At 44.1% G+C, this 144,179-nt stretch overlaps 1 long non-coding RNA gene across 1 annotated transcript; it reads right to left on the bottom strand.

The window, feature by feature from the left end:
- Window positions 1–46,511: 46,511 nt before the first annotated feature.
- Window positions 46,512–126,778, bottom strand: LOC134911752 (uncharacterized). Its single transcript, XR_010176813.1, has 3 exons — window positions 126,598–126,778; window positions 52,504–52,602; window positions 46,512–47,292 (listed from the first exon to the last, which is right to left on the bottom strand). It is a non-coding gene; the product is annotated as an uncharacterized LOC134911752 (long non-coding RNA).
- Between the last annotated feature and the right edge of the window lie 17,401 nt (window positions 126,779–144,179).

The raw sequence follows: 144,179 nt of genomic DNA, 5'->3' as shown, positions 1-144,179 counted from the left end.
CCATGGCAGTCCTATCCATCATTTCTCTTTTCAAGCCTATTTTCTTTTAAAGCCCAGACACCAGTAGTCATTTTTTTTCTCTCTCTACTGAGCTAGTAAAATAATTGACACTGATCTTTTTTTGACCTTCATCTTTAAAATACATTTTGCATTCACACAGTTTACAAAGTACATTTTTGTTGCTTTCAAAATTGTGCTGTCATCTGGAAATCATTAGATTGTATATGCTCTTTGAATTGCAAATGAAGACTTGCAGAAGTGAAAGAATCTTCTTAAAGAAAAAATCTTTCATTTAGACCTAAAAAATAATTCAGCTGGACGGCACCTGTTAAAATACAGTGTTAAGCAGGAATTGCAGCTACAGTATATTAGTAAGCGTTCATTTTCTTGACACATGGGAAAAACATGTATTGTATGAAAATCACCTTAAAGAACGGATGGGTGTGTATGTATGTATGAGTATAAATATATATATTGCTTAACTAACTTTCTACACACACACACACACACACACACACACACACACACACACACACACACACACACACACACACTGATAGATTAGAAAGTTATCCCAACAGAAAATAAATACATACAGTATATACACTGGTGCTCTAGCATTGCCAATAGATTGCTAGGCTAACAGTGCTAGTATGTAAATATACTGCTGTAACACACACAGATATATAACACATGTAACACACACACACACACACACACACACACACACACACACACACACACACACACACATATAGAGATGTAGATAGATAGATAGATAGATAGATAGATAGATAGATAGATATCCCAACAGAAAAAAATACACACAGTACATAAACACTGGTGCTCTAGCATTGCCAATAGGTTGCTAGGCTAACAGTGCTAATATGTAAATATTCTGCTGTAGAAAATGTTTTTGATCCAAATAACAGAGACTCTATATCTAACATTATATCTATCTATCTATCACACACACACACACACACACACACACACACACACACACACACACACACACACACACACACACACACACACACACACACACACACACGTAGATAGATAGATAGATAGATAGATAGATAGATAGATAGATATCCCAACAGAAAATAAATACATACAGTATATATACACTGGTGCGCTAGCATTGCCAATAGGTTGCTAGGCTAACAGTCCTAATATGTAAATATTCTGCTGTAGAAAATGTTTTTGATCCAAATAACAGATACTCTTTTTTCCCACGTATCCATCTACGGGTTTATCATAATCAGATAAGAAACACTACAGGTAGGATGTTTACACAGCTCAGGTGGCAAGTGGGTTATTTCCTCTTCTAAATATATACATATACATCTGTATATATCAGTTCCAAAACGTATGGAATGTTTAAAACTATAATATATTGATTAGATAATTTTTAAACTTTGTTAATCTAGACAATATAAAGTGAAAGTATCTGATGTATCTGCTCACAGGTAATCCCACTTTTATACCTATAAACACCTTTCTCAGCAAGATACAATAGTGAACACTACATGGAAGTACAATACTCAGTGAAAATTGGTTTTGTTTAATGTTTGCTGATCTAGACATGTACAATATAAATTCTTAATTGTTGAATTGAATACTTCAATTTCTGGCAATTTACTGACAGTCCTGCCATTCATCGTCTGTACAATTGTAGTAACAGTACATACATCATGTTACGGTGTAGTCATTATCCTACCACTATAACGCAATATACTTAGTTAATATATCTTATTATTGAAAAATATTTACGTTATACCATGACTACAGAATTTGTATTATGTACCAAGGTGTGTATGAATAGGACATGATTTGGTTTGTATAACCTTCAGTATATTAATTTAATGTTCCAATGCCGTTTTAAGGTACAAGCAAAATATATTTATGCCAAAGTATTTTGTAGCATTGTAATATTAATGAATACAGTTTTTTTTTACTCCAGGTTCAAAAATAATAATAATTATATATATATATATATATATATATATATATATACAAAAAGTGTCGTATCAAGTATTAATATTTGCTTTGTGAATCATGGTTTTGAACACTATTTTAGCGGAGGATGTGCTATGAGTTGAGGGTTGTTTTATAAGGAAATGAAGCTAGGGCAGTGACTTCAGCTATGTAGTTCTAAGTATCTGTACCTGTCAATAGTTTTATTAACGAATGAAATATAAAATAAGCGTGTGGTGGGTGAGAACAGGCGCAATGTACGTTTTAATCAGTGATTTACGATCTACAAGAGCCAATCTCAATGAATAAATGCAGTACTATAAGCAAGTAGTGTAATAATAATGGCACGTAGAACTGTATTACTTTGTACATATGGGCATTCTGCTCAATGCTCAAAAATCATCAGTAGCATATACTGTAGTAAATGATGGTATTATGTGAGTGAAAGTTTTATTGTCAGATATCTGTGCAACACAATTAAGTTCTCCATACACTGGGTATAGAAGGTAAAGTAAATAGTATGGCGCCCTCTGTTGGTTATATATTGCATTTCGGCTTTTTAAGCATAAAGAAAGGCGATCCTGGCTGTTTTTTTCAATTAAGAAAGAAATTAGTTTTCTGTGACTACACAGGAAAGATACAGCACCGAGGTAAGGAGAAGAGAATACACTACTAGGAGGTACCTAGGATGTATGGAACTGGATGCCTGTCTCTTGTAGTTCCTTTTATTACGGCCAAGCTCAGCTAACATGTATAATTGACTCGGTACAGTGTAGGATCTGTTCACGTACAGTACATTGGGAGAAGGGACAGCTGGCAGGCTTATGCACTCTATACAAAGTAAACATTGATTAAAAGCTAAGGTGTATTCTAGTATTTGAAATTGAGTTTGGTATAGTAATGAAATAGGGAGAGAGAGAGGGAGGGAGAGAGAGAGAGAGAGAGAGAGAGAGAGAGAGAGAATTATATATACTGTAGAACAATAATGTACAAGGCGTCGATATATAGTACACGTTTCTAAATGTACAACAAATTCGATTACCTTCAGCTTATTATTCGAGTAGCATGTTTTTACCAAAAATCATGGCTTGTGTTGAGAATATATATGATAATGCGTTCAGACAACGACAGGCATCAGTGGCATAAGTAGACTTAGGTGTTTTGCTATAGATCAGGTAAACATATAATACATAGGTACATGCAATGCACAATAAATATATATATATATATATACACACACACACACACACACACACACACACACACACACACTACATCCATACATCTACTGTAGATGTGTCCGTGAGTGTTACACATTTTTATATATATATATATATATATATATATATATATATATATATACTGTGTTTACATATACATACAACTGGATATTTTATATGGGTATAGTGTGGATGTTTGTTTTATATGTGTGCACATAGACACACACATACAGATAGCATGACTTAATGTATACGTGCATAGTAATATAGTGATGATAAGAACAGTAACAAGCCATAATATTGTGCACTGAACACACACACACACACACACACACACACACACACACACACACACACTATATATATATATTCTATGCACATCATCACTCTCCCTCTCACGCCTACAGTATATATAATTGTGTGTTTGTATGTGTATCTCTATACACACAACAAGACATCTCAGCTTATATGAAACAATACTTGATACTTGGCTAACGTAATCTCTGTGCCCAGAAATGTTCCAAAAATATGACTCATTAATACTAAGCAAATATTTGTTCTGTCTTTACCTGATTGACTGAAGGTAATACAGCCAGGAGAGAGCATTTAGTGACATCCAATGTGTGGATAGCACATCTTGTAAATATAAATGCAATGTCTCTAGTTACCCGAATCAAACAATGTGTCAGCAAGACGTGGAAGCCCTGTCAGCCCAGCACTGTATCCCCAGGGACCCCGGCTCCTTATTCCCTCTAACTGGCAATCTGAGCTGGATTCATCGCAGTTTATTAAACCAATAAATCACTCCCGAGCAATCCATGCTGGAGAACTAATCATGTTCTCTGCTCTGCCTTGTAGATTTGTAACTTATGTGTATGTTCCCTATTATAATCAATGGCTGCAGCCACAAACGGGACTGAGGATGTTCCAAGCCTTGCGAACATTTGCGAAGCAGATTTAGTACATCTCTGCAATACAGGCTAATCATATTTAACAGGTTCTATGATTTCAATATTGAGGAAATACAATATATGAATTAATGTGTAACATGTGACACAGCCTGTTTTGTACAGTATGTGGGTCCAATAAAATGCCAACTGACACGTGCACTTACTGTAACTTCCCTTGCCATAATATAATAATGGCAGCAATGTGACTGCTGCCTTTCCTTTGTGATATTTTAAGTTCTAGCCAGGTATAGACGTGACACTCAAGCATTTGAGGAACTACAAAACCCAGAATGCCCTGTCACAGATTGCCTCACCTTACAAAAAGAGTCTTTATTATCTTTTTAACACCATATAAACATGGATGTTATTTATTATGATACTATGGGGGAAATTAATTTAACCGCATCAACGGTTGATTCGCTCCCTTCTCATGTAATTGAATCCCCCCCCTATATATCAGACCAGTCAATGGCTTCCTCTGTAACTAGCCTCTTTCCAAAATGTACTCTGCACCTGTTATTGCAAAACGGAAGTAACCAGGTAATCCGATAACCTGGCCTGTCCATTTGCACAGGGGGATGGATCACTTTAAAGAAAGTAAGCGGTTGTCTAAAATACATTACGAAAGCTAAACGTTATATCTAATTAATCCATATAGCACAGGATAAAAGGATTTGTTAACATACTCTTATTAAAGGTTATTGATACACTTCAGTAGTTCAGAGATAAATAAAATGTTCTGAGAAAAAAACGACACTTTGATACTGTTTATTAAACCGACAACTTGTTATTAGATATCACTTAAAATAGCTACACATATTTACAAAATATCAATATGTATATTAACTCCTCCGAAAACTCACTCTTACACATCACTGATCACTGATTATGATTTTCTGAATATACAGTTTATCTGTCTATCTATCTATCTATCTATCTATCTATCTATCTATCTATCGACACACACACACACACACACACACACACACACGTTCGTTCATACATACATACATACAGACATACATACAGACATGCATACATTCATAAATACAGTACACATACATACATACATACATACATACATACTTACAGTACACATACATACTGTACTTACACATACATGTGTGACTGTCATTTTAAATGTTTGTCATTTTTTTGTATAAATATTAAGTTCAGGTATGTACTGTATCTATGGTTACGAAAGTCACAATTGAGAATGTTTGCAATTATAATTATTAACATGATATTTTCATTTGCTGGATAGACAGACCTTCAATCATTTTATCAGCCGTATTATTCATTACCGCAAGCCATCCAAATTAATTACAACTTGAGGTTTGTTACAGTTGAACCGAATTATTTGGCATTATAGCTTATCCTTCGTCCAAATGTCTAGAGTGAATTGACCCTTCGAGATGGTTTTAATTTTCTTGTGTTCTTGGGCCCTTTGGTTTTATTGTAGACCTATCTTGCCTCAGGTTTTGATTTAGTGTTTGTGAGTTTGTGATCTCATAGGCCAGTATGGAATAAATTAGACAGGGTTAAGACGCTAGGAGATGTAGGTTGCACCAGTTTAGCAGGAGGGGAATGCTACGCTTACCCACATGTCATATCTCACCACAGCTTCAAAGCGACATTAAAGCTTAATATTACCAATGGAAAAAAAATAAATCTATAACGACCCCTATTGGAAGAGCCCATAAGACCGACATTTCAGTTCTAGAGGTTTTTATTCGTGATTCTGGAATATAAATAAAATGTGCATGATAATTGTCATGCTGCTTTACAAAGCTGCATTCAAATAGTATATACTATGCTGATGAAAACACCATTCAGTATGAATATCTAGAACCAGCACGTGTAATTAACTATCTACAACCAGCATATGTATTTAACATGACACATCACTATATACACACACACACACACACACACACACACACACACACACACACACACAATGTTTTAACTGAAACAGACACTTGTGTAGACACGTGTGTTTCTCTAACTCCAACAAGTGTAGATCTATATGTCATGCTGGGACTTCTGGTACGACACGAAAAAGCAAGCCACGCTTTTCCGATCTTTTATTATAAAGATGATAAATGGGCTTTACTGTATGTGTACACTAAATCAGAGAAGCTCTAAACACAACGCAGTTCTGCCACCAGTGCAGACAGTAAATAGAAAACGCTCCCCAGTAGAATCAGTGTTTTTACGTCGATTAATATCCTCTGCATAGATTTGTGTGTACGTTCTTGCTCATACCCAGGAAAGAACTGTCATTACAATACATGCAGAATATACCCTCATGTTGTCTGCAGTGAGTATTGGCTTATACCGGCAGCCGGTGCATTGTATGTGTCCTATAACACAGGTTATCAGCGCTCACTTAAGTGCAACCAGCTGTAGTGAAGGAGCGCGGTTCCTTTGGTTGAGATGCAAGGGCTGATACAGCTAGGAAACAACACACACACACACACACACACACACACACACACACACACACACACACACACACACACACGTCACATATCACAGCCATCTAGTATTATAGAGAAAAACCTAGAATACTTTCCTCCTTCAGACGATGAAAGTCGGTTTAATGGAGCTGTGTTCTCAGTGTGTTCGGTATATTTCTGCCCCTGAGGTCACAAGGTGACACTTGATGGATGTATTATTTCATAGTTTGTTCCAGTTCAATAGGGGTAGTAAATAAATCTAGCTCTCAACACACACAGCACATAGTACAAAGTATAGACAAGAGAGAGTTTAGCACTCCTAAAACAAAACTTCTGTGCAGTGCATCATGAATACAGTCTAGAAAAATCTTTACAAGCTCTAAATGGTCATATTTTACATTTTTGTTTAGAGTTTTGGTCTGTTTTATCTGTTAGATATTTGCTGATATAACAGCAACAGCAGGAGATGGTGTATGTATCATAAGTAGCTGTATTAATGATAACATTTTAGTGCAATTCAAACTTACCTTATTATGATAAGTGCAGAAGTTAGCCTTGAAGACGTTTAAAAACAAGTTTATATTTATTTCACATATTACTGAAATAGCAACACTTCACTTATTATAAAAACAATGTTTACAAATCAAATGTGATTTTATTTATTTGAATATAAAAACATGACCACACACATCAATATATTTCAGACTATAAATGAACCCGTTATTGTTTAGTTATGCCTTTGGGTATAAGTGGAATGCACTGTTATTTATTAATCTGATTGTCAGTTCCTTATTGCCAATGTTTTATGCTAAAGGTCACACAACTCTTTATAAAGCCCTCACCTGTGAGTCCATACAATAATTGCAGAAGATTTGTAAACATAATTATACATAACATTTGTTGCTCCAGGGGCCATTTAGCAGCACAGGTTAATGAGGACTTGTCAAAGCAGAAGCAGGGTGTTAATAAGGTATTTAGGTGTATGTATTCTCTTCATTTGGTTATACCTGCGCTCACATAAAAATATCAATAAAGTAACAAGAATAAATTCTCAACTTTATTAAAAAAAATATTTAGAAACTTTTTGGCTGTGGGTTGAGAAACCAAATTTGTTACAGTCAGGAAACACATAGCTTTAGTAAATCATGCACAATACACATGAGATTTCTATTAAATTGTGTATGGTTTACTATCCACCTTCAAACATATTTAATAAAATAACTTGCTTTGAGGTATGCAGGCAACTTACATCTCTAGTCATCTTTTTTCCTGTAGTATATTTTAAAGTTTTTAATAAATACATTGAAATCTTTTTCACTAACGTATACCCAAAATATACAAATACATTTTGAACTACCTGAACACACTGTGATATGCCTTTTAGTTACAATAATGAGTTACACTTACACTTTAATTTAAAAACACATTGTGATTTCTAGCAAGTTTATCTTAAAGGGAAAAAGATAGCATTGCTTGGAATAATGCAATGAAAAAGAAGTAAAAGTCTGAGAAATTCCAATTTCTAAGGTGGCAACCCTTCTCACAAAAAAACAATTGTATTAGTGCATTATATACAATAAATTAATATTGTCACTTGAAAGCTTACTAAAGAGGGAGGAAACTGATTTAGACTGTTTACAACAGGAAAAATGTTTTCTTTTTAGGAATAATGCATATGTTTTATTATTGTTATAGCAAGTTACTACCTGTATTACAAAATTCAGAAGTTCTGATACAGGCATGGTAGGACATAAAAGCATAACACTATAGCATTAGCAAATGGTATATACTGTATGGTGTAAGTTTCCCAAAAAGCATATAGGCCTCATGTGTAGGAGAGTTACGCTTTCACAGAAAGGCATATAGTTTAGGCCAATCAAGCATAATAAAATATAAATGAAACATATCTGTTATAGAGATTTATGGTTGCAGAACTGGTGTCAGTATATATTGTATTGGCAATTTTTAAAATGCTAGCTTCTACTTGTGGCTTCTTCTATGTGTATTTCATATTTAATGCAATTCGCATTGTTACTGTAGAGTCTCCCAGTATATAGTATTTATTATTTTGTATGTATTGCTTTGAGTACAAATGTAAAGATCTCAGCTTGTACTGACTTGAGAATAGAATACTTCATGCTGACCATATGAAAAATATCCAGTTGTCAGGTCCACCCCTACTTTACGTAGAGTCTGACCATCCGACTTGTTAATTATTGTAGCAAAGCAGACGTTTACTGGGAATGGAGGTCTCTTAAACTGGAAGGAATAGGTACTGGGAATTCGAGGAAGAAATACATTTTCACCTTTACCGCATCCTGTCAATATAGTGTCCTCTATAATTTTTCTTTTAAGAGATTTAGGGGGACATTTACTAAGCAGTGATAAGAGCGGATAAGTGAGCCAGTGGAGAAGTTGCCCATGGCAACCAATCAACACTGAAGTAACATCTATAATTTGCATACTATAAAATGATACAGCGCTGCTGATTGGTTGATGGGGCAACTTCTCCACTGGCTCACTTCTACACTCTTATCACTGCTTAGTAAATGTCCCCCTTAATTTTCAGCCATGTACCATTCACAATTTAGGTGGATTCAAGTTTCTCATCAGTATTATTAGCACTCCAGCTTTCAAGGTTATAAAATGTGCGGGTAATCCTGATGCTGACAGATTATTTAGGAATTCAGGTGGATAGTGCACTACATCTTCTTCATTATGACAGTGTTTATAGACTTGCAAATGCTCATCTACCTGGAAACTTTTCCAATATATAATTGTCAATAGAGTGAACTTGTTCATTCTTGGGTGAAAGGATCAAACGTTTGTATAAACATGAGCCGTTATCTCTTGCATTGATGATGCCAATATATTTTGTTTTTGTAATTCCTCAGCTTTAACTTGACTGGTCAGTCGGAAACAAAGTGCAGGTTTATTTCTAGCAGTTTCCCCAACAAAATTATGCTGTTTTCAAGAAAATCGGTTCAGCAGTTTTTGTGCCAGCTTGGAACAGACAGACAGACACAATGGGGGTAATTCAGACCTGATCGCTCGCTAGTATTTTTTGCAGCGCTGCGATCGGGTCAGAACTGCGCAGGCGTGTCGCACAAGTACAAAACGGATCGCCGCTCAGCGATGGGTTTGTGCAAAGAATCCATTTGCACGGGCGATTGCAAGGAGATTGACAGGAAGAAGCCGTTTGTGGGTGGTCAACATCTGTTTGTACATCTCTGCTACACATGCGTTTGCACACTTGCAAAGCAAAACTACACTCCCCTATGGGCGGGCAACTATCTGTTCGCAGCAGTGCAAAAAAACCCTAGCGAGTGATCAGGTCTGAATAAGGCCCAATGTTCTTATAATATTACAAGTGGATTTATCCCTTACATTAGGTGAGTAGTTATGTATTGTTTTAGTGTTTTAGTGCTCTCTATGTCTGCAATTGTGAAAATGACATAAGCACACAGACCACGGGAGGCAGGTTTGCAGGGATTAGAAGCTTCCCCTTGTTTTACAGAAACTGGCGACTACCAGCAAAAATCTAATAATAGCTTTATTTAGTGATAGAATCTTATTTCTTTTATACAGGTGGGACATGGTGGAAGCTAAGGCCACTTAGGCTTCATACAGTAGGGGAAGACCTTGGGTCGAATAAACACTGAAACCAGGACAGTCGGACTAGAGATCTCCATACTGTAATTACAATGAAATTCTCTTTTATGCTGTTAGAAGCAAATGTAATGTAGAGCAGCCGAAAACAGTAGCATATAGAGGTGCAAGAAATGTAAAAAGCCTGGGATCATTGTACTGTAGCACAGGCCACACATTAGACTGCACAGGCTTACTACCTAGCAGCCGCATTTCCTATTGTACTACATATCTAGTAGAAGACATAAGATTGGGAAATATGGAACACTAACGTATCCGCATTCTGTCCAACATATCCCATTCTGCATCCTCATACAGTATATGTATATCCTGATCTACTTTATGCTGATATGATAGAAAAACCTTTCATTTGTAGGAAAGGAGTTTTGGCTTTTAGAAAGTGATGTATATACACCCCTGATTAGAGTCATACACTTGTCAGTGACAGCCAGTAATCTAGAGCCACTCTCAGGTCAGGTTGCTTCCCTTTTCCCTTTTGTGGTAACCGTCTGTCTGGAGAGAGAGTGTCCTTCTTCTACAGTAGTAGAGTGAGATATATCTATATCTATACAGTAATAGAGTGGATATATCTATATACAGTAATAGAGTGAGATATATCTCTATCTATCTATCTATCTATCTATCTATCTATCTATCTATCTATCTATCTATCTATCTATCTATCTATCAATCTAAGGTTTTGAAACACCTCTAAGTATAGCTATGTACTATTTAAATTCAGCGGTATTTAGTTATGCAAACCACCATATATTACAGTAGCCAAACAACACCAAATTTCCTGCATGTCTCCAGGGAGCAGATTTTGCAGCCATTGCGCTGAACTTAATTTCCCACTGTTAGTGATGTAGTGGCAGCTATGTACACAACAAAAGACTGTCTAAATCTATAAGTCTATGTAAGCTAAGCATAAAAATAAAAAACAGAAATATTAATAGAAGTAAAATAAAATATGTTTATGTTATTAGGGGCAGACTAATCGTCCAAGTGGTTCTTATCTGCTGTCAAATTCTATGTTCCTATGTGCAATTATGTCCTGGGCAAGTGGCCTTAGCATTGGCCTGAGTAGTAAGTGCACCCAGCACCTAATGTAGATTGTGTTCAAAGCCATTCTGGCTGCATTTCATTATACGTTTGCAATCTTACTGCTAAAGATTTTCAATGATTTAGCAGGTACATGCATTAGTATTACATAGATACCTAGCACTTATTCCTATTTTATTTTTTATAATGTTTTATACTTTATTATGCTAGGTAGAAATCAGCCAAGATATCACTTAAACAATCCCCCTTTGAGATCACTTCACATACTGTATACAGCTACCTCTCATTTTAAAGCATTAACATTTTATGTATGCTATTACCATTTCATTTTTTAAAACTAGGATGCACTGAATATACTCACTGATTACATATAAATGGAAAGTTACAAAATGACCATGATTAACCATTTGTTGTTATTTCTGTCCCCAGTTTAGAGCATTAAGCTGGTGGACATCCTGAAATAAAAGGGTTTCAGTGGATGCGTCCTAGATCCATATCCCCACAAGGAACATTGGATAGGGAGTTTCCTGTCTATTGAGCGAAGAGAGTAAACAACTTGCCCAAGTGTGCGTGACAGGTAGTTCTCTCACACTAAATTGTGTGCAGGAAACCAAGTGCTTGTGTATCCTGCTGAGCAAAGAGAATACTTATCAGGGGATATGAAAGGCATGAAAATATCAGCCGACTGTCATTAAGCTCATTCATTTGCCAGTTTATTGTTTGCTTAATTTAAATGGATAAAAAAATAAACAAATTAAAATGATAATTCCTTTACACAGATGAATTTGCTCTCCAGCCTTTGAGGATGCATTGGTGTGAATGATCTGTAAGGCAAAGCAGATGCTCTTAGCTGCAGTTTATTGTTTGTACACTAGGGGGACTACTAATAAGATATATAATTATCCATACTATGCTGACCGTGCATGGACTGATTCTACAACTTTGTATGGGGTGACGCTAGACTAAATGCAGGACGGGAGAAACAATGTGTATAATTTAGGCAACATTTAAAACCCCCCAAAATAAATAGTGAATAGGAATTGTATTTCAAAACTCAGACATTTCTAAATGCAGATAATCCTATTTTCTGTAGGTACAATAGTTCTTAATAAAAACAGCTGGTGACCATTCTCTTTCTTTCTTTCTTTCTTTCTTTCTTTCTCTCTCTCTGTAACTCTCTCTCTGATTTTCACTCTCTAGGGAAGATTTGCAAAGCTTTCAGAAAAAACTGGAGAGAGATAAAGTACCAATCAATCGGCTTTTAACTGTAATTTTAGAGGGTGTGAAGCAGATTTAACAATGACACAGATATTCTTGTTATCACTCTTTATGAATGATAAGAGGTGCTTCAGCCAATCAGCTCCTACCGGTCATTTTTCAAACACACAGTAGGAGCTTATTGGCTGTAGCACCATTTAAGATTTGTAGAAAAAGTGATAAGAATATTACTCATTGTTGAAACTGCGCTTGTGTTTGAAAATTGTCAGTTAGGAGCTGATTGGTTGGTAACAAATCTCTCTTCACTTTATCTCTTTACAAGTTTTGAAAAATATAACCCTCTGTCTCTCTGTCTCTTTCCCTCTCTGTGTAAATTTTCTTCCTCATAGCTTCTAAACTACCAACCAGTCAACTCCTAATTTCTCTCTCTCTCTCTCTCTCTCTCTCTCTCTCTCTGTTGCTCGCTTTCATTCTCTGTTTTGCTCTCGGTCTCTTTCTATCTCACTCTTTGTCTCTCGCTGCCTCACTCTCTGTCTCTCTTTGCCTCACTCTCTGTGTCTCTTTACTTCTCTCTCTGTCTCGCTCTTTGCTTCACTCTCTGTCTCACTCTCTCTCTGTAACATCTTGGTTCTGTCTTGTACCAGTACTATTTCAGTCCTTTGCTTGCATTCTCTGACCCTGTCTTTTAGTTTAACAGTAAGCCTGCTGTTACAGGCTCAATTTATTTGCAACTGCACACTGACACTCTCTAAGGAATAGTGACAGAAAAGGTCTGACTGGCACTTCTAGAGTGAAACCACATTGTAGGATGTGGGCAGGCCTGGACTGGCCATCTGGCACTTCTGGCAAATGCAGAAGGCATATAGCCATATGGGCTGATCTGCCCTAAAAGCCTGGCTGAGCAATGCTGCAATGCCCATACAGCCAGGGGTTAAAGTGAGCCGGAATGGGGCGGAACTGCGTTCCGTCAGTTCCACTTGGATAAGCCGGCGGCTGGCTTCCGGCTCCCAGCTCTGTCAGTGTGTGCTATGGGAGACGTCTCTCCCATAGTGCAGAGGAGCGGACACCAGGAAGGCTGCAGCGGTTGGACGTGGGAGCGGGGCTTGGTGAGTATGGTGTGGTTTTTTTTTTAAATATGTTTGAGTGCTTCTACTGGGGGGGCAAACTACATGGGGGCAAACTACAAGCAGGCAAGCTACTGGGGGCAAACTATAAGGGGGCAAGCTACTGGGGGCAAACTACAAGGGGCAAGCTATTGGGGGCAAACTACAGGGGGCAAACTACAAGGAGGCAAACTATAAGGGGGAAAACTATAAGGGGGCAAGCTACTGGGGCAAACTATAAGGGGGCAAACTACAAGGCTGCTAACTACTGGGGGCAAACTACAGGCAGAATTACTACTGGGGGCATAACTACAGGGACATTACTACTTGGGGCATTACTACTGGGGGCAAACTACAAGGGACAAACTGCAGGGGGGCTAAACTACTGGGGGTATTACTACTTGGGAGCTAAACTACAGGGGGGCTAAACTACAGGGGGGCAAACTACTGGGGGCATAACTACATGGCTAAATTACTGGGGGCATTACTACTTGGGGGCTAAACTACAAGGGGGCATTACTACTGGGGGGCATTACTACTGGGGGCATTACTACTGGGACTAAACTACAAGGGGGCTAAACTACTGGGGGCTAAACTACTAGGGGCATAACTACAGGGGCTAAACTGCGGGGGGCTAAACAACTTGGGGGCTAAACTACTGGGGGCATTATAAACAGGGGCTAACTACTGGGGGCAAACTACAAGGGCTAAACTACTGGGGGCATTACCACTGGGAGAGTAAACTACTGGGGTCATAACTGCAGGGGCATTACCACTGGGGGCTAAACTACTGAGGGCATAACTACACGGGCATAACTACTGGGGCTAAATGACTGGGGGCATTACTACAGGTGACATTACTACTGGGGGCAATACTACACAGGGGCATTACCATTAAGGACATTACTAATAGTGGCACTACTAATGAGGGCATTGTAAAGGGGGCACTTCGTAAGGGGCATCACTCCTGGGGACATAAGGGGCACTACCACTGGGGGCATTGCATAAGCACCACTACTATGGGCTCTATATAAGGGGCATGACCACTGTGGGCACTACAAGTACAGTGGACATTGCATTAGGAGCAGTACTACTGTGGGCATTGTATAAGGGGCACTACTGCTGTGGGCATTATGTGAATTATGGGGTGCTACTATTGTGGCCAATATGTGTATACTATTAGGGGTGCTGGTACTGTGGGCATTATTACTGTTGTGTGACCACACCCCTTTATTGAGACCATGCCCCTTTTTTGATGGCGCGTGCAATACCTTTATTACATGGGCACTGGGGAGGAGGGGTGGGGAGTTCCACCACCTATATAGGACCACTTTAAGCTCTGCATACGGCAAATAGATATCCAGGGGCTGGCCTAACAGCTCCGCCTCCTAGAGCTCTGCTTGGCTGCCCAGCATACAGATACATGGCAAGTTAACGCCCCCTTCTCGTGCTTTTTTAGTGCCCCATTCCATCCCTGGGTGTGGGGTTAAATTATCCTGCAGCCTGGAGAAATAAGGAACCTCCTCCTAAGAGAGTCCCTAGTAATGCTAGTGGATAAGATTTGTACTCCGGCACTGGGAGAAAATAGCCCTGTTGTAAGTGAACCTAATTTATTAATGGCTCTAATTAGGGGTAGTTAATATAGTAATATACTCTCATTTTGTGTAGGGGAGTAAATAAATATTTGAGATTAAATATTTGAGATTGACCAAGATTTAAGATAAAGAATATAAACAAGTTTATTCAGATAGTACTGCAATATCTGGGTGTTCAATCCTTCAAACCAGAACAATTGGTATAAAGCTTTGTCTGCTGAGTGCTCACTTCTTCACCCAAAGAACAGACACAAATTAATATAATTAGTACACATAATTTATTGCAAAGATATGAACGTAAAACAAAATAAATGTAGAAAATGCTTCTGAACCAATAAAGTATCTAGCAGCATCTAGTAATACAAATTTAAAACATCACACACAATAAAAAAAGTAAAAAAACCAAAACAAAATATGAGTAAAATGAAACATTAAAAAATAAAGTAGAAGAGGGGAGTTTTCACTCAGATACTGTACTACTGTACTTGCAGCGAGTTTCTCAGTGCTCAAACAATTGCCAGAGTAAGCAGTCGATAACGGAGAAATGTGTTGCAAATAGAGATGAGCGGGTTCGGTTTCTCTGAATCCGAACCCGCCAGAACTTCATGTTTTTTTTCACGGGTCCGAGCGACTCGGATCTTCCCGCCTTGCTCGGTTAACCCGAGCGCGCCCGAACGTCATCATGACGCTGTCGGATTCTCGCGAGGCTCGGATTCTATCGCGAGACTCAGATTCTATATAAGGAGCCGCGCGTCGCCGCCATTTTCACACGTGCATTGAGATTGATAGGGAGAGGACGTGGCTGGCGTCCTCTCCGTTTAGAATTAGAATAGATTAGAGAGACACTTGATTTACTAATTTTGGGGAGCATTAGGAGTACTCAGTAGTGTACAGTGCAGAGTTTTGCTGATAGTGACCAGTGACCACCACTTTTATTTATAATCCGTTCTCTGCCTGAAAAAAGCGATACACAGCACACAGTGACTCAGTCACATACCATATCTGTGTGCACTGCTCAGGCTCAGGCCAGTGTGCTGCATCATCTATATATATTATATATCTGTCTGACTGCTCAGCTCACACAGCTTATAATTGTGGGGGAGACTGGGGAGCACTACTGCAGTGCCAGTTATAGGTTATAGCAGGAGCCAGGAGTACATAATATTATATTAAAATTAAACAGTGCACACTTTTGCTGCAGGAGTGCCACTGCCAGTGTGACTAGTGACCAGTGACCTGACCACCAGTATATAATATTAGTAGTATACTATCTCTTTATCAACCAGTCTATATTAGCAGCAGACACAGTACAGTGCGGTAGTTCACGGCTGTGGCTACCTCTGTGTCGGCACTCGGCAGCCCGTCCATAATTGTATATACCAGTGACCTAACCGTGGTTTTTTTTTCTTTCTTTATACATACATACTAGTTACGAGTATACTATCTCTTTATCAACCAGTCTATATATTAGCAGCAGACACAGTACAGTGCGGTAGTTCACGGCTGTGGCTACCTCTGTGTCGGCACTCGGCAGCCCGTCCATAATTGTATATACCACCTAACCGTGGTTTTTTTTTCTTTCTTTATACATACATACTAGTTACGAGTATACTATCTCTTTATCAACCAGTCTATATATTAGCAGCAGACACAGTACAGTGCGGTAGTTCACGGCTGTGGCTACCTCTGTGTCGGCACTCGGCAGCCCGTCCATAATTGTATATACCACCTAACCGTGGTTTTTTTTTCTTTCTTTATACATACATACTAGTTACGAGTATACTATCTCTTTATCAACCAGTCTATATATTAGCAGCAGACACAGTACAGTGCGGTAGTTCACGGCTGTGGCTACCTCTGTGTCGGCACTCGGCAGCCCGTCCATAATTGTATATACCACCTAACCGTGGTTTTTTTTTCTTTCTTTATACATACATACTAGTTACGAGTATACTATCTCTTTATCAACCAGTCTATATATTAGCAGCAGACACAGTACAGTGCGGTAGTTCACGGCTGTGGCTACCTCTGTGTCGGCACTCGGCAGCCCGTCCATAATTGTATATACCACCTAACCGTGGTTTTTTTTTCTTTCTTTATACATACATACTAGTTACGAGTATACTATCTCTTTATCAACCAGTCTATATATTAGCAGCAGACACAGTACAGTGCGGTAGTTCACGGCTGTGGCTACCTCTGTGTCGGCACTCGGCAGCCCGTCCATAATTGTATATACCACCTAACCGTGTTTTTTTTTCTTTCTTTATACATACATACTAGTTACGAGTATACTATCTCTTTATCAACCAGTCTATATATTAGCAGCAGACACAGTACAGTGCGGTAGTTCACGGCTGTGGCTACCTCTGTGTCGGCACTCGGCAGCCCGTCCATAATTGTATATACCACCTAACCGTGGTTTTTTTTTCTTTCTTTATACATACATACTAGTTACGAGTATACTATCTCTTTATCAACCAGTCTATATATTAGCAGCAGACACAGTACAGTGCGGTAGTTCACGGCTGTGGCTACCTCTGTGTCGGCACTCGGCAGCCCGTCCATAATTGTATATACCACCTAACCGTGGTTTTTTTTTCTTTCTTTATACATACATACTAGTTACGAGTATACTATCTCTTTATCAACCAGTCTATATATTAGCAGCAGACACAGTACAGTGCGGTAGTTCACGGCTGTGGCTACCTCTGTGTCGGCACTCGGCAGCCCGTCCATAATTGTATATACCACCTAACCGTGGTTTTTTTTTCTTTCTTTATACATACATACTAGTTACTAGTATACTATCTCTTTATCAACCAGTCTATATATTAGCAGCAGACACAGTACAGTGCGGTAGTTCACGGCTGTGGCTACCTCTGTGTCGGCACTCGGCAGCCCGTCCTTAATTGTATACTAGTATCCAATCCATCCATCTCCATTGTTTACCTGAGGTGCCTTTTAGTTGTGCCTATTAAAATATGGAGAACAAAAATGTTGAGGTTCCAAAATTAGGGAAAGATCAAGATCCACTTCCACCTCGTGCTGAAGCTGCTGCCACTAGTCATGGCCGAGACGATGAAATGCCAGCAACGTCGTCTGCCAAGGCCGATGCCCAATGTCATAGTACAGAGCATGTCAAATCCAAAACACCAAATATCAGTAAAAAGCCTCTTTTTTTCTTTGCGTCATGTGCTGTTTGGGGAGGGTTTTTTGGAAGGGACATCCTGCGTGACACTGCAGTGCCACTCCTAGATGGGCCCGGTGTTTGTGTCGGCCACTAGGGTCGCTTATCTTACTCACACAGCGACCTCGGTGCAAATTTTAGGACTAAAAATAATATTGTGAGGTGTGAGGTATTCAGAATAGACTGAAAATGAGTGTAAATTATGGTTTTTGAGGTTAATAATACTTTGGGATCAAAATGACCCCCAAATTCTATGATTTAAGCTGTTTTTTAGTGTTTTTGGAAAAAAACACCCGAATCCAAAACACACCCGAATCCGACAAAAAAAATTCGGTGAGGTTTTGCCAAAACGCGTTCGAACCCAAAACACGGCCGCGGAACCGAACCCAAAACCAAAACACAAAACCCGAAAAATTTCAGGCGCTCATCTCTAGTTGCAAATTTTCTGAGTGAAAACTTACCTCTTCTACTTCATTTTTATTTTCAATTTTGCACATATTTAAAAAAACAAAACAAAAACTTTTTTTAAATTGTGTGTGATGTTTTTAATTTGTATTACCAGGGCTGTTAGATATTTTATTGGTTCAGAAGCATTTTTTTTTACAGTTCTAAACATCTTTAATGAAATACAGAGTGTAGTGCATGTATTTTGCTAACATTGGGCTCTTTCTGTATTTCTTTTTTACTTTCAAGGCAGCAAACACCACTGATGGTGCAGCGTTACCTCCCTAAATGGACCTGGCCCTTCATTCCTAAATGTATTAGCATATGTATTAGTGTGGGTGTACATGGGCACATATTGTACCCCCGGTATATATTCTGTTCATGCTGCAGTCAGATAGGCCATGAGCATAATCAGTATTTAATACTGGTGGTCGTGATGTCAGCGGTCACATGACTGAGACCGGTATCCTGATACTGAAAATCCCAACGACGGATGGGGTAAGTATTTTTACCCTCCCCTACCCTGGCCCAAACCCTCTGGGTAGAGGCGGCTATGGCTAACCATCCCCCAAGTGCCTAATCCCACCCCAGGCCCTAACCCAAAACCCGCTTCCTGATACTCACCCTCGGCATACCAACTGTCAGTGTTCCAGCGCCAGTCTCCTGAGTGGTGTCTGGATTCCGGCGCTGGTCACATGACCGTTGGCATCCCGACAGCCGGGATGCCGAACACATCCCTCTTGAACTAGACTTGTTGCATTCATGGGCCCCTATTTATCAAGCCTTGGACAGTGATAAATTGCAAGGTTGATAAAGTACCAACCAATCATCTCCTAGCTGTCATTTTTCAAACATAGCCTGTAACATGGCAGTTAAGAGATAATTGGCTGATACTTTATCACTGTGCACTTTATCACTTTCCAAGGCTTGATAAATCTGGGCCACGGTACAATAAGCATTTGGAGAATTATCAGGATGTACTAAGAGCCTAATTTTTCATAGAGAGTTAATTCTATTTTTGCCAACCAATCAAGCTGGTGTGACAGCAACATTAATGGAATATACCATAAGTGCCTATGTGTATCCATTCTTACATAAAAAATATCTAGAACTTTCTAGATCAGAACACTCTACTACATTGTAAATCAATGATCAGTGAATGATCATAGAGTCACCTTACATTACTAATGAGATACCACCTGCAACTAGTAGACAGACATGTCTGAAAGCAGCTTTAAAATATCACATTTCTACCCATCAGTTAATGTCCCGTCCTCAGCACTTGAGGAGTATAGTGTTTCAGGGAAATATTCTGTATAGCATTTTTCTCTAAGGAATAGTGATAACAGTTCAGAGAACAGGGTGGGGATTTAGAAACCACCTTATATTAGAAGTCTTGGCAAAGTTTTTAGTTAAGGATCTTTCCAAATCCAATCTATCAATACACCTTGCACAACTGATGTACTGAGGGATTATACTGTTGTGTTTACTTTGTATAAGAACAAATCAGTGGCATTTTTGGGATCTCCTTAAAAGAAAACAAAAACATTTTCATAATAATGAGTTGAAAAGAAAGTAAACACCTCCTCATCTCAACATGAAATAACATAAAACTATTTTATGGCGTTTTTCAGGATTTAGGTCCTGTTTATTAAATGAATTTAAGTACTTTCCAGGTATGTGCTTCTTTTCATTTATTTTTTTTATTTCAATAGGGATTATATTTGTTTTTATATATTATCTGATTGGTGATTTTGTACTTGTATTTATTACTTGCCTTTCTTTCTAAGAATTCCCTACAGACTTCCATATTGAAAGCTACAATTGCAATGTACAACTGAAATGTAAAAAAAAAAAAAATTCATTACAGTCAGCAAACACTTAGAACATGCAATTCAAGGTTTGACATTCACGAGAGATGGGTCATGTAATAATTATTTGTCAAATTACTTTGCATTTTAATCCCCAAAATAATAGGAGAGACTTTAGAAGGCATGATTCTGATCCAGATACATCTCTTAGCATGGATGAATATAATGCAAAAAGTGCTTGCATACAGCAAATGCGCAGACGTAAATTTATGAATTTTTGTATATGTCTGTCCTATTCTGAGTCAGACGGACTTGGCTGATCTGTCTTCCCATGAAATAGGGCATTTCGGCATGGAAACTGTGCGATCTCACATCACCACCTTGACTTGTGGGATAGTCATGGGAGTATCATGGGTGTATATGAAAAGGTCCATGCAGTTCTCAGCTGTGTGTATTGGGAAGGAGTTCCTTGCAACTAACATGAGGCTGGTGCAAGTGCATATACTAGTGATCAGCTCTTACCTGTCTTGATGAGGGGGGCTGCCGCTGCCCATACTCCACTAGAAAGGAAGAGAGGAGCCATCCCTGGTCTGGATCTAGCAGGTGCTGGGAAGGCACGTGTACACAAGCAGAGGATGTACCAAGCATGCACCAAAAATTGGAAGAAGCCCATAGAAGCCAGGCAGGACTGCTTGAAAGGCAGGGAGTGCCTTTCAATTGGAAGCATGCTCTCTGTTTATCATAGCCCGTACTGGCAGTTCCAAGGGTAGAAAACACCCCCTCCTGGGACTACCAGTCCTATATTTGACTCGCAGGCAGCACTTCAAATGGGAAGTCACTCCCACTACATTTAGCCAGTGCAGTCCAGAAAGTATTCACAGCGCTTCACTTTTTCAGGTTGGATGGGAAGCGCCGGTACACAGCTATTTTCAGATCTCTCCAGAGATGTTCAGTTGGACTTAAGTCTGGGCTCTGGCTGAGCCACTCAAGGACATTCACAGAGTTGTCCTGAAGCCGCTCCTTTGATATCTTGGCTGTGTGCTTATGGTCGTTGTCCTGCTGAAAGATGAACCGTCACCCCAGTCTGAGGTGAAGAGCGAGCAGGTTTTCATCCAGGATGTCTCTGTACATTGCTGCATTCATCTTCCCATCTATCCTGACTAGTCTCCCAGTTCCTGCCACTGAAAAACATCCCCACAGCATGATGCGGCCACCACCATGCTTCACTGTAGGGATGGTATTGGCCTGGTGATGAGCGGTGCCTGGTTTCCTCCAAACATGACGCCTGGCATTCACGCCAAAGAGTTCAATCTTTGTCTCATCAGACCAGAGAATTTTGTTTCTCACAGTCTGAGAGTCGTCAGGTGCATTACGGCAAACTCCAGGCGGGCTGCCATGTGCTTTTTACTAAGGAGAGGCTTCCGTCTGGCCACTCTACCATACAGGCCTGATTGGTGGATTGCTGCAAAGATGGCTATCCTTCTGGAAGGTTCTCCTCTCTCCACAGAGGAATGCTGTAGCTCTGACAGCGTGACCACCGGGTTCTTGGTCACCTCCCTGACTAGGGCCCTTCTCCCCCGATCGCTCAGTTTAGACAACCGGCCATCTCTAGGAAGAGTCCTGGTGGTTCCGAACTTCTTCCATTTACAGATAATGGAGGCCACTGTACTCATTGGGACAATCAAAGCAGCAGATATTTTTCTGTACCCTTCCCCAGATTTGTACCTTGAGACAATCCTGTCTCGGAGGTCTACAGACAATTCCTTTGAATTCATGCTTGGTTTGTGCTCAGACATGCACTGTCAAGTGTGGGACCTTATATAGACAAGTGTGTCCCTTTCCAAATCATGTCCAATCAACTGAATTTACCACTGGTGGACTCCAATTCAGCTGTAGGAACATCTCAAACATGATCAGTGGAAACAGGATGCACCTGAGCTCAATTTTGAGCTTCATGACAAAGGCTGTGAATACTTATGTACATGTGATTTCTTAGGTTTTATTTGTAATAAATTTGCAAAAATCTAAAAAAACTTTTTTCATGTTGTCATTATGGGGTATTGTGTGTAGAATTTTGAGGGGAAAAATGTATTTATTCCATTTTGGAATAAGGCTGTAATATAACAAATTGTGGAAAAAGTGAAGCGCTGTGAATACTTTCTGGATGCACTGTATGATTAATAATGAGCCCCATAGGGTGGACATAAAAATCTCCACATTGTACCTTACACATTTAAAATATTCCAAGGAGAAGCTTATAATAAATCCTGAAAAAAATGTATAAAGCTGGCCATATACAGCAATTTCTATTGCCAATTTGATAATATCAGTTCAAATTGATTTAGAAATGATTGCATTTATGGGGCCTCATGTATCAACCTTTTTTTAGCAAAACTAATGCAAAAAATACCCTTATCGCTTTAGTTTTGTGATAGTTTAGTAAAGGTCCTATGTATGTATGTATGCTGTTTTTCGCAAAATATAGATCGCGATAAACAGACTATGGACTTTTTCGCAAATGCTTTTTTTGGAATAGAAAATCCTTGGGAATGCGATAACTTGGTATGTATCAAACAAATCCTGCTTTACCTTTCGCCAAAAAAATGCCATAATTATCGCCAGCTTTTAGCTGACGAAGATAGACAGTAAAGCATTTTTTGGGCTCAATTGAAAAAGACATACCACCATCCACAATGATTTAATTAAATCTTCAGTTTGGGTTTCTGATTTGTCTATAATGCTTATTTTAAAGCCATACCTACTTTGTCTTTGTTTTTTGCCTGTGATTTTATATATATATATATATATATATATATATATGAAAAACACAACAGTATCTTTATCTTGTGCCAAGTTCAAAGCAGCACAACGGGAGAGGTCCCTGTTGGAGGACCTCAATAGCATACAGAATAAAAAACAGTTTCCCAAGTGCGCTAAATAAGACTGTATCTACAGTGATTCTTCCAGTGTTGTTTCCATAAGTCAGAATTGAATAGTGGAGAAGATTTGTATCTGGGAACCTGTAATGGACACCCCTCACCAAGATGGTCACCCAAACAAGAGGCCCAAGGCCAATTAGTAAAAAATTGTTTTAATAACACATGTTAAAACAAATACAGTTTTCACATAAAATTCCTCATATAGTGTTCACAAAGATGTGTTTAAAATGATGACAATAAAGGATAACCAGTATGTTCGTTGTGTGGTCTTTAACTCTAGATACTCCATCACCTTTTTCAAGGTGCAAGCTTAAGAGGGAGTATCTTCACAAACTATGCTGGAAACTCCTGACTGACTGATTTTAAACACATCTTTGTGAACACTATATGAGGAATTTTATGTGAAAACTGTATTTGTTTTAACATGTGTTATTAAAACAATTTTTTACTAATTGGCCTTGGGCCTCTTGTTTAGGTGACCATCTTGGTGAGGGGTGTCCGTTACAGGTTCCCAGATACAAATCTTCTCCAGTATTCAATTCTGACTTATGGAAACAACACTGGAAGAATCACTGTAGATACAGTCATATATATATATATATATAGTTTAGATTAATAGTAAATATGTGTAGTAAGTATACATATATATATATATATATATATATATATATATATATCTATATATATCACCTTTTAAAAATATAGGTAAGAATCCCATTCTTTTTTGTTAGAGCTCAGTGGATGTAAAAGCATTTGGTTTAAAAAGCAAAATACGCACCTCCATGGCCTGCATGCTCATGTGCCAGTAAACCATGCCCTCTCACATAAAGGGGTGGAGCCTAAAGCAGTGAGTACCCACGTTTATAGTTACAACCTACCTCAGTCCAACGCTGGACATAAGGATCCTACAGTTACCATCAAAGACCCCAATCCTCCCTGCACAGTTGGTATTAGATCCTGGGGAGGAGGAGCCTATAAGAACAGCAGAACACTTGTTTAATGCAGATTTCAAAGGAAGCACCCAGAACTCTTCCAACCTCCACGGAACTGTTTGTGCCACAGTGGCCTGCGCAGGCTTCATTTCTGTACTGCACATGTGTGATAAATCTTTTTCAGGGTGTGAACAAAGAAAATGCGATGACAAGTCAGGTACATCATCGCATCAGTATCGCAAATCTCCCACTACATTGCAATGCAAAGTTAAACAGGGTGATTTTGATACAATGATACATAGGCCCCATGGCATCAAAATAATCAGCACTAATTACGATAGTTCAGATGTTGATATGGACATAGTGGAAACATGGTCATTTATTTTTTTCAATATTAATTTTTTATTGTTTTTTATGGGTGAACAAAAGCGGGAATGGGGTACAGAAGGGAAAAAAGCAAGGGGAAAGGTTGGGGGGAGGTACACAGACTGTTCAACAACAAAAAAAACATAATTGCACAGAGATTATTAAGGAAGTCATCATACATGAAAACCACATGAGGCCAAATCCATCCAACAATTATTACAGTTCAGATTGTCAATCTACAATTCTCGGTATCATGAGGGTGCACATCATCTGATGGGCGGTCGTGCCAATAATTAGACCACGAATACCAGCAAAGGAGAGGACAGGATCAAGTAGAGGTATAGGCCACTCCTGTTGTTTCAAATTCGCAATGTGTCTGTACAGCCAGCGCTATCGCTGTTATATGGGGAACCGCAGGGGAGCGCCATTGATGGGCAATAAGGAGTTTGGCGGAGATAAGAATATGGCCCAGGATGTAACGGTCTCCCGGCGACAAGTCGCCATAATATAGATGAAGGAGAGCCAATCGTGGGTGAGGAGTTATATGACGGCCTAGCACCAGTCCTATAAGGTTATAAAGAGTTCCACAGCGGGGTAAGCGCTGGGCATTCCCAGAAGATATGTAATAGGGTTCCGACCTTACCACAGTTGTGCCAGCAGAGATTGGACGTGGAGGGTTGCATCGCATGTAAGCGGGATGGGGTGAAATACAAACGATGGAGGAGCTTATAAAATAATTCTATGTGTGACATACATTTTGAAACTTTAAAGCAGGTTCGGAAAATCGTCTCCCAGTCCTCCTCCGAGATGGAGCACCTAAAGTCCGCCTCCCATTTCACTTGAAAGGGGGCTGCCTGCAATGGTTGGGGGTTGACAATAAAGTTATACATTTAGTGATGCTTCCCCTGCCCTCCCCAGTATCCAGGAAATTCCGAACAAGCTTAGGTAACGGGGATAGGGTGTGGGGGGAAGCGGAGGCCCCCTGGAGCCAATGTCTGAGTTGGAGATATTTATAAAATTCCCCGTGTGGCAACGGGAATCTTTCCTGTATTTGGGCAAAAGAAAGTAGTGTATTGTTTACCATTATGTCCTGTAGAGACTGAATTCCCCTCAATATCCAGGAATCGAGTCTCAGGTCAGGGATTAAGGAGGCTATGCCAGTCAGAGAGAGGACAGGGGTGGGGAGAATTATATTGCTTCCTCTATGCACCACCTCCAATCAAGCCCTCTTAGTGGATTGGACAGTGAGAGATCGAGTGGTCAATAATTTACCCTCAGTCTTCGGGAGTAACAGAACATCAGTGAGGGGAAGCGGGGCGACTAGCCCTTGTTCAAGTCGTACCCACGGTTTATATGCGAGAAGTGAATACCAGGCTCCTATTTGCGCAAGTCGGCATGCTAATTGATAGGAATGTAAATCTGGATATGCTAGGCCTCCTTCTCGTTTGGGCCGAATCATCGTTTTTCTAGCTAACCTCGGTTTCCTACCTTTCCATACATAAGAGTTGAATAAAGCATTGAATTTAGACAAAAGATAGTTAGGCAGGAGAACAGGGATGGTTCGAAATAGATGCATGAGCCTGGGAAGGACTGTCATTTTCAGTGCAGCTATCCGCCCCAACCATGAGACATGTTGCATCATCCAGTCAGAGTAGAGCCGTAAATTTACGCAATAGCGGGGGATAGTTAGCGGAGATCAAATCCTCCAGCTTTTGAGTGATATGAATCCCCAGATATTTGAGGCTTCTATCCTGCCAGGAATATGAGTAAGTAGCCTTCACCGCGGATAAGAGGGGGGGTGGAAAGTTAATAGGGAGTGCCTCCATCTTAGTGTTATTAAGTTTGTAATAGGATACTGTGCAATATTCCGTCAAGAGTGTGTGTAAAGCTCGCAGGGAAGTAGTAGGAGCGGTGAGTGTTAAGAGGACATCGTCTGCAAACAGACATATCTTATGCGATTGCCCCAGATATTCTACTCCTTGAATCTGGGACGAAGATCTAATTTTTTCAGCCAAAGGCTCTATTGCCAGAGCAAATACTAGCGGGGATAGGGGACATCCTTGGCGTGTGCCGTTCGTGATCCAGAAAGAAGAGGAGAGGAGTCCATTCACACACACTCGTGCTGAGGGGTTAGAGTATAAAGCCAAAATGGAGGAGAGAACTCTGCCAGTAAGGCCAAACTTACATAGGACCGCCCGCAAGTACCCCCAATGAAGGCGATCGAACGCCTTCTCCACATCTAATGAAAGCAATAATAAAGGAGAATCTGACGCAGAGAAGGCGTCCAGCCGGTTTATTACTCGCCTAGTGTTGTCGGGGGACTGTCTGCCAGGGACAAATCCCACCTGATCACAATGGACGAGCGAGGGGAGTACTGAATTGAGTTTATTGGCCACGAGTTACGCGTAGATTTTTAAGTCAGTATTTAGTAGAGCTATGGGACGATAGTTAGGCAACATAGCGGGGTTCTTCCCTGGTTTGGGAAAGGCAACTACACGAGCCTCCAACATTTCTACCGGGAAATTCCCAACTGAGGAAGCATGATTATAGACTCCATCCAGTACAGGGGTAAGGGTATCTCTGAAGCATTTATAAAATTTATTTATAAACCCATCGGGGCCTGGAGCTTTGTCCAACGGAAGTGAGTCAATAACTTGATTAATTTCTGTACGGGACCAGGGTTGATTTAAAGCCCGTAGAGTAGTGGAGTCAAGGGAGGGGAGATGAATATCCTTCAAAAAGGCCGCTATATTAGTTGGCGTGGGTTGTGGGATAGATGTCTCATCTTTTAAGTTGTAGAGGGTGGAGTAGTATGTGGCGAAGGTGTCAGCAATGTCCGACGGGTCTGTTATTTTGATATTATTTAAGTCGATAATGGATTTCACCCTCTCTTTAGCGGTCTTCCCCTCAGCTTGCGGGCAAGCATTCTACCTGCCCTGTCCCCCTGCGAATAAAACTTCTGTCGTAAACGGAAAAGATTTTTGTGAACCTCAGTGAGGGCCAATTTGTTTATCTCATCTCTGACCCGAGTCAGGTCCCGATATATTTTCTTATTAGACGGATTCATCTTAAGTTGGGATTCTAATGTTTTAAGGTGGGCTTCGAGTGCCAACTGGTGTTCCCGGGATGTCCTACGTATATAGGCAGCCGCCTGAATTGCAGCTCCTCTAACCACCGCTTTAAGGGCACACCAGTGTGTAAATACCGACGTGTCGGCTGGATTATTGGTTTCGATGTACATGGAAAGGGCCAGTGTAATGGATCGTTTAGCATCCGTGTTGGAGAGAAGATAGTCTCCAAGGCGCCATAGGGTAGGAGAAGTTTTCATGCGACGGAGGTTCCAATGTATAGAGAGTGCAGAGTGATCGGACCATGACACTGGCAGTATAGAAGCCTTCGATACCTGTTGAAGGGTCCACTTATCAGATATTGCTAGGTTGATCCTAGAGAAAGAGCCATGAACCGGGGAGAAGAACGAGTAATCCCTACAGGCCGGATTTTTAGCCCGCCAGACATCGTAGAGGTCATACTCATACAACATATTCTGGAAGGCGTGGGAACTATCCCGAAGCGAGCTCGCACTGGAGGCAGAACGGGTCGAGGATCTATCTACCATGGGGTCAGGGACCATGTTAAAGTCCCCCAGCAATAATAGAGCACCCGATAAGTGCTTCTGAAGTGTGTTAAAGAATTTCCTAAAGAAGGGTATTTGTTTAGTGTTAGGAGCATACAGCGTGGCTATAGTGACTGGCTTGTCCTCCAGTTTACCTGTCAGGATAAGATATCTACCCTCCTGATCTGTAATTTGATGGTCTAAAGAGAAATCACATGCACTAGAAAATAAAATAGCAACCCCAGCTTTTTTTTTAGGGCCGTTGGACATATAACAGGAGGGGAATTTAATATCTTTAAGGGAGGGTGGTGACACAGACATGAAATGTGTCTCTTGTAAGGCCACAATTTGCGCCTTACATTTTGCAAAATTAGAGATGAGCGCCTGAAATTTTTCGGGTTTTGTGTTTTGGTTTTGGGTTCGGTTCCGCGGCCGTGTTTTGGGTTCGAACGCGTTTTGGCAAAACCTCACCGAATTATTTTTGTCGGATTCGGGTGTGTTTTGGATTCGGGTGTTTTTTTCAAAAAACCCTAAAAAACAGCTTAAATCATAGAATTTGGGGGTAATTTTGATCCCAAAGTATTATTAACCTCAAAAAACATAATTTACACTCATTTTCAGCCTATTCTGAACACATCACACCTCACAATATTATTTTTAGTCCTAAAATTTGCACCGAGGTCGCTGTGTGAGTAAGATAAGCGACCCTAGTGGCCGACACAAACACCGGGCCCATCTAGGAGTGGCACTGCAGTGTCACGCAGGATGTCCCTTCCAAAAAACCCTCCCCAAACAGCACATGACGCAAAGAAAAAAAGAGGCGCAATGAGGTAGCTGTGTGAGTAAGATTAGCGACCCTAGTGGCCGACACAAACACCGGGCCCATCTAGGAGTGGCACTGCAGTGTCACGCAGGATGGCCCTTCCAAAAAACCCTCCCCAAACAGCACATGACGCAAAGAAAAAAAGAGGCGCAATGAGGTAGCTGTGTGAGTAAGATTAGCGACCCTAGTGGCCGACACAAACACCGGGCCCATCTAGGAGTGGCACTGCAGTGTCACGCAGGATGGCCCTTCCAAAAAACCCTCCCCAAACAGCACATGACGCAAAGAAAAAAAGAGGCGCAATGAGGTAGCTGTGTGAGTAAGATTAGCGACCCTAGTGGCCGACACAAACACCGGGCCCATCTAGGAGTGGCACTGCAGTGTCACGCAGGATGTCCCTTCCAAAAAACCCTCCCCAATCAGCACATGATGCAAAGAAAAAGAAAAGAAAAAAGAGGTGCAAGATGGAATTATCCTTGGGCCCTCCCACCCACCCTTATGTTGTATAAACAAAACAGGACATGCACACTTTAACCAACCCATCATTTCAGTGACAGGGTCTGCCACACGACTGTGACTGATATGACGGGTTGGTTTGGACCCCCCCCAAAAAAGAAGCAATTAATCTCTCCTTGCACAAACTGGCTCTACAGAGGCAAGATGTCCACCTCATCTTCACCCTCCGATATATCACCGTGTACATCCCCCTCCTCACAGATTATCAATTCGTCCCCACTGGAATCCACCATCTCAGCTCCCTGTGTACTTTGTGGAGGCAATTGCTGCTGGTCAATGTCTCCGCGGAGGAATTGATTATAATTCATTTTAATGAACATCATCTTCTCCACATTTTCTGGATGTAACCTCGTACGCCGATTGCTGACAAGGTGAGCGGCGGCACTAAACACTCTTTCGGAGTACACACTTGTGGGAGGGCAACTTAGGTAGAATAAAGCCAGTTTGTGCAAGGGCCTCCAAATTGCCTCTTTTTCCTGCCAGTATAAGTACGGACTGTGTGACGTGCCTACTTGGATGCGGTCACTCATATAATCCTCCACCATTCTATCAATGTTGAGAGAATCATATGCAGTGACAGTAGACGACATGTCCGTAATCGTTGTCAGGTCCTTCAGTCCGGACCAGATGTCAGCATCAGCAGTCGCTCCAGACTGCCCTGCATCACCGCCAGCGGGTGGGCTCGGAATTCTGAGCCTTTTCCTCGCACCCCCAGTTGCGGGAGAATGTGAAGGAGGAGATGTTGACAGGTCGCGTTCCGCTTGACTTGACAATTTTGTCACCAGCAGGTCTTTCAACCCCAGCAGACCTGTGTCTGCCGGAAAGAGAGATCCAAGGTAGGCTTTAAATCTAGGATCGAGCACGGTGGCCAAAATGTAGTGCTCTGATTTCAACAGATTGACCACCCGTGAATCCTTGTTAAGCGAATTAAGGGCTGCATCCACAAGTCCCACATGCCTAGCGGAATCGCTCCGTGTTAGCTCCTTCTTCAATGCCTCCAGCTTCTTCTGCAAAAGCCTGATGAGGGGAATGACCTGACTCAGGCTGGCAGTGTCTGAACTGACTTCACGTGTGGCAAGTTCAAAGGGCATCAGAACCTTGCACAACGTTGAAATCATTCTCCACTGCACTTGAGACAGGTGCATTCCATCTCCTATATCGTGCTCAATTGTATAGGCTTGAATGGCCTTTTGCTGCTCCTCCAACCTCTGAAGCATATAGAGGGTTGAATTCCACCTCGTTACCACTTCTTGCTTCAGATGATGGCAGGGCAGGTTCAGTAGTTTTTGGTGGTGCTCCAGTCTTCTGTACGTGGTGCCTGTACGCCGAAAGTGTCCCGCAATTTTTCTGGCCACCGACAGCATCTCTTGCACGCCCCTGTCGTTTTTTAAAAAATTCTGCACCACCAAATTCAAGGTATGTGCAAAACATGGGACGTGCTGGAATTTGCCCATATTTAATGCACACACAATATTGCTGGCGTTGTCCGATGCCACAAATCCACAGGAGAGTCCAATTGGGGTAAGCCATTCCGCGATGATCTTCCTCAGTTGCCGTAAGAGGTTTTCAGCTGTGTGCGTATTCTGGAAAGCGGTGATACAAAGCGTAGCCTGCCTAGGAAAGAGTTGGCGTTTGCGAGATGCTGCTACTGGTGCCGCCGCTGCTGTTCTTGCGGCGGGAGTCCATACATCTACCCAGTGGGCTGTCACAGTCATATAGTCCTGACCCTGCCCTGCTCCATTTGTCCACATGTCCGTGGTTAAGTGGACATTGGGTACAACTGCATTTTTTAGGACACTGGTGAGTCTTTTTCTGACGTCCGTGTACATTCTCGGTATCGCCTGCCTAGAGAAGTGGAACCTAGATGGTATTTGGTAACGGGGGCACACTGCCTCAATAAATTGTCTAGTTCCCTGTGAACTAACGGCGGATACCGGACGCACGTCTAACACCAACATAGTTGTCAAGGACTCAGTTATCCGCTTTGCAGTAGGATGACTGCTGTGATATTTCATCTTCCTCGCAAAGGACTGTTGAACAGTCAATTGCTTACTGGAAGTAGTACAAGTGGGCTTACGACTTCCCCTCTGGGATGACCATCGACTCCCAGCGGCAACAACAGCAGCGCCAGCAGCAGTAGGCGTTACACGCAAGGATGCATCGGAGGAATCCCAGGCAGGAAAGGACTCGTCAGACTTGCCAGTGACATGGCCTGCAGGACTATTGGCATTCCTGGGGAAGGAGGAAATTGACACTGAGGGAGTTGGTGGGGTGGTTTGCGTGAGCTTGGTTACAAGAGGAAGGGATTTACTGGTCAGTGGACTGCTTCCGCTGTCACCCAAAGTTTTTGAACTTGTCACTGACTTATTATGAATGCGCTGCAGGTGACGTATAAGGGAGGATGTTCCGAGGTGGTTAACGTCCTTACCCCTACTTATTACAGCTTGACAAAGGGAACACACGGCTTGACACCTGTTGTCCGCATTTCTGGTGAAATACCTCCACACCGAAGAGCTGATTTTTTTGGTATTTTCACCTGGCATGTCAACGGCCATATTCCTCCCACGGACAACAGGTGTCTCCCCGGGTGCCTGACTTAAACAAACCACCTCACCATCAGAATCCTCCTGGTCAATTTCCTCCCCAGCGCCAGCAACACCCATATCCTCCTCATCCTGGTGCACTTCAACACTGACATCTTCAATCTGACTATCAGGAACTGGACTGCGGGTGCTCCTTCCAGCACTTGCAGGGGGCATGCAAATAGTGGAAGGCGCATGCTCTTCACGTCCAGTGTTGGGAAGGTCAGGCATCGCAAACGACACAATTGGACTCTCCTTGTGGATTTGGGATTTCAAAGAACGCACAGTTCTTTGCGGTGCTTTTGCCAGCTTGAGTCTTTTCAGTTTTCTAGCGAGAGGCTGAGTGCTTCCATCCTCATGTGAAGCTGAACCACTAGCCATGAACATAGGCCAGGGCCTCAGCCGTTCCTTGCCACTCCGTGTGGTAAATGGCATATTGGCAAGTTTACGCTTCTCCTCCGACAATTTTATTTTAGGTTTTGGAGTCCTTTTTTTTCTGATATTTGGTGTTTTGGATTTGACATGCTCTGTACTATGACATTGGGCATCGGCCTTGGCAGACGACGTTGCTGGCATTTCATCGTCTCGGCCATGACTAGTGGCAGCAGCTTCAGCACGAGGTGGAAGTGGATCTTGATCTTTCCCTAATTTTGGAACCTCAACTTTTTTGTTCTCCATATTTTATAGGCAGAACTAAAAGGCACCTCAGGTAAACAATGGAGATGGATGGATTGGATAGTTTACTAGTATACAATTATGGACGGACTGCCACGGTTAGGTGGTATAAAAAAACCACGGTTAGGTGGTATATATTATAATAATAATACAATTATGGATGGACGGACTGCCTGCTGACTGCCGACACAGAGGTAGCCACAGCCGTGAACTACCGCACTGTACACTGGTTGATAAAGAGATAGTAGTATACTCGTAACAACTAGTATGACACTATGACGACGGTATAAAGAATGGAAAAAAAACCACGGTTAGGTGGTATATATTATAATAATAATACAATTATGGATGGACGGACTGCCTGCTGACTGCCGACACAGAGGTAGCCACAGCCGTGAACTACCGCACTGCACACTGGTTGATAAAGAGATAGTAGTATACTCGTAACAACTAGTATGACACTATGACGACGGTATAAAGAATGGAAAAAAAACCACGGTTAGGTGGTATATATTATAATAATAATACAATTATGGATGGACGGACTGCCTGCCGACTGCCGACACAGAGGTAGCCACAGCCGTGAACTACCGCACTGTACACTGGTTGATAAAGAGATAGTAGTATACTCGTAACAACTAGTATGACACTATGACGACGGTATAAAGAATGGAAAAAAAACCACGGTTAGGTGGTATATATTATAATAATAATACAATTATGGATGGACGGACTGCCTGCCGACTGCCAACACAGAGGTAGCCACAGCCGTGAACTACCGCACTGTACACTGGTTGATAAAGAGATAGTAGTATACTCGTAACAACTAGTATGACACTATGACGACGGTATAAAGAATGGAAAAAAAACCACGGTTAGGTGGTATATATTATAATAATAATACAATTATGGATGGACGGACTGCCTGCCGACTGCCGACACAGAGGTAGCCACAGCCGTGAACTACCGCACTGTACACTGGTTGATAAAGAGATAGTAGTATACTCGTAACAACTAGTATGACACTATGACGACGGTATAAAGAATGGAAAAAAAACCACGGTTAGGTGGTATATATTATAATAATAATACAATTATGGATGGACGGACTGCCTGCCGACTGCCGACACAGAGGTAGCCACAGCCGTGAACTACCGCACTGTACACTGGTTGATAAAGAGATAGTAGTATACTCGTAACAACTAGTATGACACTATGACGACGGTATAAAGAATGGAAAAAAAACCACGGTTAGGTGGTATATATTATAATAATAATACAATTATGGATGGACGGACTGCCTGCCGACTGCCGACACAGAGGTAGCCACAGCCGTGAACTACCGCACTGTACACTGGTTGATAAAGAGATAGTAGTATACTCGTAACAACTAGTATGACACTATGACGACGGTATAAAGAATGGAAAAAAAACCACGGTTAGGTGGTATATATTATAATAATAATACAATTATGGATGGACGGACTGCCTGCCGACTGCCGACACAGAGGTAGCCACAGCCGTGAACTACCGCACTGTACACTGGTTGATAAAGAGATAGTAGTATACTCGTAACAACTAGTATGACACTATGACGACGGTATAAAGAATGGAAAAAAAACCACGGTTAGGTGGTATATATTATAATAATAATACAATTATGGATGGACGGACTGCCTGCCGACTGCCGACACAGAGGTAGCCACAGCCGTGAACTACCGCACTGTACACTGGTTGATAAAGAGATAGTAGTATACTCGTAACAACTAGTATGACACTATGACGACGGTATAAAGAATGGAAAAAAAACCACGGTTAGGTGGTATATATTATAATAATAATACAATTATGGATGGACGGACTGCCTGCCGACTGCCGACACAGAGGTAGCCACAGCCGTGAACTACCGCACTGTACACTGGTTGATAAAGAGATAGTAGTATACTCGTAACAACTAGTATGACACTATGACGACGGTATAAAGAATGGAAAAAAAACCACGGTTAGGTGGTATATATTATAATAATAATACAATTATGGATGGACGGACTGCCTGCCGACTGCCGACACAGAGGTAGCCACAGCCGTGAACTACCGCACTGTACACTGGTTGATAAAGAGATAGTAGTATACTCGTAACAACTAGTATGACACTATGACGACGGTATAAAGAATGGAAAAAAAACCACGGTTAGGTGGTATATATTATAATAATAATACAATTATGGATGGACGGACTGCCTGCCGACTGCCGACACAGAGGTAGCCACAGCCGTGAACTACCGCACTGTACACTGGTTGATAAAGAGATAGTAGTATACTCGTAACAACTAGTATGACACTATGACGACGGTATAAAGAATGGAAAAAAAACCACGGTTAGGTGGTATATATTATAATAATAATACAATTATGGATGGACGGACTGCCTGCCGACTGCCGACACAGAGGTAGCCACAGCCGTGAACTACCGCACTGTACACTGGTTGATAAAGAGATAGTAGTATACTCGTAACAACTAGTATGACACTATGACGACGGTATAAAGAATGGAAAAAAAACCACGGTTAGGTGGTATATATTATAATAATAATACAATTATGGATGGACGGACTGCCTGCCGACTGCCGACACAGAGGTAGCCACAGCCGTGAACTACCGCACTGTACACTGGTTGATAAAGAGATAGTAGTATACTCGTAACAACTAGTATGACACTATGACGACGGTATAAAGAATGGAAAAAAAACCACGGTTAGGTGGTATATATTATAATAATAATACAATTATGGATGGACGGACTGCCTGCCGACTGCCGACACAGAGGTAGCCACAGCCGTGAACTACCGCACTGTACACTGGTTGATAAAGAGATAGTAGTATACTCGTAACAACTAGTATGACACTATGACGACGGTATAAAGAATGGAAAAAAAACCACGGTTAGGTGGTATATATTATAATAATAATACAATTATGGATGGACGGACTGCCTGCCGACTGCCGACACAGAGGTAGCCACAGCCGTGAACTACCGCACTGTACACTGGTTGATAAAGAGATAGTAGTATACTCGTAACAACTAGTATGACACTATGACGACGGTATAAAGAATGGAAAAAAAACCACGGTTAGGTGGTATATATTATAATAATAATACAATTATGGATGGACGGACTGCCTGCCGACTGCCGACACAGAGGTAGCCACAGCCGTGAACTACCGCACTGTACACTGGTTGATAAAGAGATAGTAGTATACTCGTAACAACTAGTATGACACTATGACGGTATAAAGAAAGAAAAAAAAATACCACGGTTAGGTGGTATATATTGTAATACAATTATGGATGGACGGACTGCCTGCCGAGTTCCGACTGCCGACACAGAGGTAGCCACAGCCGTGAACTACCGCACTGTACTGTGTCTGCTGCTAATATAGACTGGTTGATAAAGAGATAGTATACAATACATACAACAATGAATATACTACTATACTGGTGGTCAGGCACTGGTCACCACTAGTCACACTGGCAGTGGCACTCCTGCAGCAAAAGTGTGCACTGTTTAATTTTAAATTAATATAATATTATGTACTCCTGGGGGCTCCTGCTATAACAACCTGCAGTGCTCCCCAGTCTCCCCCACAATTATTATAAGCTTTGCCTTTTATACATTGATGTGCAGCACACTGGGCTGAGCTGAGTGCACACAGACTGAGTCACACTGTGTGACTGGCTGCTGCTGTGTATCGTTTTTTTTCAGGCAGAGAACGGATATAGCAGAGAACGGATATATATTAAAATAAATAAAAGTTAACTAACAACAACTGCACTGGTCACTGTGGTAAACTCTGTCTGACTCTGCACAATCTCTCTCTCTCTTCTAATCTAATTTCTAATGGAGAGGACGCCAGCCACGTCCTCTCCCTATCAATCTCAATGCACGTGTGAAAATGGCGGCGACGCGCGGCTCCTTATATAGAATCCGAGTCTCGCGAGAATCCGACAGCGTCATGATGACGTTCGGGCGCGCTCGGGTTAACCGAGCAAGGCGGGAGGATCCGAGTCTGCTCGGACCCGTGAAAAAAACATGAAGTTCGTGCGGGTTCGGTTTCAGAGAAACCGAACCCGCTCATCTCTAGCAAAATGGCATAAGGCTAGCCGCCGTTTATTAGGTGAATTCAGCCCTTTCACGTTTAAGGAGAGAACATTAACCATTAGGCATTACAGTGGACAATGAAAAAATCAATCTACACATATAGACTGTGCAACGAGACAAAAATGAGTATTTGTGTACCAAAACTTGGAGAGAGAGGAAAGACAGGAAGGGGGGGAGAAAAAGTAAGAGAAGAAAACAGAATGAGCACCACAAGGATGCCAAACAGGGTTGCCAAAATAGGCAACACATGGGGTCGTGGTTTGGTGTTGGGAGATAACCCCCCTCACTCCTATAACAATCAGCATAGAACAGTAACATCAAGGAGACATAGAACAAATGCAACTTCCCGGACAATGCTAGGGGTCAGCTCAAATAAAGTTAAGAGAAGCGAGGAATTCAAATGGAGAGCAAGGTAGACACAGGGTTGAAAGGTCACGGTAAAGATTACACAATGTGAACATCCAAAACTATACTTACACCTCACATATACATGAATAGAGACCTTGCTGTGTGACTATCCAAAGCACTGACCGGGGGGGCAAAGCAACGGCTCACACTAACGGAAAGATGAACAAGAAAATCAAGTCCAGCAATTACATACAACCTGGTTGAATTAAATATTCTTAAAAGTTAGTTGCCGGCAGATGACCACTCTTGAGCCAATTTGAGGGTTTTAGGGGCCTTTTCAGAGAAGTCCTCCAGTTTCCAGGAATCCAGTAGTTTCAGGCCAGCCTCTGGCGTGATAATCGCATGCGTAACGCCATTTCGTCTAACCAATAATTTGGTAAAAGAATATCAGCTCTCCGTAGCGCAGTAGTCACCGGATAGAATGAGCGTCGCATAGCCAGAGTAGCCGCTGAGAGGTCTCCGTAGACTTGTAGATCTCCCAAGACCGTGGCCGGCAGATCCAGTCGCATAGCAGCCCGCAGGATTTGTTCCTTGACGTGAAAGTAGTGCATCCTCATCAATGTGTCTCTCGGAGCATCCTTCGGGGCGTTCCTAGCCTTCGGAAGACGATGGATACGATCAATGAGGAAATCATCAATGGAGTTGGTAGGGAGGAGATTCATGAAGAGGTCTGTCGCAAATTGTTTGAGTTCTGCATTGGAGATCGTTTCGGGAATGCCGCAGAGTTTTACGTTATTACGGCGTGACCTGTCCTCAAGGTCACAAGTCTTCCGTCTCAGGTCCGCGACCTCTGCTTGTAGATCCTCGAGCTGAGTAATCACCTCATTGTGGGACCTCACTACCTCCTCACACTTATTCTCGAGGTGATCTGTACGTTGGCCTATGGCATCGACTGTCTGCTGACAGCACTGGAGCGCCGTCTTAACTTCCATCGTAATATCATCTCTGAAGGAAGTCAGAAGTCGCCGCATAGAGCCGAGTGTGAGGGGTGCATCTTCATCCGATTGAGAGAGATTTGTTTGGCTTACACAGGGGGTCAGAGACACGTCGTCACTTCCTGGGGAGCATCTGGGAAGGGGATCTGGTACGTTAGGGCTTTTTAGGCCCTGAGATGTTGAGGGCTGTTTGAAGAAAGCGACTGGATGGACTGGGGTTGGATCTTTCTGGCGTTTAGGTGGCATGACACCAGGATGTATACCACACCGTAGTAGTCGTTAACAAGAGAAACCGGAAACAGGAGGATAAATGAACCTATGTCAGCTTGATATAAGCTAAGGGCAGAGTCACAGCATCAGGAGTGAGGGGGAATTCCAGACATCACTTGTCCGGGTACATCACTACGGGTTGGAGAGAGGAGGATCTCCCCGCGGTCCCCCAGCAATCAAGTGCAGTGCAGTGAAGGGGGGACAATCAGGCCAAAATGAATGAATGAAAAAGGAACGCAAGCACCTTGGAGTTCAAAAAGTGATGTCTGATGTCCTCTCTTGAAGACAGTAGAGCAATTACCCAGGGGGGTAGGGGTAAAGGAGATACCTCATATGAAGAGGATAAGCACCTGCAACTTAGGAGCTGGGCAGGGATGGGTGAACTGGGCCGTGGAACAGAGCCAGACGACTCTGATGAGCAGCTGCACCTTAAACTGGCTGTTTGCCAGCAACCAAAATGGCGCCGTCGGGCTCCAGTCCCAGGCCTCAGCACCTCCTAGATCGTTGGTGGTTTTAGTGGAGTGGGGCCAGGCAGCTCCGAGGCCTCCACAGCCCGCCGCAGAGGAGACCGAGAGTCCAAGGCCGGGGGGCGGGCAGCAGCGTCCGCCGCGGTAAGAGCGCAGCCATGCACCCGCTCTCACATTTCCGTGGACCTCCCGGCGGGCACCGCAGCCAGCGACGGGGATGCCGCACCAGGCAGGCCGGCACCCAGCAGGCGAGGGGGCCGCACGGGGAGAAGAACAAGCAAGTTGCCGCCGTCTGCCGTCCCAGGGAAGGTCCCGCCGCGTCCCTTCCGGTCCGGGCAATTTTCAAACTTGAGTCCCTGGCTTCTTCCAGGCAGGTAGGCCGCAACCCACATGGGCACAGGGGGCTCCCGCCGGCTCCGCAACCCACCTAGCCCAGTGCAGTGGGGTCCCTATGACCAGATGACGGTAGTCAAGAGCAGGATAAGTGGCAGGGAGGGCTATAAAGACAGTCAGTTAGAGGAGCCCCGGCCCAACACAACCACCTCTTTCCACAGCTAGGCCACGCCCCCGAAACATGGTCATTTGATAACTGCTATCTGCAGATTTATGGTCATCAGCTGAGTGCTCTAATTAGACTTCATGCGATATGGTTAATTGATTAAAGTCTGGACATTTGATGGTCAACCTGAACTACCATATCAACACCTAATGGTAAATTCATATGAGCTAGAGGGGCATGAAATGGCAGTGTGGTAAGTACTAATAGTTTCTCTGCTGACCTTTTGTTGTTACTTCTGTTATTGCTGTACATACTGTATTAATCAAAAGCCGTGGGCTATTGCAGCGTGACAAGACTGTAACCTTCTTTTAAGTTTCACTATAGGAATTTTACCAGCAACCGGGTGATTATACACGCTTTTGCTGGATCCTAAGGACAATTGTCACAAGTAACGGCTTAATAAAATCTGTTGGGACAAGTTCCTAATTTACCCTACTATTCTAAAGTTGATGTGGCCAGAACTGGATTAATACTTTTTATAAATATTGTTATCAAGTTACAATTTACAAGGTATAGGTTGACAAGAGTCATTAGGTAGACCACAAAATTGTTGACATGCATTAGGTCGACAGGGTCAAAAGATCGATATGGTCAATAGGACGACATGTAAAAGGTTGACAGTGCTTAAGGTTGGCAGGTACAAAAGGTCGACAAGTTGAAACGGCTTACACACATATGATCGACACAGGTTTTTTTGGGGGGTTCAGCATTTGACTTTTCATACTTTACCATCCTCGTGGACTATGATTGGGAATAGCAACTGCGAGGTACACTTATTAAGGTACCACACGCGAAAATGACACAATAAAAAAAAAAAAAGTTGTGTCTACCTTTTCTGTGTCGGCATTTTGTCATGTTGACCTTTTCATGTGACGACCTTTGACCCTGTAGACCTTTGTCTACCTTTTGGCATGTCAACATTTTCATATTTCGACCTTTTGACCCTGTAGATCTAATGCATGTCATCCATTATTGGTCGACATAATGACTGTAGACATTTTTCATGTAGATCTGATGGTCCATACCCAATTTACAAAATTAACACCAGGCTGAGTAAACATCTATGTTGCTAATCAGGTTGAACAGAGTTTCTTTACTAACCCTTTGTGCATTGATAAATTGTTACAACTAACGACTGATTAGCAGTATCATGCACTGTTTTAAATTGCATAAAAAACAAGTTATATATATATATATATATTGTTTTTACTGCACCTGCCAAGTGTTTGTTGATTGTCACTAGAGTTTTATACATTTTAATGAATAAATTAAGTTTCTAAAAACCAGTGCATCATTTTTTTATATTTCTTAGTTGGTACAATAGGGGGTTAAGTCATTCTCTAATCAGATGCTACAGGCAGTCAGATTTGCACACTAAGATTGGTGCCAGGTTTTCTTATTTGTGAAGTATTAATCAAAAACACCAATAAGAGTTATCTGCACCTTAAAAATACTATACTGGCATTTGGAGCTTCAGTTTCTGTCAGAAATGTAATTTAAGCATTTCTTAAACTGCACATATATAGGTAAATGTTTATGAGAAAGCAGAGCAAGAATGTCTCTGTCCAATTCAGCCACCAGCCGGTATAAGCAAAATAGATTTGAGAACTTAATCTAGTGATTAATTAGTGCCTACGACTAATGCAGAAGTTCTCAAATGCGGCCATTGAGGTCCAGGTTTTAAGGAAATCCTTGTTTGAGGACAGGTGTCAGTATTGTGTCAGTATTAGGGATGTAGGGGCCCACCTGATAAAGGTTCACCTTACCAAGGTAGGTGGGCTGTCACTTTTGGCCAAACGTGCTAAGAAACCTTATTATTACTCCATGTCAAATAGTAGAGTTTATTATAATTATTCTGATTATCAGTATTCTTAGTGTTTGAAGTATGCACCTGCATTTTACTTTTTTCTGCATGGCACTACAAGTTTCGGCATGGTAGAACCTCTTATTTTCTTTGAAATTAAGGTGTGTAATCCCCCACCCCATTTTTTCCTCAGCATTATTGACTTAATTAGTACCTCAGTTAATTTAATTCAACTATCTGGACTGCAGCAATTCATCCTTAAAACCTGGACTGTAATTAGTCATTAGTCAAAGGCACACTCATCATATCAACTACAACAATGTGAAAATACACAAGGTTCTCATTTGGCCCACCAACAAATAAAACCAATACACCTACACAGTCAACAGATCAGAACAATACAACAACCACTCTTATACTAAGCAACAAGTCAAACAAGACACTCCCACCAATGGCAACCAAACCCAACCATGGGTGCAAAAATTTGTAGTCATGAAGCATGCCTAAGAGCCTCCTCAGCTCAACAGATACCATAAAGCAATTAATATAAACTCATATAGGAAGAATTGGATGCAAGGGAGCCCATAATAACAAGATATACCCCATGAAGAATCCATCTCGAGCAAACACACCCAAAGCAGGCATTTACAATTTTAACCACACCACATGTACAGACACCAATATCTTATTATTAGACAAAGGATTACGATTTGCTCCAACTACTAGAACCAAAAATGTACACTCATGTACAATCATTCATAAGAAAATAACCCGTGATAAATAGCTAATCTAAAACTTCATCTTACTAAACTACACACCACTGTAAAAGCATACTGATCTCAAACTCACACCACAGGAAAGGCAACATCATCAACACATTCAAACCACAACCAACCAATGACCCAGGCACACTGGGCAAACATAGATGTAACAATCAACCTAATATCACCAAACAGAAAAAAGCACCACTCATAGAACTGAAAAACAACAAGAACCTAATAATATAGCAGGAGGGAGGGATAATAGTAAACAATAAAAAGGATTACATTACAGAATCAAACAGGATCTTTGGGGACATGGGGCAAATGTATTAAGCCTGAAGAAGTGATAAAGTAGAAGGTGATAACGCGCTAGCTCTTAACTGGCATTTTTCAAACCCAGCCTGTAACTTAACAAGTAGGAGCTGCTTGGCTGGTGCTAGGGAAGCCAATCCCGGGCCATATTTTTCAATCCCGGGAATTGGGATTGAAAAATGATCAATCCCAGGATTTCCAGGATACCCGGGATTGGTTCCCTTGCAATGTCCGTCGCCATTGTCACGCACTCCCCCATCCACATAACATACCCTCATCTGACAGGGTGGGAGGACGGGTTCACCTGCTGCAGCATTGCGTGACCGCGCCGGTGATGAGGTCCAGGCAGCAGGCAGTGTGCAGCTGTTTGCGCAGCGTGATGTCAGAGGTCATGCTGCGCAGACAGCTGCACGCCGCTGCTCACAGCCGGGAGCAGGAGGTTGTGAGCAGGGGGAGCTGGGCAGCGTCTGAGCCTCCTGAGGATGCTTAATGCTGCCCGTCATTGATAAAACAAAGGGGTTTCTTAAAACTGAAATCCCTAGGATTGAAAGCCCTAATCCCAGGATTGAATCCCGGGTAATTTTTGGCCAAAATCCCAGGATCCCGCCGTTCCTGATCCCGGGATTGGTCACCATAGCTGCGTTCTCACCTTCCACTTTATCAATTCTCCAGGCTTAAAACATCTGCTCCCATGATTACATACCATCAAACTCAAAGGAAACCCCACTGCCATTTTCAAAGAAGAGCTCCACATACTCGTGAAACATGATTTAACAGCAAAAAAAATTGTTTACTTTAATCCATCACATCCAGTGACTCCATTTTTTTACATTTCTTCCCCAAGATACAGAACAACCGCACCAGAAAGACAGATTATTTCAGGCATTAAGTCACTCACAGCAGACCTATATATACACATTGATTATTTCATTCAACAGTATGTAACACCGCAAAAATCACAACCCAAAGACATACTGTAACGCATATTTTACAGGTATTGAAAGACATTACTTGCACAGATGACATGTGACTGGCCACATGCGATGTGACCTCACTATACACAGTAATTGACCATCAACAAGGCATACAGAGTACCAAACATTTCCTAAACTCCAACAAAACATTACATCCAACACAGAGAGGTTTCATCATGGATGCAGTTATATTCATCCTGGAACACAACTATATATGGTTTCAAACTAACTTCTATCTACAGTGCACAGGGATCACTATGGGGACAAAGTTCCCACTGGATTAGAGCAACCTGTTTATGATTAAGTGGGAGGAGTATGAACACTGGCAGGGACTTGAATTCATAAAGTCCTTAGTCCAATGGTAGAGAAACAAAGACAATGTGATTTTGATATAGAAAAGGACTGAATAGAGACTTCAAGACTTCATCATACACAGGCACACAAATGCCCACAGCTTTGCATTCCCCAGCTCATTAAACACACACAAGGAATAAATCCTAGATTTGGAGATGAACATAAAGAACAATAAAACAGACACCAGAACATTTCATACAAGTTCACAATACCTCCCCTTTTTTTATTCAAGCAGCATATAATATTTGTGCATTAGGATAATCTATACACCCTGTTTGTAAATGATTCTTAATGATGATGTAATGGTGTGCATAAATTGCTGTTAAATGTATGTCATAGTAACATAGTAACATAGTATCTAAGGTTGAAAAAAGACAATTGTCCATCGAGTTCAACCTATTTGTGGTCTCCTATGCAGGATTATTTTGTATAAAATTTTGATTGATGTTGATGACTGCCGTTACGTTTTACCCCTCTTTTGTTATAATAACCATAGTGTGTGACTATGCCCCGTAACCCTGGATATCCTTATCCATTAGGAATTTATCTAACCCATTCTTAAAGGTGTTAACTGAGTCGGCCATTACAGCTCCCTCAGGCAGGGAATTCCAAACACGTATCGTCCTTACCGTAAAAAAAGCCTTTACGCCGTATTGTGCAGAATCTGCTCTAACCTGAGCTAGTGTCCACGAGTTCTCTGTCTTGATCTAACTAAAAACAGGTCCTGCGCAAGATCTGTATATTGTCCCCTTATATATTTGTAAATGTTGATCATGTCCCCTCTTAATCTTCTCTTTTCCAGTGTAAGCATGCCTAGTCTTGCAAGCCTTTCCTCGTATTCCAGCATCTCCAAACCCTTAATTAGTTTGGTCGCCCGCCACTGAACCTTTCCTAGCTCCAGGATATCCTTTTTGTAGTATGGTGCCCAGAATTGTACACAGTATTCAAGGTGTGGCCTCACAAGTGATTTATATAACGGGAGTATAATACTCTCGTCCCTAGCATCAATTCCCCATTTTATGCATGCTAATATCTTATTAGCCTTCTTTGCTGTAGTCCTGCTTTGGGTACTACTGCTTAGTTTGCTATCTATGCAGTAGTACCCAAAGTGTCCATCTCTAAAGGCTGGAGAAATCAATTTTGAGTTCTTAAGCTATGTCCACGCCGTTTCACGTAACACTGTGACATTGTTTTTTTAATAAAATATTACACTTGCTTATTATTCACAATGGACTGCACAAAGAAATTATTTTAAAAGATGTTAACAGTGATATACTTTTCACAAGCGGCCACTTTTCCAACTTGTTGAATAGGGCTAAGAAGAAATTGTTCCAAGATGTCTGACTACCACAAACAGGGCAATGTCGACTTTGACATTGATCTTTCATATAGATACCCTTGGGGGTGTATTGCCGAATTCCTTTATGTAAACCAGTGATAAAACATGTCCTATCACGTATTGATTGTATACCAATATAGGGAAATTACTATTTTCCACTAGCTTTAAAAACACGGGTAAATGCGCGTGTGCGCGCATTTACCCGTGTGTTTCCTAGTGGAAACGCCCCCTGCAAATTCCCAGATCAAGTGATCCGGGAATCCTACCTGGGTATCTTGCCGGGTTGAACATGTGTTCAACCCGGTAAGCTGTGTAGTGTGAGCGGAAGCCGTGTCGATGCGACACGGCTCCCGTTCACAGTGAATGGAAGGGCGGCGCTGGGAGATCATGTGATCTCCCAGTGCCGCCCCTGCCGCGTCACCAACCCGGCAATATGCCGGGTTGGTGAGCGCTGTGGGAATGGGAGCTGTAGCATGGGTCGCAGCCATGTCAGGCTCCCGGCTGCAACCCGTGCTACAGGTGGAAAGGGGGTATCAGTAACCAGATTTTTTGTCTAAAAAATACTTTTCTAATATGTAGTAATGAAAATATATTTCTGAAATGTCTGAATCTTGGAATAATACTAAATTTAACTTGATGAGGTCATTAATTTAAGCATAGATTATTGCATGCATGCTGGAAATGACAGCAATCACATACATTTGAACTTTTTTGGCAACTCTTACTACATATGTTTTAAATCAGAATGAAGTTTGTTACACTTTCTGGAATTTCGAAGAACCTTAAAATAATATATACGGCGCATCCTCATGTTCACGCTTAAATAGTTTGTTTAAAGCACAATCCAGACTACTCTTACCTGTGCCCATGCACAAGCAGGGGATCAGATCTTCCTGATGACATTCTGTGGCTATGTATTATATTGAATCTGTACATACACATAGGTGAGAAGGGTCTACAGATGTTTTTTTAATGCTGTCATACAAAAAAATACAATTGTATTGCAAATAAAGCTCAAATTAACTGTTTATGTCAATGAATAACTCTCTGAACATTAATTAAAATATTCAAGTAATGGTTTATCTATTTCATAATTCTAGTTTATAGAAGGTCAGACATTGAGCAACAATGAGACACAGCCTCATGAGTCTTGGCACCATTCCTCTAAAATAATCATATTGCATATTTCTATACATCTTCTGATTTTCACAAACTGTTTAGACTACAAATGAAAAGTTTTTTTCTGTTACATTTATATGCAGGAATTTCTAGTGTTTGAAAATGTGAAAAATAAATGTAAACAAAATAAAAGGATATTAAGGGGGGAATCCAATTAGCCATACAGTTTGCCGCTTGTGGAATAACTCTGGGTTTCATGCCTTCAGCTAATCATTAAAACAGTCTTTTCCTGCGTGGTAAACACTGGGTTAACACGTGCTAACCCATACACTCTGCGATAAAAGCAGAATGTATGGTCTTTCCCACGCATTCAACCCCCAGACGTTGCAATTACTTGTGGACCTTTACATGGAGCTCCTGAAGCTGCACAGAAAGGTCCCCCTCTATGGTTTAATGCGCGGAGTATCAATGGCCGAGGCTAATTGGAGTCCACCCTAAATCATTTAAAGCAGGCCAAGACTTATTTTAATTTAATATAATATACTGTAATTAGTTATCAGTGGTACTCTATAAACCTCAAAATCTGCAGAGCCGCAATCCTTATTTTCTAGTCACAGTTTCAACCAAGGTACACATCCACTTCATGGTCTTTGGAAAGGCCGCTGTCACACCATTCTGTGGTTGGTATACATTGGAAACTTCAGAGGGGAAAAGAAAAAGTCATATCATATTCCACCCTACTACCACTTTAGCTATAGCACAACTTCTACATTTTACTCATACCATAATGCTCTTTATAGCTTTTTTATCCTGAATTAATTATGAGAGTGAGGAGATATGGGAACTGTTATAATATGTGTTACTTATGTAATGAAGGCAATTCTCTTGTAACAGCAGCTAATGTACCTCACCACACATCTCATGCAGACAATCCTATCCTGGAAAATGAAGTCTAATTTCTGCATTTCAGATCACACCCTTGATCTGTCCAACTCCTCTTATTGGACATGACAGGGCAAACTTCTGGACACCTTGGCTCATAAATCAGTGTACTTCTTCAATCATATACTGTACATGTGACTCAGCATTTGTGCTACGGGATTTCTAATACCCCTTTCAGATAGCTATTGCTGAGTCGCACCTGGGATTAATACACGGTTCCTTCCCGGGTGTGACTCGGCAAGACCCTTTCAGACAAGCGGCCCAACCCGGCAATATGCCGGGATGGTGATGTCACCACTGAAGTTTGTGGAGGTGGCATGTGGAGATGAGATGATCTCCAAGCGTCGCTCTTCCTATGAAGTGTACGGGAGCTGGGTCGCATCGACCTGGCTTACCTGTTCACACCACACCGCGAGTTGGGTTGAACACATGTTCAACAGTGCTCGCTACCTGAGTTGAAATACCGGGTTGAGCTAGACCCGGATTATTTCAACTGGCCCCTTTCAGACTGAGCTGCAACCCAGGTTGCTGCACACTCACGTGCAAGAACCTGGGTTATTGATGGTGGTCTGAAAGGGGTATAAATGGCATCCAGGGGTTTATTTTCAAAACAGTGTTTTCATAAACTACTGACATTTAGAGGTCACGTTGAGGCTAATGCAATTTGAGATACATCAATAAATTGTGTCTGAAAAACATGATGAGTTGTTAAAATCAAAAGCACTAGCCAGTGCTCAGTGGATAGCTAGGTGCATTTTTTATACCAGGTCATATCATTAGTATATGCACCTGTGTTACGAAAGGACACATCATTAGATATACCTGTGTTGTGGCAGGACACATCAGCAGTATATGTGCCTGTGTAACAGCAGGACACATCAGTAGTTTATGCTCCTGTGTTATGCCAGAACACGAGTAGTATATGTGCCTGTGTTGTGGTAGTACATGCACATCAGTAGTCAGCGGTGTTTCTAGAGAGGAGGGGACCCGTGTGCAGACTCCGTGTGTGGGCCCCCTCCTCTCCTGTAGCCGTCACCGCCGCTGCTAGCGCTCTCAGCGCTGAGACTTTGGCACAATGCCAGAGTCTACAGTGCATGCGCAGGACTCCAAAAAATAGTCACCGCCCCATTTTTCCAGAGTCCTGCTCATGCGCTGTAGACTCTGGCACTATGCCAGAATCTCTAGCCCTCAGTGCGCTAGCAGCGGCAGTGATGGCTACAGGAGAGGAGGGGGCCCACACACAGTCACCGATGGACGCCGTAAAGGTAAGTATAGAAGAAATGGGTGCAGTGTGTGCGGTGTGGGCCCCCTCTGGAACCAGGGGCTTGTGGCACCGCACACACTGCACCCATTATAGATACGCCAGTGTCAGTAGTATATGCGCCATGTTTCAGCAGGACACATCAGCAGTATATCATACATTCCAACTATCCCAAATACAGCTATTCAGACACTGTCCTGCTGTCCTACCCGCAGGCCTTAGTGTACCACAGGCATGGGCTGAGCCTTTGATCACTGCAGCTCTGCCCAGGATCGGGTGATCCCTAAATAGATGGCATGTGCTTGGTATTTAAACATTGCTGGGAGATGAGACTGAGAGCTGCCTAGCTGCTTATCCTTTTCTTACTTAAACCATCTTCGACAGCACCAAGGGGTCCATTCATGAAGCAGTGAAACGAGTAGAGAAACAGACCAGAGAAGTTGTCCATGGCAACCAATCAGCATCTCCCTTACATTTTATAGAATGTAATTGATAAAGGCTTCCTTCAAAGCTGATTGGTTGCTATGGGCGACTTCTCCACCAGACCTCTTCTCCACTCTTTTCACTGCTTCATGAATAGCCCTTCAATAGACCCTGACATCCTGATACTTATTTCAGTGTTGTCTGCTGATGCAGCTTTGTTTATATTGAATACATACAGGATGCTGGATGTCAATATCCCGACAGTGGCATCCTGTCCGTCAGAATGCCGGCAGCCCGGGCGAGCGCTAAGAGTTCCCTTGCGGGCTTGCTGTACTCGCCACGCGGCAGGCTCGGTGGCTCGCTCGCCACAGGATCTGTTCCCAATCTATGGGTATTGTGGACACCCACGAGTGGGAATAGGCCTGTTGCGATGGTATTCCGGCTGTTGGGATTTTGGCGTCAGTATCCCAAACGCCGGGATCCCAACAGCCATCATGTTAGCCGCAACCCGTTAATATACCACTGGACTTGTCCTATATTGTCTTCATCTGTAAGTCACTATGTTGCTGTTTTGATTATTCATTTATGTACTCTGTAATTGATGTACTCTGCAGATCCCTTGTGGCGCCATATAAATAAAGGGTTATGCCAGGACACATAAATAGTATACATGCCCCCTGTGTTGCAACAGGACACATCAGTAGTATATGCACCTGTGTTGTGCCAGTACATATCATTAGTGTATGTGCCTGTTTTAAAGGACACATCAGTAGTATATATACCTGTATTGTGCCAGTACACATCAGTAGTATTTGCACCTATTTCATGGTGCAACACATTAGTTGTATATGCACCAATGTTACACCAAGACACATCTGTAGTATATGCGCCTGTGTTACACCAAGACACATCAGTAATACATGCGCCTGTGTTACAGCAGGAAACATCAGTAGTATATGCGCCTGTGTTACAGCAGGAAACATCAGTAGTATATGCACCTGTGTTACAGCAGGAAACATCAGTAGTATATGCGCCTGTGTTATACCAGGACACATCTGTAGTATATGCGCCTGTGTTACACCAAGACACATCAGTAATACATGCGCCTGTGTTACAGCAGGACACATCAGTAGTATATACGCCTGTGTTACACCAAGACACATCAGTAATATATGCGCCTGTGTTACAGCAGGACACATCAGTAATACATGCGCCTGTGTTACAGCAGGACACATCAGTAGTATATGCGCCTGTGTTACACCAAGACACATCAGTAGTATATGCGCCTGTGTTACAGCAGGACACATCAGTAATACATGCGCCTGTGTTACAGCAGGACACATCAGTAGTATATGCGCCTGTGTTACACCAAGACACATCAGTAGTATATGCGCCTGTGTTACAGCAGGAAACATCTGTAGTATATGTGCCTGTGTTACAGCAGGAAACATCTGTAGTATATGCGCCTGTGTTACAGCAAGACACATCAGTAGTATATGCGCCTGTGTTACAGCAGGAAATATCAGTAGTATATGCGCCTGTGTTACAGCAGGAAACATCTGTAGTATATGCGCCTGTGTTACAGCAAGACACATCAGTAGTATATGCGCCTGTGTTACAGCAGGACACATCAGTAATACATGCGCCTGTGTTACAGCAGGAAACATCTGTAGTATATGCGCCTGTGTTACAGCAGGAAACATCTGTAGTATATGCGCCTGTGTTACAGCAAGACACATCAGTAGTATATGCGCCTGTGTTACAGCAGGAAATATCAGTAGTATATGCGCCTGTGTTACAGCAAGACACATCAGTAGTATATGCGCCTGTGTTACAGCAGGAAATATCAGTAGTATATGCGCCTGTGTTACAGCAGGAAACAACTGTAGTATATGCGCCTGTGTTACAGCAGGAAACATCTGTAGTATATGCGCCTGTGTTACAGCAGGAAACATCTGTAGTATATGCGCCTGTGTTACAGCAGGACACATCAGTAGTATATGCGCCTGTGTTACAGCAGGAAATATCAGTAGTATATGCGCCTGTGTTACAGCAGGAAACATCTGTAGTATATGCGCCTGTGTTACAGCAGGAAACATCAGTAGTATATGCGCCTGTGTTACAGCAAGACACATCAGTAGTATATGCGCCTGTGTTACACCAAGACACATCAGTAATACATGCGCCTGTGTTACAGCAGGACACATCAGTAGTATATGCGCCTGTGTTACAGCAGGACACATCAGTAATACATGCGCCTGTGTTACAGCAGGACACATCAGTAGTATATGCGCCTGTGTTACACCAAGACACATCAGTAGTATATGCGCCTGTGTTACAGCAGGACACATCAGTAATACATGCGCCTGTGTTACAGCAGGACACATCAGTAGTATATGCGCCTGTGTTACACCAAGACACATCAGTAGTATATGCGCCTGTGTTACAGCAGGAAACATCTGTAGTATATGCGCCTGTGTTACAGCAGGAAACATCTGTAGTATATGCGCCTGTGTTACAGCAAGACACATCAGTAGTATATGCGCCTGTGTTACAGCAGGAAATATCAGTAGTATATGCGCCTGTATTACAGCAGGAAACATCTGTAGTATATGCGCCTGTGTTACAGCAGGAAACATCAGTAGTATATGCGCCTGTGTTACAGCAAGACACATCAGTAGTATATGCGCCTGTGTTACAGCAAGACACATCAGTAGTATATGCGCCTGTGTTACAGCAGGAAACATCAGTAGTATATGCGCCTGTGTTACAGCAGGAAACATCTGTAGTATATGCGCCTGTGTTAAAGCAGGACACATCAGTAGTATATGCACCTGTGTTATACCAGGACACATCTGTAGTATTTGCACCTGTTTCATTGTGCAACACATCAGTTGTATATGCACCAATGTTACACCAGGACACATCAGCAGTTAGGAGTCTGGTTTATGTTTTGTATAAATAAGACAGTCTTTATGCATCTGGAAAGAGTAATTAAGAAAGTATATTGGCATTAAACACACCAGCATACAAACGCAGCTTCAAAATAAATGTGTAAACTAAATGCAATTAAAAATGAACACCTGATGCTTTCTCATTTAGCAGACAAATGTTTATCTGCTTGCAATCAAGCAATGCGATTCAGTCTCAAATATTTCTTATAGAATATGATGTTTTAGCCTCAGCAATGTTTATTTAGGCAGTTGGAAGGTTTAAATCATATATTGTGGCCAATCATCATCAACATCATTTTTGTAACTTGCACCAAGGGCTGAGCACTTACAAGTTCCCATCTTCTATGTCCCAGTCTTCATGGGTTGTCTTTACACCAACATACAGTACGTCTTCTGCTGATCTGCCTTTTCAATTGAATTGGTAGGCGCTGCAAGAAGTCATAAGCTCAATAGTTGACTATAATCAAACACAAGTAGTGATTTATATGCAATGCAACACAACCCTGCCAATTCATATTCATAAAGTCTAGTAAATGCAAATCATCACTGACAGACCAATTAATGTAAAAGAATGTACCTGTATATACATAGACCTATGTGCCCTGGTAAGACTAAGTTTTCATGTAAATGAAGAACACTACAGATACAAAGCCACTTTTGCAGCGTGTCGCTGCCTTTTAGAATTACATAAATGATCAATATGTGCAGGAATGTGACAGGAGGGTGAATCTATTGAAGACAATATGCATGCTGGATAACATACTGTACATCGGGCAGTTTCAAACTACCTTACATATAGTATAGTCTACTTTACTGCTTCACTGATTAAGGGGATTGAATATGAGAGATTCTATATAAGGTGGATATGAAAGATTTACAGTTTAATAATCAATGTAAAACTAAAACAATGTAGAACATCTTTTTTTATTAATATCCAAAGTGAAAAATAGCATGTGTATAAAATGCAGTCTGGTAAAAGGGAGGCCTATCATCTGTATACAAGCAGTATGATTCCCCAACTACAGAAGCTGGTATTGCGCATCACAGACAGCATTTAGCAGCAGTTTCAGAATGAGTTATAGTCCCTTAGAACTCGTTTTTGATGCAAAAAGGGGTTATGACATCAGTACACTAGTTAGCAAACAGTGTTAAGCTTATGCCAGCAATAGGGACCCAGCAAAGACTTTCTGGCTTCAACAAGTCCTTCCAGGCCTTACTGAGTGCCCGCTGGGATGAAGCACTATGCTCCACTGAAAACATGCCTTAGTAAGTGACATATCACTGGTAGCATTATGCTGCTGGCAACACAGCAAAGCAGGTCCATCATAATATGTGGGCACACTGGGAAACTGCCCTGAGCCTCACAATTCTAGGAAACTTTGAACTGATCTTGCTGAGTTGGGGGTCATCTGTCCCCCTGACTGATGCCTCCGGAGCTTCTATAGAGATGTTGCCTTGGTGCTCTGATTGCAAATTACACACAATCAGAGCGGCTAGGCAGCATTCTCTACCTACCCTCAGTCTGCAGACAGAGAGTGAATGGCTTTCAGCATGCTGATTGGTGAATGGCTGTAGCTATCCACCAATCAGAGTGCTGACAGCCATTCACTGAATGGAAGAATGTAGAGAGACAGTGCGGGACCGCAGGAAGGGTAATTTAATTTTTTTTTTTTTTTTACTATTTAGTGCTGTGAATAGGGAGGTAGAGGCACCAGTGCATTGCTTTGCCCAGTGCCTACAATGCTGTTAAGATGGCCCTACACCAGAGGACGCCACAGAGGAGGGGGTCACCACCGGACCTTGCTGGACAGGTAAGTCATGTTAAATACTAGCGGCATTTTAGTAAGTATCACTATGAGATTCATTGAGATGAAACAATTAGTCTCAATATTAAATGGAGGCCTTTGTGACCCATCATTCACCTGTCAAGAGAGACATCAATAATCCTTTCCAAACAATTATGCAGCTTAGGTCAGTGACGTGAAATGCAAGCTTATACACAATTAATAAATATTTATGGATACAATTTGTATTTCATAGAGTAATTGTGAGCCACAAGAACGCACGGTTGGCTGAATCCAGCTGTAACTGCCAGGTGTGCAGGTCTGACCTATCCATTCCATTAACAGTCCAGGACATATGGAGAATTATTTTATTAATGAAGTAAATATAAGTAAAAAAAATAACTTCCAACATCCTTGTCAATATTTCAGTGCCCAAACAGTCTACATGCTGCCAAGAGAAGACTTTGTAACCTGACGTCTCATATCCTTAAGCTCACGCATGGAATAACAATATAAAACACAAGTTATTTTCTGTTGTCAGACATTCTAGCCGGTTTTCACACCGTCCCAGTTTCTGCTTTACATTACCTCTCCCTTTGATACAGTAACCCTTTCAAAGCCAACAAATTCTAAAAAGCAAGCAGACATATGTTTTACTTGATGGAAACGTGCTGGCATACTATTAAGTTTCCCTTTCTCAGTTCAAGTAACTGTTTCTACATTTTCTTACTTGCACAGCTTATTTTGTACATGTACAGCTATTCAACAGTTTATATATAATATAATCACGCAAGCTTATGCAGTTTCTTTTCAGCATAACAATTTATACCAGAGCTTCTCAAACGCAATCCTCAAAGCACCCTTATGGTTCAGGTTTTAGGTATATCCATGGCTAAGTATAGATGGTTAAAGCAAATTGACTGTAGTACTAATTAAGTCACCTGTGGCCAAGCATGGATAAACTTAAAACCTGGACCGATGGGGTGCCTAGAGGACCGTGTTTGAGAACCTCTGATTTATACATTGTTTCATGCTATTGCTTTGTTCCAAATATGTATGTGGTAAGCTTTTTCTATAAATAGGACAGTAACATGAAACTAAAACAGGACTGTCACAATAGAGAACGCATATTCCTACATTGAAGAATGTGGCGGATGCTTTACGATGCTGGTGACTAGTGTGATAATGGCATACTTACCTACTTTTTATTTCTCCTCACCAGCAGAAGTTCGAAGAGAAGACACTGCAGGAACCTTTGAGGGGCGGGGCCGGGCTGTGACAGCAATCCCCACCCCCACATCGGTAAAATGACACGATTTGCAGGTCTGCGGGAAGGGGGCAGGGCTAAAATGATGCGATTCACATCATTTCAGCCCCTCCTCCTTCCCACGGACATGCGAATACTGGAGAGTATCTCTCCATTCTGTCCGTTTCACTAGGATGTGGGCAGGATGCTGGAGATCTGCCTGCTCTTCCAGGGGTACAGGGGTGCTACCCCAAAAACCGGAAGCCTCCTGCAAATTTCGGGAGAATAGGCAAGTATGGATAATGTGGCATTATCAGTGCCCACAATAGCCATAGGTTGTGTTTCAGCTCAATGGCACTTGAAACTAGTGCCTTAATTTATTCACCTTGTGACAGCCACTCTGATTAGTTTAAAGAGCTGTTTAAAGTATCTCAAAGTCATGTGACCAATGCATACCTCCCAACATGACCCTCTCCAGGAGGGACACAATGCTCTGCTCCTGAACTTCCCTCTTAATTTATGATTGCCATCACCTGTGCTGAAACACCTTTCTTATCCATTATTAATCTGTTTAAAACGTGTTGGCAATCATAAATTAATAGAAAAGTTTATAAGCAGATCATTTTTTCTCTCCTGGAGATGGTCATGTTGGGATGTATGCCAATGTGACTGCAGTTCTGCCAGCAGCTGTGCAGCCAATTATTAATCAATGTGGTGTATGCAGGGGCTCTAGAAATACATGTTTAAAAAAATTAGTAACAATGTTTTCTCGAATCTATGCTTGTGCCAAAGAATGTTACCCAATTTCAAATTTCTATAATTAAATATACAAAATGTAGCAGTTGTAATAACAGCATAAAAGTAAATAATGAGCAGAATAAAGAACATTTACATGTTTAGAGAAAACATGTAGTAAAGAAGAAAGCATATAGAAATGTACTGTACTGTAGGTTATTTTTGACTTTCCAGATTTTTGTATATTTAGAGAAGCATGTAGTAATCGTTCTCTGCATTTTATATGCTCACACAAGGTGACTGATTTACAAGAATTTATGAGGCAGATTATTTTGTATAGTGATGAGTCTGCTTCTCTAGTCTTCAACAGTTGACATTATTTTGTAGGTAAAAAGTATAAATATACAGTTTCACATTTTTATTTTACATTCAAAATTATTTCGAATTCAAATGCATGTAGTTATAGTGTTTGAAGAGATTAGATGGCTATATTAAGCAATGAGTACTTTTTATAATAAAGGATAAAAGATACAAATGCTCTATGCCAGTGGTTCTCAAACTCGATCCTCTGGACCCCACACGGTTCACGTTTTCCATGTCACCCAGCAGGTGCACTGTGTATCACCAACTGTCACATTTTAAACATGAACCGCGTGGACCGAGTTTGAGAACCTGTGCTCTATGCAAAACCATTAATTGATATGGGAGGTTATGTGGTATATTTATGAAAGTGCGGGTTTTTAGAAGTGAAGATGTTGCCCATAGCATCCAGATTCCACATATCATTTATTTAACACCTTCCAAACGAGTTCCCAAATATGATCCTAAAGGCACAATAAGGCAGGGACGTGCCTCACCCAACCGCACTTCACTGCACTAAGGACCCTATTCAGTATTAGTCTCGCATGCTGGGGGCCGCCCATTGCAGGGCAAAACCGCCCAACATGCTAACCCCCGCGCGACCATGCACTGATTGTTATTGTGCCGCAATTAGTGCACGGTCGCAGTAAGTAAGGAAGTAAGGAAACCTCCTGCCAGCACAGCCTGGCTGCGATGGCCAGAGGGCCGCCGACATCTTTTTGGATTGCAGTGGCTGCGTGTGACGTCACACAGCCACCCCAATCATGCATCATGGCACGCACCCCATTTGGATGCCACCGCCACCATTTCCCTAACACCGCCCCCTCAACGCTCCATCTCCGCCTTGGAAATGGAGCGTTGCTGCCCGCACATCATGGAGGAGAGAGGAGGGGAGATGCGGAGGATGGCAGCGGTGGTGGTAGGTGCAAGCAGGCACCTCTGTATATATCTAATTGCAGTGATAGTAGTGGGGATGTGGGGGTCTGTGCGGGCACCATTGCGTTCTTCTCCTAAATTCCTGGAGAGGAACGCTCATGATTGGTGGAGATGCCAATTTAAAAAATGGCGCAAGTGCCATAATTGGCTCAACCACAGTACCATTTTAGAATTTCAAGATGGCCCTTTGGGCTGACTAATATTAGTCTGCTTGTCAGGGGGCATGCAGTCCAACGGCAGAGGAAGAGCTGAGAAGAGCTCTTTAACACATGAAGATGCTGAAATCCTGGGTGGACGGCAGCCAATGCAAAAAGCTCACTGGCCAACGGCCCCTAGGTGAAGATGTGGCATGAAGATGACGATAGTCCCATGTAAAATAGTTCAAAGGCCACTGCGACCCAAGGAGAAGACTGCTGTTTGATAACATTTATACAAACATAGGTGTGTTTTTTCTTTTTTTCTTTTTTTTTGATCTCCTTTACAGGGAGACTACGGGTGCCAGTGGGCCCTTAATGTCTGGGCATGCTAGCACTTGTGGTTCTTCAAACGCTGGTATTCTGAACCATGCTTGCAGGGACATGTACAGTGTCGGACTGGGGGATGAAGAGCCCACCGGGGAATGCCGTGGTAGGGGCCCATGTTTAGGGGTGTGGTCAGTCTCCAGAGGGGGTGTGGCCAGCCACTACATTGATTTGCCGAACCATTACTGAGTGCAAGGGCTGGGCCCCTTGACAAATATATAAATACTGATGGTGCGTGCATGATAATGTACCAGATAAATATTGACAATGTACTGTAGAGAATATATCATAGTCCTGTGCAGTATAAGGTAACATATGTATAATGTATAATTCAAGAACACAGTCTGGAACCTGATCACTAGAGGAGGAGGAGGGCCCTCAGGCAGTAGGGCCCACCGGTGGTTTCCCCTGTACCCCTGTGGGCCAGTCCATCCCTGGACATGTAGTCCCACTGTTATGGTCAATATTGTTTTGTCTTCTTTCAACCTTGCATCCACTGCCCAGGTGTGCAGGGGATAGCCACGGACTTCAGCCCAGGCCTGGGGTGCCCTGGAGGGGGTCCCTACTTCCCGTGGAATCCCCAGCATGGGCTGTCTAGTAAGGGGAAGAATGCTTTGGACGGGGAACCCGTCAAGTGTGTCTCCTGGCTGTGGCATTACCCCACTGCTGGTGGGCCTGGTTATAAAGATATGGATAACCCCTACTCATTTTTTTCCTGTATTTTTAGAACCAGGTCCATCTCCAAGAGGCCAGTACTGGTTCATTAAACATGTGAGACCCCTACACATTATGATTCCTGTATTTTGTGCCGGTTATGCTTTGAGGTGACCCCACACACTTTGTCAGCTGTCAACCTCACATCCACTGCCCCTCAGCCCAGGCCTGGTTACCACTTGAGAGGGGGAACCCCTTTATTGGGAGGGTCCCTACTTCCCTAGGAATTCCCAGCCTGGGCTGACTAGTTGTGGGGGATAATGCTTTGGCCGTAGGACACATGATGTATGTCCCCTGGCTGTGGCAGTACCCCCTTGCTAGTGGATCCCAGTGCTAATTCTAAAAATATGGGGGACCCCTACACATTTTGTTCCCTTTATTTGTTGGACCATGGCCGCACAAAGAGCCTGGGGCTGATTATGCTTTTGGGAAGCGGGTGGGTACCCAGCTCTTTGTTTTTTCATAATTTTTAACTATTAACAGAATAGTTCAATGTACTGGTAGCGTACTGATATTAAGTTCAAGAGTAGAAGGGGGTTGGTGGGTAGTAGTAGTAGTAGTAGTACTCCCATTGTTTGAATTTTCTAAATGTGACTAGAAAAATGACAATTAGTTGAGGTGTTGTATGGGCACTTTCAAGATATACAGATCAATATTTGGAAGGAAAAAAATCTGTAATGTATGGGCAAAATTAGATGGATTGGGGAAACTATGTACCTGGGGGGAAAAAATCACAAGATCTGTGAACCATTAAATTGTGATTTGCTGATGACTTAAGATATTGGGCATAATTCACACTGATTCTCGTGCTGCTTTTGCCATAGTCAAGTCTGCTACTGTATGCTATGGCTAGTATCAGTCCTTCCCCTGGAGTATGTACAAACATGAGTTTGAATGTGCAAGGGCTAAGATTCCTACTTTGAGCATCTGTAATACATCTTGATGCATCCTCAGACACCACCATTAGTAACACCATCAAAACTTTCAGCAAGCCTATGGCAGAAGCAGATTTTTCTTCTGAGTATGGCCTCCAATGTGATTGATTAAGCATCCGTGTAGACAACCACTTCAGCAACACTCCTGTGACACTCCCATTACACACCCATAAGACGGGCCATCACTATGGATTGGAATAGCTAGCTCCTAGTTATCTTTAGAGATGAGCGCCGGAAATTTTTCGGGTTTTGTGTTTTGGTTTTGGGTTCGGTTCCGCGGCCGTGTTTTGGGTTCGACCGCGTTTTGGCAAAACCTCACCGAATTTTTTTTGTCGGATTCGGGTGTGTTTTGGATTCGGGTGTTTTTTTCCAAAAAACCTAAAAAACAGCTTAAATCATAGAATTTGGCGGTCATTTTGATCCCAAAGTATTATTAACCTCAAAAACCATAATTTCCACTCATTTTCAGTCTATTCTGAATACCTCACACCTCACAATATTATTTTTAGTCCTAAAATTTGCACCGAGGTCGCTGTGTGAGTAAGATAAGCGACCCTAGTGGCCGACACAAACACCGGGCCCATCTAGGAGTGGCACTGCAGTGTCACGCAGGATGGCCCTTCCAAAAAACCCTCCCCAAACAGCACATGACGCAAAGAAAAAAAGAGGCGCAATGAGGTAGCTGTGTGAGTAAGATTAGCGACCCTAGTGGCCGACACAAACACCGGGCCCATCTAGGAGTGGCACTGCAGTGTCACGCAGGATGTCCCTTCCAAAAAACCCTCCCCAAACAGCACGACGCAAAGAAAAAAAGAGGCGCAATGAGGTAGCTGTGTGAGTAAGATAAGCGACCCTAGTGGCCGACACAAACACCGGGCCCATCTAGGAGTGTCACTGCAGTGTCACGCAGGATGTCCCTTCCAAAAAACCCTCCCCAAACAGCACATGACGCAAAGAAAAAAAGAGGCGCAATGAGGTAGCTGTGTGAGTAAGATAAGCGACCCTAGTGGCCGACACAAACACCGGGCCCATCTAGGAGTGGCACTGCAGTGTCACGCAGGATGTCCCTTCCAAAAAACCCTCCCCAAACAGCACATGACGCAAAGAAAAAGAAAAGAAAAAAGAGGTGCAAGATGGAATTGTCCTTGGGCCCTCCCACCCACCCTTATGTTGTATAAACAAAACAGGACATGCACACTTTAACCAACCCATCATTTCAGTGACAGGGTCTGCCACACGACTGTGACTGATATGACGGGTTGGTTTGGACCCCCCCCAAAAAAGAAGCAATTAATCTCTCCTTGCACAAACTGGCTCTACAGAGGCAAGATGTCCACCTCATCATCACCCTCCGATATATCACCGTGTACATCCCCCTCCTCACAGATTATCAATTCGTCCACACTGGAATCCACCATCTCAGCTCCCTGTGTACTTTGTGGAGGCAATTGCTGCTGGTCAATGTCTCCGCGGAGGAATTGATTATAATTCATTTTAATGAACATCATCTTCTCCACATTTTCTGGATGTAACCTCGTACGCCGATTGCTGACAAGGTGAGCGGCGGCACTAAACACTCTTTCGGAGTACACACGTGTGGGAGGGCAACTTAGGTAGAATAAAGCCAGTTTGTGCAAGGGCCTCCAAATTGCCTCTTTTTCCTGCCAGTATAAGTACGGACTGTGTGACGTGCCTACTTGGATGCGGTCACTCATATAATCCTCCACCATTCTATCAATGTTGAGAGAATCATATGCAGTGACAGTAGATGACATGTCCGTAATCGTTGTCAGGTCCTTCAGTCCGGACCAGATGTCAGCATCAGCAGTCGCTCCAGACTGCCCTGCATCACCGCCAGCGGGTGGGCTCGGAATTCTGAGCCTTTTCCTCGCACCCCCAGTTGCGGGAGAATGTGAAGGAGGAGATGTTGACAGGTCGCGTTCCGCTTGACTTGACAATTTTGTCACCAGCAGGTCTTTCAACCCCAGCAGACTTGTGTCTGCCGGAAAGAGAGATCCAAGGTAGGCTTTAAATCTAGGATCGAGCACGGTGGCCAAAATGTAGTGCTCTGATTTCAACAGATTGACCACCCGTGAATCCTTGTTAAGCGAATTAAGGGCTCCATCCACAAGTCCCACATGCCTAGCGGAATCGCTCCGTGTTAGCTCCTCCTTCAATGTCTCCAGCTTCTTCTGCAAAAGCCTGATGAGGGGAATGACCTGACTCAGGCTGGCAGTGTCTGAACTGACTTCACGTGTGGCAAGTTCAAAGGGCATCAGAACCTTGCACAACGTTGAAATCATTCTCCACTGCGCTTGAGACAGGTGCATTCCACCTACTATATCGTGCTCAATTGTATAGGCTTGAATGGCCTTTTGCTGCTCCTCCAACCTCTGAAGCATATAGAGGGTTGAATTCCACCTCGTTACCACTTCTTGCTTCAGATGATGGCAGGGCAGGTTCAGTAGTTTTTGGTGGTGCTCCAGTCTTCTGTACGTGGTGCCTGTACGCCGAAAGTGTCCCGCAATTCTTCTGGCCACCGACAGCATCTCTTGCACGCCCCTGTCGTTTTTTAAAAAATTCTGCACCACCAAATTCAAGGTATGTGCAAAACATGGGACGTGCTGGAATTTGCCCATATTTAATGCACACACAATATTGCTGGCGTTGTCCGATGCCACAAATCCACAGGAGAGTCCAATTGGGGTAAGCCATTCCGCGATGATCTTCCTCAGTTGCCGTAAGAGGTTTTCAGCTGTGTGCGTATTCTGGAAAGCGGTGATACAAAGCGTAGCCTGCCTAGGAAAGAGTTGGCGTTTGCGAGATGCTGCTACTGGTGCCGCCGCTGCTGTTCTTGCGGCGGGAGTCCATACATCTACCCAGTGGGCTGTCACAGTCATATAGTCCTGACCCTGCCCTGCTCCACTTGTCCACATGTCCGTGGTTAAGTGGACATTGGGTACAACTACATTTTTTAGGACACTGGTGAGTCTTTTTCTGACGTCCGTGTACATTCTCGGTATCGCCTGCCTAGAGAAGTGGAACCTAGATGGTATTTGGTAACGGGGGCACACTGCCTCAATAAATTGTCTAGTTCCCTGTGAACTAACGGCGGATACCGGACGCACGTCTAACACCAACATAGTTGTCAAGGCCTCAGTTATCCGCTTTGCAGCAGGATGACTGCTGTGATATTTCATCTTCCTCGCAAAGGACTGTTGAACAGTCAATTGCTTACTGGAAGTAGTACAAGTGGGCTTACGACTTCCCCTCTGGGATGACCATCGACTCCCAGCAGCAACAACAGCAGCGCCAGCAGCAGTAGGCGTTACACGCAAGGATGCATCGGAGGAATCCCAGGCAGGAGAGGACTCGTCAGAATTGCCAGTGACATTGCCTGCAGGACTATTGGCATTCCTGGGGAAGGAGGAAATTGACACTGAGGGAGTTGGTGGGGTGGTTTGCGTGAGCTTGGTTACAAGAGGAAGGGATTTACTGGTCAGTGGACTGCTTCCGCTGTCACCCAAAGTTTTTGAACTTGTCACTGACTTATTATGAATGCGCTGCAGGTGACGTATAAGGGAGGATGTTCCGAGGTGGTTAACGTCCTTACCCCTACTTATTACAGCTTGACAAAGGGAACACACGGCTTGACACCTGTTGTCCGCATTTCTGGTGAAATACTTCCACACCGAAGAGCTGATTTTTTTGGTATTTTCACCAGGCATGTCAACGGCCATATTCCTACCACGGACAACAGGTGTCTCCCCGGGTGCCTGACTTAAACAAACCACCTCACCATCAGAATCCTCCTGGTCAATTTCCTCCCCAGCGCCAGCAACACCCATATCCTCCTCATCCTGGTGTACTTCAACACTGACATCTTCAATCTGACTATCAGGAACTGGACTGCGGGTGCTCCTTCCATCACTTGCAGGGGGCGTGCAAATGGTGGAAGGCGCATGCTCTTCACGTCCAGTGTTGGGAAGGTCAGGCATCGCAACCGACACAATTGGAGTCGGACTCTCCTTGTGGATTTGGGATTTCGAAGAACGCACAGTTCTTTGCGGTGCTACTGCTTTTGCCAGCTTTAGTCTTTAAATTTTTCTAGCGAGAGGCTGAGTGCTTCCATCCTCATGTGAAGCTGAACCACTAGCCATGAACATAGTCCAGGGCCTCAGACGTTCCTTGCCACTCCGTGTGGTAAATGGCATATTGGCAAGTTTACGCTTCTCCTCCGACAATTTTTTTTTAGGTTTTGGAGTCCTTTTTTTACTGATATTTGGTGTTTTGGATTTGACATGCTCTGTACTATGACATTGGGCATCGGCCTTGGCAGACGACGTTGCTGGCATTTCATCGTCTCGGCCATGACTAGTGGCAGCAGCTTCAGCACGAGGTGGAAGTGGATCTTGATCTTTCCCTAATTTTGGAACCTCAACATTTTTGTTCTCCATATTTTAATAGGCACAACTAAAAGGCACCTCAGGTAAACAATGGAGATGGATGGATTGGATACTAGTATACAATTATGGACGGGCTGCCGAGTGCCGACACAGAGGTAGCCACAGCCGTGAACTACCGCACTGTACTGTGTCTGCTGCTAATATATAGACTGGTTGATAAAGAGATAGTATACTCGTAACTAGTATGTATGTATAAAGAAAAAAAAAAAAACCACGGTTAGGTGGTATATACAATTATGGACGGGCTGCCGAGTGCCGACACAGAGGTAGCCACAGCCGTGAACTACCGCACTGTACTGTGTCTGCTGCTAATATATAGACTGGTTGATAAAGAGATAGTATACTCGTAACTAGTATGTATGTATAAAGAAAGAAAAAAAAACCACGGTTAGGTGGTATATACAATTATGGACGGGCTGCCGAGTGCCGACACAGAGGTAGCCACAGCCGTGAACTACCGCACTGTACTGTGTCTGCTGCTAATATAGACTTGTTGATAAAGAGATAGTATACTCGTAACTAGTATGTATGTATAAAGAAAGAAAAAAAAACCACGGTTAGGTGGTATATACAATTATGGACGGGCTGCCGAGTGCCGACACAGAGGTAGCCACAGCCGTGAACTACCGCACTGTACTGTGTCTGCTGCTAATATATAGACTGGTTGATAAAGAGATAGTATACTCGTAACTAGTATGTATGTATAAAGAACGGAAAAAAAAACACGGTTAGGTGGTATATACAATTATGGACGGGCTGCCGAGTGCCGACACAGAGGTAGCCACAGCCGTGAACTACCGCACTGTACTGTGTCTGCTGCTAATATATAGACTGGTTGATAAAGAGATAGTATACTCGTAACTAGTATGTATGTATAAAGAAAAAAAAAAAAACCACGGTTAGGTGGTATATACAATTATGGACGGGCTGCCGAGTGCCGACACAGAGGTAGCCACAGCCGTGAACTACCGCACTGTACTGTGTCTGCTGCTAATATATAGACTGGTTGATAAAGAGATAGTATACTCGTAACTAGTATGTATGTATAAAGAAAGAAAAAAAACCACGGTTAGGTGGTATATACAATTATGGACGGGCTGCCGAGTGCCGACACAGAGGTAGCCACAGCCGTGAACTACCGCACTGTACTGTGTCTGCTGCTAATATATAGACTGGTTGATAAAGAGATAGTATACTCGTAACTAGTATGTATGTATAAAGAAAGAAAAAAAAACCACGGTTAGGTGGTATATACAATTATGGACGGGCTGCCGAGTGCCGACACAGAGGTAGCCACAGCCGTGAACTACCGCACTGTACTGTGTCTGCTGCTAATATAGACTGGTTGATAAAGAGATAGTATACTCGTAACTAGTATGTATGTATAAAGAAAGAAAAAAAAACCACGGTTAGGTGGTATATACAATTATGGACGGGCTGCCGAGTGCCGACACAGAGGTAGCCACAGCCGTGAACTACCGCACTGTACTGTGTCTGCTGCTAATATATAGACTGGTTGATAAAGAGATAGTATACTCGTAACTAGTATGTATGTATAAAGAAAGAAAAAAAAACCACAGTTAGGTGGTATATACAATTATGGACGGGCTGCCGAGTGCCGACACAGAGGTAGCCACAGCCGTGAACTACCGCACTGTACTGTGTCTTCTGCTAATATATAGACTGGTTGATAAAGAGATAGTATACTCGTAACTAGTATGTATGTATAAAGAAAGAAAAAAAAACCACGGTTAGGTGGTATATACAATTATGGACGGGCTGCCGAGTGCCGACACAGAGGTAGCCACAGCCGTGAACTACCGCACTGTACTGTGTCTGCTGCTAATATAGACTGGTTGATAAAGAGATAGTATACTCGTAACTAGTATGTATGTATAAAGAAAGAAAAAAAAACCACGGTTAGGTGGTATATACAATTATGGACGGGCTGCCGAGTGCCGACACAGAGGTAGCCACAGCCGTGAACTACCGCACTGTACTGTGTCTGCTGCTAATATAGACTGGTTGATAAAGAGATAGTATACTCGTAACTAGTATGACTATAAAGAAAGAAAAAAAAACCACGGTTAGGTGGTATATACAATTATGGACGGGCTGCCGAGTGCCGACACAGAGGTAGCCACAGCCGTGAACTACCGCACTGTACTGTGTCTGCTGCTAATATAGACTGGTTGATAAAGAGATAGTATACTACTAATATTATATATACTGGTGGTCAGGTCACTGGTCACTAGTCACACTGGCAGTGGCACTCCTGCAGCAAAAGTGTGCACTGTTTAATTTTAATATAATATTATGTACTCCTGGCTCCTGCTATAACCTATAACTGGCACTGCAGTGCTCCCCAGTCTCCCCCACAATTATAAGCTGTGTGAGCTGAGCACAGTCAGATATATATATACATTGATGCAGCACACTGGGCTGAGCAGTGCACACAGATATGGTATGTGACTGAGTCACTGTGTGTATCGTTTTTTTCAGGCAGAGAACGGATATATTAAATAAAACAAACAACTGCACTGTCTGGTGGTCACTGTGGTCGTCAGTCACTAAACTCTGCACTCTCTTCTACAGTATCACAGCCTCAGGTCAATCTCTCTCTCTCTCTCTCAACCCTAATCTAAATGGAGAGGACGCCAGCCACGTCCTCTCCCTATCAATCTCAATGCACGTGTGAAAATGGCGGCGACGCGCGGCTCCTTATATAGAATCCGAGTCTCGCGAGAATCCGACAGCGTCATGATGACGTTCGGGCGCGCTCGGGTTAACCGAGCAAGGCGGGAGGATCCGAGTCTGCTCGGACCCGTGAAAAAAACATGAAGTTCGTGCGGGTTCGGATTCAGAGAAACCGAACCCGCTCATCTCTAGTTATCTTCCCATTAATTTTCCAGGATCCCCAAGCACATTTCCTGTACATTTCAGATACAATGTGTAACATATGCACTGTATGCAATGAAGAAAGAAGACAGCTCAGTGTAGTGAGCTGAACTGATGAATCTGGTGGCAATAATCCAAACAACAATGAACAATGATATATATTAACTACAGAAAATTCTATAGGAAAAATATTAACAAGTATTAACTGAGACATTAGAAAAACTTGTATGACTTTTATATAGGAGCACATAAAGAGTATACACAGATTACCTATAGAATATGATCATATGTTTTAAAATGAAACCATAGGTATAAAATAGTGCAATTATCACTAATAAATAAAGGTTAATGGGGCACTTGGATTATATAGTGATTCTCTCCAATCGCTGATATTGCCAAGTCTGATAAATGGTATAAAGTGGAACAATAGAAGTATATGCATTATTAGCATTCTTTTCACTGCAGCCTGTTCAGACTCATCCAGGAGCAGGAATCTCATTGTTTACTGGCAGGGGCGTTTTAAGAGAGGAGGAGGCCCGTGTTCAGCCTCCTCCGTCGGGTCCCCTCCTCTCTGCCCGGAGCGCTGTAGTCTGAGCACTAGAGGGCTCAGACTTTACTGCGCATGCGCAGATCTCCGGGAAAATGGTGCGGTGGCCATTTTCCCTGAGATTTCTCTACTGCACATGCGCAGAACGCTGTGAAAATGAACTGTTCTAGACTGTGTTCTAGCGGCGCTGCAGATGCCGGCGCTGGACTTCGAAGGGGTGAGTATTTTACAAATGTGTGTAATGTGTGCGGTGGGGGCCCCCTCTGGACTCAGGCCGCACACACTGCACCCATTATAGAAATGACAGTGTTTACTGGAGTGTTGCAGATGCTGAGAGCCAAAGAAATGGAGGATAATTCAATACCACATGCAATGAAGGTTAGCAGAAGAAGATGCAAGTGTGGAGCCAAGGCACTTGTTGAGGCAATGAGGGTCTTTTTGCAGCCCGTGCGATTAGATAGTCGCCGCCTATGGGGGAGTGTATTCTAGCTGTGCAAGTGTGCGAAGGCTTGTGCAGGGGAGCTGTACAAAAACATTTTGTGCAGTTTCTGAGTAGCTCTGAACTTATTCAGCCGCTGCAATCACTTCATCCTGTCAGTTCCCGGAATTGACGTCAGACACCTTCCCTGCAAACGCCGGGACACTCCTGTATTTTCCTCTCCACTCCCAGAAAACGGTCAGGTGCCACCCTGGAACGCCTTCCTGCTGTCAGTCACCTTGCGATCGCCACTGCGATCTAAATCTTTGTTAGAACATTTGCTGAATGGCGTTCCCTGTTGCCAGGCAGCGATGCACCTGCGCGTTGCGGCCGCAGCGCATGCACATTATGGACCCGATCGCAAAGCTGCGATAAACTGCAGCGTGCGATTGGGTCGGAATGACCCCCAATATACATTCTGGTGAATTAAAGAAGAGTTCCACAGATATCCAAGATATCCAGTATTACAAGTCTAATATGTTTCACTGCTAAAATCAGCTTCTTCACTTGCCTCTATGTATATATGTACATATAGGTTTCTAACAATTGAGGGCACTTTACTTTACACCCATATTCTGCCTATAAGCTCACTAACCAATAATATTTTTGTTTATGTTTATCACATAATGCAAAGTTTATTAATACCCCATTTCAATGATACTACACTGCTCAATCTAATACATTGTCAATATATATATATATATATATATATATATATATAACAATTAAACAATTGAGAGCCAGAGTGAAAGCAGTGTATAATTTTCTATTAAAGGATGATGGCCTCTTAGGCAGTTTGTTTATTTCTGATTCTATTACTTATCCTGATGTACAAGTATTTTTTATTTGGCACAACGTTTTATCTACAGTCATTTGGAATGGCCATGGGTACCAGGCTCACCCCAAGTTTTGCAACCTTTTTACATGTGTAAGTCCCAGCAGGAAGTTGTGTGGGAAAATCTCTTCCTCTAGGACCAGTATATTGATAAAAAAAAAATTATTTGGAATGGGAACCTGTGAGAAAACGAGAGGTCTTTGGACAATAATTATAGTTATGCCTCATTTCCCACATCATCAGAGTCTGATTAAATTACTCTTTATCCTTGATGTCACCTTACTGAAAACATGTTACCCATGTTTTACTAAGGTTATGATTGTTGAAATCATTGGATCTTCAAAAGTTAATTGGCATTATAAATGGTCAGTGTGAAACCAAGGCACTTTCTCAACAGGCAGCTAATGGTCCCTAACCTGCCAAGGGGGTGGGGGTGATGACACTCAGCAACAGCCACCTGGAGGGGATAAAATCTGTGTCTTTAACTGCATTTTCCTCACATGTGTATGCCATACCTGCAAAGAATCTCATCTGTTTGGTGATGGTATATTCATGTCTGTACTAGCATCTACAGAATATACTCTATTTGATTACAACCATCTGTCTGAGTGATTTTAAAGACCAGGACCACACTTTAGATTTAGTTTTATGTTTTAATAATTATAATTTGATGCATTTGGACATCACCTTTTTGGTAAAAGGCACAGAAAAAATTACTCTTGTTTTTTTTCCTATTTAACAATTTTGTGTCATGGTTACACTTGGAAATGCAACTGTCAACTACAAAGGAGACTTGCTTGACTTGCTTGACACGTATTAACAGATTTATTGAGCAATGATACAGAGTACTCTCGTACAATACTGAAATGGTTGGAAAATAACAGACTTGCAGGATGAGGCAATATAGATGTATCCACGGAACTACAAGTCCCAGTAATGTTAAACATATGTAAACAGGTTGTTGTAAACTAGAATATTCAGAAGTTATACAAAGCGGATTTACTGACTGATACTGGATTGGAGTCACCATAGGAAATTAAGGGGGACATTTACTAAGCAGTGATAAGAGCTCAGAAGTGAGCCAGTGGAGAAGTGCCCATGGCAACCAATCAGCACTGAAGTAACATCTATAATTTGCATACTATAAAATTATACAGAGCTGCTGATTGGTTGACAACTTTTCCACTGGCTCACTTCTCCACTCTTATCACTGCTTAGTAAATGTCCCTCTAAGTACAGATGCAGAATAGGAGGCACTGCTGTGCTGCATGGGAGGGGCAATGTATAAAGCACAAGTATTGATGAACTGCTTAGGAGCACCTAGGTATGGGACACTGAAACTGCTGAGGCACCAGTACTGATGAACTGCAAGGCTGCATAGGAGCAGGTAGATATGAGGCACAGGTACTAACAAACTGAGAGGCTGCATAAGAGCAGGGAGTTTATGGACATAGGAACTGATGAACTACAGAGCTGACTAGGAGCAGTGACATATGAGGCACAGGAACTGATGGGGAACATGTACTGATGAACTGCAGGGCTGCATAGGAGCAGTGAGGTACAGTATAAGGCACAGGTATTGATGAGCTGTTAGACTGCATAGGAACAGCAAGGTATGGTATATAGGAACTGATGTAATAATACAGGGTGCAACAGGACAGGACACCAGATGCCAGCAACAGCAACCACAAGGAGAATGGACCCAAATGGAGAATGGAGACACAGAGAGACATGGAGAAAATGGATTAAAATCAGTTGTGGAGAGCTGGAGCTACTGTAGGTACACAGAGACATATATCCCAATGACAAATAATGAACCCACACCTTGCAGAGTCCAGATTGCCATTTAAAGAGAGTAACAACTGTAAAGGGCTGCAGGTGGACCCAGAGACAATTAGTTATAACTCTGATGTTGCACCCCCATAGCCTGAAGATAATTTTCTACAATATTTTTTGAGCATTAAACAAAGTTTGCAGAATATTGACCAGTCAGAACCAACAGAAAGCGAAGGTTTCACTATGTCAATCATGATAAAATATTCTGTATTTCAGACTTTTCCATATTTTGTAATTTTGCATATGGGAGACTCAACCTGTACCAAATATTTTTTATCACCAATAAATCAAAATCATTGCTCGCTGTTATTAATGACTGTATTGCTTAGTAGGAATTTATAACTCTTACATACATCAGCTTACATTTATTATCTACAAATAATAATAATAATAATAATAATAATAATAATAATAATTATTATTATTATTATTATTATTATTATTATTATTTTAAGAAACACAGTTTAATTCACTTCCTTTTTACTCCAGAACTACAGACACCCCCTTTACACCAAAATCCCGGATCCGACCCGGCATTTACCTCATTTACACGGTGGCACCAACAAGGGACATTACCGGGTCAGCACTATTCACACTGCACACGGTTGCAGTGTCTTTAAGGCCGGCGCTTGGAGATGACATCATCTCCAAATGCTGGGAAATCCATAGATAGAGACCACTGGGGCACCTACGTCATGCTGGTGGCAAGGGCTGGTCTGTGCAGTGAATGGACACAGCACTCATGAGCACGGAATCCATTCATGGTCACCCCGGCACCACTGAGACTGTGTACCCTGTCCCCCGTCCATCCAAAGGATGCTGTGGTTGGGAGGTATGGGCTCTCCCATGGCTGTAAACAGGTCCCGGCTTGTTTACAGTGCCCATGAACACAGACTCTATTCGTGTTCAACCCTGGTCAAACCTGGTCGAAAGCTGGGTAGGAATTCTGGGTTTTTTGTTTTTTATTGAGCCGTTTACACCGACGGCTGACCTGGGTTTTTGGCTTGGTGTAAAAGGGGTATAAGTGATTGGAGTACATGGAAACATTACATTATATTATTGAGGAAGGTAAATACATTAGGGAGATTACGCCAACATAAACACTCCATGAGCAAAAAATGCAGTGGTAGGGGCCCATGCTTAAGGGACAGACAGCATGAATACCACAGCACATGCTCTGTTTATCCTTGTTTCTGCTCCTGCAGCTAACTGACCCTATAATAAAGTAACAATGTATAATTTGTACTGACATTAGAAGAAGGGGCCATCAGACAGTGGAACCCACCGGTGATTTCCCCTGTACTCCTGTGGTCCAGTCTAGCCCTAATCACCAGTCCTTAAATTGCCCTCAAAAAAGATGGTCCTGCATAAATTGGGACAGTTGCCTAGGATGTACGGTACTTGTGCCCCTATCTAAGGCTAGATTGATGGGTCCTGCTGAAAAGTGTCTGTTCAATGCCAAACAAGGAGCAGATGTGGATGGCATTAAAAGAGAGTAAAAGAAGGTAGTTTGTGTAGTGGAGGCAGGGCCGGATTAACAATGGGGCAGGTGGAGCTGCAGCTCCAAGCCCCCAATCAAAATAGGCCCACAGGATCTACTTTGCTGCTGCTGCAGTCAGGGATTTTTCCCCCCTGCTACAGCAGCTTGCCAGAAACAGTTTAAAGCACTGCTACAGTGCTACCCCCCTTCTGCAGTGTAGATTTAGATAGTACTGTAGTATGACAGTACAAGCAGCCACGGCCACGTTTCTGGGATCCGCTCTGTATGGACGGAGTCTGGCAGGGTCGCAAGGGATACAGGAACTCAGCTGGGGACGGAGCTAGATGGGACTCAGGGGGCGGAGCTACATGCGACTCAGGCTGCAGCTCACATGCTGGGACTCGGAGAGGTAGAGGAGAAGCTGGTGCACATCCCAGGCTGGCCCTGCCTGTGAGATTGCACTCTGCTGTAGTGTGTAAGGTAAGAGTGAGTGGGGGGAAATGTATGTGTGTGTGAATTTCTTTTGTGTGTGTGTGATCTCCATGTTACCTTCTGTGTGTGTGTCTTAATTGTGAGCTTGTACAGGCAGTAGTGTTTAATATAGCACAAGGGTGAGGAAGCGTGTGTGTGTGATAGAGAGCAGGCCGTGTGTGTGTGGGGGTGTGTGTCTCTGTGTGATAGCCATGGTGGGGCGTTGTGTGTCAGTGTGATAGAGCGCAGGCCACAGGGGGGAGTGTGTCTGCATGATATAGAGCGCAGGCTGCAGGGGGAGGGAGTTTGTGAGTGTGATACAGTGCAGGCCATGGGGGGAGGGAGTTGTCGAAGTCCAAACGGATAGCCTCCGTGCGGGTGCTTGTTCTGCAATGCGTGCGCATACTCGCAAGCTACGTATAATCGCTTACGTGGTTGTGCATGTTAGCGCGTGGTATGAGTATTTACGGTAGCATATGCATTCGCATGGAAAAGCCACAAAGACATATTTCATATTTAATTCACATAGCACATAATTTACACATAGTCTACATGCACCACACCAGCGAGTTTCATTTGTTTAAAAGGTACAACAACAGAGGGATTCGACTTTACAGGATATGAGGGGACAGAATTAGGTTAGGAGGTGATGTTTGGTATCCAGCTGTACAGTATATTAAGAGCAATATTCTGGTAGCAGTTTGCAGAAGGTAGCACGCTCCTGCGCATAACTATGCGCAGGAACAGAATATTAATATCACACTGTATTTACTGACTGTACTCTTGATATTCGACAGGACCCCAGTGGAGAACATCTACAACTGCACCTGGACCAGGCATCGCCTACCTATTCAAACCGACCTATGACCCCTCCTGTACTGTAAATGACCAGCCCTTTGACCTATGGGTGAAGAGATAACAAATTCCTTTGTTTCATGATTTGGACAAATGTATAAAAGCCATGCTACCTGGCCTGTCAGACACATTCTTTGAAGGTCATCTTTGACTGAGGACCGGAACCGGGTGGCGCTGGCGAACAAACGTATGTATCCATTGATTGTAGCCTGTTTCTCTTATGTAATTGTATTATTGTTGTAATCCCCTTTTGAGTAAATAACTGTTGGTGGGTTGGATCCCAACATTTTTAAATGCAATTGGTGTCGTGTCCCTTTCCTGCTAGGGGTTATAAAGAGTATTCCGCCTCACGTGTAGCTACTCCGTGCTTACAGTGTGATGGCGTGCTTACGCAACGTGTACGCATCTGTTAGGGGTTTTACACACACACGCTTAGCGGTCACAGCAGCCTGAACGGTTATATATCTCAAGGTATTGCTTTTCTTCCTGTAAGTTAATCAGCTTTAACAATTGGGGGCTCCTCCGGTTCATCACACACTCACAGACTTGCAGGCCATAACAGACTTTGATCTATCAGCAAAGGGTGGAGACACATGTTACATAACCTTGCATTGTGTTAAAACCAGTGTGTGCTGTTAGATCATGTCTGTTCTGTGTAGTCTAAAGAGGTGCTGATGTAACCCGAAGAACACAGGAAAAAAGCTATTTAAAATTTGTGTGTACATTTTTGGCGCGAAAAGCGTACACAAAGTGCAACGATACTTTGCATGCTCTCTCACATATTGTTGCCATAAGTTAACAGTTATTATAGATCTGTGTGAAATCGGATACATTTGTTTGCTATATATTTATTTGATAGTGTGTTAAGGGAATAATTATAAAACAGAAAACGCAGTTTCCGGCCTAAAAGGTTTTAGGTTTACACTCAAAAGAGGATCACCTTTGGGAGTGACTTCAGGCGAGCGTACGGAACAAGTGTGTGTTGTGTTAGTAAGTAATATTAGTTTTATTGCTCACATTTATCGAGATTGTGTGGTTTAAGTGAATTGCGAACGCACATTTGTACATATGGTACGGAACGTGAGGACAGCGTACAGAAGCGTGCACGTGGCGCAGGGTCGCACATGTGGCATAGAGGCAGGCATGGTCATGTGTTTACGCAAGGTTGCATAGAGTTGCGGGCGCAAGGTATAACCACACTATAGTTGTTCAATTTAAGGCGGGATAGTATACATTTAATACTGTAGCACATAACTATCCGATTTCAAAAGCAGATTACCTTAATATTTTATTTAAACTGTACTACCTCTGGGGTAAAGTAGCCAATCAAAGGGAGTGATATATTTCTGTACAGAAAAAGAAAAACACTGTGTAATTGAGTGAGTGAAAGTAGGAGTGAACGTTTGTCGAACCCCGGAAGTCGGGATCCCATGGTGACACTAAGTAAGCAGCGGCTTGGTGGCGTAAGGTGGCTGACTTACGTTAATACAAATAGAGAAATACGCAAAACGTGAGGAGATTTGCAGAGGAGCGTGATATAGAATTGTGCATTTTGAAGTTTAGAATTGTGAATTGAAGTAAAGGTTTTGTGTTACGCTCCGGCTGAGGAGCGCAGCTTGTGGATTCGACTCCAGTGGTCGTAGGGCGGAGAGATAACAAAGTATCTTTATGCTGTAAGATTGGACCGCGCGTTTGTGCATGCGATACGTGGTGCAACGTGATACCATTTTGCGAGCTTTTGCACTCACTGCGGTATCATTAGCGCCGTGTAGAGCATACGCAAGCGTGATTTGTGTATAGCAAAAAAGGGAAGTTTTCGCTGGTCTCTCTCAGGAAAATCTTCAACGGTAGATATTCACTGGAAAAGGTAAGTCAATACTAAAACTTCCAGTGAATAGAAACCAGTTAGGGTCCTCACTGGGTACGCGGTGGTCACTATTGGAGTGAGTCATGGTACGTCAGCGGAGTAGGAGTAAGTGGAAGACGCTCGGAAGACTTCTACCATCACCTTGATTGTGCAGTTGGGGATTGCTCACAGGTGATTAAGCCCTTCGTGGTGAAACGCGTTCTGGCCGTTTGCTGATTCCCCGCTGCAGGGGGAACAGCCTGCACACATCCACACCCTCCAGCTAAAAGAGTCAGGTACCCTGTCCTTTCAGGTGTCTTCTCCTCTCCCGGCGGCGCATTTTGGTCCCTGCAATGCGGTGAGTAACCAGGGCCACCTAACACCGCATACGGGAGTAGGGCTGTACACTGTATCTTTTTCTCCGGCCAGCGTGCCTGCAAGCTCCGCTCTCACCTCCGTCCGCTCATTGAAGACGGAGGCAGCAGAAAGGGCTGCAGACTCTCACGCTGTCCCTAATTTTCAAACTATGTGTTAAGCAATTGATTATAATCTTGCTAGGGATACAGTGTTACACACTTTCCTTAATTATTCTAAGGCACAACAGTTAACCCATTTCATACTGATATCCAGTAATTTGACATCACTTCTGGTATACACCCTAAAAACCCTTTAGTGTGGTGGATCAATAATGTAATCAGTTGATATAACCAACATTAGACCTATTAAGGAGTTTAGCAATTAACATGTGATATATGTATCTATCCTATTTACTTTCGGTGTCTGCCCTCCTCCCGGTGGCGAATTTGGTTCCTGCTATGCCTAGTGTAATCAGGACCATCTAACACCGCAAACGGAGGACTCAGGGCGTATCACTGCATCTCTCTATCGTGAACAGCGTTTGCTGATCCCGCTCTCACCCCCGTCCGCTCACGGAAGACGGCGGCAGTAGAAGGGGTGGCATACCTTCACGCTGTTCCTTTCTATCCCCAGTGTGTTCATCATCATTTGTACCTGACAGTTAATAAGGGAGAGGATATAGAGAGAGGACTTTTGGTTATGTTACCATAGCAATTGTTTATAAGCAGTAACATAAATCTCCAGGGTAGGGTGCATGTCTAACATCCAAACCATGATAGCATGCCCCAAAGCAGTACCCACGGTCTAATGTCTAGAACCACACTAAGTTACTAACAGGTATCATATGAAGGAATTATATGAGAAACTACTAGGATTACTTACAAGGGTATCATTAGCTGGAGATGATTATGAAATAGCATTCAAAGCTCCTAAACCTCAGTAAAATTATCGGTGTGTAGATGTGTTATAGGTATTTTACCTTTTGATGCTTTAAATTATCACCACTACCAATATTATTTTGGTGAGCGTATATATATATTTTTAATACTTTTTCATTATAATTATAAATGTATTGCATGATCATGTCTAGAAAGGTTTTATGAATAATAGTGATTAAAAGTTATGTTTTATTAAAATCATCTATCAATTACTTACAAAAAAGAGTGCTCCACAAAGGAACTTTTTTTCTTCGTGAAACCACCTCTGGGTTTCCGGTTATGGAGTACAGTTGGGGATTGCGTTAGCAAGCAAAAAGTCCGCAATGGGATCCAATTGCACAAGAGAGGGGCGTTCGGTAGCCAGGGTTCAGGTTGGAGATTTGTGGCCCAGAGGGTCAGCTCAGTTTATTATGTGTGAAAAGTATGGTACACACACGGAGGCTTTTTGCAATGAATGGGTACGCATGACTGCTGAAGATAGGGCATCATTCCCTAGGGTGGGCAGCTTTGAATCAGAGGTATTACAGGGCATAAGGATTAGAATATGTCTGATCAAATCTAGAAAACAGAGGATCACACATACTGACTGTTTAAATCTGTAGCAGCAAGAGGGGGAGGTGCAAAGGGAACTGGCTCACACAGCAAGTACCAAACCTTGCGAGCACACCACCATCGCCATATGTCGATGGGGAGAAATTGGCTACTACCAATGGTTCATTGGTAAAGGATAGCAAAATGATAAATCAATGTGTTAACCCTAACCCTTGCCAGTTGTATCCCGTTTTGAATTTTCCCCAAGGTTGTGAGGAGGAGTACCAACCCAGCACGATATCGGCACTCTCTTTAGCAGCCATCATACAGGATACTCAGGTCGGCACGGCCCAACCGGGCAAGAACAGTAGCGATGCCCCCCCAGCGGAGGGGTGAGTGAGGTCGTGTCCACCGGTAAGTACGGTACCATACATTATGCAGAGACAATAGCTCTCCGTATTATAGAATCAAACAAACAGGATGTGGTTGAGTTAAATCCAGTCAGGGTGATTGCAGTGCCCAATGGAAAAACTGATAATCAGGGAGTAACCCCCATCAGGAACATTGCAATGCATTGTCCTTGGTCCCGATCAGAACTGAGATCGATTATGTCAGAATTCCCTGATCCCAGAAAAGATCTAGTCGGATGCCAGAAATTCATTAAAGAATTGGGCAATGCCCATGAGCCCACAAATAAAGATTGGCGAACAGTGCTACGAGTGTGTTTACCCTCAAATATTGACATCCCAAAATTCATAACTGATTGTAAATTAGATGCAGAAGTGCCTCTCACTGATGAGTACAATCAGGAGAATGTAAAGCAAATCAACCTGCAATTAGAGGTTGCAATTAGAAGTGTATTTCCCTACTGTTGTTAAATGGAACAACATTTTCTCCATAAGACAGAAGGACAGTGAAATGGCATCTGAGTATTTCCATAAAGCACTGCAGGAAATGTCTAGATACACTGGGATAGAGGATATTAAAGATAATGCCAACCACAGGGAGGTAACTGTCTCTGTGCTAATGGATGGATTAAAGGAGGCACTGAGGACGAGGGTGCAAACCTCGCCTAATTGGAGAGGTATCTCGGTGGCTGCGCTAAGAGAGTCCACCATCGAGCATGATCGTAACATCAGTAAACACAGGGAGTCACAAGGGGATAAGCTGATGATGGTAAGTATACAGGCTCTTACAGGAAAGTCCCATCAGCCTAAACCCCAGACACCTGATGGTAAGTCACAGCCAATTAGCTGTTTCGATTTCAGGAAGGAAGGACATTACTCAAGGGATTGTAGGAGTAGAGGGACACATAACGTATATAGAACCCCTAGACCTGAATACGAACCACGGTACCAGACACATAGCTGGGATCAGGGACCACATAGAAGGGATTATGAGCCACATAGAGGGAAAACAAGGAGGTACCCACCCAGGAAGAACTGGCAGGCCTCCAAAAACTCACAGTTATCCCCCTCACATATTGCAGCTGCCAATGCCCTGCGGGAGGGTCCCACTACACAATAGAGGTTAGGCCACACCTGTAGTCTGCAGCTGGTGAAATTGATTGCTGGCCTTGGTAGTGAACCTGAGGTCATGGTTGATGTAGCTGGTAAACCACTACCTTTTCTTGTAGACACAGGGGTGGCCAGATCAGTACTAAATTCCACCATAGGCGTAAAAACCACGGGTAGAACGATTTCGGCAATGGGAGTAACGGGAAAAGTGCAGCAATACCCTTTGAGTAGACCTGCAGAGATTACGATAGGGCCATGGCAAACCAAACATTCTTTCCTGTTGGCTGCATCAGCTCCGACTAATCTACTGGGCAGAGACTTGTTGTGTAAAATGCGGTGTGTCATATACTGTACCCCTGAGGATGTGTTCTTAGATATCCCTGAGAACCATGCGCAGGAGGTGCAAGATATCTTAGACACCCCTCAAAGGCTAATGTTACACTCCACCGTTATAGACACATGTCCATCACAGGTAAAGGAAATGATCTCACAAATACCGGGTTCCCTTTGGACCAAAGATGGACAGGACACTGGATTGATGGCGAATGTATTAGCAGTACAAGTAAAAGATGGTAGGATAGCTCCAAAAATCCCCCAGTACCCTCTGAAACCAGAGGTGGAATTAGAAGTATACCCCGTCATAGAATTGCTGCTGCAGCAGGGCATCCTAGTCAGGACATACAGCATAGCCAATAGTCCCATCATCCCTGTGAAAAAGAGTGGGGGAAGGGGTTACAGGCTAGTGCAGGATCTAAGGGGGATAAACAAGATAGTTGAGAGTCAATTCCCCGTAGTGCCCAATCCAACTGTCATCCTAATGCAGATTCCCTCCACCTCCAAATTCTTCACTGTCATTGATCTCTGCTCTGCATTCTTTTCCGTTCCTCTCCACCCTGGCAGCCAATACCTTTTTGCCTTCAATTACAGGGGAGTACAGTACTCCTGGACTCGTCTCCCACAAGATTTTATTGACAGCCCAAGTATTTTCTACCAGGCCTTACATGACTGTTTGCAATCTTTTCCACCTGAGAGTGGGTCGGTGCTAATACAATATGTTGATGACTTGTTGTTGTGCTCCGACTCATTCGAGTCATCCTTGGCAGACACTAAACAGCTTCTGTTTCATCTCTCCCAGACAGGACACAAGGTTTCAAAGGATAAGTTGCAGTTGTGTCGGACTAAGGTTAAATACTTGGGGCATTGCTTGACGCAGGAACTTAGGCACCTGACCACTGACCAAATACAGGCCACCCGCGACATGACTCTACCGCAAACTCAGATCCGCACTTTCCTTAGAATGTGTGGGTACTGTCGGAACTGGATTCCAGGGTTCTCTATACTGGCACTACCTTTGCAAGAAATGGTTTCCTCAAATAAACCAGAACAGGTCTCTCACACAGATGAGTCCAAACTGGCATTTGAGAGACTAGAATCCCTTTGAATTATACGGTACTGAAAGCGCTGGGTGTGCGGCAAGAGTCTTAACACAGAAACATGGTGATACCAGGGGTGTAGTATGGTATGCCGGCGGCCGTGCTCCCGGAGACCAGCATACCGGCGCTGGGAGCCCAACCGCCGGCATACTGACACCGTGGCGAGCGCAAAGTTGCCCATTGCGGGCTTGCTGCGCTCGCCATGCTGCGGGCATGGTGGCGCTATTTTATTCTCCCTCCAGTCGGTATGCCAGGTGTTGGGATTCCGGCGCCGGTATACTGTGCACTGGGATCCCAACATTCGGCATACTGAAGACCACCCGATGCCAGCAGACCGGTAGCCTACTACAGTGCACAGTTGGACACTATAGCACGGTCTCTCCAACTTGCTTGCGAAGTGTTGCAGCGATAGCTCTCCTGGTAAGTAAAAGCGAAGATGTAGTGTTTGGACATGACTTGACCATCCATACACCTCATGCAGTATCAGCCTTGCTAAACTCTGCCCAAACCAGACATGTCTCATCCGTTCGGTTTACAAGGTGGGAACTATCACTGATGGCCCCTGTAAACATCACCATAAAGAGGTGCAGCACACTAAATTATGCAGCTTACTTGCCTAATGTGCCTGGTCATGCACAAAGGATGGAGGATGAGAATGATGGTGAAGGAGGATTTAGTGCAGATACTGATATGCATGATTGTAAGGAATACCTGAACCAAACTTTCACTGCGAGACCTGACATCAGTGACAACCCACTGGAAGGAGTAGACTTTACCTTCTACACTGACGGTAGTTGCCACAGAGAGACGGAATCGGGAGACCTGTGCACCGGATACGCAGTTGTAGATGACAAAGGTATTATAGATGCTGAACCCCTTGGTCCACCTCACTCAGCACAAGTCACTGAACTGGTAGTCCTGACCAGGGCATGTGAGTTGGCAAAGGGTAAGTCAGCTAATATATACACTTACTCTAGGTACGCCTTTGGAGTGGTGCATGATTTCGGGGCCCTGTGGCGCCTCAAAAATGTCATGACGGCAGCTGGCACACCTGTAGCGCATGCGGAATACATAAAAAGGCTTCTGACAGCAATACAGGAACCGGACAGAGTGGCTGTTATCAAGTGTAAAGCACACACTTACAACCAAGACCTAATTTCACTTGGTAACAGCCAGGCAGATGAAGCTGCAAAATCAGCAGCACTACTACGCAAACCAACATCCCACAACTGATGACATTTAACACGGATAACATGCAACAGTTAATTGAAATGCAAAATTTGTGTTCCCTACAGGAAAAGGCAGTCTGGAAGGTGAAGGGATATGGTCAGGAGTCCTCAGGACTTTGGACAGATGGACACGGTAAGCCAGTGGCCCCCAGGGCATATCTCCCAAGCCTAGCTGAGGTGGCACATGGTCTGACTCACCTGGGCAAGGAAGGTATGTGCAAGTTGGTAAGAGCCTACTGCACCAGGGTTTTCTTCTCATGCAGGTAAGAGATCAATGACATGTCTTACTTGCTTGAGTAAGACTATTGGTAAGGCAATACCAATGAAGCCATCCCATATCCCTCCTACAGACGGACCTTTCCAGGTAATACAAATCGACTTCATACCACCCTGTAGGAATTTGAAATATGTGTTAGTATGTACAGATGTCTTTTCCAACTGGGTATGAGCATTCCCCGCTGCCACAAATACTGCTGTGTTCACTGCAAAGAAAATCATGCAGGAATTTGTGTGCAGATACGGTATCCCTAGAATGATTGAAAGTGATAGGGGTACCCATTTTACAGGTGAAGTCTTTCAGGTCATGTGCAAACTGATTGGTATTAATAGCAAGCTGCATACTCCATACCGGCCACAGACAAGTGTGAAGGTGGAGAGAATGAAAAGCACTATTAAGAACAAGCTGAGCAAAGTGATGGCTGAAACTGGGTTGTTGTGGCCAGAAGCTTTGCCACTAGTATTGTACAGCATCAGAACCACTCCCAGGTCATCGCTTAACTTATCACCCGTCAAAGTTCTTTTTGGGCGACAACCTCATGTAATGATAGACCCCCAGGATGATTTGAAGGGCAATAACGAGATAACGGTACAATATTTGGTTATGATGAGCCAGCAACTGAGAAATCAGCAAAGGAATCTACAGCTGGTGATTCCTGACCTACCAAACAGTAACTGTCATGACATTGAACCTGGGGATTATGTGATGATTTGAAATTTTCTACGCTCAGGTTGCCTCATAGACAGGTGGGAAGGACCGTATCAAGTTTTGTTGACCAGCACGACAGCACTAAAGGTCGCCGAAAGAGAGACTTGGGTGCACTCGTCCCACTGCAAGAAGGTCGTTGACCCGGAGAAAAACTCGTAACAAAGAGAAAGGTGAAGAGAACCTCAAATCACTAGAGAGTCTGTTCCGGGAAAGCTGAGAGGCAGGACTGTTGAACGGCACCTGAGCAAGGAGAACAGCTACATCAAGGACGGTTGTTTTTCATTTTTTCACACCCCCCCCCCCCCCACTGCATTATTTTTATTTTTCTCCCTTCCTATTTTTGTTCCGTAACTAAATGGATCCACATCAAGAGACTGTGTTTCGGCTTTTTCTGGTGACTCTGTTTTTGATCAGGACAATCTGTTTTTGTGAGGGTCCCAGAGACGTTGAGCAAGGATCTGGAATGGGTTCTCGTGGAGAGTACGGATTCATAGGACCACAGGAGCAGCACATTGCTCTAGTAAAGGCTGGAATCAGTAAGCGGTATGGTAGTCACGGAGCTCAGAGACAATGTGAAGGGTTATTGTCTGAGCAATATTGTATATGTAAGCATTGCGAGAACATAGTCGAAGATGGGTGCATCCAAGGATGTCAGGCAAATACTAATATCGACATTAGCTGACATCCTTTGAGTGATTACCACTCATTAGTGGGTACGGTCTTAAACCAAACGGAATGCTGTGTGTGCTCTCAAGTACCTCAAGGACAGAGTAAGTCGGGATTAGTGCCATATCCTGTAACGATAGATGAGGTACTCAAATTACGGGGTGGGAGACCGGTGGACAAGAAATTCAATATATCTAGACCCCCTAGCTTGAAGCTCCACCAGTACCACGTAGATAGGCCACTATTATGTTTTAATGTGTCCAATTTCCGGAAACCAGGAAATTGGGAAGTGACTTGGAATAACCAGACAATGACCTTTTCACATAGAGCTGACAATATACCTATCGACTCCGAGCTTGTACGTAAGATAGGCAAAAGTGGGAGGTATTTTCGGTATAGGTATACATGTGGGATGAAAGCCATGTGGGCTAGAAAAGTATCGCAGGGGTATTGTGCCCACATCATCCAGCCCGATACTTGTACTGAGCAAATGAGAGAACTGGGGATCGGTTTCTGTATAAGAAAGATATGTGATATGGTGTTGTTACATTTTGTCCCCTATGTTCTCCCAGATGATGCCTACTTCATATGTGGAAGGAAAGCGTACAAGTGGCTTACTCCGAGCTCTGAAGGGTTGTGTTACATTGGGAGAGTACTACCAGAGGTCATGACCATAGCACACGATAAAATGAAAGACATTCACCGCAACGCTCAGACTCTCTATACTCATACCCACTATGAACACATCATCAAGAGACACCTCATATATAGGGCAGAGCATGCATCCTCTGATCTGCTCCATGAATCCACCGGGATTCAAATTATTTTCGCATTAGACATCTCCGGTACTGCCAGAGGAATTATAAATTTTAGGTACATCCATGCGCTAGCAAACTTGATAGATAATATCAGCGAGATGTATGATGACACCTTTAGGAATACGGGCAGGGAGTTACAAGCCTACAAGTAGGAGCTGGTCCAGCACAGGATGGTCTTGAATTATGTCACGGCTGTGACAGGTGGGTACTGTGATACTTTGGCAGCTCAATATGGTGTGAAGTGATGTACGTATATTACAAATAGCACTGACGACCCCACGGAGATCATCGATCAAAAGATGGATGAGATCTTATAGTTAAAGTGGGAGTTCCGAAGGAAACACAACCTTACCTTGACGGCTGTGGGTAACGAATTGACTGGCTTGGCCTCATGGTTAAACCCCCTCAAATGGTTTTCTGGATTAGGAGAGTGGGCGCAGAATGTAATTGCGAGTGTAGGTAAGTTTCTCCTTTGTATCCTAGGTGTCGTCATAATTATTGGTTTGATATTCAGGTGTGCGCGAATTCTGACGCAGCGCAAGCACAGCACAAATTTGATGAGTCTAAGGAGCGAGGGCGTTGTTACAGCAGCAGATTTGATTTATGACCCATCTGTAGAAACAGCGTTATGATAAGGATTGCAAATGAATTTCATGGCCTGTTTCTTTCACCATTTCTCTCTGTTTTCCCCCTCTACTCAGAAAACATCCGACCGGAAAAGACGTCAACCATACCCAAATCTCTGTGAATGTATTTTTGCGTGTCTTACTTTCATCTCTGAAATTTTCAGTTAATGGCACACATAGTCGATAAATGATATCATTATATAGTAGCACACACATACGTTCCCCTCCATGTATCATCAGATAAATGTGCTCCCCATTTGTTGGTATAAGAAGCCGGAAAGGTGAAGGCTAATGGCCTTGGCCTGGAAAGAGCTCGGTAGTGTTTGTTTGCCCATTTACAGACCCTTGATACGCAATCAGAAGGAATTAATGTATACTTCGCAATACCTCGTAGCTTGCTTAGAACATATACGGCACAATGATACATGTCCCTTAGACATTAATGCATACATACATGCTTTTCCTATCCCACTAGGCTATACATTTCCAACCTACAAATCTTCCCAGGATATATATATATATATATATATATATATGGGAAAAAAAGGGGAAATTGGCGCCCAGGGATTAGTGTAACCCGTAGAATGTACAGAACCCTATGGGTTTCACAAATATTACCAATTTTAAAACAAAAGCATGAACTGTTCCTTCATAATAGTTTATTAAAATTTACAAAAACAAAATGACATGTCCATCATGTTACATAGACATTATGATGTAATTTCTCTTATGATGATCCATCAATGACGTTGTGGAGGAATGTAGACAATTTTAAGCAATATCTTAAATCCTTCCTCATAGGATATTCAGAGAACACATTACTTGATGTGTTCTCTGAATATCCTATGAGGAAGGATTTAAGATATTGCTTAAAATTGTCTACATTCCTCCACAACATCATTGATGGATCATTATAAGAGAAATTACATCATAATGTCTATGTAACATGATGGACATGTCATTTTGTTTTTGTAAATTTTAATAAACTATTATGAAGGAACAGTTCATGCTTTTGTTTTAAAATTGGTAATATTTGTGAAACCCATAGGGTTCTGTACATTCTAAGGGTTACACTAATCCCTGGGCGCCAATTTCCCCCTTTTTTCCCATATTTCTATACCTAGTTCAGTCTAACAAGGAACTCAGGGAAACAGGCTGCCCTTCTTAAGAAACTTTCTTATCTCATTCTATCTAATACCTATAAAATAGCGCAGGAGGAGAGTATTTGTTTGATATATATATATATATATATATATATATATATATATGTACCAGAGAAGCTACCAGCGCCACAGAAACAGTATCTAAAATCAAAACATCAGTATCGGAACCATGTATTCTGAAAAATTTACAAGGTGGACCTAGTAGACACTCCCTCTGGACTATTAGGGCGTCAGCTTAGTAACCTCAAAAATATTAAGGCACTGGTATATATGCCTAAGTTTTAAATTGGTACAAAAGGATGAGGTGTTGGCAAGCGACCAATGGTGTCAATTAGTATTATGGGACCAGGTATTTATAAAAACATAAAATTTATTTCAGAAACATAGCACTAAAAAAAGTAGTATATAAAATGATTACAATGAAAGAACGACCTATGCAAAGTGATATAAAAAAATCCAATAAGCCAAATTCATAAAAGAGAACATAAAAACATAAGAAATAGGGCATAAAATGTACAGGATAAAAAATATAAAAAAAGGAGAGAATTAGCTTAACTTCAATGATTGAGGTGTAATCAAAGTGGTACCCAACGCGTTTCGTCCCTCATGGACTTCATATATATTTGAACTTTTGTATATAATGTACATGTAATATTTTCAATTTTTATTAGTAATATGTGGCAGCTATTGTTGACTGCCAAAGGGTGGACTGTCGAAGTCGAAAATATTATAGACACACGCATTACATACAAATCCCACACGGATAGCTTCCGTGCGTGTGCTTTTTCTGCCATGCGTGCGCATACTCGCAAGCTACGTATAATCGCTCATGCGGTCTTGCGTGTTAGCACGTGGTATGAGTATTTATGGTAGCATATGCATTCGCATGGAAAAGCCATAAAGACATATTTCATATTTAATTCACATAGCACATAATTTACACATAGTCTAAATTAGTGATGAGCGGGTTCGGTTTCTCGGAAACCGAACCCCCCCGAACTTCACCCTTTTTACATGGGTCCGAGCCATACTCGTATTCTCCCGTATGGCTCGGTTAACCCGAGCGCACCCGAATGTCATCATCCCGCTGTCGGATTCTCGCGAGATTCGGATTCTATATAAGCAGCCACGCGTCGCCGCCATTTTCACTCGTGCATTGGAAATGTTAGGGAGAGGACGTGGCTGGCGTCCTCTCCTTTTATTCATTGTTGAGTTGATGCAAATATTTGTGCTTGCTTATATCATTGTGGGGACTGGGGAGCAGCTTTATATTAATATAGGAGGAGTACAATGCAGAGTTTTGCTGATCAGTGACCACTAGTTTTATCCGTTCTCTGCCTGAAAAAAAACACTCCATATCTGTGCTCAGTGTGCAGGATATATCTGTGCTCACACTGCTTAATTGTGGGAACTGGGGAGCAGCTGTATTATATAGCAGGAGTACAGTGCAGAGTTTTGCTGACAGTGACAACCAGTATACGTTGTCTGCCTGAAGAACACTCCATATCTGTGCTCAGTGTGCTGCTTTATTGTGGGGACTGGGGAGTCGGGACCACCAGTATAATATTATATAGGAGGAGTACAGTGCAGAGTTTTGCTGACACAGTGACCACCAGTATATATAGCAGTACGGTACGGAAGGCCACTGCTGTACCTACCTCTGTGTCGTCATTAAGTATACTATCCATCTACATTCTATTTCTATACCTGTGGTGCATTTTAGTTTTGCAGTTTGCTGACACAGTGACCACCAGTATATATAGCAGTACGGTACGGAAGACCACTGCTGTACCTACCTCTGTGTCGTCATTAAGTATACTATCCATCTACATTCTATACCTGTGGTGCATTTTAGTTTTGCAGTTTGCTAACACAGTGACCACCAATATATATAGTAGTACGGTACGGAAGGCCACTGCTGTACCTACCTCTGTGTCGTCATTAAGTATACTATCCATCTACATTCTATACCTGTGGTGCATTTTAGTTTTGCAGTTTGCTAACACAGTGACCACCAGTATATATAGCAGTACGGTACGGAAGGCCACTGCTGTACCTACCTCTGTGTCGTCATTAAGTATACTATCCATCTACATTCTATACCTCTGGTGCATTTTAGTTTTGCAGTTTGCTGACAAAGTGACCACCAGTATATATAGCAGTACGGTACGGAAGGCCACTGCTGTACCTACCCCTGTGTCGTCATTAAGTATACTATACATCTACATTCTATACCTGTGGTGCAATTCAGTTGTGCAGTTTGCTGACACAGTGACCACCAGTATATATAGCAGTACGGTACGGAAGGCCACTGCTGTACCTACCTCTGTGTCGTCATTAAGTATACTATCAATCTACATTCTATACCTGTGGTGGATTTTAGTTTTGCAGTTTGCTGACACAGTGACCACCAGTATATATAGCAGTACGGTACGGAAGGCCACTGCTGTACCTACCTCTGTGTCGTCATTAAGTATACTATCCATTTACATTCTATACCTGTGGTGCATTTTAGTTTTGCAGTTTGCTGACACAGTGACCACCAGTATATATAGCAGTACGGTACGGAAGGCCACTGCTGTACCTACCTCTGTGTCGTCATTAAGTATACTATTCATCTACATTCTATACCTGTGGTGCATTTCAGTTGTGCAGTTTGCTGACACAGTGACCACCAGTATATATAGCAGTACGGTACGGAAGGCCACTGCTGTACCTACCTCTGTGTCGTCATTAACTATACTATCCATCTACATTCTATTCCTGTGGTGCATTTTAGTTTTGCAGTTTGCTAACACAGTGACCACCAGTATATATAGCAGTACGGTACGGAAGGCCACTGCTGTACCTACCTCTGTGTCGTCATTAAGTATACTATCATCTACATTCTATACCTGTGGTGCATTTTAGTTTTGCAGTTTGCTGACACAGTGACCACCAGTATATATAGCAGTACGGTACGGAAGGCCACTGCTGTACCTACCTCTGTGTCGTCATTAAGTTTACTATCCATCTACATTCTATACCTGTGGTGCATTTTAGTTTTGCAGTTTGCTGACACAGTGACCACCAGTATATATAGCAGTACGGTACGGAAGGCCACTGCTGTACCTACCTCTGTTTCGTCATTAAGTATACTATCCATCTACATTCTATACCTGTGGTGCATTTTAGTTTTGCAGTTTGCTGACACAGTGACCACAAGTATATATAGCAGTACGGTACGGAAGGCCACTGCTGTACCTACCTCTGTGTCGTCATTAAGTATACTATCCATCTACATTCTATACCTGTGGTGCATTTCAGTTGTGCAGTTTGCCGACACAGTAACCACCAGTATATATAGCAGTACGGTACGGAAGGCCACTGCTGTACCTACCTCTGTGTCGTCATTAAGTATACTATCCATCTACATTCTATACCTGTGGTGAATTTTAGTTTTGAGGTTTGCTGACACAGTGACCACCAGTATATATAGCAGTACGGTACGGAAGGCCACTGCTGTACCTACCTCTGTGTCGTCATTAAGTATACTATCCATCTACATTCTATACCTGTGGTGCAATTCAGTTGTGCAGTTTGCTGACACAGTGACCACCAGTATATATAGCAGTACGGTACGGAAGGCCACTGCTGTACCTACCTCTGTGTCGTCATTAAGTATACTATCCATCTACATTCTATACCTGTGGTGCATTTTAGTTTTGCAGTTTGCTGACACAGTGACCACCAGTATATATAGCAGTACCGTACTGAAGGTGACTGCTGTACCTACCTCTGTGTCGTCATTAAGTATACTATCCATCTACATTCTATACCTGTGGTGCATTTTAGTTGTGCAGTTTGCTGACACAGTGACCACCAGTATATATAGCAGTACGGTACAGAAGGCCACTGCTGTACCTACTTCTGCGTCATCATTTAGTATACTATCCATCTACATTCTATACCTGTGGTGCATTTCAGTTGTGCAGTTTGCTGACACAGTGACCACCAGTATATATAGCAGTACGGTACGGAAGGCCACTGCTGTACCTACCTCTGTGTCGTCATTAAGTATACTATCCATCTACATTCTATACCTGTGGTGCATTTTAGTTTTGCAGTTTGCTGACACAGTGACCACCAGTATATATAGCAGTACGGTACGGAAGGCAACTGCTATACCTACCTCTGTGTCGTCAAGTATACTATCCATCTACATTCTATACCTGTGGTGCATTTTAGTTTTGCAGTTTGCTGACACAGTGACCACCAGTATATATAGCAGTACGGTACGGAAGGCCACTGCTGTACCTACCTCTGTGTCGTCATTAAGTATACTATCCATCTACATTCTATACCTGTGGTGCATTTTAGTTTTGCAGTTTGCTGACACAGTGACCACCAATATATATAGCAGTACGGTACGGAAGGCCACTGCTGTACCTACCTCTGTGTCATCATTAAGTATACTATCCATCTACATTCTATACCTGTGGTGCATTTCAGTTGTGCAGTTTGCTGACACAGTGACCACCAGTATATATAGCAGTACGGTACGGAAGGCCACTGCTGTACCTACCTCTGTGTCGTCATTAAGTATACTATCCATCTACATTCTATACCTGTGGTGCATTTTAGTTTTGCAGTTTGCTGACACAGTGACCACCAGTATATATAGCAGTACGGTACTGAAGGTGACTGCTGTACCTACCTCTGTGTCATCATTAAGTATACTGTCCATCTACATTCTATACCTGTGGTGCATTTTAGTTGTGCAGTTTGCTGACACAGTGACCACCAGTATATATAGCAGTACGGTACGGAAGGCCACTGCTGTACCTACCTCTGTGTCGTCATTAAGTATACTATCCATCTACATTCTATACCTGTGGTGCATTTAAGTTTTGCAGTTTGCTGACACAGTGACCACCAGTATATATAGCAGTACGGTACGGAAGGCCACTGCTGTACCTACCTCTGTGTCGTCAAGTATACTATCCATCTACATTCTATACCTGTGGTGCATTTTAGTTGTGCGCAGTATATATAGTAGTAGGCCATTGCTATTGATACTGGCATATAATTACACACATTAAAAAATGGAGAACAAAAATGTGGAGGTAAAAATAGGGAAAGATCAAGATCCACTTCCACCTCGTGCTGAAGCTGCTGCCACTAGTCATGGCCGAGACGATGAAATGCCATCAACGTCGTCTGCCAAGGCCGATGCCCAATGTCATAGTAGAGAGCATGTAAAATCCAAAAAACAAAAGTTCAGTAAAATGACCCAAAAATCAAAATTGAAAGCGTCTGAGGAGAAGCGTAAACTTGCCAATATGCCATTTACGACACGGAGTGGCAAGGAACGGCTGAGGCCCTGGCCTATGTTTATGGCTAGTGGTTCAGACTCACATGAGGATGGAAGCACTCATCCTCACGCTAGAAAAATGAAAAGACTTAAGCTGGCAAAAGCACAGCAAAGAACTGTGCATTCTTCTAAATCTCAAATCCCCAAGGAGAGTCCAATTGTGTCGGTTGCGATGCCTGACCTTCCCAACACTGAACGGGTAGAGCTTGCGCCTTCCACCATTTGCACGCCCCCTGCAAGTGCTGGAAGGAGCACCCGCAGTCCAGTTCCTGATAGTCAAATTGAAGATGTCACTGTTGAAGTACACCAGGATGAGGATATGGGTGTTGCTGGCGCTGGGGGAGGAAATTGACAAGGAGGATTCTGATGGTGAGGTGGTTTGTTTAAGTCAGGCACCCGGGGAGACACCTGTTGTCCGTGGGACGAATATGGCCATTGACATGCCTAGTCAAAATACAAAAAAAATAAGCTCTTCGGTGTGGAATTATTTCAACACAAATGCGGACAACAGGTGTCAAGCCGTGTATTGCCTTTGTCAAGCTGTAATAAGTAGGGGTAAGGACGTTAACCACCTAGGAACATCCTCCCTTATACGTCACCTGCAGCGCATTCATCATAAGTCAGTGACAAGTTCAAAAACATTGGATGACAGTGGAAGCAGTCCACTGACCACTAAATCCCTTCCTCTTGTAACAAAGCTCCTGCAAACCACACCACCAATTCCCTCAGTGTCAATTTCCTCCTTACCCAGGAAAGCCAATAGTCCTGCAGGCCATGTCACTGGCAAGTCTGACGAGTCCTCTCCTGCCTAGGGTTCCTCCGATGCATCCTTGAGTGTAACGCCTACTGCTGCTGGCGCTGCTGTTGTAGCTGCTGGGAGTCGATCGTCATCCCAGAGGGGAAGTCGGAAGACCACTTGTACTACTTCCAGTAAGCAATTGACTGTCCAACAGTCCTTTGCGAGGAAGATGAAATATCACAGCAGTCATCCTACTGCAAAGCAGATAACTCAGGCCTTGGCAGCCTGGGCGGTGAGAAACGTGGTTCCGGTATCCACCGTTAAATCAGAGGCAACTAGAGACTTGATTGAGGTACTGTGTCCCCGGTACCAAATACCATCTAGGTTCCATTTCTCTAGGCAGGCGATACCAAAAATGTACACAGACGTCAGAAAAAGAGTCACCAGTGTCCTAAAAAATGCAGTTGTACCCAATGTCCACTTAACCACGGACATGTGGACAAGTGGAGCAGGGCAGACTCAGGACTATATGACTGTGACAGACCACTGGGTAGATGTATTGCCTCCCGCAGCAAGAACAGCAGCGGCGGCACCAGTAGCAGCATCTCGCAAACGCCAACTCGTTCCTAGGCAGGCTACACTTTGTATCACTGCTTTCCAGAAGAGGCACACAGCTGACAACCTCTTACGGAAACTGAGGAAGATCATCGCAGAATGGCTTACCCCAATTGGACTCTCCTGGGGATTTGTGACATTGGACAACGCCACCAATATTGTGCGTGCATTACATCTGGGCAAATTCCAGCACGTCCCATGTTTTGCACATACATTGAATTTGGTGGTGCAGAATTATTTAAAAAACGACAGGGGCATGCAAGAGATGCTGTCGGTGGCCCGAAGAATTGTGGGCCACTTTCGGCATTCAGCCACCGCGTACAGAAGACTGGAGCACCACCAAACAATCCTGAACCTGCCCTGCCATCATCTGCAGCAAGAGGTGGTAACGAGGTGGAATTCAACCCTCTATATGCTTCAGAGGATGGAGGAACAGCAAAAGGCCATTCAAGCCTATACATCTGCCCACGATATAGGCAAAGGAGGGGGAATGCACCTGACTCAAGCGCAGTGGAGAATGATTTCAACGTTGTGCAAGGTTCTGCAACCCTTTGAACTTGCCACACGTGAAGTCAGTTCAGACACTGCCAGCCTGAGTCAGGTCATTCCCCTCATCAGGCTTTTGCAGAAGAAGCTGGAGACATTGAAGGAAGAGCTAAAACAGAGCGATTCCGCTAGGCATGTGGGACTTGTGGATGGAGCCCTTAATTCGCTTAACCAGGATTCACGGGTGGTCAATCTGTTGAAATCAGAGCACTACATTTTGGCCACCATGCTCAATCCTAGATTTAAAACCTATGTTGTATCTCTCTTTCCGGCAGACACAAGTCTGCAGAGGTTCAAAGACCTGCTGGTGAGAAAATTGTCAAGTCAAGCGGAACGTGACCCATCAACATCTCCTCCTTCACATTCTCCCGCAACTGGGGGTGCGAGGAAAAGGCTAAGAATTCTGAGCCCACCCGCTGGCGGTGATGCAGGGCAGTTTGGAGCGAGTGCTGACATCTGGTCCGGACTGAAGGACCTGCCAACGATTACTGACATGTCGTCTACTGTCACTGAATGTGATTCTCTCACCATTGAAAGAATGGTGGAGGATTATATGAGTGACCACATCCAAGTAGGCACGTCAGACAGTCCGTACGTATACTGGCAGGAAAAAGAGGCAATTTGGAGGCCCTTGCACAAACTGGCTTTATTCTACCTAAGTTGCCCTCCCTCCAGTGTGTACTCCGAAAGAGTGTTTAGTGCAGCCGCTCACCTTGTCAGCAATCGGCGTACGAGGTTACTTCCAGAAAATGTGGAGAATATGATGTTCATCAAAATTAATTATAATCAATTCCTCCGTGGAGACATTCACCAGCAGCAATTGCCTCCAGAAAGTACACGGGGACCCGAGATGGTGGATTCCAGTGGGGACGAATTAATAATCTGTGAGGAGGGGGATGTACACAGTGAAAGGGGTGAGGAATCGGAGGATGATGATGAGGTGGACATCTTGCCTCTGTAGAGCCAGTTTGTGCAAGGAGAGATTGATTGCTTCTTTTTTGGTGGGGGCCCAAACCAACCAGTCATTTCAGTCACAGTAGTGTGGCAAACCCTGTCGCTGAAATGATGGATTCGTTAAAGAGTTCATGTCCTGTTTATACAACATAAGGGTGGGTGGGAGGGCCCAAGGACAATTCCATCTTGCACCTCTTTTTTCTTTCATTTTTCTTTGCATCATGTGCTGTTTGGGGACAATTTTTTTGAAGTGCTATCCTGTCTGACACTGCAGTGCCACTCCTAGATGGGCCAGGTGTTTGTGTCGGCCACTTGTGTCGCTTAGCTTAGTCACACAGCGACCTTGGTGTGCCTCTTTTTTTCTTTGCATCATGTGCTGTTTGGGGACTATTTTTTTGAAGTGCCGTCCTGCCTGACACTGCAGTGCCACTCCTAGATGGGCCAGGTGTTTGTGTCGGCCACTTGTGTCGCTTAGCTTAGCCATCCAGCGACCTTGGTGCAAATTTTAGGACTAAAAATAATATTGTGAGGTGTGAGGTGTTCAGAATAGACTGGAAATGAGTGGAAATTATGGTTATTGAGGTTAATAATACTATGGGATCAAAATGACCCCCAAATTCTATGATTTAAGCTGTTTTTTAGGGGTTTTTGAAAAAAAACACCCGAATCCGACAAAAAATTTTCAGTGAGGTTTTGCCAAAACGCGTCCGAATCCAAAACACGGCAGCGGAACCGAATCCAAAACCAAAACACAAAACCCGAAAAATGTCCGGTGCACATCACTAGTCTAAATGCACCACACCAGCGAGTTTCATTTGTTTAAAATGTACAACAACAGAGTGATTCGACTTTACAGGATATGAGGGGACAGAATTAGGTTAGGAGGTGATGTTTGGTATCCAGCTGTACAGTATATTAAGTGCAACATTCCGGTAGCAGTTTGCAGAAGGTAGCACGCTCCTGCGCATAACTATGCGCAGGAACAGAATATTAATATCACACTGTATTTACTGTACTCTTGATATTCGGCGGGAACCCAGTGGAGAACATCTGCAACTGCACCTGGACCAGGCATTGCCTACCTATTCAAACCGACCTATGACCCCTCCTGTACTGTAAATGACCAGCACTTTGACCTATGGGTGAAGAGATAACAGATTCCTTTGTTTCATGATTTGGACAAATGTATAAAAGCCACACTACCTGGCCGGTCAGACACATTCTCTGAAGGTCATCTTTGCAGATTGACTGAGGACCGGAACCGGGTGGCGCTGGCGACCAAACGTATATATAATTGATTGTAGCCTGTTTCTCTTATGTAATTGTATTATTGTTGTAATCCCCTTTTGAGTAAATAACTGTTGGTGGGTTGGATCCCAACATTTTTAAATGCAATTGGTGTCGTGTCCCTTTCCTGCTAGGGGTTATAAAGTGTATTCCGCCTCACGTGTAGCTACACCATGCTTTCAGCATGATGGCATGCTTACGCAATGTGTATGCATCTGTTAGGGGTTTTACACACACGCGCTTAGCGGTCGCAGTGGCCTGAACGGTTATATATCTCAAGGTATTGCTTTTCTTCCTGTAAGTTAATCGCCTTTAACAGAGTATGAGAGAGTGATACAGCACAAGCCGCTGGGGGAGGGAGTGTGTCAGTGTCATAGAGTGCAGGCCATTGTGGGAGGAGTGTGTCAGTGTGATAGAGCGCAGGCCGGGGGAATTGAGTGTGTGAGTGTAATAGAGCATATGCCGCCAGGGGAGGGAGTGTCATAGAGTGCAGGCTGTTGGGGGGGGGGTGGGGGTAGAGTGTGTCAGTGTGATAGAGCACAGGTAATTGGGAACAGGGCCGGTTCTAGCCCTTGTGGCACCCCGGGCAGAAATAGGGGCGTGGCTTCATAAAGGGGCATGGTCAGTTATGCCCCCTGTAGAGTTGTGCCCCCGTTTGTGCCCCCAGTAGAGTTGTGCCACTTACAAAAATAAAAATAAATTAATTAATACTCACCATCCCCGCTCCTGATTTCCAACCGCTGCTGCCTCCGTCTCCGGCCACCGGCGCTGCTCCTCTGATCTATAGGAGAGACGTTGTGACATCTCTCCCATAGCACCGCATAGACACTAGAGGTCAATCATGACCCCAGGTGTCTATGTGCCGCTCCCACCGCACTGCACTGCATCTACCAAGGACCGAGGGGCACCAGTAGCAAATCTTGCTACGGTGGCAGCACCCTCCGGAAGGCGGCACCCCGGGCAAAAATCCTGTGTGCCCGTAGAAAGATCCGCTACTGATTGGGAGTGTGATACAGCGCAGGCCGGGAGGGATTGAGTGTGTGAGAGTGATAGGGCGCAGGCTGCTGGGGGAGGGAGTGTGTGAGTTGATAAATCGCCTGCCGCTGGGGGAGGGAGTGTGATAGAGCGCAGGCTGCATGGCGAGGGAGTGTTCAATGTTATAGAGAAAAGGCCGCTGGGGGAGGGAGTTTGTCAGTGTAATAGATCGCAGGCTGCAGTTGGAGGGAGTGCGTAAGTGCAATACAGCTCTGGCCATGGGGGAAGGGGGTGTGTCAGTGGGATTCAGCACAGGCCGCAGGGGAAGGGAGTGTGTCAGTGTGATAGTGTGCAGGCTGCACATGGGGGGTAGTGTGTGAGTGTGATAGAGCGCAGGCCACGGGGGAGGGAGTATGTGAGTGTGATAGAGCACAGGCCGCTGGGGGAAGGAGTGTGTCAGTGTGATAGTATGCAGGTCGCGGGGGAAGGGAGTGTGTCAGTGTGATAGAGTGGCGGGGGAGGGAGTGTGGGGCCAATGTGTTTTTCCTATTGAGGCCATTAAGTTCTGTCCTTCCGTCACCCTTTAGGGTTCAGTGTGTTTTATTTTATCTGTAGGGGACAATGTTTTTTTTATTTATTCCTATTGACACAAATACTGTAGGGGCCAATGTGTTTTATTTTTCTTTTGTGGGCAGCAGTATGTTTTTGTATTTTTCGTGTAGTGGGGACAGTTATTTCCGGTAAGTTTTTTTCTTTTTTTCCTGTAGGTGCAAATGTATTTGTTTTATTTTTTTACAGTGGGGGGACAATGTGTGTGACAATGGGTGTCTCAATCCTTGCACTTTCGGACGCATTCATGTACAGATGTAGCCAGTCAGTCTTACCTTTATTCTGCCCTGTCCAGGCGACACCTTCTTTCCAACCCCACCCCATCTATCCACCATTCCTGAAACGTATATATTTTCTTAGTATAGTGATTATTAAAAAGGTATTTTTGTTTTTACATACTGTATAGAAAGATTTCACATTTACAGTATGACATCACTAAGCAACCCGTAGCCTCTTTTGTTGAGAGGTTTCATATTTGCGTCATCACTAAGCGCTTTTTTTCATATTACAGTCATATTAACAAGATGTATTCCTTTGTCCATTTGTAGATTCTGACATTAGACTATTGATATACTGTTAGGGAATAAGTGAGGGAGATTGAGGTTTTGAAAGGTAGGCGCTAGTCATACCCCATGGCAAAGGCCATACCCCCTGTGCAGACCTTCCCAATATCAACCACACACCCCATATTACTAGTAGTACCCCCACAGCGTTTTCACATCTCCTGCAGCGGCATAAAATAGGCCCTTCATAAATTTCAGATCCAGGCCCATTTGGGGCTTAATCTGGCACTGAGTGGAGGCAGCTCTTACACACATTCCCAGGGAGTATGGCACACTCAAACATGATGTGGGGACATCACTGTGTAACATGACTACACAACCTTCTATTCACAAAGTTGGGTAACAGTTAACAGTAAATTATTAGCAAAAACATTTGATCAAAAATCATCTGAAAAAAGTATTGGACAACCTGCTAGTTCGGGCAGATAAACTGTAAACTAAATGTCCATTACTGCTCTGGGAACGCATGAGACTGTGCTTGACTTAGCTAGTCAATGAAATCACATATGGTTCTAAGCCAAGTTGAAATATGTGTTAATAATGCAAAATTTAGGCTCAAACACTTACTGCAGATTGATGATGTCACAAAACAGGTTCTTAGGAGCACACTGAGCAAAGTCCTGCAACTATATATGATGTTCAATCCAGTGGATATATATGTACCTGACCAAAAAGGAGATTTATAGTAGAATTACCATAGTTAAACATCTTTCTGCGAGGTACACTGGATTCCACAGGGAATAACATTGGAGTGTAGAGTTGGATCCTGATCCGAGGCACCAGCAGGCTAAAGCTTTAACTGTTCCCACTGCACTGCCTCCTCTATAGCCCCGCCTCCAGGCACTGGAGCTCAGTTTCGTTAACCAGTCCAATGCAGTAGCAGGTAAAATAGAGATGGTAGATGTTAGCCACATAGAACCACATTCTCACAACAGGAGAAGGTACCAGCGACTAATGCCATACAAACCCAAAGAAGCTAAGTGTGTCAGGGTGGGCGCCCTGTGGAATCCAGTGTACCTCGCAGAAAGAGATTTAAATATGGTAAGTCTACCATAAACCTCCTTTACTGTGTGTGGGGGGGGGGGGGGGTACACTGGTATTCCACAGGGAACAACATCAGGGATGTCTTAAAGCAGTTCCTCATGGGAGGGGACGCATTGTAGCGGGTACAAGAACCCGGCATCCAAAGGAAGCATCCTGGGGGGCGAAAGTATCAAAGCATAGAACCTGATGAACTTTGTGAATTTCCATATTATTTTAAATAAACATTTCAATGCCAGCGTTAATATATACTGCGGATGCAAGGTGCATCTTATTACCACATACGATAATAGTGCGCTGAACGTCGCAGAACTATTCCCCTTAAGAGAAAGCAAGTAGTCACACACATGGTATTACGGAGGTCCAACGCTCAGAGATATATATGTATTTGATATTAAAAGTTATGCATACAAAATAGCATATGTACAGTATATCTTTCAGTATAACATGTATATGCCTGAGTAGGTGGTACAGAGTTATCGTTACTTAAGAAGCAGATACAGCCAACATACGTCACCCTGTCCCATAGAGCTTTCCTCCATCCTATCTTCTCAGTAACAGCAACAGCAACTAACTATGGCCCTCATTCCGAGTTGTTCGCTCGTTATTTTCCTTCGCATCGGTGCGATTTTCCGCTAACTGCGCATGCGCAATGTTCGCACTGCGTCAAGTAAATTTGCTAAGAAGTTTGGTATTTTACTCACGGCATTACAAGGTTTTTTCTTCGTTCTGGTGATCGGAGTGTGATTGACAGGAAGTGGGTGTTTCTGGGCGGAAACTGGCCGTTTTATGGGTGTGTGTGAAAAAACGCTGCCGTTTCTGGGAAAAACGCGGGAGTGGCTGGAGAAACGGGGGAGTGCCTGGGCGAACGCTGGGTGTGTTTGTGACGTCAAATCAGGAACAAAACTGACTGAACTGATCGCAGTGGCAGAGTAAGTGTCGAGCTACTCAGAAACTGCAAAGAAATTTCTATTTGCAATTTTGCGAATCTTTCGTTCGCAATTCTGCTAAGCTAAGATTCACTCCCAGAGGGCGGCGGCTTAGCGTGTGCACTGCTGCGAAAAGCGGCTAGCGAGCGAACAACTCGGAATGAGGGCCTATATCTTAGAAAACTGCCTATATCAATCAGTGGGAGTTAACAGTCTGTTGGTTTTGGTCTCTTTCCATTGGTCCAGGAGAGGGAGGTCTCTCATTCCTTGTGTGTTATTGGTCAGTTCATATGCAAGCAATGTCCAGTTTGAAGATGCAAGTACAGGGATTAACCACTGGGATTCTGCACACATGCTTTATTCAGGAAGTCCTTTGTTCTCCTAAGAATGACTTTATATCTCATACATTTGGTCATAACTAATCGTTGCAATGTGCTACAATTTACCCATAGCGATCAAATTAATCTACACATTCTCCTGATCATTTTTACACTAAGCATGATATAATTAACTTGTTCCATCCCAATAATACATATATGATCTGGTTTTATACTCTATTATTTAAATACAATTATAATACAAGTCTGGTGCTAAACATGTTTTGTCTATGTGTTGTATGAATATGTGTTGAATATGTCTTTGTGGCTTCTCTGTGCGAATGCGTATGCTACCGTATATCATGTGCAAGCTGCGTGTATGCGCATGCACGGCGGTAATGCACACGAACAGAGGCCACTCTGTTTGGAGTTTATACTTGTGTGTGTAATATTTTTAACTTTGACAACGTGTTCACTGAGGACCACGTAGCCGCCTTGCACAATTGTTCCGGGTATGCGCCATGGTGGGCACCCCAAGAAGGTCCAACAGACCGAGTAGAATGGGCCTTAATAGCAGCAGGAGCTTGGAGCCCAGCCTGCGCATAAGCTTGTGCACTCACCATTCTAATCCATCTGGCCAAAGTTTGCTTAGTCGCAGGCCAGCCACATTTGTGAAAACCAAAAAGGACAAAAAGAGAATCTGACATCCTGATGGAGGCAGTCCTCTCCACATATATACGGAGAGCCCGTACCGCATCCAAGGACCGCTCTTTGGAAGACAAACCAGGAGAGACAAAGGCCGGGACCACAATATCTTGATTAAAGTGGAAAGAGGACACCACCTTAGGTAGATAACCAGGGCGAGTTCTAAGAACTGCACGGTCATGGTGAAAAATCAGAAAGGTTTGATGACAGGACATAGCTCCGATACCTTCCTAGCAGACGCAATAGCTAACAGAAAACGACCTTAAGCGTAAGGCATTTAAGGTCCACAGAGTCAAGAGGTTCAAATGGAGACTCTTGCAGGGCATTCAGAACAACAGACAGATCCCATGGAGCCACTGTAGGGACATAGTGAGGCTGAATCCATAAAACACGCTGAGTGAAAGTATGAACATCAGGAAGAGATGCAATTTTTCTTTGAAACCACACCGACAAGGCAGATATATGAACCTTGAGGCCTTGTTGCAGAAAAGCCAAAAGTCTGGCAGTGCTGAACTTGTATGCTTCGTAATTCTTATTAGCACACCAGGTGAAGTAAGAATTCCAGACCCTATAATAAATCAGAGCCAAAGCCAGTTTACGGGCTTTCAACATAGTTTGAACGACCGCCTCAGAGAATCCTTTGGCCCTCAGGAGTGAAGCTTCAAGAGCCACACCGTCAAAGCCAGTCTGGTCAGGTCTGGGTAGACACAAGGGCCCTGAATGAGGAGGTCTAGGCTTTGAAGAAGCAGAAAAGTATGCTCTATCGAGAGACCCTGCAGGTCTGAGAGCCAAATCCGTCTGGGCCACGCTGGAGTGACTTGAAGCAGTATTCCTCCTTCTTGCTTGAACTTCCGGATCACCCTGGGCAGTAAAGACATCGGAGGGAACACGTATGGCAGCCGAAAGCTCCATGGAATTTCCAGTGCGTCCACGAACGCTGCTTGAGGATCCCTTGTTCTTGCTCCGAAGACCGGAACCTTGTGATTGTGTCGAGATGCCATCAGGTCTACATCTGGTAGGCCCCACTTGTCCACTAGGAGTTGAAAGACTTCCGGATGAAGACTTCACTCTCCAGCGTGTACGTCCTGACGACTGAGGAAGTGTGCTTTCCAGCTCAGGACTCGCGGAATGAACACTGCCGATATGGCTGGCAGATGACGTTCCGCCAATCAAAGGATTTTTGACAATTCCATCATTGCCATGCGGCTTCGAGTGCCGCCTTGATGATTTATGTATGCCACCATGGTGGCATTGTCTGACTGTACTTGAACATGCCTGTTCTGTACCAGAGGCAGGGCAAGTTTCAGCGCATTGAACACTGCCCGCAATTCCAGAATATTTATCGGGAGGAGTGATTCTTCCCTGCTCCACTGACCCTGAAGAGAGTGTTGCTCCAACACCGCACCCCAACCCCACAGACTGGCATCCATCGTTAGGAGGACCCAGTTGGAGATCCAGAAGGGACAACCCCCGCTCAGTTGTTGGTCCTGTAGCCACCAGCTCAGTGACAGATGGACCTTCGGAGTCAAGGAGATAATTTAAGACCTGATCCGGTGACGCAGGCCGACCCACTTGGAAAGGATTAACCTCTGTAGAGGGTGGGAATGAAATTGAGTGTACTCTACTAAGTAGAAAGCCGAAACCAACTGGCCTAGTACTTGCATCGCCGAGTGTATCGACACTCTTGGACGAGAGAGGAAGCATCTGATTCTGTCCTGAAGTTTCAGGACTTTCTCTGGAGACAAGAACAAATGTTGTTTGTGTATGTCCAGTAACACCCCCAGGTGCACCATGCTCTGAGCAGGGACCAGTGAGGATTTCTTCCAGTTAATGAGCCACCCATGGGCTTGCAGGAATTAGACCTTCAGTTCCAGATGACGGAGGAGAACCTCTGAGGAGTTCGCCAGGATCAACAAGTTGTCCAGATACTGCAGGATCCTGATACCTGATGGTGAAGGGCCGTCATAACCGCAATGACCTTGGTGAAGATCCAAGGAGCTGTGGTCAGTCCGAAAGGTAAGGCTTGGAATTAATAATGTAGGTTGCCAATAGCAAACCGCAGATTTTGCTGATGCGACATGGCAATAGGTATATGTAGGTAAGCATCCTGTATGTCTAAGGATACCATATAATCCTTGGGTTCTAAAGCCAGTACAATAGAACGCAGGGTTTCCATACAAAAATTGGATACCCTGACAAATTTGTTCAAAGATTTGAGGTTGAGTATAGGCCAAGAGGATCCATTTGGCTTCGGAACCAGAAACAGCGTCGAATAGTATCCCCTGCCTCTCTGAGACAGGGGCACCGGCACAATTACTTCAGTATCTAAGAGGGATTGTACAACCAAATGTAGAGTTTGTGCTTTTAACGGAACTGAAGGGATGTTTGTTGAGCAAAACTGGCAAGGGGGACGTCTCCTGAAGGAGATCGTGTACCCGTGAGAGACTACTTCCTGCTCCCAGGCGTCCAAAGTGGTCTTTAACCATACCTGGGCAAACTGCAGAAGTCGGCCTCCAACCCTGGGGTCCCCCAGGAGGAGGCCCGCCCCGTCATGCAGCAGGCTTGTCTGGTTTGGAAGCAGGCTGACAGGGCTGCCCAAGACCCTTTGCTTTATCTGGAGGGTGAAAGGAATGAAAAGTAGTACTCTTAGTCTTCGGAGCCGAAGGATTAGTACTTGGGAGAAACGCAGTCTTGGCCGACGCCAAGTCGGTCACAATCTTGTTCAGATCCTCCACAAATAGTATATCTCCCTTAAAAGGGAGCACCTCCAAGGTCTTCTTAGAGTCCAGGTCCACCCACCAGGACCGTAACCACAGAATTCGGCAAGCTAGGATAGACGTAGTAGATGCCCTAGCCGCCATAATGCCTGCATCAGAGGCCGCCTCCTGAATATAGGGGAGGCTGTGGTAATATATGACAGATACTGTCTGGCAGTGTCAGAAAAATTAAGAGGTAGTTCTTCTTCAATAGCTTGAACCCATGTTTCAGTGCCTTTTGCAGTCCAAGAGGCTGCCATAGTGGGTCTATGTACAGCACCTGTAAAGGTGTAAATAGACTTCAAGCAATGTTCCACACGTTTATCCATCAGTTCCTTCAAAGAGGGTATGGTGGTGACAGGCAGAGTAGATGACACCACAAGGCGGGCTACATGTGAGTCCACTGGTGGCGGGGTTTCCCACTTGTTACTCAACTCCGCAGAAATATGATGACGAGCTAGCATCTTTTTAGACAAGGAAAATTTCTTTCCTGGAGAAGACCAGGATTTTTGATGTATGTCAATTAAATGGTCAGAATGTGGTAAAACTAATTTAGTAACCTTCTGACGTTTAAACTTATCAGGCTTCTTAGATGTGTCAGGAGTGTCAACGTCATCATCAATCTGAAGAATAAGCTTGATAGTCTCCCCTAGGTCAGGGACATCAACCTGTGTTGTAGAATCATCATCAGAAGCAGCAGTATCAGCATCTGATGGATCAGTATATTCCCCATCCGAATCGGGAGAATCATTCGAAATATTAGTACATTGTGAGGAAGAAATGGCCCTCTTAGATGACTCTTTGGTCCCAGTAGGGCGAGGGTTAGGTTTTTGTTTAACCAAGGACTGATTTAATTGCTGTAACTGGGTTGACAGAGTATCCGTCCATGGTGGATTAACTACAGGGACAATATGTGGTTGTAATAGCACAGGAGGTCCCACAGGGGGTGTAAGCCGTTTTACAAGCGTAGTCAGCATATTGGAAAATGCAGCCCAAGGTGGGTCTTGATTTGCCACAGGGGCTGCAGGCTGACTAGGGGGGGCAGAACACCCATTACTTGAACCCTCAGCAGAGATCTTTTCCTCAGATAAATCCATAACGCCAGCACTGCATGATGCAGGAGCATCTGCAGATTTCCCGCCCTGTGTAGCAGACATTATTGGGAATGTAGCCGCAGTACAATATAGCCAGACAAACACAATACCTTACAAAAAAAACCTGTGTTATGTGACAGCAAATTAACAGCACAACAGAGGATTTAAGCAGTATCAAGTGACTGAAACACACAATGAAATATACTAAACAGTATATCCTGTGGAACACTATATGGTATATGAGACCCTGATGTACCTAGATCCCCAGGGTACAGAATCTAGTAATAGCAATATGTGTGATACACAGAAAAGAATCCACACAGCAGCTACAGGCACAGTCACAGGTACAATGCAGAAATTATTACATATAATCAATAAAACTGCACTGGACTAGTAATACTACATATAGCTATGTATATAGAAATAACAATGCACAGTAACCACTGATGTATATCACAGAATACCTGTACTAAATATTCATATAGAGATGCACTTGTTCTTAACTAACGCTGTCTAAACGACATGTAGAATACTTAAGTGTCCTGTAAATGCACAGAGCTGATGAGACAGGCGGCTTTACAGAGGAGACGGTGCCCAGTGGTCCCAGGATAAGAGCAGCTCTGTGAAATGGCGCCCAATTTACAAACTGAGCTCTAGTGCCTGGAGGCGGGGCTAAAGAGAAGGCAGTGCAGTGCATCCTGGGAACAGTCAAAACTTTAGCCTGTTGGTGCCTCGGATCAAGACCCAACTCTACACCCCGATGTTATTCCCTGTGGAATCCAGTGTACCCCACTGCTTCCCTCAGTTAAGTACATAAAGAAATATAAAAATGACTGTAGGTGAATACTAGTGAAACTATATGGCTAAATGGCGTAATGTTTATTTATAGTATACTCTGTTGAGCCTTTAGGTCCCTGTTTGATATATAGATGACTAGTTTGCTTTAACTATTTTTGTCTCTGTTCCCCATACTGAGGGGGTGAGTTACACGACAGGAGAAAAAGGATTTATGCAGGGATTTTATTTTTAGATGGAATCAGTCACAATGTTCTTTCCCATCAGATAGAGGGCTAGATGCAGCATTGCTTGGAGAGTGATAAAATGGAGAGAGAAAAAGTACCAGCCAGTCAGCTCCTAACTGTCATTTTTCAAACACAGCCTCTAACATGACAGTTAGCAACTGATTGGCTGGTGCTTTTTCTCTCCATTTTATCACTCTCCAAGCAATGCTGCATCTAGCGCAGAAACTCTTTTAAATTGATAAAGGGAGCCCTTATGTCAAATGGGAGGCAGTCAATTGACCACCTGTCGGGAACCCGGCAGTCAGGATACTGACGCCGGAATCCCGTCACCAGCTGAAATACTGTCAGTCGGAGTCCTGACCGCCAGCTAGTTACCCCTCTTGGGTGGTGGTCCACGCCACCACCTGGAGGGGAATAGAAACCTGCGGCAATCGAAGGTTGCCACTGGGCCCGAAGCGCAGCCAGCCCACGAGGGGACACGCTGCGCTTGCCGCCAGGAACCCAGATATCGGCCTCCTGGCGTCGATCTTGTACTGAACCCTGTCAAACCACAAGATGACGTTTGAGTGTCACTGTCTTCTGCTGTTTGCTATCGGCCATCATACTCTCACATACTGTACATAATAATTAGCTCTTTACAGTTGTGCACCCATGTTTTGGCTTTGGTTTTGGATCTGTATTAGCTTCATGTTTTGGTTTTGCTGTTGACAAAACTACCCTCACAGGTTTTGGTTTTGGAGCTGTATGTTTTTGGAAAAATGCTAAAAACTGCTAAACTGATATAATTTGGCCTGTTTTTGTTCCTACAGCATTAATTGCCTTAATAACATTCATTTCTCGTTATTTCCCCTCAAATTTGAATACCTCACAGCTCAGAATATTGTTTTCATCCAGGTTAGGCCAAAAGGTTGCACCAGCTACTGTAGCTGCCTGACTAAGCTAGGCAATAAAAGAGGGCAGCCCAAACAAGTGGCAGTTCAACATGGCACATCTAGAAAACTGAGTGGCACTCCAGTGGCAGCAGGATGGCAGTTTAATAAAATGTACGACCCCATAGAAGGTAACCAAGAATGTTTTCATTACTTAAGAACTAGATCAGAAGGAAGGATTGATTTGTAATTTATTTTAATTGAATTATTTAATTCCGAAAATGTTAATAAAGAGGGGCATTGGAGGCGGTAATGATTAAATAATCATCTTTCATCCCCTTTTCTCTTCTGAGTTGCTGTAAAAGAAAGAAAAATGGATTAGCTTACAATGTGAACCATTTGGCCCATCTAATACACACACACACACACACACACACACACACACACACACACACATACACACACACACACACACACACACACACACACACACACACACTTGTTTTTGTTGTTGTGAGCAAACAACCTATCAGTATGTTTTTGGATTGTGGGTTGAAATGAAACTGGAACACTCAGAGGAAACCCATGCAAGGATGGGGAGAATATACAAACTAGAGATGAGCGGGTTCGGTTTCTCTGAATCCGAACCCGCCAGAACTTCATGTTTTTTTTCACGGGTCCGAGCGACTCGGATCTTCCCGCCTTGCTCGGTTAACCCGAGCGCGCCCGAACGTCATCATGACGCTGTCGGATTCTCGCGAGGCTCGGATTCTATCGCGAGACTCGGATTCTATATAAGGAGCCGCGCGTCGCCGCCATTTTCACACGTGCATTGAGATTGATAGGGAGAGGACGTGGCTGGCGTCCTCTCCATTTAGATTATAAGAGACTGAGAGAGATTTACTGGAGCTGACTAGGAGGAGTACTGTTACTGTAGAAGTGTAGAGACTGAGTGGAGAGAGTTTACTAGTGAGGACAGTGCAGTTTACTTTATAATCCGTTCTCTGCCTGAAAAAAGCGATACACAGCACACAGTGACTCAGTCACATACCATATCTGTGTGCACTGCTCAGGCTCAGGCCAGTGTGCTGCATCATCTATTATCTATATATAATATTATATATATCTGTCTGACTGCTCAGCTCACACAGCTTATAATTGTGGGGGAGACTGGGGAGCACTACTGCAGTGCCAGTTATAGGTTATAGCAGGAGCCAGGAGTACATAATATATTATATAGTGAGTGACCACCAGACACACAGTGCAGTTTATTTAATATATCCGTTCTCTGCCTGAAAAAAGCGATACACACAGTGACTCAGTCAGTCACATACCATATCTGTGTGCACTGCTCAGGCTCAGGCCAGTGTGCTGCATCATCTATTATCTATATATAATATTATATATATCTGTCTGACTGCTCAGCTCACACAGCTTATAATTGTGGGGGAGACTGGGGAGCACTACTGCAGTGCCAGTTATAGGTTATAGCAGGAGCCAGGAGTACATAATATATTATATAGTGAGTGACCACCAGACACACAGTGCAGTTTATTTAATATATCCGTTCTCTGCCTGAAAAAAGCGATACACACAGTGACTCAGTCAGTCACATACCATATCTGTGTGCACTGCTCAGGCTCAGGCCAGTGTGCTGCATCATCTATTATCTATATATAATATTATATATATCTGTCTGACTGCTCAGCTCACACAGCTTATAATTGTGGGGGAGACTGGGGAGCACTACTGCAGTGCCAGTTATAGGTTATAGCAGGAGCCAGGAGTACATAATATATTATATAGTGAGTGACCACCAGACACACAGTGCAGTTTATTTAATATATCCGTTCTCTGCCTGAAAAAAGCGATACACACAGTGACTCAGTCAGTCACATACCATATCTGTGTGCACTGCTCAGGCTCAGGCCAGTGTGCTGCATCATCTATTATCTATATATAATATTATATATATCTGTCTGACTGCTCAGCTCACACAGCTTATAATTGTGGGGGAGACTGGGGAGCACTACTGCAGTGCCAGTTATAGGTTATAGCAGGAGCCAGGAGTACATAATATATTATATAGTGAGTGACCACCAGACACACAGTGCAGTTTATTTAATATATCCGTTCTCTGCCTGAAAAAAGCGATACACACAGTGACTCAGTCAGTCACATACCATATCTGTGTGCACTGCTCAGGCTCAGGCCAGTGTGCTGCATCATCTATATATATTATATATCTGTCTGACTGCTCAGCTCACACAGCTTATAATTGTGGGGGAGACTGGGGAGCACTACTGCAGTGCCAGTTATAGGTTATAGCAGGAGCCAGGAGTACATATTATATTAAAATTAAACAGTGCACACTTTTGCTGCAGGAGTGCCACTGCCAGTGTGACTGACCAGTGACCTGACCACACTGACCACCAGTATAGTTAGTAGTATACTTATATTGTGATTGCCTGAAAAAGTTAAACACTCGTCGTGTGACTTCACTTGTGTGTTTTTTTTTTTTTTATTCTATAAAAATAAAACTCATTCTGCTGACAGACAGTGTCCAGCAGGTCCGTCATTATATAATATATAATATATACCTGTCCGGCTGCAGTAGTGATATATATATATTTTTTATATCATTTATCATCCAGTCGCAGCAGACACAGTACGGTAGTTCACGGCTGTGGCTACCTCTGTGTCTCTGCACTCGGCAGGCAGTCCGTCCATAATTGTAATACCACCTAACCGTGGATTTTTTTCATTCTTCTTTATACATACATAGTTACATAGACATCTTCTCTTTATCAACCAGTCTATATTAGCTGCAGACACAGTACAGTACGGTAGTTCACGGCTGTGGCTACCTCTGTGTCTGCACTCGGCAGGCAGTCCGTCCATAATTGTATACCACCTAACCGTGGATTTTTTTTCATTCTTCTTTATACATACATAGTTACATAGACATCTTCTCTTTATCAACCAGTCTATATTAGCTGCAGACACAGTACAGTACGGTAGTTCACGGCTGTGGCTACCTCTGTGTCTGCACTCGGCAGGCAGTCCGTCCATAATTGTATACCACCTAACCGTGGATTTTTTTCATTCTTCTTTATACATACATAGTTACATAGACATCTTCTCTTTATCAACCAGTCTATATTAGCTGCAGACACAGTACAGTACGGTAGTTCACGGTCACCGTCGTCAGAAAAAGACTCACCAGTGTCCTAAAAAATGCAGTTGTACCCAATGTCCACTTAACCACGGACATGTGGACAAGTGGAGCAGGGCAGGGTCAGGACTATATGACTGTGACAGCCCACTGGGTAGATGTATGGACTCCCGCCGCAAGAACAGCAGCGGCGGCACCAGTAGCAGCATCTCGCAAACGCCAACTCTTTCCTAGGCAGGCTACGCTTTGTATCACCGCTTTCCAGAATACGCACACAGCTGAAAACCTCTTACGGCAACTGAGGAAGATCATCGCGGAATGGCTTACCCCAATTGGACTCTCCTGTGGATTTGTGGCATCGGACAACGCCAGCAATATTGTGTGTGCATTAAATATGGGCAAATTCCAGCACGTCCCATGTTTTGCACATACCTTGAATTTGGTGGTGCAGAATTTTTTAAAAAACGACAGGGGCGTGCAAGAGATGCTGTCGGTGGCCAGAAAAATTGCGGGACACTTTCGGCGTACAGGCACCACGTACAGAAGACTGGAGCACCACCAAAAACTACTGAACCTGCCCTGCCATCATCTGAAGCAAGAAGTGGTAACGAGGTGGAATTCAACCCTCTATATGCTTCAGAGGTTGGAGGAGCAGCAAAAGGCCATTCAAGCCTATACAATTGAGCACGATATAGGAGGTGGAATGCACCTGTCTCAAGTGCAGTGGAGAATGATTTCAACGTTGTGCAAGGTTCTGATGCCCTTTGAACTTGCCACACGTGAAGTCAGTTCAGACACTGCCAGCCTGAGTCAGGTCATTCCCCTCATCAGGCTTTTGCAGAAGAAGCTGGAGGCATTGAAGAAGGAGCTAAAAGGGAGCGATTCCGCTAGGCATGTGGGACTTGTGGATGCAGCCCTTAATTCGCTTAACAAGGATTCACGGGTGGTCAATCTGTTGAAATCAGAGCACTACATTTTGGCCACCGTGCTCGATCCTAGATTTAAAGCCTACCTTGGATCTCTCTTTCCGGCAGACACAAGTCTGCTGGGGTTGAAAGACCTGCTGGTGACAAAATTGTCAAGTCAAGCGGAACGCGACCTGTCAACATCTCCTCCTTCACATTCTCCCGCAACTGGGGGTGCGAGGAAAAGGCTCAGAATTCCGAGCCCACCCGCTGGCGGTGATGCAGGGCAGTCTGGAGCGACTGCTGATGCTGACATCTGGTCCGGACTGAAGGACCTGACAACGATTACGGACATGTCGTCTACTGTCACTGCATATGATTCTCTCAACATTGATAGAATGGTGGAGGATTATATGAGTGACCGCATCCAAGTAGGCACGTCACACAGTCCGTACTTATACTGGCAGGAAAAAGAGGCAATTTGGAGGCCCTTGCACAAACTGGCTTTATTCTACCTAAGTTGCCCTCCCACAAGTGTGTACTCCGAAAGAGTGTTTAGTGCCGCCGCTCACCTTGTCAGCAATCGGCGTACGAGGTTACATCCAGAAAATGTGGAGAAGATGATGTTCATTAAAATGAATTATAATCAATTCCTCCGCGGAGACATTGACCAGCAGCAATTGCCTCCACAAAGTACACAGGGAGCTGAGATGGTGGATTCCAGTGGGGACGAATTGATAATCTGTGAGGAGGGGGATGTACACGGTGATATATCGGAGGGTGAAGATGAGGTGGACATCTTGCCTCTGTAGAGCCAGTTTGTGCAAGGAGAGATTAATTGCTTCTTTTTTGGGGGGGGTCCAAACCAACCCGTCATATCAGTCACAGTCGTGTGGCAGACCCTGTCACTGAAATGATGGGTTGGTTAAAGTGTGCATGTCCTGTTTTGTTTATACAACATAAGGGTGGGTGGGAGGGCCCAAGGACAATTCCATCTTGCACCTCTTTTTTCTTTTCTTTTTCTTTGCATCATGTGCTGATTGGGGAGGGTTTTTTGGAAGGGACATCCTGCGTGACACTGCAGTGCCACTCCTAGATGGGCCCGGTGTTTGTGTCGGCCACTAGGGTCGCTAATCTTACTCACACAGTCAGCTACCTCATTGCGCCTCTTTTTTTCTTTGCGTCATGTGCTGTTTGGGGAGGGTTTTTTGGAAGGGACATCCTGCGTGACACTGCAGTGCCACTCCTAGATGGGCCCGGTGTTTGTGTCGGCCACTAGGGTCGCTAATCTTACTCACACAGCTACCTCATTGCGCCTCTTTTTTTCTTTGCGTCATGTGCTGTTTGGGGAGGGTTTTTTGGAAGGGACATCCTGCGTGACACTGCAGTGCCACTCCTAGATGGGCCCGGTGTTTGTGTCGGCCACTAGGGTCGCTAATCTTACTCACACAGCTACCTCATTGCGCCTCTTTTTTTCTTTGCGTCATGTGCTGTTTGGGGAGGGTTTTTTGGAAGGGCCATCCTGCGTGACACTGCAGTGCCACTCCTAGATGGGCCCGGTGTTTGTGTCGGCCACTAGGGTCGCTAATCTTACTCACACAGCTACCTCATTGCGCCTCTTTTTTTCTTTGCGTCATGTGCTGTTTGGGGAGGGTTTTTTGGAAGGGACATCCTGCGTGACACTGCAGTGCCACTCCTAGATGGGCCCGGTGTTTGTGTCGGCCACTAGGGTCGCTTATCTTACTCACACAGCGACCTCGGTGCAAATTTTAGGACTAAAAATAATATTGTGAGGTGTGAGGTATTCAGAATAGACTGAAAATGAGTGTAAATTATGGTTTTTGAGGTTAATAATACTTTGGGATCAAAATGACCCCCAAATTCTATGATTTAAGCTGTTTTTTAGTGTTTTTTGAAAAAAACACCCGAATCCAAAACACACCCGAATCCGACAAAAAAAATTCGGTGAGGTTTTGCCAAAACGCGTTCGAACCCAAAACACGGCCGCGGAACCGAACCCAAAACCAAAACACAAAACCCGAAAAATTTCAGGCGCTCATCTCTAATACAAACTCCACATAGTTAGGGCCATGGTGGGAATCGAACCCATGACTTCAGACCTGTGAGGCAGTAATGCTAGCCATTACCATAGGCGTGCGCACGGGGGGTGCCTGGTGCGCACAGGCACCCCCTAATGTCCGGCACCCCCTCACATATGCGGCACGCTTACAGCAACAGTGATGCGGGTCCATCCTCCTCCTCTCCCTTCCCTCCCACCCGTGCACTGCAGCAGGAGCAGCTGGGAGGTCCTCCAAACGAAGGGGATGTAGTACCGCTACGGAGGCTGGAGCTCACTTCTGAGCTCCGCCTTCTGTTTTCCGGCTTTAGCAGTGTGTGAAGGGAGAGACGTCATGACGTTGTGACGTCTCTCCCTTCACACACTTACTACAAAGCGCGAGGAGCTGCGGGCGGCGGACAGCGCTGGAGTGGGTCTCATGTAAGTATTGTGATGCTGTGTCGGTATTTGGGACTGTGGGAATGTGTTAGGGGCACTACTACTATTGGTGGGGCATTGTGTAGCTGGCACTACCACTATGGGCATGTGTAACTGGCACTACTATTAAAGCCATGTGTAACTGGCACTACTACTATGGGCATGTGTAACTAGCATTACAACTATGGGCATGTGTAACTGGCACTACAACTATGGGCATGCGTAACTGGCATTACAACTATGGGCATGCGTAACTGGCACTACTACTATGGGCATGTGTAACTGGCATTACAACTATGGGCATGTTTAACTGGCACTAGTACTATGTGCATGTGTAACTGGCATTACAACTATGGGCATGCGTAACTGGCACTACTACTATGGGCATGCGTAACTGGCATTACAACTATGGGCATGCGTTACTGGCACTACTACTATGGGCATGTGTAACTGGCACTACTACTATGGGTATGTGTAACTGGCATTACAACTATGGGCATGCGTAACTGGCATTACAACTATGGGCATGCGTAACTGGCACTACTACTATGGGCATGTGTAACTGGCATTACAACTATGGGCATGTGTAACTGGCACTACTACTATGGGCATGTGTAACTGGCATTACAACTATGGGCATGCGTAACTGGCACTACTACTATGGGCATGTGTAACTGTCACTACTACTATGGGCATGTGTAACTGGCACTACTACTATGGGCATGTGTAACTGACATTACAACTATGGGCATGCGTAACTGGCACTACTACTATGGGCATGTGTAACTGGCATTACAACTATGGGCATGTGTAACTGGCACTACTACTATGGGCATGCGTAACTGGCATTACAACTATGGGCATGCGTAACTGGCACTACTACTATGGGCATGTGTAACTGGCACTACTACTATGGGCATGTGTAACTGGCACTACAACTATGGGCATGTGTAACTGGCACTACTACTATGGGCATGTGTAACTGGCATTACAACTATGAGCATGTGTAACTGGCACTACTACTATGGGCATGTGAAACTGGCATTACAACTATGGGCATATGTAACTGGCACTACTACTATGGGCATGTGTAACTGGCATTACAACTATGGGCATGTGTAACTGGCATTACAACTATGGGCATGTGTAACTGGCACTACTGCTATGGGCATGTGTAACTGGCATTACAACTATGGGCATGCGGAACTGGCAGTACTACTATGGGCATGTATAACTGGCATAACAACTATGGGCATGCGTAACTGGCACTACTACTATGGGCATGTGTAACTGGCGTTACAACTATGGGCATGTGTAACTGGCACTACTACTATGGACATGTGTAACTGGCACTACTACTATGGGCATGTGTAACTGGCATTACAACTATGGGCATGTGTAACTGGCACTACTACTATGGGCATGTGTAACTGGCACTACTACTATGGGCATGTGTAACTGGCATTACAACTATGGGCATGCGTAACTGGCACTTCTACTATGGGCATGTGTAACTGACACTACTACTACGGACATGTGTAACGCATTACAACTATGGGCATGTGTAACTGGCACTACTACTATGGGCATGTCATGTGTAACTGGCACTACTACTATGGGCATGTGTAACTGGCATTACAACTATGGGCATGTGTAACTGGCATTACAACCATGGGCTTGCGTAACTGGCACTACTACTATGGGCATGTGTAACTGGCATTACAACTATGGGCATGTGTAACTGGCACTACTACTATGGGCATGTGTAACTGGCATTACAACTATGGGCATGTGTAACTGGCATTACAACTATGGGCATTGTGTAACGCACTACTTCTATGGGCATTGTGTAACTGGCACTTCTACTATTGGGCATGTGTAAGGGGCACTACTACTTTTGGGCATTGTGTAACTGCCACTACTACTATTGGGCATTGTGTAGGGGGCACTACTATTATTGGGCATTATGTAAGGGGCACTACTACTATGGGCATTGTGTAACTGGCACTACTACTATGGGCATGTGTAACTGTCACTACTACTATGGGCATGTGTAACTGGCACTACTACTATGGGCATGTGTAACTGACATTACAACTATGGGCATGCGTAACTGGCACTACTACTATGGGCATGTGTAACTGGCATTACAACTATGGGCATGCGTAACTGGCACTGCTACTATGGGCATGCGTAACTGGCATTACAACTATGGGCATGCGTAACTGGCACTACTACTATGGGCATGTGTAACTGGCACTACTACTATGGGCATGTGTAACTGGCACTACAACTATGGGCATGTGTAACTGACACTACTACTATGGGCATGTGTAATTGGCATTACAACTATGGGCATGTGTAACTGGCACTACTACTATGGCATGTGTAACTGGCATTACAACTATGGGCATGCGTAACTGGCACTACTATTATGGGCATGTGTAACTGGCATTACAACTATGGGCATGTGTAACTGGCACTACTACTATGGGCATGTGTAACTGGCACTACTACTATGGGCATGTGTAACGCATTACAACTATGGGCATGTGTAACTGGCACTACTACTATGGGCATGTCATGTGTAACTGGCACTACTACTATGGGCATGTGTAACTGGCATTACAACTATGGGCATGCGTAACTGGCACTACTACTATGGGCATGTGTAACTGGCATTACAACTATGGGCATGTGTAACTGGCACTACTACTATGGGCATGTGTAACTGGCACTACTACTATGGGCATGTGTAACTGGCATTACAACTATGGGCATGCGTAACTGGCACTACTACTATGGGCATGTGTAACTGGCATTACAACTATGGGCATGTGTAACTGGCACTACTTCTATGGGCATGTGTAACGCATTACAACTATATGCATGTGTAACTGGCACTACTACTATGGGCATGTCATGTGTAACTGGCACTACTACTATGGGCATGTGTAACTGGCATTACAACTATGGGCATGCGTAACTGGCACTACTACTATGGGCATGTGTAACTGGCATTACAACTATGGGCATGCGTAACTGGCACTACTACTATGGGCATTGTGTAAGGGGCACTACTACTATGGGCATGTGTAACTGGCACTACTACTATGGGCATTGTGTAAGGGGCACTACTACTATGGGCATGTGTAACTGGCACTACTACTATGGGCATTGTGTAAGGGGCACTACTACTATGGGCATTGTGTAACTGGCAGTACTACTATAGGCATTGTGTATGACACTACTACTATGGGCATTGTGTAATGGGCAGAACTACAGGCATTGTGTAAGGGTCACTACTACTATGGGCATTGTGTAAGGGTCACTACTACTATGGGCATTGTGTAAGGGTCACTACTACTATGGGCATGTATAACTGGCACTACTACTATGGGCATTGTGTAACACACTACTACTATGGGCATTGTGTAACTGGCACTATTACTATGGGCATTGTGTAACACACTACTACTATGGGCATGTATAACTGGCACTACTACTATGGGCATTGTGCAACACACTACTACTATGGGCATTGTGTAACTGGCACTATTACTATGGGCATTGTGTAACTGACACTACTACGATGGGCATTGTGTAACTGATACTACTACTATGGGCATTGTGTAACTGGCATTACTACTACTATGGGCATGTGTAAGGGGCATTACTACTATTGGGCATTGTGTAACTGACACAACTACTATTGGGCATTGTGTAACTGGCACTACTACTATTGGGCATTGTGTAGGGGCCACTACTACTATTGGGCATTATGTAAGGGGCACGACTACTATGGGCATTGTGTAACTGGCACTACTACTATAGGCATTGTGTATGACACTACTACTATGGGCATTGTGTAATGGGCAGAACAACTATGGGAATTGTGTAATGGGCAGAACTACAGGCATTGTGTAAGGGTCACTACTACTATGGGCATTGTGTAATGGGCAGAACTATAGGCATTGTGTAAGGGTCACTACTACTATGGGCATTGTGTAATGGGCACTACTACTATGGGGGTCATTCTGAACCGTTCACACGCAGTGGTTCTTCGCTGCTGTGCGAACGGGTCAGAAATGCGCATGCGCGGCAGACGCATTGCGCAGGTGCATCGTTGCCACGACCGGGCCGCGACGCCGCCAGCGAGAAAAGTGATTGCAGCAGCGATCGCAAGCAGACGGACAGGCAGGAGGCGTTCCGGGTGCGGATACTCACCGTTTTCTGGGAGTGGTGAGTCTAACACAGGAGTGTCCAGGCGTTTGCAGGGCGGGTGTCTGACATCAACTCTGGGACCAGTTACGCTGAAGACATCGCAGCCAGTGAGTATGTCAGGACCTACTTAGAAACTGCACAAACTCTTTTTGCATAGCAGGGCTGCACAAGTATTTGCAGCCTTGCTATGCAAAAAATCCCTCCCCCAAAGGCAGTGACTAGTGATCGCATGGGCTGAAAAAAGCAGCTTTGTGCGATCAACTCGGAATGAGGGCCAATGGGCATTGTGTGTGACACTACTACAGGCATTGTGTAAGGGCACTACTACCATGGGCATTGTGTTAGGGGCACTACCACTGTGGGTGTTGTGTAAGTGGCACTACCACTGTGGGCATTGTGTAAGGGGCACTACTACTGGGGGCATTTTGTAATGGGCACTACTACTGTGGGCATTGTGTAAGGAGCACTCCTACTGTGGGCATTGTGTAAGTGGCACAACTGCTGTGGGCATTGTATAAGAGGCACAACTACTGTGGGCACTGTCAGTAAGCGGCATTAGACACAGAATGAAGGGAGGTGAAGGCTGAGAGACAGTGAAGGGCGGGAGGCTGAGATGCACACAGTGAAGGGGGTAGACTCAGAGATAGAAAGTGAGGTGGATTGTGAGAGATTCGTGGCAGGGAAACGCAGGCAGGAGATGATGGTGTGGATGAGAGATAATGCAGGGAGGGGATGATGGTTGGGGTGAGAGACGATGCAGGGAGGGGAGGAGATGGTGTGGCTGAGAGATGCAGGCGGGAGATAAGGGTCTGGCTGAGAGACACAGGGAGGAGATGATGGTGTGGCTGAGAGACACAAGGAGGAGATGATGGTGTGGCTGAGAGATGCAGAGGGCAGTAGGTGACACAAGTCTGGTTGAACCTCTGTGACATGATGATGATATTGGTCATATTCCTACACAAACAGGCCTCTTCTGGACCATGTGATATCCTACATGAATAGTGATTACCGACTGAAGACGCTGTCTGCCTAGGGAGGACATTTCTTCAGAGGATCCACATTCTGAGAAACCACCATATAGGTAAGGTGCATATGGAATGGAAAGTAACGCTCCCAGAGTGATTAGAAACAGTTGGCGTGTCATGTTGACACGCCCCTGTTTGCAATGGCCATGCCCCTTGTGGTATGTGATTTATGTTACATTAAGTGCCAGTAGGTGGTGCTAGACACGCCCAATAGGTGGTACTAGACACGCCCAATAGGTGGTGCTAGACACGCCCAATAGGTGGTGCTAAACACCCCTCCGATGGTGCACCCCCTAATAAAATGTTCTGCGCGCGCCTATGGACATTACACCATCCATACTGCCCTAGTTGATGTAAAATAAAGGAAGAAGGATTGATTAGTTAGCATACCAGTTTCAATCTGTTAGAAAAAGTCTGGTGTGTCATAGCAAGATAGCTTAGCATTTGTCATTTCCTATAATGCATTTTACATTATTAGAGCATTACAAATGTGTGATTTTGAGCATGCCCCATGTTTTGCCCACATAATAAACTTGGTGGTTCAGCATTTTATTTTAAATGACAGCGGTAGGATCAGGGCCGGATTAACAATGGGGCGGATGGAGCTGCAGCTCCAAGCCCCCTATTGAAAATAGGCCCAGAGAGTTTCCTGCAGCTCAGATAGTGATGACAGAAAAAAACAACTTTTCTCCTGTCATCACCAATAGCACTCTCCCATTCGAGTCCTGTCAGGGCCAGGCAAAGCTCTGCCTAACCCCGCCCAAGCTGCCAGCAGCTGTGCAAAATAGCCGCCTCCTCCTCCGTTCCTTCCATGCTGTTGGGCTAAAGCTCATCATACCAGTTTCGAAATAAGCTCCACCCCCAGACCTCGATAAGCTCCGCCCCCTGGTCCATCTGCATCTGTGTCCCCGATTGTCAAAAGATCCTCTCATTTGCCATCCGAATTTGTGTCTCTGGACTTGACCAGAAGGTCCACTTCCTGGTCCTTCCAGCTGCCACTGCTTAGCCCCCTGTTGCCCGAAGCTCCGCCCCCGGATCGCGCTAAGCTCCGCCCACTGGACATTATGCTGTCGACTCGTGTGTGTCCCCTCCCTGGGTCAACTGAAGTCATGCAGATTCAGCCGCAACTCGTGTCCTTGCAGACATTGAATATGCTGCCAAATAGTGAATTCAGGTGTTCTGCAGCTGCTGTTTCCATCCAGGTACAAAGGAGCATTGAGCTGTATAATAATGACTAGGGGTAAGAGATGGCAGCGCAGCTACGAGTGTATCACTCACACTCACTATGCCCAGGACAGCACAGCATACTAACCAGTCCTGACTTCCTCACACTGCCACCTCTGTGTTTTCACCAGAAATCACAATATTGAAAGTTACAGTATGTCTGCTTAATATGTGACATTATTGGCCTATTGTTTTACAGTTTTGCTGGGTTTTATTTATAAATATTTATTCAATACAATGTAAACAAATGTCCATAGTGCTTATACGCTATGGGGCTGGGGGTGATTCAGATCTGATCGCTGGGCTGCTAATTTTGCTGTCCTGCGATCATATAGTCGCCGCCTCCTGGGGGGAGTGTATATTCACTGTGCAAGTGTGCGATCCTATGTGTACGCTGAGCTGCTAAAATCAACTTTGTGCAGTCTGTGCGCAGCCCAGGACTTACTCCTACACTGCGATCACATCAGGCTGATCAGGGCCGGAGCTGACATCACACCCTCTCCCTGAAAACGCTTGGACACGCCTGCATTTTACCGGACACTCGCAATAAATGGTCAGTTGCCACCCACAAACGGCCTCCTCCTGTCAATCACCTTGCAAACGCCCGTGCGAATGGATTTTTCGCACCATCCCATCGCTGACCGGCGATGCCCGTTGTTGCTGTCCGACACGCATGCGCATTGCGGTGCATACACATGCGCAGTTACTACCTGATCAGGTCTGAATCACCCCTATGTTTTAGCTGTTGGTTACAGATCTTCCCTTATGCCCTCACATTATAACAACAGCACTGTCCATTCTAATAAATTTCCCTTGCACTGGTCACAACAAGTACCACTACTGTATTCTCTCCCTACCGTTTGTTTTCAAGTCTGTTCTTGTTTGTCCCTGTTTTAAATGTGCTGTGTTTTCCCCACCATCTTATTTAAATGAAGACAGGCTATACCATGTGGAATAGTATGAATAAGAGGCTCTATTGTGCGGTGTAATGTGAATTACGGACACTACTTTGTAATGTGAATTGGTACTATTCTCTGACCACGCTTCTTCGCCACAAGGTCACATCCCTATATGAAATATGGAGGGGAGCACCAATGATCTTTCTGGCTCAGGGCACCAAAATGTCTAGTTACGGCTCTGATGGTCACTGATGCTCTCTGTAATATACGGTGGCCAATTTAATTAGTATAGTACTAGTACTTGCTCCACCACATTACCTGTTCTGTTAGCGCATCTCAGTTTAAAATAGTATATATATATATATATATATAAAATGTGTAAAGACTTTATTGAGATAGTTTTTAATTTAAAGATATGATCACATATTGACAATTGTTTGGGCCAGCGCACATGCACAGCACTTGTTCTGCACGTGCGTGGACCTGGCAAAGCATTCGCATAGCATTGATGCGAACGCCTCTGCCTGACTGACAGGCAGAGACGTTGCGGGGAGGCCGGGAGTGTTGCATCAGAAACGGGCAGGTTCGGGTCAGCTGTGTGACGTCACACGCAGTCACTGTGACGGGGAACATGGCTGCTGAGGCAGGGGTGTCCCTTGTTCGGCGATGCGATCACAGTTGAATAGATCAGGAGCACAAAATGTATCGAAATTGAGTCTTCCCTGGCAACAGATTGACTTTTCCCCAGAGTAATATATTATATCTAATGAAAAGCAACTAATAAGCACAATGCTTTTAAGAAACTATTCCACAATCTTCCTTTTAATTCAAATTGTGGCTGATAAAGTCTACTTTTGAAGTCATCTTCTGCTCTATAGAGACATCGCAGAGCTGCACTTGTCGTCTTTGGACAGTGCAGATGGATGCCCACCGTTGGGGCTGTAATGGTTCTCCTGTTATGTGAAGGTTGTGCTCACTTATGCGGCAGGAGAGCGTAGCCATCCATCGCTGCTCCTTCTATGTGGTCTCCTTTAATGCAAATGTAAATCAGTGCCCGCTGCTGATGTGAGCTGGCCGTGTTGGGTACTCAGCTTCAAGGTGCATGGTGGGAGAGTTGGAGGAAACCATTGAACACATGGGGGCAGGGCACTCCGACAGCTGAACTTCTTTTCATAATTGAAAAAAAATAAAAAATACCTGCAATCAGTCGGTGGTTGGCGGCAGGCATGGGGAGGGCCCCTGAGAGTGGAGGGCTTGGGATGACATATACCCCCCCCCCCCCCCCAACCCGGCTCTGCTGCAGCAACAAATAATAGGCCCTTCATAAATTTCAGCTCCAGGCCCATGTGGACATTAATCTGGCACTGGGTAGGATATGTTGTCTGTGGCCTGAAAAATTTCTGAACATTTTCAGCATTCATTTAGCAACCACATGTAGAAGATTGCAGAAGCTGCAAGAACAAGGGCCCTCATTCCGACCCGATTGCACGCTGCACTTCATTGCAGCGGTGCGATCAGTTCTGGAATGCGCATGTGCGATGTGTGCATTGCCCGGCGACGACGCTGACATCGGAAAAAGCATTCGCAGCGGCGATCGCAAGAAGATTGACTGCAGGAAGGCGTTCCGGGGCGTCAACTGACCGTTGGTGGCCGTTTTTTGGGGAGTGGTAAGAAAAACGCAGGTGTGTCCAGGCGAACGGAGGGCGGATGTCTGACGTCAATGCCGAGCCCATCATCGCTGGACCCGTCGCACAGGGTAAGTATGTCCAGGGCTGATCTTGAGTTGTGAAAAACTTTTTTAGCATAGCAGGGCTGCACAAGCAGCCCTACTATGCTAAAATACACTCCCCCATTTGCGGAGATTAGTTGATCGCACCAGCAGCAAAAAGTTGCTTGGTTCGATCAACTCAGAATGAGGGCCCATACCATTTCCCATGCCAAGCTGTAGCAAGAGGTAGTAACCATGTGGAATTTACCTTTTATATGCTTCAGCGAATGGAGAAACAGCAGCAAGCCATCAAAACCTACAATAAATTGAAACTAGGGAGGGAGAGGAGGGGGAATGTATTTTACTCCAGCACACTGGAGAATACTCTGCTTTATGCAAGCTACTGAAAAATCATTTGAAGAAGCAACCAATAAAATGTCGACAAAGACTCATGTTCATAAAACTTAATCATAAGTTTTATGAGGTATACCCTTGCTGCCCAATGCAACACGTACAGAAACTTCTGTAATGGTGGATTTTAGTGTTCACAATTTTATATTTTTTAGCAGTAATCTTTCCCTTTATTAGAGGTGATGTATGCCTATGCAAAATAGACCATTCCTAATGCAACCCCAAAAAATACAGCTCATTATGAAAAGAGAAGTGGTGCAGGATGGAATGGTCATTGGGCCCTCCCACCCACTTTTATGTTGGATATTAAAGGAACATGCACAGTTTAATTAAACAAGCCCTCCAGTGTCAGGAACTGCCACTTTTGTGGTTGAAGTGCTTGGTTTGTTTCGTTCACTACAAAACATTTTTTTGGAAGGACTACTGTACCTCCGATCACTAATGAGGAGGTTGATGATGAGGGTGTTAATTACATTATTATCTTGTCAAATAAATTTCATGAAATCCAGTTGTAAAGCACAACGGAATTTGCTGCACTATATAAGAAACTGTTAATAAATAATGAACGTGCCACAAATGATGTAACACGGAGGTGGTTAATGTCCCTACCTCTACTAACCTTGGGCTCACAAAAAAGCAGATGCCTTCATAAATGTCAACATTTAGGTAAAAATAATCCCACACCCAAGTGGTGACTTTTTTGGTCTTATGCCTAGACATCACAATCACATTTTCTTTATCACAGGCAAGAACTGCAGCCACTGGTGCCTGACTTTCACAAACAACATCATCAATATCCTTATCCTCAGTGTCAGATAGTAGTAGTACACACATAACCTCCTCATCCTGTTCCACTTCCACAGAAGCATCCTCAATTTCTGTTATATCCTCATCACCATCTTTACTTGTACTGCTCCCCACATGTGCAGATGGAGCAGAAATAGTGGAAGGAGGTGAAAGAGGCTTCTCTACGAGAACAGTGGGAGGAATTTCATACATGCATAGCTAACGTGGTCACCATTAGACTCTCCTCAGAGATGTGTGACGGTTCTACTGGCTAAGTGGTTTAAATTTTTTTGATACCTCTTCTTGTCCCTGAGTGAGAAGGTCTTACATTATCACGAGAGGCTGAAAAAGATACCCCACTGCCTGTTGCAGAACACTCATACATAAATGTTAAGGCCTGAGCCTTCCCTTGCCACTACGTGTGGTGAATGACAAGTTGACAATTTTAAGTTTTCTGCAGTAAACTTTCCCTTTATTAGAGGTGTTTTTTTTCTTTACCACTGTAAAATGTTTATTTTATTTTAGATGCCCTGACTTAAACCCTCGATGCCAGTGGGCATAAGCTTTAGTAGATAACACTGAAGAACTAGTATCATCATGACTGGTGGCAGCTGCAGTGTTAGTATTTGGATGCTGCTCCTGCTCTTCTCTCAATTGATCATTATCCATATCGACGAGCACACAGAAGTAGTACAAGCAATAGAACAATATATTTTTTTTTTACTACAATGGAGACAGCACAGGCCAGCAGTCACTGACTGGAGTGTATGGACAGTGGACACAGCACAATGGATACAGCTCAGCCCAGCAGCCACTGGCTGAGTGTATAGACACAATACAATGGAAACAACACAGCCCAGCAGCCAGGGGTCCTTATATAGATTCCAAAACCTGCGAGAATATCACGCTGTGATGATGCCATTTTGCCTCATTTTAGAATCAGAGCATGGCGGGAAAATCTGAGCTGTCGCTCGCATTCCCTCGGATTGGTGAAGTTTGGGTGGGCTAAGATCCGAGCCCATATATCTATAATTTAAACGTGGGCACATAATTTATAACTACATGCTCTTTGGCTTTATTGCAGTTTTACTCAGAGTATGAATTATCCAATTTAAAGTCACAGGTCTAGTAAATCTCACCGATATAAGGACATACACCGCACATTAATGAAGGCAAACCAGCCCCTTGTGTATTCCGTATTATCAGTGGTGCAAGAAGAAAAAATATACTTAGTGGCACTGTGTGTGCACGCGCCGAAGGCGCCCGCTCCAATAAATGGCAGTGGACACATGCCACATGGGGCACGGCCAATGAAAATGGGGACATGAGACACATGACCCCAATAGTGCAGTGCCAGATACAAATATGCCCCCAATAGTGCCAGATACACATATGCCCCCAATTGTTCCAGATACAAATATTCCCCCACAGTTTCAGATACACATATGCTCCCACAGAACCAGATACACATATGCCCTCACAGTGCCAGATACATATATGCCAGATATGCCCCCACAGTGCCAGATACCCATATGCCCCCATGGTGCTAGGTATGCCCCAACTGTGCCAGATATGCCCCTTACAGTGCCAGATATGCCCAAACAGTGCCAGATATGACCTTATGTCTCCAGATATGCCCCACATTGCCAGATGCACATGCCCCACAGTGTCAGATTACACATATTCCACCACCGTGCCGCATATGCCCCCACATTTTCAGATACACATGCCCCCCATAGTGCTAGATGGGCCCCCACAGTGCCAGATATACATATTCCCCCACAGTGCCAGATATGCCCCAACGTTGCCAGATATGCCCCCACATTGCCAGATACCAGGGACGTGCAGTCAGGGGAGGCAGAGCCTCACCTGTCATGCTCCCTATCATACTCAGTGTTCTCACTATAAAAATGATTGGGATAACACAAAGAAGATATTTATAACTTATAAGCATCTACTTTGTATTAATGCAATCATCTTTATAGATAAAACTTACCAGACTTTCTGGGCTCCTGGAACTGCAGGGAGAGATAGAGATGAGGCAGTGGCAGCTCAGCCTCATCTCTCACATTGTCGGACACTGCCTGTACAGATGGGTGGGGCTACACAGCGGCCAATCAGACCACATAGAACAGGGAAATGGGAGGCATGCCTCACAGTGGGGGTGCTCTTGAGCTCTGAAGGCCAGCTCGGATTGGTCATGTGACCAATCCAAGAAGTGCGGGAAGATCAGAGCTGAGCAGGGAGCGAGGGAAAATGAAGACCTGAAGTGCGTGTTATCTGTAGTGAATGTAGGGACAGGTATGTTTGTCATCTGTAGTGAGTGTGGGGACAGGCGTGTGTGTCATCTGTAGTGAGTGTGGGGACAGGTGTGTGTGGCATCTGCAGCGAGTGTGGGGACAGGCGTGTGTGGCATCTGTAGTGAGTGTTGGGACAGGCGTGTGTGTCATCTGTAGTGAGTGTGGACAGGAGTGTGTGGCATCTGTAGCGAGTGTGGGGACAGGCGTGTGTGGCACCTGCAGTGAATGTGGGGACAGGCGTGTGGGCATCTGTAGTGAGTGTGGGGACAGGCGTGTGTGGCATCTGTAGTGAGTGTGGGGACAGGCGTGTGGGCATCTGTAGTGAGTGTGGGTACAGGTGTGTGTGTGTGTCTGTGTGTGTGTGTGTGTGTGTGTGTGTATGGCATATGTAGTGAGTGTGGGGACAGGCATGTGTGTCATCTGTAGTGAGTGTAGGGAAAGGCGTGTGGGCATCTGTAGTGAGTGTGGGTACAGGTGTGTGTGTGTGTGTGTGTGTGTATGGCATATGTAGTGAGTGCGGGGACAGGACTCTGTGTGTGGCTTCAGTAGTGACACGTAGTGTACATATATGTTCCTGCTCTCTCTCCCCAGGTGCTGCTGACTGTATCACTGATGACTGTATTGCCATGTGTAACGGCCTTCGCCAGGCCAGCGGTGATCTGCAGGTGAAGATGCAATGGGGCACCTCTCAGTGGCGTAACTAGAAATTTTTCTCCCCCAAGCCAAAAAATTTTTGGCGCCCCCCCCCCCCCCCCCCCCCCCCGCTGCATAACTGGGAGCAGGAAAGGGACAAATATGCGCGCGCCTTCGGCGCGCGCTGCAAAAAAAGGGGCGTGGTTTTGTTGGAATGGGCGTGGTTTCTCGGAAAGGGGCGTGGTATTGCAGGAAAAGACTACCTTATACCCCAGTTTTGCAACCTGCACGCCCAGACGTTAGCCACCACAGGAAAGAAAAATAATCCTGATTCATGCCCCTTACATTATTTGTCATTTTTCCTCCTTATAGTAATGCCCAGTATACATTATGCCACATACTGCAATGGCCCTTAGACATTATGCCGCACACAACAATGCACATGACACAATATGCACACACTGTAATGCCCCCGACACATTATGCCACACACCGTAATGCCCCCGACACATTATGACAGGAATCGCAATGCCCGTTATACATTATGCTACACACTGCAATGCCCCTGATACATTATAGCACATACAATGCCTGTGACACATTATGACACACACCGCAATGACCTTGAGACATTATACCACAATGCCCGTGATATAGTATACCATACACCGTAATGCCTGTGACACATACCGCAATGCCCTGCCCGTTATACCCTATGCCACACACCGCAATGCCCGTTATGTATTATGCCACACTGCAATGACCCTGAGACATTATACCACATACCACAATGCCCGTGATATAGTATACCACACACCGTAATGCCTGACACATTATGACACACACCGCAATGTCCGTGATACATTATGCCACACACTGCAATGACCCTGAGACATTATACCACATATCACAATGCCCGCGATATAGTATACCATACACCGTAATGCCTGTGACACATTATGACACACACCACAATGTCCGTGATACATTATGCCACACACCGTAATGCCCATTACACATTAAGTCCTACAGTAAGGCTTCTAATTACTTTTCAATTACCTTCTCGTTGTCAGGGGTTTCATGCACTGGGTGTCATGCTCGTTGCCAGGTGTTTCATGCACTGGGTGTCATGCTCGTTGTCAGGTGTTTCATGCACTGGGTGTCATGCTCGTTGCTAGGAGGTAGTCCTTGTTGCTAGGGCTGTGCTCCCAGTGCCACATATGTCCCCAGTGCCAGATATTTCCCCACGGTGCCAGGTACTCACATGCCCCCGGTGCCAAATATAGCCCCCCCCCCCATGTGCCAGGTACACATATACCCCCCCAGTGCCAGATATGCCCCCAGTGCCAGATATTCCCCCCCAGTGCCACATATGCCCCCAGTGCCAGATATTCCCCCCATGCCAGATATGCCGCCAGTGCCATATATTCCCCCCCAGTGCCACATATGCCCCCAGTGCCAGATATTCCCCCAGTGCCAGATATGCCGCCAGTGCCATATATTCCCCCCGAGTGCCATATATCCCCAGTGACAGATATTCCCCCCCCAGTGCCAGATATTCTCCCCCAGTGCCATATAAGCCCCAGGGCCAGATATTCCCTCCCAGTGCCAGATATCCCCCCCCCCCCCAGTGCCACATATCCACCCCGTGCCAGATATCCCCCCCCCAGTGCCATATATGCCCCAGTGCCAGATATCCCCCCCAGTGCCAGACATCCCCCCCCCCCCAGTGCGATATGCCCTAGTGCCAGATATCCCCCCCCCCCCCAGTGCCATATATGCCCCAGTGCCAGATATCCCCCCCCCCCCCTTCCCCAGTGCCAGATATGCCCTAGTGCCAGATATCCCCCGCCCCCCCCCACAGTGTCATATATGCCCCAGTGCCGGATATCCCCCCTAGTGCCTGACATCCCCCCCCCAATGGCCATATATTCCCCGGTGCCAGACACCCTCTCCTCTCTCCCCCCCCGTGACAGATATGCCGCAGTGCAGCCGCCGCTTGTTGGAGAACTTGGAGGGACACGGCGGGCGCAGCGTGTGCCTCTCCTGTGTCCCTCCTGAGTCCTGCATCATCTCCGGCGGCCGCGGGTCTGATAGGGGGAAGTGCCGTCCGTGAGCTCTAATTGGCTCACGGACGGCACTTCCCCCTATTAGACCCGCGGGCCGCCGGAGATGATGCAGGGCTCAGGAGGGACACAGGATAGGCACACGCTGCGCCCGCCGTGTCCCTCCAATAAAGCAGACTGACATGCGGACGTTCGTCCGCATGTCAGTCTGCTGTAATCAGTGGCGCCCCCGCAGCCCCTCGCCCCCAAGCCACCGCGAGGACTGCGGGGGCAGTAGTTACGCCACTGGCACCTCTCCCAGAAGGTAGTATCCACCAGTTTACTCACAAAAGTAGAGTGATGGTTGTGACCTGGCTATTACTGCATGTATGTTTTCCCGATGTTTGCATGGATGCAGTGCAGAGACATAAGACATTGTGTAGGGAGTGAGACAGGCTCCCGTCACTGAGACCCACCACCATTTGTGTGTACCCAGCCTCTGACTTCACCGCACTTCACTGCCAGATACACATGTCCCCACGGTACCAGAAATGCCCCCCACAGTGCCAGATATGCCCCCAGCAGTGCAACTCACTCTTGTTGTTGCTGCTTCTGCCTGGGCCTTACACATGCCCCCATGGTGCCAGATGTGCCCCCACAGTGCCAGGTATGCCTCCTGCATTGCAACTCACCGTTATTGCTGCTGCCTGGGGCCGGCACTGTCTGCTGCTGCTGTCGGGGAGAGGAGAGCACAGCACGCTTCTCTCCTGCCCTCAGTCCACTCCGGTCTCCTCCTGCGGCGGTGGCGGTGTCCTGCGTCTCAGATCTGGATCGCGGTCCGGCAGCGGTTGCTCCTGACTGGCTGCCAGACCTCGAGCTTTGCTTGGCTCACGAACTGGTGTTTGAGTGTAATACATGCCGCCGCTGTTGCTGCCGGACTCGAAGAAGGAGATACCGCCAGTCACCGGACTCCAACTGACTGGGCAGGCAGGCGAGGAGAGATACATGCTGCGCTCTCCTCTCTCCAACATGGTGTCTGCAAGGTGGTGGCCCAGCAGTACTGTGAACCGGCTGGGAATATCTTGCCAGTACGCAGAACCGCCCTGTACCACCATACTTGCAGCAATGCATATGATTTATATTGCAGTTTCATGCTGTGTAGTTTCCAAGGGGGCCGATGTACTAAGACTTGGGGAGTGATAAAGGGGAGATATAAAGTACCAACCAATCAGCTCCTGTCATTTTTCCAAACACAGCCTGTAACATGGCAGTTAGGAGCAGATTTGCTGGCACTTTGGGGTTGATTCCGAGTTGTTCGCTCGTTATTTTTGTTCGCTACGGAGCGATTAGTCGCAAACTGCGCATGCGCATTGTACGCAGTGCGCCTGCGCCAAGTAAATTAGCACAAAAGTTTGGTATTTTACTCACGGCGTAACAAAGTTTTTTCCTCACTCTGCTGATCGTAGTGTGATTGACAGGAAGTGGGTGTTTCTGGGCGGAAACTGGCCGTTTTATGGGAGCGTGCGGAAAAACGCAGGCGTGCTAGATGAAAACGCAGGAGTGTCTGCAAAAACGGGGGAGTGGCTGGCCGAACGCTGGGTGTGTTTGTGAGGGTCAAACCAGGAACGAAAAGGACTGAGCTCGTCGCACTGGCAAAGTAAGTCTGGAGCTACTCAGAAACTGCGGGGTAATCGTTACGAGAAAATCAGCGAACCCTTCGTTAGCAAATCTGCTATGCTAAGATACACTCCCAGTAAGCGTAGGCTTAGCGTGTGCAATGCTGCTAAAAGCAGCTAACGAGCTAACAACTCGGAATCACCCCCTTTATCTCTCTACATTTTATCACTTTCCAAGGCTGAGTACATCCCCTCAAATTCTTAACTGTACTTGTGGATTTTACTTGTTATATACTGGATAAACTTTATGATTATAGACTACATCCTGTCTGTAGATGGATCGCAATAAGCTAACTTGCAATGGAATTTCACACAAATCAAATTTTGCAATGGAAAAAATTATACTTTTGTCAAGTTCCATTCTGCAGATTTGTAATAGTAAATTCCATGGATTTTCTACTCTATAAATAGACCTGGGGTGATGACAGTGTCAGCTCACTCTATTCTGCCGAGAAAGGAATTGTTGCCTGTATAGAAATGATAGTGGGAAAATGATAAGTAATTAGGGGTAGGGGGGATAGAAAATGTATTGGAACTGTTCTGCATGTGACCCGCAAGAAGGTGCAAGAAGTTCATCATGTCGATATACTATTCATGTACACATGAATATTGACATTGTCAATTGGTGACAATTAAGATAAAACAAATGAGGTTGAGCACACAGCGCTGAACTTTACAATAGAAATAAAGTAGCCTTATTATTCAAGAGTTTAGGATATTTTACAATCTCCACAATACCAGGAATAATTAGCCTCAGATGATTCCCAGCAAATGAAAGTGCATTTTTCTTTTCTTATAGACTGACACTAAAGGGCCCCATACACTAGGACGATAATGCCCAATTTCAGCCCAATTCGGGCATTCGGATCGATATATTGGGTGAAATCGGGCATTTTGACTGTGTATCCAATCCGATCCAATGCGCAGCCCTGTGAGCATAGGATCGGATCCTCCAGATCGCTAGTGCTGCACTCGTGATATGTTCCCGCAGTTATGACTGGGATCACATATGATATATCGCATGCAAAATGTACAAAATCATTTGGAATCGTATGGAACCAGTCCCGGGAAGCTCCCGGGACAGTTCAAGGGAAATTGCCCTGATTTCAGCATCTAGACATATCGTTCTAGTGTATGGGGCCCTTAACTTTCAAACCACTTGTTATGTTCATCAAAAGGTAACTTTTCAGTTCCCCTGGCCTCTCGATCACACTGTCAAAGTGGAGACCCGGCTCATCATACCAGCGTTGACACAAACACCATACAAATGAAAGATGAAAAAATTCCCAACAGGGAATTTAATGACAATATTAAAACCCAAGCTTTGTTAAAAGGCAAATGTGGATGGTGGAGGTCATACCTGCTCCTGGGTGAGGCTGTGCCCTCCAGCTGAGAGTTTCCGGAGTCTCTCAGCGCGCTGTTCTGGCAACAGCCTCAAGCATATGAGCCGGCAGCGTTCTCCTGTCCCGGTCCAAGTCCTGCAATGTTGCAGATTTGCAGTTTAACAAAGCTTGATGTTTTAATATTATGTTATTAAAATCCCTGTTGGGAATTTTTTAATCTTTCATTTGCATGGTGTTTGTGTCATTGCTGGTATGATGAGCCGGGTCTCCACTTTGACAGCGTGATCGAGAGGCCAGGGGAACTGAAAAGATACCTTTTGATGAACGTAACAAGTGGTTTGAAAGTAAGCGTCAGTCTATAAGAAAAGAAAAAGACACTTTCATTTGCTGGGAATAATCTGAAGCTAATTATTCCTGATATGGGGGGTCATTCCGAGTTGTTCGCTCACTGCTATTTTTATCAGAATTGCTAATAGGCTAAAATCCGGCAGTTCTGCACATGCGTATGCACCGCAGGGCGCACGCGCTAAGCAATTTTACACAAAACTATGCTATTTTACTCACGGGCTTACAAAGCTTTTCAGTCGCTCTGTTGATTGGAGAATGATTGACAGGAAGTGGGTGTTTCTGGGTGGTAACTGAGCGTTTTCCGGGAGTGTGCTAAAAAACGCAGGCCTGCAAGCAGAAAACTCAGGAGTGGCAGGAGAAACGGGGGAGTGGCTGGCCGGACGCTGGGCGTGTTTGTGACGTCAAACCAGGAACTAAACGGACTGAGGTGATCGCAATCTAGGAGTAGGTCTGGAGCTACTCAGAAACTGCAGGGAAATACTTAATAGCAGAATTGCTAATCTTTCGTTAGCAATTCTGCTATGCTAAGATACACTCCAGAGGGCGGCGGCTTTGCATTTGCAATTCTGCTAAAAGTAGCTAGCAAGCTAACAACTCGGAATGACCCCCATTGTGGAGATTGTAACATATCCTAAACTCTTGAATAATAAGGCTACTTTGTTTCTTTTGTAAAGTTCAGCGCTGTGTGCTCAACCTCATTTGTTTTATCTTGTGTGTGATTAATTGGTGCAGGTGTACACCAGAAGGGTGGGACGAGCTACTGATAAGTTATAGGTGCTGTGAAAGTGGATATCTTTTGTATTTTTTAATACTGATTATAATTAGACCATTTCGACCAGTTGAAAAAGTCCACATGATAACTGTCAACCAATCATTCCACACCCGTGAAAGCAAATTTCAGCCAATGCAATAGAAAAGTCACAAGAGTGACCCATATAATATAGTACTATTGTTTCCTCACTCCTATGAGTAATTAAAAATGTCCCTATTTCTACTGCAATCTTGTCCCAAGTCCAACACGTGATGTTTGCACCTACAAGTGCCCTAAATGGACAAATAGATTTGTGCAAAAATCAAACCTCTGAACATTGACACACTTGGAGTTAATTTGCTAAGCATGGCTTTTTAAAGCCACTACATCAGGCATGTCCAAACTGCGGCCCTCCAGCTGTTGTGAAACTACATATCCCAGCATGCCCTGACACAGTTTTGCTGTCAGAGAATGCTAAAGCTGTGAAAGGGCATGCTGGGATGTGTAGTTTCTCAACAGCTGGAGGGCCGCAGTTTGGACATGCCTGCACTACATTGTCTAATATTATTGCCACCTTTAAAACTAGCAGACAAACTGCCACAGATGAGGCTAATTTGAAAAGCACTGCTTATATCCCTTTTACACTGCTACTTGAGTCCAGCTCAGGTCACTGAACATTGGTTTCAAGCCATGTCAATGCAGCTTAAACCCTCATTTACACCACAAGCTGGACACAAGTTATTGCCTACGTTTTTAGATGACATCATCTCCAAGTGCAGATAATGCAGCTCTCATTAATCGTATAACGGGACTCAGGTCGAATGACCCCCGGGTCACATGTTTACACTGCCCCATTGTTTTTGCAGGGACACTTTCACACTGAGCCGAAACCGAGCTTATTGCAGCAGTGTAAAAATCCCGACAGCCATGGTCCTGACATATCCCAGAGGTAAGTACTGGGGTTGGGATTAGGCGCAAGGGTGAGGGTTAGGGTTAGACTGCTGGGGTGGGTAAGGATAGGGTTAGGCTGCAGGGGCAAGGTCAGACTGTGTGGGGGTGGGGGACATTTAAGGTTAGATTGCCGCATAGGGTGGTTAGATTTATGGTGCCCACGCACGGTGAGATTTGTGCTAGGTGCAATTTGAGCCTATACATTGTGTGTTATGCGATTTGGACTAAGTGGTATGCGATTTGGACTGTGCACAAGGTGGGATTTGAACTACACCCTATTTTGACTGCACTACAATATAAATTAAAATAGTGGGCTGTTTGCAAAGTAGTTCAGAAATACCTGACTGCAAATACTATTTTGCCTTGCGATATTGACAACACGGGAAAGTAAACACGGTGCGTTATGAACTAGATGCAATGCGATTTGAACTAAAAAGATCAAATCGCATGCAATAATTTCACCGTTTGTGGGCACTATTAGGCTGAGGAAGGGGTGGGTTAGGGGACGGGGTAGGGAGGAAATACCAGGATTCTTGATGTTGGGATACCGCTGTCGGTCTCCTGACTGTCCGACTGCCCTTATTTCGTACCCAACCCCCACCTTAACAAGCTCAGTGGAATAATATGCGATAAACAACTGGTTTAATGATTCAACAATAACATAACTAGTGTATACTATTTAATAATCGTTTTTATTTTGCTATCCGCATTGAGTTATTTGGTTTGCCTGGTTTTACTTGCTTGGCTTCTATATTCAGCATATGGCTGCAATTATTAAGATTTGATATGGAGCCAGTTAATTTTGAATCAATTCCACAAGGCATCGCTAAAGTGGTAAAGCTGAACAAGATAAGAAGCACAGTAACCCTGGAAAAGTGGGCCTCACAGAAAATAGCTGTGTAATTGAGTAATGAGAGTAGATGCTGCAGAAAATGTTAAAAGTATGAGAGAAAATAACCAAATAATAAAATTGGCAGCACATAATACTGTAAATGCATGAAAACAGCATCACACACATTTCAGGATATATCATACCTTTTAATGGTAAAAATTAGAGCTATGCAATGCCGTCCATGTTTTGGTTTTGAATCTGGATTCGTCCTTGTGTTTTGGTTTTGTAAATCACCCTGATTTGTTTTGGTTTTGGTTCTGTATTTTTTTTAAACTGAAAAAAAGAAACCGCTTAAATCATGTAACTTTGTTTTTGCTCCTATAGTATTATTAACTTTAATAACATTAGCTTCCAGTAAATTTTGACCTCACAGTTCACAATGTTGGTCACCAATTTTGGCCAAAGGCTGGCTGGCTAAACTATGCAACAGAGCAGAGGCACAAACACACGGCAGTTTAAAAGACTATAGCACATTTATTAAACATCGCCACACAGCAGTGGCAGACAGGATGGCAGTTTACTAAACTATACAATATTTTCATTAATCAAGATCTAGATCAGAGGCCTGAGAGCAGTACAGGAAAATGGAGGTGGAGTATGTATGCAGTGGAAGGCAGATAAATGATTGCTTGATTGATTAATTGATTAAAATTATTGACTAAGAATATCTAAGATGGTTGATTGGTTAATTTAGATGATTTTCATTCCGAAAAATTTAAGATAGGGTTAGGCTGATTTGGAGTTTGCAGCTCTGCTGCAAGTATTAATTTCCTTGGCTTCTCTTTCATTGCAACCCTTGTCAGGAATCCTTGGCTATTAACTTTGTAGTAATTAATTCAAATTATTGATTTATAACATTTTAAAATGATTAATTAGTCAATTTAGTGGATTTCTGAATCTGCAAAGTTAATATAGGGATATGCTGATTTGGAGCTTGCAGTGCTGGCTTTTCTTTCATTGCAACCTTTGTCAGAAATCCTTGGCTATTTACACTGTATTTATTTAAATGATTGATTAAGTAAATTTAAGATGATTGATGCAACTATTCATTTTTTTGGCTTCTCTTTCATGTCAACCCTTGTCAGGAATCCTTGGCTACTGTATTAACATTGTATTCTTTTCTGGTTAAAATGTGTTGCAAATTAGTAATGTCTTGGAATTTATATCCTGTGGAAGTTATTACCCAAAATGTCTACACCAATGCAGCATTATACTTATTTTGAGCTCATTTTTTTATTATTATTATTTTTGTGTGTTCTTTCTTTGTTATAATTCTAAATTATTTGTGTATTGTACTCTATTTCTGATAGTTTGTAAAGCGACTTTGGGTCCTGCTGGAGAAAAGTGAGATATAAACAAAATTATTATTGTTTTTACTATATTAAGATGGATATGCAGTTTAATAAATCAAGCACTTCCGCAACAGACTGTCACTTTTGTGGCTGAAGTGCTTGGTTTGTTTTGGCCCCCACAAAAAATTTTTGGGAAGGACTTCCTCTGATCATTAATGAGTAGGTTGATGATGCGTGTATTGGCAGTGGAGATTGCATATGCTGGTCTAAACTGCTGGTAGTTTATACTGGACTGCTTGTTATTATTTTACAAATTATTATAATTTTTTTACATAAGTTGCATGAACTTGCTGCAAATGACGTAACAGTGAGGAGGTGCCTAGATGGTTAATATCCCTAGATGCCTTCACAAATGTCAGGATTTGGGTAAAAATAATTCCACATCCAAGAGGTGGCTTTTTTGGCCTTTTGCCCAGGAAGGACTATGGCTTTCTTTTTACCACATTCAAAAACTGTTGTCACTGTTGGATGTTTAACTGCTGTCATACTTGGTTCCTCTTGCAAATGATTTTTTCACAAACAATTGTTGTATAAAACTACTCATTTTGTTGGTTCCATTCTATGATGAAGATTCATCACCAGCAGCAACAACCATAAGTGTGCGCAGGGGGGGTGCCTGGTGCGCACAGGCACCCCCTAATGTCTGGCACCCCGATCTCACATGGCTGATACAATGATCGCCGAGCAAGCAGATTACTGTCCCCTCTGCGCTGCACCCTGTCAGGACTGCATTACTGACCGGATGCCTGGGTTAATCAAGGATGCCACTGCCACCGGCTTTCAAACTCCCAGCTCCACCTACATGTACAAAAACATGCTCGCAAGCCCACCTGCCACACCCGCCACATGCCCACCTCTCTCCTTCTATGCTATGCCAACGCCAGCCACTGATGAGGAGCAGCATGCAGCCAGCGTTCCTCTTAGGAAGACAAATTCAATACTGGTAGGCGGCCGGCAGCAGCATTGACACGTCACTCGTTTTTCCAGCAGCAGCAGTACTAGTCTGCGACTGTCAGTGTTAGTGAGTGACTGACTTGTAAGTAAGCTGCTGTAGCTTGCAGGGGAAAGAGTGGGGGAGGCAGACCAGGCTGAGGAGGAGCAGTGTTATTGCAGTGAGTGCCATCAGGGGTGTTTGTTTGGTGCACACCACAACATCTGACAATGTATCAGCTTTATTAGGATTGGTACAAGGGTGGATATTTTATATTGCGTTGACCGTCAATAGATGGTGCTAGACACGCCCAAAAGGTGGTGCTAGACACACCCCTCCGATGGTGCACCCCCTAATAAAATGTGCTGCGCACACTTATGGCAACAACCCTAGTGCACAAGAATTTTTCTTGGGAATCGTGAATTGCATTAAGGGAGTCAGTTTTCCTTTCCAAATTAGATGCAGGTGTACTATCTCCAATCACTAATGTGGACATTTATAATGAAGGTGTTGGCAGTGAAGACTGCATGTGCTGGTATCTATGAATACTGCTTGTACATGAATCTGGACTGCTTGATATTATACAGGTTGAGTATCCCATATCCAAATATTCCGAAATACGGAATATTCTGAAATACGGAATTTATTTGTGTGAGAGTGAAATAGTGAAACCTTTGTTTTTTGATGGCTCAATGTACACAAACTTTGTTTAATACACAAAATTATTAAAAATATTGTATTAAATGACCTTCAGGCTGTGTTTATAAGGTGTATATGAAACATAAATGAATTGTGTGAATGTACACACACTTTGTTTAATACACAAAGTTATAAAAAAATATTGGATAAAATGACTTTCAGGCTGTGTGTATAAGGTGTATATGAAACATAAATGCATTCTGTGCTTAGATTTAGGTCCCATCACCATGATATCTCATTATGGTATGCAATTATTCCAAAATACGGAAAAATCCGATATCCAAAATACCTCTGGTCCCAAGCATTTTGGATAAGGGATACTCAACCTGTACATGATTTTCCAGATTTTGATAAACCACTTAAAATGAACTCACTGCAAATGATATAACAGGGAGGAGGTGTCTATATAGTTTAGATCCCTACCTCTACTTACTTAATGCCTACAAATGCTACAGGAGTCTTTACAAATGTTATAAGGATTTGGGTAAAATTATTTTCACACATAAAAGGAGACTTTTTTGGTCTTTTACCCAGGCATGACAATACACGTGAAGTGCTGACACTGGTGATTGACTTGCACACAACACAAACTACATCTTCATACTGAATTTTATCAATTTCTTTTTGTTCAAAACATTCATCATTAACAGCCTCAATAATTTTGGATACACAATTATCACCCTTATCCTGTTGCACATTTACAACTTCCATACTAGCATCCTCAATTTCTATGTCTAAACCATCATTACCATTACTTTTACTACTACTCTTCCTCACATTTACAGAAATGGTGAAAGGAGGCTTTCCTAGGACTACAGTGTCAGAATCAAAAATGTCAGACTCACACATTGCACTTGTGAATACCCTTAGACTCTCCTCATGAATCTGTGAAGTTTTTGAACACACAAGGGGCCTAATTCAGACCTGGTCACAAGCAGGCATTTTTTGCACTGCTGCGACCAGGTAGTCACCGCCTACAGGGGGAGGGGGTAAACACTGTGCAGGGGTGCGAATGCATGTGCACGGAGCTGCACAAACAAAAGTTTGTGCAGTCTCTGCACAGCTCAGGACTTACTCAGCCGCAGCGACAATCCGGCCTGGAGCTGACATCAGGAACCCTCCCTTAAAATGGCTGGACACGCATGTGTTTCTTCAGACACTCCCCAGAAACAGTTGACACCCACAAACAGCATCTTCCAGTCACTCTTCTTGCGATCGCCGGAGCGATCGCTTTCTTCGATAATTCTGTCTTTCTCCAGTGATCCCTGTCGCCGGGGGATGAGGGGGGGGGGGGGGGCAACGTGCCTGCGCATTGCAGAGCATATCCATGAGCAGTTCTGACCTGGAGGAGTACAGTGCAGAGTTTTGCTGACCAGCGACCACCAGTATTATACGTTGTCTGCCTGAAAAACGCTCCATATCTGTGCTCAGTGTGCTGCATATATCTGTGCTCACACTGCTTTATTGCGGGTACTGGGGACCACCAGTATATTATATAGGAGGAGTACAGTGCAGAGTTTTGCTGACCAGTGACCACCAGTATTATACGTTGTCTGCTGAAAAACGCTCCATATCTGTGCTCAGTGTGCTGCGTATATCTGTGCTCACACTGCTTTATTGTGGGGACTGGGGACCAGCAGTATTATATAGGAGGAGTACAGTGCAGAGTTTTGCTGACCAGTGACCACCAGTATTATACGTTCTCTGCCTTAAAAACGCTCCATATCTGTGCTGCATTGTATTATATAGTAGGAGTACAGTGCATAATTTTGCTGACCACCAGTATAGAATATATAGGAGTACGGTACAGAAGGCCACTGCTCTACCTACCTCTGTGTCGTCAAGTATACTATCCATCCATACCTGTGGTGCATTTAAGTTTTGCACAGTTTGCTGACCACCAGTATATAATATATAGCAGTATGGTACAGTAGGCCACTGCTCTACCTACCTCTGTGTCGTCAAGTATACTATCCATCCATACCTGTGGTGCATTTAAGTTTTGCACAGTTTGCTGACCACCAGTATATAATATATAGCAGTACGGTACAGTAGGCCACTGCTCTACCTACCTCTGTGTCGTCAAGTATACTATCCATCCATACCTGTGGTGCATTTCAGTTGTGCGCAGTATATATAGTAGTAGGCCATTGCTATTGATACTGGCATATAATTCCACACATTAAAAAATGGAGAACAAAAATGTGGAGGGTAAAATAGGGAAAGATCAAGATCCACTTCCACCTCGTGCTGAAGCTGCTGCCACTAGTCATGGCCGAGACGATGAAATGCCATCAACGTCGTCTGCCAAGGCCGATGCCCAATGTCATAGTAGAGAGCATGTAAAATCCAAAACACAACAGTTCAGTAAAATGACCCAAAAAGCAAAATTAAAAGCGTCTGAGGAGAAGTGTAAACTTGCCAATATGCCATTTACGACACGGAGTGGCAAGGAACGGCTGAGGCCCTGGCCTATGTTCATGGCTATTGGTTCAGCTTCACATGAGGATGGAAGCACTCATCCTCTCGCTAATAAAATGAAAAGACTTAAGCTGGCAAAAGCACAGCAAAGAACTGTGCGTTCTTCTAAATCACAAATCCCCAAGGAGAGTCCAATTGTGTCGGCTGCGATGCCTGACCTTCCCAACACTGGACGGGAAGAGGTGGCGCCTTCCACCATTTGCACGCTCCCTGCAAGTGCTGGAATGAGCACCCGCAGTCCAATTCCTGATAGTCAAATTGAAGATGTCACTGTTGAAGTACACCAGGATGAGGATATGGGTGTTGCTGGCGCTGAGGAGGAAATTGACAAGGAGGATTCTGATGGTGAGGTGGTTTGTTTAAGTCAGGCACCCGGGGAGACACCTGTTGTCCATGGGACGAATATGGCCATTGACATGCCTGGTCAAATTACAAAAAAAAATCACCTCTTCGGTGTGGAATTATTTTAACACAAATGCAGACAACAGGTGTCAAGCCGTGTGTTGCCTTTATCAAGCTGTAATAAGTAGGGGTAAGGATGTTAACCCCCTCGGAACATCCTCCCTTATACGTCACCTGCAGCGCATTCATCAGAAGTCAGTGACAAGTTCAAAAACTTTGGATGACAGCGGAAGCAGTCCACTGACCACTAAATCCCTTCCTCTTGTAACCAAGCTCCTGCAAACCACACCACCAACTCCCTCTGTGTCAATTTCCTCAATACCCAGGAAAGCCAATAGTCCTGCAGGCCATGTCACTGGCAAGTCTGACGAGTCCTCTCCTGCCTGGGATTCCTCCGATGCATCCTTGAGTGTAACGCCTACTGCTGCTGGCGCTGCTGTTGTTGCTGCTGGGAGTCGATCGTCATCCCAGAGGAGTAGTCGGAAGACCACTTGTACTACTTCCAGTAAGCAATTGACTGTCCAACAGTCCTTTGCGAGGAAGATGAAATATCACAGCAGTCATCCTGCTGCAAAGCAGATAACTCAGGCCTTGGCAGCCTGGGTGGTGAGAAACGTGTTTCCGTTATCCACCGTTAATTCATAGGCAACTACAGACTTGATTGAGATACTGTGTCCCCGGTACCAAATACCATCTAGGTTCCATTTCCCTAGGCAGGCGATACCGAAAATGTACACAGACCTCAGAAAAAGAGTCATCAGTGTCCTAAAAAATGCAGTTGTACCCAATGTCCACTTAACCACGGACATGTGGACAAGTGGAGCAGGGCAGACTCAGGACTATATGACTGTGACAGCCCACTGGGTAGATGTATTGCCTCCCGCAGCAAGAACAGCAGCGGCGGCACCAGTAGCAGCCTCTCGCAAACGCCAACTCGTTCCTAGGCAGGCTACGCTTTGTATCACCGCTTTCCAGAAGAGGCACACAGCTGACAACCTCTTACGGAAACTGAGGAACATCATCGCATAATGGCTTACCCAAAATGGACTCTCTTGGGGATTTGTGACATCGGACAACGCCAGCAATATTGTGCGTGCATTACATCTGGGCAAATTCCAGCACGTCCCATGTTTTGCACATACATTGAATTTGGTGGTGCAGAATTATTTAAAAAACGACAGGGGCGTGCAAGAGATGCTGTCAGTGGCCCGAAGAATTGCGGGCCACTTTCGGCATTCAGCCACCGCGTGCCGAAGACTGGAGCACCAGCAAACACTCCTGAACCTGCCCTGCCATCATCTGAAGCAAGAGGTGGTAACGAGGTGGAATTCAACCCTGTATATGCTTCAGAGGATGGAGGAGCAGCAAAAAGCCATTCAAGCCTATACATCTGCCTACGATATAGGCAAAGGAGGGGGAATGCACCTGACTCAAGCGCAGTGGAGAATGATTTCAACGTTGTGCAAGGTTCTGCAACCCTTTGAACTTGCCACACGTGAAGTCAGTGCAGACACTGCCAGCCTGAGTCAGGTCATTCCCCTCATCAGGCTTTTGCAGAAGAAGCTGGAGACATTGAAGGAGGAACTAAAACAGAGCGATTCCGCTAGGCATGTGGGACTTGTGGATGGAGCCCTTAATTCGCTTAACCAGGATTCACAGGTGGTCAATCTGTTGAAATCAGAGCACTACATTTTGGCCACCGTGCTCGATCCTAGATTTAAAACCTACGTTGTATCTCTCTTTCCGGCAGACACAAGTCTGCAGAGGTTCAAAGACCTGCTGGTGAGAAAATTGTCAAGTCAAGCGGAACGTGACCCATCAACAGCTCCTCCTTCACATTCTCCCGCAACTGGGGGTGCGAGGAAAAGCCTAAGAATTCCGAGCCCACCCGCTGGCGGTGATGCAGGGCAGTCTGGAGCGAGGTTACTTCCAGAAAATGTGGAGAAGATGATGTTCATCAAAATGAATTATAATCAATTCCTCCGTGGAGACATTCACCAGCAATTGCCTCCAGAAAGTACAGATGTAGCCACCTTTATCTTTACCGATTCTACACCAAGACGGACGTTTAGTCACGCTAAGGCGATAGCTGAGTTTAATCACAGGCAGGCGCGTTGAGGCGATTCTAGATACTCAGCATGCATTACACATCTCCACCACTGGGTGGCTAATGCTCCACTAATCCAGTACTTTCGATCGTACAGTATAGCGGCGGATTGATCTACAGCTCTGGCAATTGGTCAGTGACGACTGTAATGTTAATACTGTAGGCGTAACGGGAGGCGGTGGAAAAAGATGGTGACCTATGGAGACGCAACTAATTGTGTAAAAGGAAGAATGTACAGTACAATGTATAAACACCGTGCTTTTAAAATACATGTACAGTAAATGAGCGTCTGAGTTCCCTAAGGCATAATGGGAATGGTGGGCTAGCGGGAGGCGGTGGAAAATACCGCTTTACAAATGCGAGCGTCCGAGTCCCCTAAGGCATAAACCAACACCAATGGGGAGGGGGCCGGGCGCTGTTTGCTGTACTTTCACACACGAATTTGGGAATCTCTCATGCGGCGTCGTGGGCTAGTGATAAAGGCTCCCACGCTTGGGGTCCAGGGTTCGAGACCTGATGTGCCTTCTTTTTTTTTTAATTGTAATAATATACTGTATTACTTTATTTTCATTGTAAGACAGTCAATGGAAGGGTGCACACAAGTTACATATAAATCAGAGTACATCTGCAGGAGCGATTCTTTACGCTAAATGCAACTACACAGTGGCATTGTAGATCTTCGGCGTTTGTGTATTGCACAGGACATGTGCAGGCTCCCAGGAGTGAAGGGCGTAGGGCGAGACAGTGGAAAATACCGTGGTCAAACAAAAACTAAGGGAAACTGTCACACAGTAACAACGCTGAATGCCTGGAACGCACAACGTCTGATACGCACGACGTCTGAGATGCACATTGCGCATAAGGACGGTGTCATGGCTGCTGTAAGAGACCGTCCTTATGCTCTCGGTGAGCTGCGTCTCCTCGTGCGCTGGCGGGACAGAAGTCCCGCCAGCAACGAGGAGAAGGTGAGGGCCTACAGAAAAACCAGCAGGGATATCCTCCGGAGATATAACCAGAGGAGATCCGTCAGGTCCTTGCAGAGGAGGTGGAGTGACCTCGTCCGCCGGACTCCAAGGCGCCTGCAGGCCATAAGGGATTGTAAGTACAGTGCATTACTGTAGAAAACTGTACTTTAAGTTATTGTAGTTACAGGTACAGTACATTATAGCAGGTGGCTGCTGTAGAAGCAGGTATCCGGTCTATACAGCACTGTATCTGTGGTAAACAAATGGTTAAACAAGGCCCAAACATTAACCAGGGTCAAAAGGTCAATTTGTTTTTTTTTTACACTTTTTACATTTTTCTTACAATTTTTATCCATGTTAAAAGTGACACCATCTAGGTCGACACCATGTATATCTGGTGTCGACCTAGATGGTGTGGCTTTTGAAATTGGTTGACAACAGTTATACTGTAGGTTGACATGGCCGTTAAGTTGACATGGAAAAAGATCGACATGAGTTTTACAAAAACTATTATTATTTTTTTAACTTGTGTGTATATATAGTTCTTTACAATCCACGTGGTCTACGAATGTGCAGTGTATCATGCAGTGTACAGTATATGCAGTGTATCACAGTGTATCGTGCTGCGTAATTGCAGCGTGTCATGCAGTGTACATTCAGTATATGGTATTGTGCAGTGAGTGTAATGCATAGTGAATCACATCGTGCAGTGTACTGTATACACATGTGGTAATTGCAGTGTTTTGTGCAGTGTACATTGTATCATATTTTTCAGGGAAATGTGCAGTGTAATGTGCAGTTTGTTGTATTACACAGTGCAGTGCATACAGTATGCAGTGTCGTGCAGTATACCTGCAGCGTATTGTGCAGTGTAATGTGCAGTTTGTCGTATTGTGCAGTGTACTGTATCACATAGTGCAGTGCATATGCAGTGTCGTGCAGTGCATCGTGCAGTGTACCTGCAGCGTATTGTGCAGTGTATCGTACATTATCATTCAGTGTAACGTGCAGCTGTAATTGCAGTCTCCTGCCTTCCACGCTGAGAGTCCCGGGTTTTATTCCCAAAGTTCCAGTCAATATTTTTTGGTTATAAGGGAGATTTCTGTTTCAGATAGTACAGTGTTCTAAGGGACGTTACTGTGGCAGAAATTATTCAAAGGGATGTTACAGTGGCCTAATGTGTTCTGACGTGCATTACTCTTGCATACTGTGTTATAAGGTTCATGACTGTGGCAGATCTCTACTTTGTGACGTAATGTGGATATACTGTACTACTGCTCTACTGTGACGTACAGTACAGTAACGTGAATAAGGTGCTCTACTGTGTGACACAACGTGAATCAAGGACAGTACTGTGACGTGAATAAACTGCACTACTGTGACATGACGTGAATAAGATGAATTCAGGTGAGTGCTGCATCATCTGTCATGAAATCAATTTATACTGTAATGAACAGTACTGAGATGGTTAAGGGTGGGAGGGCTGCATGCTGATGTGTGTCATAATGTTTATAAGGGCAATGCTAATGTGTGTTACAATGTCTATAAAGGTAGTGTTCTGTCTAATACCCTGGACCTACTGTACTGTAGCGAGACTGTAAGTGTACTGTATGTCACATTTAGAAATGTGCCCCTTAAGTTTTGAAGACAGTACAGTACACTATGCCCGCCTGAACAATTCCATTGATAGTGATGTCA

Source organism: Pseudophryne corroboree, chromosome 4 (assembly GCF_028390025.1).
Source record: "Pseudophryne corroboree isolate aPseCor3 chromosome 4, aPseCor3.hap2, whole genome shotgun sequence".
NCBI lineage: Eukaryota > Metazoa > Chordata > Amphibia > Anura > Myobatrachidae > Pseudophryne > Pseudophryne corroboree.
The sequence above is the reverse complement of the archived record's forward strand: the minus strand, read 5'-3'. Positions and strand labels throughout refer to the sequence as shown.